The sequence below is a fragment of the Podarcis pityusensis genome (assembly GCF_964106645.2).
Source record: "Podarcis pityusensis genome assembly, chromosome: 13".
Classification (NCBI taxonomy): domain Eukaryota; kingdom Metazoa; phylum Chordata; class Lepidosauria; order Squamata; family Lacertidae; genus Podarcis; species Podarcis pityusensis.
Window position 1 is genome coordinate 6,606,635 of NC_138038.1, and position 144,179 is coordinate 6,750,813.

The following is a 144,179-nucleotide window of genomic DNA, read 5'->3' on the forward strand; positions in this document are numbered from 1 at the left end:
AATACTGACATTAGGGACTCTTCAGAGTCGTTATAGAAGGGACGGGCAAGTCGCTGGGCTAAATGAATAAGGTCTAGCACCTCTCTCATCGTGAAGCTGTTTTGCTTCAACACTTGATCTTAGACAAAAGGTGGAGAGACAGTTGTACAGTATGTTAATAATATCATTGGTTATTAATAATCATATATGCATTAGGACAATAATATTATTTATATAGCCATATAATAATGTATGCAAATGCAACGGGTTATATATTTACTATACTGTTTCTTTCTTAATGTAAATTTTGTGCATTAATATATTCTTCCATCGCTTCATTTTCTATAACTGAAATTCTTTTAATAAAATATTAATTTAAAAAAGAAGAAGCTGTTTTGCTTCAGGTACAACTCTGGAGGTAAGGCAGATTATTTGAGAGGAAGAGAATCAGAGCATCTACCGCCCCAACAAAGGTCCTGTCCTGAGGTGTGTTTAAATTTTGGGAAATTCAGAATGACTTACAGATTGGCTGCCTCCTTTACTGCTCACTGGGGGGTTGCCAGGCAGGAGTGGAGTATATATTAGAGAAACACACTGGGTGGGTCATTTCTTCTCATTTGACTTGAAACCTGCAGTGTTGAATGCCCCTCCAAAGAAAAGACAGCAATTGATGTAGAGTTGTTAAATACTGTATATAAAGTCACAGTGTACCTTTCAAAGTATTTTTAAACCAGAAGCACTAAAACACTTTTCTTTAAAAAGAAAAATAAATAAACAATGATGTCTTATAGCAGACCCAAAGAATCTCATTTTCTACCAACTGAGTATCCCAACTGCAACTTACTCCTAAGTAAATGTGCTGACGAATCAGCAACGTGATTTGGTGAAGCAAAGTTGGCGACTGTTTCCCCTTGAATTACTAGGTCGTTCTCATGATTGCTTTTTTTATTATTGAATCACCGTTTCTCGACAGTCCTTGACTACAACCCTCTGTCATTAAATTGTTGCTCTTGAAATCTTTCAACTGCATTCATTGTAAAAAGAAAATAAAACAGAAAACAAAATGTTTTAGAAAAGGGACATCTTTTTAAAATGTGCAAAATTTTCTAAAGAAATGCATTGAAGTTGGTTCTTTTTTTTTCTTTTTTCTTTTTTTTTTTTTGCCACAGAACTGGCCCACTTCCAAGCAGCAGTTATCACAGTAGGAAAGACGATAACTTGTACTTTAATAGCATCTCTACTGGCATGATAAATGGATCTGTGATTGGACCAATTGGGATTTCATGGTCTGAAGCTTTATGAATTTGTCAGTTCTGTTCAATTGTTTCCAGCAAAGTGACTCGATCATATTGTTCATGTTATCTGGTGGAGGGAGGGTGGGCTGGGGGGAGAGAATCTAAAATTAGATTGTGTACAGACTCTGGGCAATTGGTCCTTGTCCAGAATCATTTTCCTATCTGTTGATAGATTCATGCGGTAATAGTCGCAAACTCATTTGCGGCTAGTCACAGCCCATTAACCATCTGTTCCTCTATTAAGCAACCTTCTTTATATAATGTAAGTATTTAATTTTAATAAACTTTATCTACCACGCATTTATCTTAGACATAATAAGGAACTATTGAGAGCATGGTCAATGGGCCATGTAAAAACCATCATATTTTTGATAGAATAGCTTCTGTGTAAGGCAAGGGGGGGGGAAATCTACCCCAAGAGTGGTTCTCAAATAGCTTTAAGAAAAAATAGTATTTTCTTAACTTCAGCATGATCAAAAGGAGAGAGGCCATATTCTGAGATAATTAATGCTTAAATGCAGAATGGCACTGGAGAAGCCTTGCTTTTTGCTATGAAGATCAGCACAGTGATCAATTTAGATTGCATTTCAGAGACACCAAATCTCACATCTTCTTGGCAGTACTTAGTGATGGCTATTCCCCCACCCTCAAGAGCTTTGTCAGCCGGTCTTATGAATTGTACATCATCCAACCATAGCAGATACTGCAGCGCTATAGTTAAACATTCTAAAGTGACTTGAAATCAATTGGAAGCCTAGCTTTATACAGATATCATCCAAATTCACAGCAGAGCTCTTCAAGTGTGGGTATATTAGCCAAAGAAGGAAGAATAAAAGATTTTGACTTTTGTATATATACACAGCTTTGGATGTGATGAGGTTTTTGCCATTAGGCACCTAGGTTCAGCCATCGTGCTAGTGTATGTTATTATTAACAATGCTATTAATAATGGTGATGCATATAATTGCAGCATTTTTCCTCTCGTAGGAGGGCCAGCAGTAGGGAACTCCTGCACGGAGTATCATAAAGAGGAGTGGGAGAAAAGGATGGGTTGCTTTACTGTATTATATTACAGTTTCCAAATGTACATGAAGTTGTAATACAAGCAAAAGCAAAACTCCCAGAAAGGAGTTTCAAGGAGCTTACATCTAATTCAACTTAATTTTGGCAGATGGATAGAAATATTATTAGTAGCATAAGTATTGGTATTATTATAATATTTATATTTATACCCCTCTTTTTTCCCCTGACAAGGATTCAAGATGGCTTACAGGTAAAAATAAGAACAGCCAAAAACATTGAGAGAAAAAGCACAATAATTTAAAAACATATATATAATTAAAACACACACACACAATCTATTAAAAAGAGACAGATAATTACAAGTAACAAATAGTACAGAATCAGCCCTTTCATTAAAAACAGTCAGTTCCCAGAAGCCTGTTGGACAGAAGGCTTCATCTGCCAATGAAAGGAAAACAAGGAAGGAGCCAGTCTGGCTTCTCTAGGGAGGGGGTCCCAAAGTTGTCTGGGAGCAGCCACCACCAAGAAGGCCCTCTCCTGTTTCCCAGCCCAATGGACTTGTGAAGGTGTGGGGCTGAGGGAAGGCCCTCTTCTGAAGTTCCCAGGCAGGTTTGTATGAGGGAATATGGCATCTCAGATATACCATATTCCCACCTGTGAGGTGAGTCAGGCCAAGAAATGATGGGTAGCTGAACATCATAACTAAAAGAGGCTTGCACTGAGTCTCTACTTCAGCATGGCATGTATTGCACACGCACACCACACGGGCTCTTATTTGTCAGAATCAACTGCTGAGAACTCTCTCTTCCAGTGTGCCAATCACTTCCCTCTGGCATAATCCCAAGCGCGTGTATGGGGTGTTGGGACAGGAGTACAGTGGTACCTTGGTTTTCAAATACCTTGGTACTCAAACAACTTGGAACCCAAACACTGCAAACCCAGAAGTAAATGTTCTGGTTTGAGAACTTTTTTCAGAAGTCGAAAGTGCTCCATTTTGAGTATTACACTTCCGTTTTGAGTGTTACGCTGTGGTCTGTCTGTTTTTGCTATTTCTGTGAGTTTTTGTTTTTGCTGCTCTTTTTTGTTTTGTTTTTGTGACAGTGTGGTACCCAGTTCAGCTACTGATCGATTGATTGTGTAACTGCAGTACATTGTTTATTGCTTTCATTTTATGGATCAATGGCCTTGTTATATAGTAAAATTCATGTTAAACTGCTGTCTTTTTTTTAAAAAAGAATTTTTATTAAGTTTCCATTTACCAAATTAAACATATCAAACCAATTAATCCAAATTATAACAATACACATCATATAATCCAATTATTTCCCAATTGTAAATTTTTTGTGGGGGGTACCCATGCTTCTTGATCGGCAGGAGTCCAATCCTCGAATATTTCTGCTGCTTTCATATTTACAATGATATTTTCAGTCCCTCTTCTCAGTCCTTGTCGTTACTCATTTTCCTTTTCATTCACCTCCGAATTATCTCCGCAAGTGGGTTAAAAAAACAGATATTTATATTTCTGTGTGGATTCTGTATTGCTCTCTCGTGAATCACTCTCATCCAATAGTCCAGGCGTTTCCACTCGAGCGGGCAATCGCCATCTTGCCATTCCGATGAAATACAGTCTAAAAGCCCGCTCGTTAACTTTCCAGACCTGTTGCATCGTAAATTAGTCTTTTCCAGGAGGGCTGCCTCTTCCGGTTCACAATTCCATCAGATAACAAATCTTCGGCTCGCCCTCCCTAAGACCAAACTCCCTGCAACAGGTGTCTGTCCTTCTGTATCAAATCTCAATTCTTGCTGCCTCACAAAGAGAGCCTTTGTTTTTCCAAGTCCTTCACAGAATAAAACCTTTAAATTCATATTATTTTTCCCCACACAGCTCATTTTTAACCCCATTTGCCAATTAGTTATTGTGACGGATCTTCTGAGGGGGAGCGTTATTAGGTAATCACATGAAACAAGAAATAAAAAGTCATTGCCCCCTCCTTTCCGTTCCGTTGCCTTCCACATACCAGCATGTCTGTAGTACTTTGATGTAATCTTCCATCTCAATTTTCTTCCTTTCAGTGGCCAAATTATTAGCAGATAAAACCTCTTGCCTTTCTCGAAGCATGTGCGTTAGCTTTCTCCAAATTTTTCCTTTTAAGTAACGCAACTAGTTTCGCTCCTGGAAGCAGCTTCGGAGGAGTACCGAAACCCGCCAAGGGTTGTGCACCCAGTGCCTCGCACCCCCTCCTTCTTCCGAACTTGGGGGTGATTTATGGCAACCACAGGTGAAAACTGCATCTTTCCATTCCCTGGAGAGACAAAGGAGACTGATTTACTCCCCATAATCAGCCTCAAATTACCTCGTGCGGGCTGGATAGATGGTATTATCCGCCATCTTCCAAGGCGCCCCTAGCGGCCCCCCCATGTTAAACTGCTGTCTTAGGTGTTTTTTTAAAAGTCTGGAACAGATCAATCCATTTTCCATTACTTTCTATGGGAAAGTGCGCCTTGGTTTTGGAACGCTTTGGTTTTGGAACGGACTTCTGGAACTGATTAAGTTTGAGAACCAACGTACCGCTGTAGTACCTCTGGTGGCTAAACATGCTTCTTCTCAGGTGGCTTGCCTACCTTTGGTCTGCATCCTGCATCCAGCACCCAGACATGTGTGCCAACTCTAGGGGGCCTGGTGGCACATGATGCGCGAACATGATGCCATACGTGGTGCACAGTCCAGTTTCAGTGGCCGGCTCCTCCAGAGTGCTCGGCCTTCTCCATAAGAAGTGGCATCATGACACATGTCAAGCGCATGATGTCACACATTCAAGACACGTGAGCTAGGGACTTCCCATGCATGCGAAGACATGCTCTGGTGGGTCGAGCAAACAAGACCAGTTGTGGGTCCAATAAGAAAGAAGCAAGATTCTGCACTTGCTGTAGAGGGAAGTGAGGGGCAGGTGAGGCTCATCTACCTGGGAAGGGAGCCCATCTAGGAGAAGGAAAACTCTGATCCTAAACCTCCACTGCCTTGCAGGACATCTTTGGGAGAAGAAAAGGCTCAACAGTAAACCCTACACAAATCCAGAATGGAGTCCCTAAAGTGGTTGGATGGCACCTTGTACTCCTCCTTTTGGCAACTCCTGCAGCCAAGCTGGTGCCAAATGTATTGCTCTGCTTACCTTTGGATCACATCAGAGAAGCCAAGAAGGAGGTCTTGTCATTTGGGCAGCCCAGAACCTCCATACACACTGCACAGGCCGGCGCCCCAGGGAGGTCACTTTGGTGACGCTAACACAGTGGTTTGATTTTGTCCCTAGAGGTGCACTCCATTGTCTCTTGAGATAGACAGATAATAACAACAACAATTTATTATTTATACCCCACCCATCTGGCTGGGTTTCCCAGCCACTCTGGGTGGCTTCCAGCCAAATATTAAAAACTATACAGCCTCAGACACTAAAAACTTCCCTAAAGAGGGCTGCCTTCAGTTGTCTTTTAAAAGTAAAATAGTTGTTTATTGCCTTGACATCTGCCGGGAGGGCGTTCCACAGAGCAGGCACCACTACCGAGAAGGCCCTCTGCCTGGTTCCCTGTAACCTCACTTCTTGCAGCGAGGGAACCACCAGAAGGCCCTTGGCGCTGGACCTGATGGGGGTGGAGATGCTCTTTCAGGTATACTGGGCCAAGGCTGTTTAGGGATTTAAAGGCCAGCACCAACACTTTGAATTGTGCTCAAAAACATACCGGGAGCCAATGTAGGTCTTTCAAGACCGGTGTTATATGGTCTTGGCGGCCACTCCCAGTCACCAGTGTAGCTGCCGCATTCTGGATTAATTGTAGTTTCCGGGTCACCTTCAAAGGTAGCCCCACGTAGAGCGCATTGCAGTAGTCTAAGCGGGAGATAACTAGACCATGCACCACTCTGGCGAGACAGTCCGTGGGCAACAACAACAGTCCCATGTGTCTGCAACAAAGTCGATGGCTATTCAGTCACCATCAGGTTCAAAATATCCACATGACAGGCCCCACCAGTGGTCCTTTGCTCCTACCTACCCAGTGGCATGGGTGCTGCTTCCCTGTAGAGGGATACTTGCCACTGCTGCACTGGGTGCTGTCAGAAAGAAGGAGACTCTTAGGTGCAATGCTTGGGATTCACTGAGGCAGCATTGACTGCGGCAAAAAATATTACTTTCCAGTGCTCCAGGTCTTCTTCAAATCAGACACATAATGGCAAAACAGATGATTTTCATAGACGATGGGGTTATTTTATCAGTTAAAACATGTTGTCTTTCTCCTGAAGGTTAGCAAGAAGTATTTCGTGGGAGTTGCCATAGGAACCTTGCACACACAAAACTGAATGTAAAAAGAAATTTTATGGTGAGCTGAAAGGAACGGCAGATGAAGGAAGGGAGGTTACAAACCCTCTCTGTAAATCATTTACAGAACATTTAAAATGGGGCAATAAAACTGACAGACTTTTTTTTCTTTTGATCTTGGGCCTTCTGTTGAGCAAAATGTTCAAGATAGATTTCACCTTGTGTTAACAACGAGTTACTTCTCACAAAACTTTTGCAAAATCTGTGTGCCTCTTGGCAATTATGAAAGGCATATATATAAACTGCCACTTTTCTTAGCAAAGCTACAGTATTTTTTTTGCATATCTTATTGAGTCTGGTTATTTCTCTAGAAGGGAAACCATTGCATTGCATAAAAATAACAGACTCTGATGGTTTCTAAACATGTGCCCCCCCAAAAAAAACACACACAAAGGTCCATGGAGCAAAACATGGTGGTTCCATCCATTTCTAATGGACATTGTGATGGAAAAAACCAGACTCAGCAGAGGCACATAACTCCTCTGCTTTTGACAGAAGAAACTCTAGCCCTCGATGAATAGCTGTTCTCTCTCTTGCATCATGGCTATACCTCCATGGGTTGGTAGGGAGTCCTTTTTATGTGAGATTCTATTTAAAAAGGGACGCGGGCGGCACTGTGGTCTAAACCACAGAGCCTAGGGCTTGCCGATCAGAAGGTTGGTGGTTCGAATCCCCGTGACAGCGTGAGCTCTCATTGCTCAGTCCCTGCTCCTGCCAACCTAGCAGCTCAAAAGCATGTCAAAGTAGATAAATAGATACCGCTCCAGCGGGAAGGTAAATGGTGTTTCCGTGTGCTGCTCTGGTTCACCAGAAGTGGCTTAGTTGTGCTTGCCACATGACCCGGAAGCTGTACACTGGCTCCCTCGGCCAGTAAAGCGAGATGAGCGCCACAACCCCAGAGTTGTCCGCAACTGGACCCAACAGTCAGGGGTCCCTTCAACTTTTACCTCTTTAAAAACATGTACTGGTTTAACTCTTGGGTTTTGACTGCTCCAAGTAATAACGGAGCAGCCTTTGCTTTCTCATAAGGTCTGCCATGCTTTTATCCTTTATACACACCAGATTAATTTATTCTAGCCCTCCATATGCTAATCAGCTCCTGATGTGGCATTGAGGAGAAGCAAAACATGAATCTTTTAGCATGCAGATGGGTTTCAATCAGACATGTTTTGGAGTAAGCGTGGGCTGGGAGCATGGCTACGACTCCTGCCAACAGCAAAGCAAGGTTCAGAATGATCTGGTTACAGGTTGCTTATCCACAAACATCCCCACGGAACCTATAAACATTCTCCCCCCCCCCCGCCCCTTAGTTTGCTTGTCATAAAATACCCAGGGAGTGTAACTCTGCCAGTGTTGCTTGCACTGCCTGGAAATACTATCAATCTGCAGCAAAGCAGCTTCAGGCAGAGAGAGAGAGAGAGAGAGAGAGAGAGAGAGAGAGAATATACTTGCAGACTGGATCATTTCAACATGTTGCCACATAATATTTTGTGGAGTACTTAGTGAGAACCATTTTCTCAATGAGAACATTAATATTTCTGGGAACTTTTGCTATCTTCTCTAATGCTGTTATGTACTGAAGTTCTCACCCTGGGCCAGCAGGGGGATACTGTAGATAGTTATGCAAATGAAGGATCGAAAGTGGCGTTCAGTGATTGGATGGATACTGTAGATAGTTATGCAAATAAGGGATCGAAAGTGACGTTCAGTGATTGGTTAGTTTTAGAAAATTGTTACAGTTATGTTGTACTGGAGCTCTATATAAGCAGGCTGACTGAACCCTTCAGTTCAGTTCAGTTCTGTTCTGGCCTGTGAATAAACAAGAGCTGTTTGAAGAATCACTGTGTCGTCTGATATGTTCACCCACAACTTAACAAGTGCCGCCTCTCTCTTCTGCGGAGAGAAGTACAGTGGTACCTCTGGATGCGAACAGGATCCGTTCTGGAGCCCCGTTCGCATCCTGAGCAGAACGCAACCTGCGTCTGCGCGTGCGCGGCTCATGATTCACCGCTTCTGTGCATGCGCACAACGTCATTTTGAGTGTCTGCGCATGCGCAAGTGGTGAAACCTGGAAGTAACACGTTCTGTTACTTCCGGGTCACCGCGGAGCGTAACCTGAAAATGTTCAACCTGAAGTGACTTTAACCTGAGGTGTGATTGTATTATCTGTACAGAAATGGCTCTTTCGGAGATGATTCTCCTGTGACAGAGAATCATAGAATTGTAGAGTTGGAAGGGACCACGAGGCTCATCTAGTCCAACCCAATGCAATGCAGGAGTCTTTTTGCCCAACGTGGGGTTCAAACCCATGACTCTGAGATTAAGAGTCTCATGCCCTACCGACTGAGCTATCCCAAGAATGTTTGCTGTTTGTAATAGCAGATATAATGAAGACAGAGAAGCAGTCTTCTATGGAAGCAAAAGCCCAGGTTATACAAGAACAGAATCATTTTATAAAACTTCCTTTGGAGTGAATCATTTCAGGTCACAGGTATGGTTTTTCTCATGTTTGAATACTCCCACATGGGGTTGGGAATCCCTCCAAATAGATAAACATCTGGTGAGGAGGAAGGTTAGGCAGAACCTATCTCCCTAAGATACTAGTATCAGCACGGCATGGTTTGTTTGTTTGTTTGTTTGTTTTTAAAAGGAAAGTAAAGATTCTGCAGTCTCCATGTACAGCCTGAATGGTATAGGCCAGGCATAGGCAAACTCGGGCCTCCAGATGTTTTGGGACTACAGCTCCCATCATCCCTGACCACTGGTCCTGTTAGCTAGGGATCATGGGAGTTGTAGTCCCAAAACATCTGGAGGGCTGAGTTTGTCTATGCCTGGTATAGTCCAAAGTTAGCTTTACCACTTGATTGGATAAACTGGTCCACAGAGAGCTAGGAGAGGGAAATGAGAGTATTGATGAAGGCATGCTTTTGAGGTGAGAACAGGAGATCAAGGAGGTGAAAATTGAACTGCTGGTAAAACCCTGGATCTGAAATTAAACTAGGGCGCTGGAAACTCTGCACTTCTTTTGTGCATAGACTGACTTTGTACATTTCACGAGAGGCTATAGTTAGTGGAGAAACATAGTTGCTGAATTATAAATAGCGCAAAGGTTTAAAGCTCAGCCTTGGCAGGCTTATATGTTTATTGTTTTTTTTTTTTAATTCTTTACAGACATTATATTTTATTTAGTCAGTTTGCCTCATGCCCTTCCTCCCAAAGGAGTTAAGAGTGGTAAGCCTCAGAATGTAACACTGGGTAGTATTCAGCTAAGTTGAGCAGACCCACAGAAATTAATGGACATGGCTTCGTTGTGCTCATTAGCTTCAATCGGTCTACTCTAAAACTTAGCTGAATGCCATTTAAAATAAGATAAAGACATGCCTAAAAGCATTTAAATAATGAGCTTTTTATTGGAGCGAGTTCTTAACTCTTTGGTGCATCATTTAAAAATACCGTATTTTTTGCACCATAACACTCACTTTTTTCCTCCTAGAAAGTAAGGGGAAATGTCTGTGTGTGTTATGGAGGGAATGCCTACGGGTGCCGGGGGGGATCTGCTGCAGTCGTGAGCAGAGGATCCATGGTTCCCCTTCCTTCCCTCCTCCGTGGCTCGCTATGAAACAGCAAAGCGGGAGAAGAGCCGCTGAGTGGGGAGGAGAGAGGGACAGAGAGCCTGCTTCTTTAAAGGAGCAAAGTGTAAGCGGCTCCTGTCCGGTTGGTTCCTTTAAAGCAAGCAGGCTCTCTGTCCCTCTCTCCTCCCCACTCAGCTCGCTACATAGCAGCAAAGTTTTTCAGCTCGCTAAGCCGGGGATGAGCAAGGAGGAGGAAGAAAAGCAGAGCCTGCTTGCTTACAGGAGCAAAGTGGGAGAGGAGAGGAGCCTTCTCCCCTTATACCCCTCTTCTTCATTATTAGCAGCATCCTTCTCCACCCACCCCACACGTGCTTCTTCTCCCCTTAAACCCCTCTTCTTCGTTATTAGCAGCATCCTTCTCCACCCACCCCAGGCATGCTCCTTCTCCCCTTATACCCCTCTTCTTCATTATTAGCAGCATCCTTCTCCACCCACCCCATGCGTGCTCCTTGTCCCTTGAGTGCTTTTCCTTCCCTCCCCACTTAAAACGTGGTTACAAAGCACGGATCCACATGGATCCTCAGGATTTTTGCATTGGGCTACTCCAAACTCACTGTCAGATCACATGTCTGTGGCCACAGCATGAACCACAAAAATCATACATCCACTGTTTCGTTTAGAATATTTTTTTTTCTTGTTTTCCTCCTCTAAAAACTACGTGCGTGTTATGGTCGGGTGCGTGTTATAGAGCGAAAAATACAGTAATAATAATTAAAGTATCACATGTCCGAACTCCAGTTTTTTGGGGGGAAATTGACCATTTTCTCTTCATTAGACATTGTTGGAAAATACAGTGTGTGTGTGTGTGTGTGTGTGTGTGTGTGTGTACAAAGGGGGAAGTGGTATTTGCAATCTTGGTATGCGCTTACCCACAGCATCCTTGGGCAAATGTGAATACCTCACCTATTACCAGCACTGCCTGCACCTGTTTTTAAAAGGACACACTGTGGGGCAAGGCAGAATCAATCTGCAATGAGCTTCTATTTCAGAAATGAAACCCGCTTCTCAAGAAGTGCTTTACAGGGGCAAAAAGATATACTAGATCAGGCTTCCTCAACCTTGGCCCTCCAGATGTTTTGGCCTACAACTCCCATGATCCCTAGCTAGCAGGACCAGTGGTCAGGGATGATGGGTATTGTAGTCTCAAAACATCTGGAGGGCCGTGGTTGAGGAAGCCAGTACTAGATTACTAGATACTATTTTAGATTGTGTGTGGACTATGTAGAGAGGAAAAGTGCTGAGTTTGCATTGATTCTAGAAGTAAATGTCATTTGTCTGTGACCGCTGTCAACCACAGAAAGACAATCCAACTGCCCGCCACTAAACTAAACCAAAACAATCAGACTCAGTTTGAGGCTGATCTTCTAGCATGGCTTTTTTTTATCAAAATGAACATGCCTGCATTTCTGTTTAGCGATGGATAGTGCCCTCCAGCTGGTTAGAAGCTGGAGTGTAATTATATTGTTATGAGTTTGTGAGTGCCAAACCCCTTTAATCCCTGGACCCAGTAAGTGTCAAAACTTAATCAAGGCTTGGGGTGTTAAAATGGGGGCCAGACCATTCTAATCCCTGGTTCCAGCAACTGTTCAAAGCTAAATAAGCCAGGCTAGTTTCCGGTGTTGAGGTGATTGCTTGCGTGATGGACTATTATGGGGGGGGGGGGGAAGAGAAGGTGATGGGCCAATAAGAAAGCAAATAAAAGGGGGCTCTGTGTCAGATGGCAAATGGGTGGAGCCCCTCCTCCAGCTCTTAAATAGCGAGGACAAAAGTCAGCGTTTAGAGTTGAAAGGGTGTGTGAGGTGACTTCGAGGGAAAAGTGGCAGACTGGAAAAAGCAGAGAGTGAGCAAGCCATGACAGATCTTTGCTTGAATTCAAGGCTGCAGCTATGAGAGAAGGAGACCCTTTCAGTGTGTTGTTGCTGTGAACCCCTCCATCATAGGCCCAGCTTCTATATATGTGTAAATAAACCTTATATCCTAAAGACACCACAGTCTCTGCAGAGCATCATTTCAGAAAGGCAACATGGACCCTGAGTAAGTACCTAGAACTCCTAGAATCTCACAGCGCTTGGAGACTAGAGTGGCGTACAACAATATTTTAAGCAAAAGTGACTTTTGGCAGGACCTGAAGCTTAGTCTGAGTTGCTTCCACAGTTTCTCAAACCACTTGGCTCCAAACAGTAAATTCAAGGTTTCTCCTGAAGGTCCAAACTCTTGCTCTGGTAAGATTTATGGTGGCCCCACAAACAAACCACCCTCCTCTATCAGAAGCAAAGCCTCGCTCTACCCCTCCCTGTGTCTTATGTCTATCTCTTCTCCAGTGGAAATGGGGAAACAGAAAGGAGGTCCGCTTTCCACTCTACAAGCAAGCAAGCAAGCAAACAAACACAAACTCTGGATCCCTCTCCCCATCAAATGGCAATGATTTTTCTGGTGCCATCATAACTGAAGAAAATGCAAACAAAAGCCCACGTAGCAGTCAGTCGATTGGGTTTGGAGTCTGCTTTTCTTTTTCAGTTTTCCCGGGATTGGAAAAATCTGAATTCACTGTACGAAAAAAGGGCTGGTGGTTTCTGAATAAGGGCAATATTGTATGAATGATGCCCAGAAATATTGGACTCAAACAGCCTCAAAGTCCAGTATGGAAAAGCCCTTAGGAGCGGCTCTCTTCCCTGTCAGGTCTGGAGTTTTACAATTTAGAGCAGAGCTTGCATCTTTTTCTCAGAAATGCAAGAAGCTCCCTAAAGGCCTGTGCTAATATAAACTGATGCAACAGCCTTGCCAGCTTGCCTCTGCCAGCCAGTTTTTAGCAATAATAATTTATTATGTCACGATCTTGAAAGGCTAAAAGGGATTTGTGCACTGTAAATATCATGTTGTTATATCTCCTATGTTTTTAATCATTTATGTGCTTGTATTCAAAGCGCTGGCTGGTTTCTCTTGCTAGCTTGTACTTCTATAGGAATATAAATCTTTCACCACATACTATTTCTGTTCCGCCGCTTAGAAGAAAAATCCCTGTGTTAATTATGCACAACCTACATAGAGAGACAGCCAAGAGCTGTGTTTGTTAAAAGGTGAAGAGTTTAGGGACAGGACGAATTTTTCACCCTGACTCAAATTAAGGGAGAAGAAGCTGGGGCAGCCTCGCTCAGAAGTCCCAGGGCCACATTAGCATCCTGAAGCCTCTGGCGCAGGGAACAAGTTCTTGAGAAAAGGCTTAGCCCAGTGCAGTCCATAAACATTCCTCGGCTCGTGAAGCCCTTGTCTTGTGGCATCTGGCTTTATGAATCCCATTAATGCCAGCTTGCTCACTCAAAGCCTCGGAGGGAACCTAAGAAAGCTCTCTATGCCCATTCAGAGTGAAGTAAATCCATTCCAGATGCTACAATCCATTCCTTATGCTGGGAGTGGCAGAAAGCATTTTTTGTACTATCCACCAAAACATTTTGGTGAGGCGCCTCCCTCCAACATTCCTCAGGTGAAAAGAGGGACATTTTTCAGTTCCCCTGACCCTCCACAACACCCCATTTTTATGTCTCTTTCCTTCACAGAACAGAGTGGTGCATGCTCTAGTTATCTCTCACTTGGACACAGTGTTGCAACCCCCAGAGCAGAGAACAGGTGGGAGCATGGCTGGCGCGTGTCCCAGGGGTGTAGCGCACCACCCACGGAGGTGTGGCTAGTGGCGCTGGGGTGTGGTGCATCACCACGGGGTTTGGTGCATCGGTGTGGCACATCAGCGCGGGGGCATGGCGCTCGTCCAGGGTTGCGTGGCACGCAGCCCAGGTGGGCTCAGCATGCGCCATGCATCCTGAGGGGTGGCAGCGATGCCACCCTTTCCCCAAATGGTGCCCGGGGCGGTGCACTACCCCGTCCTCCCCTCGTACACCAGTGCTTGGACTACTGCAATGCACTCTGCGTGGGGCTACCTTTGAAGGTGACCCGGAAACTACAACTAATCGAGAATTCAGCAGCTAGACTGGTGACTGGGAGTGGCTGCCAAGACCATATAACACCAGTCCTGAAAGACCTACATTGGCTCCCAGTATGTTTCTGAGCACAATTCAAAGTGTTGGTGCTGACCTTGAAAGCCCTAAACAGCCTCGGCCCAGTATACCTGAAGGAGCGTCTCCACCCCCATTGTTCAGCCCAGACACTGAGGTTTGGCTTCTGGCAGTTCCCTCACTGCGAGATTTGAGGTTACAGGGAACCAGGCAGAGGGCCTTCTCGGTAGTGGCACCCGCCCTGTGGAATGCCCTCCAACCAGATGTCAAGGAGATAAACAACTATCTGACTTTCAGAAGACATCTGAAGGCAGCCCTATATAGGGAAGTTTTTAATGTTTGATGTTTTATAGTGTTTTTAATATTCTGTTGGTTAGCCTCCTAGAGTGGCTGGGGAAACTCAGCCAGATGGGCAAGGTATAAGTATTATTATTATTATTATTATTATTATTATTATTATTACTATTATTTTATTTCCTGTCAGAAGAAGGGCGAGTGCCACCACCATTATATCACCCTCCATCATCCTGAGAAAAACCCTTAATCCTGATTTTATTTTATACCTTGGTAGATTTACAGAAAGAAAAAGAAACATACCAATAAATAAATTTTAGAAAGGGGCAAGGTTACATGTGGACGCACAAAGCATCTTTTGTTTTAAAAAATCAAGACTCCTTGCGCTTTGCTCCCCCTTTCTTCCTGCCCAAGTCAGCCCTGTCCTCTGCCTGCTCCTCAGAGATGGAACATCACACAGCGCTGGTCCTTGTTGGTGGCAACATCTCTTCCTTCTTGCCTGCTCTCCAGTAGCTTGAGAGCCAGTGTGGTGTAGTGGTTAAGAGCGATAGTCTCGTAATCTGGGGAACCGGGTTCGCGTCTCCGCTCCTCCACATGCAGCTGCTGGGTGACCTTGGGCTAGTCACACTTCTTTGAAGTCTCTCAGCCCCACTCACCTCCCAGAGTGTTTGTTGTGGGGGAGGAAGGGAAAGGAGAATGTTAGCCGCTTTGAGACTCCTTAAAGGGAGTGAAAGGCGGGATATCAAATCCAAACTCTTCTTCTTCTTCAGCTTCTACAAGCTGCCTAAGGGAGCAGCTAAGGGAGGAGGCCAGCAGCAGAGGCAATGGAGAAGCAATAGGAAGCTTCCTCACAGCTGCCACTACCACCATCACTCGGGACAAGCGTCCGCTCACCCTCCTCCCTGAGCTCAGCAGTGGGGGCACTGGAAATAGATGCATTCTGGGATCAAATCAGAAGCTGGGATGGCTTTCAGAATTCTGGGACTGTCCCTGGAAAATCAAGACACTTGGAGGGTGTATTATAGGGTGGCAGGAGTATCGGATTGGATTTCTGGGTGCACCACACTCCCTGCCCCACTTCCAATTAACTAGCACCAATTGCTTTTTCTTTCCTTTCTGCAGCTGTCTCGCTAATTTATTTTGTTAGTGTGGCTTAAGGCTTGCCCTGGGCTTTTCCCTAGGAAAACCCTCAGTTTAGCACTGAATGGGAACATATAGAGCTTTTTGGGGATCACCATTTGTTCTGATTTAGTGCTAAGGGTGGGTTTTTCCAGGGGAAAGCAGCGGGGCAAAGGCAGACCTGTGCCTAGAAAGCATGGGACCTGCATTTTCTGGGTATGGGGCAAGCAGAAGTATGGGCAAGCCCTTGCTTGAGATGTCATTCCGCAGTGTTCTTCAGCCTTGTGCTTGCCCTTGAAATATGCTCAGAGTCCTGCAGTGATTTATTGCAGCTCTTTATTGCAGCTTGTAAAACAGGGATTGAATTGCCCCCCCAAACCTCAGGCTTTTATATACATTATTTACACAATGAGTCCCGTCTGATTGGCTGATTCTGCTTCCCTCCTGGAGCCTGATTGGTCTTTTCCTGCAGGCCAATCAGTTGTTGCATTCTAGGATCCTACTTGCCTATTGTTCTAGGATCCAAGCTTAGTACATAACAGCCCTGAAAATGAATTGGGCCCTTAGGCATTCCATTTGACTGATGCTTTCAATTTCCACTGGGGATTATGGGGGTTGCAATTTCACGCTTATGCTCCCCGTGGGAAAAGCCGATGCCAATGTCACAATGCTGGCACTGCCTTCACTTTGCAAACAGTTAAGGGAAATAAGTGATTTTCAAAAGAGGAGGGAAATCCCCTCCCTGATCCCGGCCGACTTTCTTTCTTTCTTTCTTTCTTTCTTTCTTTCTTTCTTTCTTTCTTTCTTTCTTTGCTACACTTCTGCTGTTTGTAAATTCGCCACATCTGTTTTGCTGTTTTGACAGTCATTTTTATTTTTCTTGATGCACTCCAACTCAAACGGTATCAGCTATTTGGGAGATCACCAAACAGATGTGTTGACAATGTGTAGTCAATCAGACTATTTAAATAAAAAATGCTTTCAGAATGAAGGCAATGCGTCTTCTGCAGGTCACATGGACAATCTTAGCCAATCAGGGATTGCAAATTCCAAGTACACTTGCAGCTCTTTTGAGATGATGATGATTATATCACTAAAAGTAGGGTAAAGGTAAAGGTACCTCTGACCGTTAGGTCCAGTCACGGACGACTCTGGAGTTGTATGCTCATCTCACTCTATAGGCTAAGGGAGCCAGCGTTTGTCCGCAGACAGCTTCTGGGTCATGTGGCCAGCATGATTAAGTCACTTCTGGCAAACCAGAGCAGCACATGAAAACACTGTTTACCTTCCCGAAGGAGCAGTACCTATTTATCTACTTGCACTTGGACATGCTTTTGAATTGCTAGGTGGGCAGGAGCTGGGACCTCACCCCGTCATGGGGATTCGAACTGCCAACCTTCTGATCGGCAAGCCCTAGGCTCTGTGTGCACAGACCTCCTTTTGGTTCAGACTCATTGCTGAGGAAATGAATGCAGCACTCAGCAGAGCAAGCAGAGCCTATGCCAGGGGTCAGCAAACTTTTTTCAGCAGGGGGCCAGTCCACTGTCCCTCAGACCTTATGGGGACGGACGGACTATATTTTGAAAAAATAAATGAATGAATTCCTATGCTCCACAAATAACCCAGATATGCATTTTAAATAAGGACACATTCTACTCATGTAAAAACATGCTCATTCCTGAACTGTCCATGGGCCGGATTTAGAAGGTGATTGGGCCGGATCTGGCCCCCGGGCCTTAGTTTGCCTACCCATAGCCTAATAGCAGTGGCTGTGTAGAGAAGACTCTGGCTGCTTTCCTTAGTACAATGGCATTATAAGCATGCCTTATTCTCATCTGTGAAATATGGGAAGGTGTTCAGTTAAAGACTGGGCAAAATACAAAATGGAGGGTTGTAAATTTCCCCCCAAGTGGAGGGGATGTTTGGGTGGGTGGAGCCTGGAGATAGGCAAGGCTTGCCATTGGCTGCAGTCCTGATGCGATGGCAGCTCTTTATTTTACTTGGAAGAAAAACATTTGTGGGGCAGCTGCCAGTTCTGCTCCCAAAATGCTCCAGACATACAATTTTCAGGGAGAACTCTAGAAAGAGGCAGTGGTGGCTGCCAGTCAGAGGCTGCTCAGTGGAGCTTTGTTGCTGCATGTCCATATATTAAGAGAAATGTACAGGAAGATGCACACATGTTTCTGTGCAGTGTTTTTAAATAAAGAGAATCACAAATTGATGCAGAAATGGGGTGTACTGACCTAAGGTTGGGGAAAATGAGAAACTGAAAGAAGCCAAAACTGACTGATTTGCCCATTCCTACGTGATGAGGCTGATCTTCACGTAGAGACTGCCCAATTCACTGGTTTCAGGCTTCTAGTCAGAATGTATTGAATTATATTGACAGTTTCTTTTCTAGCATGTAAACAAATGCATTATAATAACTACTGGTATTTGTTTTCCACCAAAATCCACCTTTCTATATCAGAAAAGTAAGGACACAATGCATTTTTAAAAAAAAGTTTGTGGAATCTGCATTTCAGATTTTGACCCAGTATTGTTCACTGGCAATAAAATAAAAATAAAATAAAATAAACAGCAAACAGCAAATCATAAAACCTGCCTTTAACTAGAATAATTGATCTAAGTGTGTGGAACACAAAAACTCCCAGAGCTTGTTAGTCTTTATGATGTTGTTTTAATTAAAAAGCATTATACAGGAAAAAAATAAATATTTTATAAACCATCAAGTTTCATTTTGCTAAAAGGAAAAATTCAGTCACTGAAAGTATGTTGTTCTGGAATGCAGAATGGGGCATGACGCTTGATGCCTTCTTATTCCTTCGTCTTACATTCCAAAAGTTCTTCACAACTTAATCATATAGGTTCATGCATTGGTACCTTCACAGAAGCTCATTTCAGGCTCAGGGGTCCAGCTCACAGTGGCGGCCTCAGCAGCAGGTTCCCCAAGGCTTCTTGGATCATTCTTTTTCTAGCACCTTCCCTTTGACCTTACCACCTTGGGTGACCCTGCTGGGAGTTCAAGATTCCTGATGGCTTCTCTTACAAGGGTCATAGGAATGTGCAAGCCCATTCACCACAACAAGGTGGTGATCCAGCAAGTGAGAGAGGAGGAGGAGGAGGAGGAAGAGGAAGAGGAAGAGGAAGAGGAAGAAGAAGAAGAAGAAGAAGAAGAAGAAGAAGAAGAAGAAGAAGAAGAAGGAAAGAAAGAAAGAAGATGGGGTGCAGTATTCTATGATTATTTATTACTTATTCAGTTTCTACACTGCTCTTCACCTGAGGATCACAGAGTGGTTTGCAATATAAAAACACAAAAATACAGAACATGATAACAAACAAAACAAAACAATGCCTCCCCTCCAGTTGAAAAGGGCATAGATCAGCCAAAGGCCTGGGAGAAGAGGGACATTTTTTGCTCGGCACCAAAAGATGCATAATGAAGGCGCCAGGTGAGACTTGTTGTGGAGGAGGCAGAAAAAGAAGGGCTCAAGATGATGATGGCAGGAACCAGGTCAGTTCCTATGGGGAGAGGCGGTCCTTGAAGTATTGCGGTCCTGAGTTGTCTGAGAGCCAGTGTGGTGTAGTGGTTAAGAGCAGTGGACTTGTAATCTGGGGAACAGGGTTCGCGTCCCCGCTTCTCCACAAGCAGCTGCTGGGTGACCTTGGGCTAGTCACACTTCTCTGAGGTCTCTCAGCTCACTCACCTCACAGAGTGTTTGTTGTGGGGGAGGAGGAGAAAGGAGATTGTGAGCCGCTTTGAGACTCCTTAGGGTAGTGATAAAGCGGAATATCAAATCCAAACTCTTTGAGGCTTTTTAGGTCAAAACCAGCACTTTGAATTGGGCCTGGAAACTAACTGGAAGCCAGTGAAGTTGAGCCAGGATTGCTGTTATATGTTCAAACTGTCTTGCCCCAGGGAGCAACCTGTCTACTGAATTCTGCACCAGGTGAACTTTCTAAACCCTCTTCAGAGGCAAAAAGGTAAAAGACCCCTGAATGGTTAAGTCCAGTCAAAGGCGACTATAGGGTTGCAGCTCTCATCTCGCTTCAGGCTGAGGAAACCAGCATTTGTCCACAGACAGCTTTCCGAGTTGTGGCCAGCATGACTAAACTGCTTCTGGCGCAACGGGACACCGTGACGGAAACCAGAGTGCACAGAAATGCTGTTTACCTTCCCGCTGCAGCAATATCTATTTATCTACTTGCACTGGTGTCCTTTTGAACTGCTAGGTTGGCAGGAGCTGGGACAGAGCAATGGGAGCTCACCTCATCGCGGGGATTCGAACCGCCGACCTTCTGATTGGCAAGCCCAAGAGGCTCAGTGGTTTAGACCACAGCACCACCCGCGTCTTCAGAGGCAGCCCCATGTATAAGGTGTTGCAGTGATCTAGACAGGTGGGGTGAGCAAGCACACAACCCTTTCTCATGTGATTATAATTGATCGCTTTTGAATGTTCAAATAGGGCAAATGTGTTGCCCTTAATCCAACTAGGCACTGCACAGAACCAGGAGCATTTTGTAACTGGATGGGGAATTACACCTGCAGATGCCTGCTGTGTTCTTGAGTCCACTGCCCAATCCACCAGATTCAGTTTCACATGCCTGTACCCAGAAATAAGTTCTGATTATGCTTATTAGCTATTTGGGACAGGGTGTATTAACTAAGGATCCATGCAATGGGAAATGAGGCAAAATGTGTATCAACCGTTCTGAAGTTATAGCCTGGGGATATACTCAACCATTTTATTGTTCTAAAAATACACAGTGTAATCTTCCAGTCTCTCAAGAGTATCTGTGATCCTGATAGTTTGTGTATGAAAAATTCTGTTTCAAATATTGTGCTTGCTTATTTATGAAACTAGTTGCTAAAAATGCCAAAGAATGCTTCATGCAATGATAAAATGGAGACAGTCTTTATTAATTCTAAAGAGTTTTGAGGGGCCTATGGCAATGCATACTCACATACAACACACAGTGGTACCTTGGTTCTCAAACTTAATCCGTTCTGGAAGTCCATTCCAAAACCAAAGCATTCCAAAAATCAAGGCACGCTTTCCCATAGAAAGTAATGCAAAATGGATTACTCCGTTCCAGACTTTTAGAAACAACCCCTAAAACAGCAATTTAACATGAATTTTACTATCTAATGAGACCATTGATCCATAAAATTAAAGCAATAATCAATGTGCTGTATTCTAAAATAAATAAGGCAGTATTGTAGATGATAAAAATAAAATTTATTTATTTTTCTTATCTACACTGATGATTGTCATTGTTTGGATGGGGGGCTTTTATCCATTTCTGCAGTCACACAATCAATCAATCAATCAATCAATCAGTAGCTGAACTGGGTTCCACACAGTCACAAAAACAAATTAACTGAAAAAGCCTCAAAAGCAAAAACGCAAAATAAATAGCAAAAACAAAAGCGCCAAACTTAATCCATTCTGGAAATCCATTTGACTTCTGAAATGCTCAAAAACCAAGGTGCAGTTTCTGATTGGTGCAGGCGCCCCAGAAACAATAGCCAACAGCCGCATTGGACGTTCGGCTTCCAAAAAATGTTCGAAAACCGGAACACTTACTTCCAGGTTTTCAGCATTTGAGAACCAAGGCATTTGAGAACCAAGCTACTAGTGTATACATATACAGGGACCAAAATATATTGGGTGATTTTAATTGCACTCCTTTGTATATGAAGGGGGGAATGACATGAGAATCTACTGTTAGGCTTCAATAATTACACACACTCATGACACACACTACTTTACACTGCTAAAATGAAGGAAAATAACCAAGACTGGACTTCTGTGTGGAAGGTCTATGAGTTTAGCTAATTTCTGGTACTAAAAACAAATTATTTGGCTTAGAATGTGCTCTGAGACACCATGTTCTTTCATTCTAACTGTATATCCTTTGCAACTGGTTGTGGATGGTATATCTTAAGGTACTAGTTTTGTTTGTTTGTTTGTTTGTTTGTTTGTTTGTTTGTTTTTAAAAAGTAGATCTGAGAAGCCTGAACTCTTTCCACCCTTTGGAAGTATCACTTGACATAATCTGAAGATTGGCACATTTAGAATGGTAGGTAGCACAATGGTGGGCAAGCCTTCTTTCCATTTGTCTGCAGGTGAGCTTCAATTCAAGTGCTGAAAAATCCCACTCACGTTTCCTAAGGGTGTTCTTTGGTGACCCCAGTTGTGTGATAGTAGCAGCTCTGTATTGAGAGGTAGGCATTGGTTGTGTGAAACACTGATTCCTTTCCATTGCAATCCATCTTCCACCAAAGCCTACATTGTTCATCCTGTTGTCCATTGTGATGAAAGTATGTCCCCTACGCAAATCACCCCATTCATTTCAATGCCAAGGAAACTCAATGCAAACAGGAAACGTAGCAAATGCTGTATTGTTTGTGAACTCAAAGCAACAGCAACAACAAATATCAATTGTATTTGCTGGATTTATTTCTGTTCTGGACATAGAACATTTAAGCAAACATTGCCAATATCTTGCTCCCATTTCTGTTGTCATTTGAATTCTCCAACAGCCCTAGACAAAGGTCACCGTCAAACCAAGGACCTATAAGGCTGTGGCTCACCATCAAGACATAATCTCGATGATTTAGGACTGGTTTTCTGGCTCCAGTTGTTCCTGGTCCTACTGTTTTACCTCTCAACCCTTTGGTTTGTGCACAAGGCTGTGTTCCTTGTGGCAAATCTACATTCTTCTTTTCCAGGGGAATGGGCATCATAACTAGTTTTAAAACTAGATCCAAAGGCATTACGCCTCCTAGCTGAAGGAGCAGATTAAAAGGGGATGAGTCAGATGCATCAATATTTCAGCTCACTTTGTCTCATGCGGTTGCTGAGAGAGAGAGAGGGAAGAGTGATGATGCATTGTATTAAAGTCAAGACTGGATGGAGTGGAGTAGAGAGGGATAGGGGGTTTGCATCATGTACCCAGACTGAAGGTTTGGCCCAAGCAATTAATTAGACTATTGATGGATATTGGGGGACTTTTAACTATACATTTCATCATTAGCATGCTGGTATAGATTGCATCTTGACCTATGTGGCCAACTCAGACACAAAAAGAGATTAAGGAGCTCTGAGAAATGAGCGAGTAGGAATAAACAATGGCTGTTATGGATGGCATTTGTCCTTATCGTCAATGTGCAAGGACAAGCCTTGTGATCAGCAAGAGAGGATTCTCAGAAACATATTAATAGCAAAGGACAGATCCGGCAGATCTTGCCAGGGAATGACACTGCAAACTATATGCATTCTTGGCTGCTCACAGAGCCTCCCCCTCCCCATCCAAAACAGAGTCAAGGATTGGAAAGGGGCATCACAATCGCCACATCTCAACATTCTCTTGACCTTGAGGCCTTGTCAAAAGGTAACACTGGGATGTGTTCAGAGGTGTTCACTGGTTCACTGGCTGCCAGGCCAGGTTCAGAGTGTTGCTATTAGTATATAAAGCCCCTTACAACTTGGGAGCAGTTTTCCTATGAAATCAACTTACTCCACATTTTCCCACTCAACCACTTTGATTGGTAGAATTGGCATGAGTACAGGTGCCACAAAATACCCGTTCTGCAGTTCGAAGAATTTGATTATTTACACTTATTGTTTGTTCTCTCCCCCCCCCCCCCGTGAAATTTTATTAAGGTTTTTTCCCCCCATAATGCAATACAATTAAAAGCAAACTAATCTAAAGAAAAACAGGAAAAGGAAAAGGAAATGCAGTGTCCTCAACTAATACTCTTTGAAACTCCCTGCCTATTGAGATTGAGCTGGTGCCTTCATTGTACTCTGTTTGGCACCTGCTAAAAGCAATCCAGTTTGGACAAGCCTGCCCAGATGCTTAGAAAGTTGAGGCAATTTTAATCTGTTTTAGTACTGTATTTTTCGCTCTATAGGACGTCCCCGACCATAGGACGCACCTGGTTTTAGAGGGGGAGAACAAGAAAAAATTCTCCCTGTCTCTGCTCAGTGCCCCTTCAGCGAAGCGGCAGGAGAAATGGAGCCCCTTCCATTTCTCCTCCCGCTTGGCTGAAGGGGCGCTGCGCAGCTCTCCCTCTCTGCTGAAGCCAAAAGAGTCTTGCTCTCCCAGCTTCAGCAAAGGGAACCTGAAGCCTCCGGAGTGCAGCGGGACCTCCCACTGTGTTCTGGAGGCTTCAGACGGCTATCCCTGAAGCCTCTCGCTCTCCAGGCTTCAGCAAAAGCAACGCGTAGCCTCCGGAGTGCAGAGGGAGCGCTTCCTCTGTGCTTTGGAGGCTTCGCGTTGCTATCACTGAAGCCAAGGAGCCTGCATTCGCTCCATAGGACGCACACACATTTCCCCTTAATTTTTGGAGGGGGAAAAGTGTGTCCTATAGAGCGAAAAATACAGAAATTCAACTTTTGTATGTTTTAAAGTAGCGCTGTAAATATTTCTTGATTTTACTGTTTTATCTTTTGTAATCTGCTTTGAAGTATTTTACAGCCGAGCGCTCTCTCTCTCTCCACACACACACACAAACACTGTGTTACTGATGTGCTACCTTAATTTATTCTAACAGGGAGTCTTAAGGTGGGCCTAATTTCTGGCTTCCCAGGTGATATGGAAGCACACTATTGTGGGGATCATTTCATCTCACATTTTCCTTAGCTTAGGGATGAGGAGGCTTCATTCCCTCAAGAGGAATCTTCTGGAAGCAGCTTGCCAAGGGCGTGGTCAGAGGAAAGAGTAGGCAGATCAGTTGATGACTTGTACCTTTATATTGTAGGCTACATTCCAGCCACATAAAGACCCATTCTCAGACTTTTCTAGTAAATGAGGCATCTTGGACTTTCAGCTTCCTAATGCATGTAAAATTTCCCAAGCAATTTTGACAATGAAAACAGATGAAGTCTTGATTCTGGCTGCTAGTGGAAGCCCAAAGTGCCCTTGATCAGCATCCAGAATTAAGACTTGATGCACTGTGGCATGGGTTAAATTTCCAAAGAGACCTTAAACTTTGAGACCTTAAAATTTGGAGATATAGATCCTGTTATAGAAACTGGGGTGTGGAAGTAGACTGTGTGCCGAGACCCTTGTAACCCCTGGATCTAGCAAGTGTTAAAATATAAGCCATGCTTTCTTCCTTATGGGGCGATCACCTGGGTGATGGTCCATTAAGGGGAACAAAGGAAAGGGGTTCTGTGGGAGATGGCATATGGGTGGGGAGGTGGGACCCCTCCTTTGTTAGAACAACAGAGCCATCACTGAGAGCAGAGAGTGAAGTCGTGTGACCTGGAAGGCAAAAGCAGCAATCTGGGAACTGAGAGAGACACAGCAATGCTTGATTTCTGTTTGAATCCAAGGCTACACCTATGGGTGAAGAAAGGCCCTCTTGGGGTATTGATGCTGTGAACCCCTCCATTGTAGACTCAGGTTAGGAGCACAGGTGGTGCTGTGGTCTAAACCACTGAGCCTCCTGGGCTTGTTGATCAAAAGGTCAGTGGTTCGAATCCCTGCGATGGGGTGAGCTCCCGTTGCTCAGTCCCAGCTCCTGCAAACCTAGCAGTTCGAAAGCATGCCAGTGCAAGTAGATAAATAGGTACCACTGTGGCGGGAAGGTAAGCAGCGTTTCTGTGCACCCTGGCTTCCATCAAAGTGTCCTATTGCGCCAGAAGCAGTTTAATCATGCTGGCCACATGACCCGGAAAGCTGTCTGCGGACAAACACCAGCTGAAGCGAGATGAGCACTGCACCCCATAGTCGCCTTTGACTGGACTTAACTGTCCAGGGGTCCTTTACCTTTTTCAACTTTTTAATCTCAGGTTGTATACATGTGTAAGCAAACCATATATCATAAAGACACCAGCAGGCTCCATTGTGCCTCATTTCAAGAGGAAACATGAATGCTGGGTAAGCGTCAGGAACCCCTGAAATCTCACACCACTCAGAGATTGGAGTGGTGTGCAACCATGCAATCAGTTCTAACTTGCCCCAAGGAGCATATATTAGGGTCATTTTTTATGCCTCACAAAAGATGAATGTGCTTCTGAGTTATAATCGTATGTAGTCTAAAAACAGGAGGACATCCTGCCCAGCCTCTCTGAATGGAACCTCTTGAGAAGGGGGGCAATGACATCTGCAGAATATCTTGCCAAGCAACTGGCTCCCTGACTAATTTCCATGGGTAGAAATGTGAATAAACCCTCCCCAGCGAAAAGTTATAAGCATTACGTGAATTATTTCTTCCTGTTCCCAACATTCCCTGAATATTTCATGTGATTAGGAGCCCAGAAATCCAACTCAAAAGTTTCATGCAGCGCAAAAAATTTGAGGCATTCCATTAATAAAGGGGCCTTTTATCAATACATGTTGCACATGAATGTTGCCTCATTAAGGAAAGGATGGGAAGCAAGTCACCACCCCCTCTGCATTTTTGCTGCAATTCTCTCCTGAATAATCCCAGTCACCCATATATATTTCTGCTTTCTGTCAGGCCAGGCAGTAAGAGAGTGTATTCCAAATGAGGTTTTTGCAGTAAATGGGAGATTAATTTGATGATCCAGATGATACAATGTGAGCCAAAGGTGAAAAGAAGTGCTCCATTAGCAGGCCTTGAGTCTCCAGCGGGGGTTGAGAAATTGCTGCTGATGAATTAATGAATGCAAATCACTGGATCTTACACCTTTTACATAATGATCCATACAAGGTGGTGTCCTCGCTCATAAAACAATGCATTGCAAAAGGAAAGAGTGTTTGGCACTCATGCGAGAAATGTAAGAAATAAGTAACAAAAACAGGATCAAAAGAGCACGCAAGAAAAACTCTAACAGAGTGCATAACAAAGACTAGATGACCTTCATCTAGATACGTTGGGCAAGACATACACTCTACACACACACACAAACAAACAAACACAAACACACATTTTCAAAACTAAGGTTTATCAATGTTTGCCTTCTTCATCATGAGGTCTGTGATAAGGATAAGTTACAGATTAAAAAGGCATACCATTTAATTAAAAAATATAAAGAATCTAATCCACTATATACTCCAACATTATTTATTTGTGTATGTTTATTATGTTTTGTAAATTCAACCACGTTTTATCAATTCAGGGAGTTGTGGCATTGATTTTTCATAGTATCCAGGTTAGAGAGAGTTTAGGAGGAGACTGAGATCACCTGAAGTTAAACACATTTTGGTTTCCAGTTTAATAGTTGCTGCAAAGAAAATGGGGGTCTAGGAAATCTGTTTGACTATATCTGCTTGGACCTTAAAACTAGAAATTGTTATTGCAAGGATAAGACTTAGAAATTGACTTCAAGTTCTTTGTTAATGAATTAACGTTGATGAATTAACGCTTGCATCACGCAGCAGGGCTAAACATAAATAAATCACAAAATCAACTAGTAATCTAAGAACAATAAGCCCAGATAGAAGCAACAAAAATAAGGCTTCTCCACGTAAAACTCCTCAGCTCAACAGGTCAGATCGTAGAATCTTAGAAATGTAGAGTTGGAAGGGCCCTTAAGGGTCATCTAGTCCAACCCCCTGCAATGCAGGAATCTCAACTAAAGCATCCGTGACAGATGGTATCCAACTTCTGCTGGAAGGAGAGTCCACAGATGCCTGATATATACAGTGGTACCTCAGGTTACAGACACTTCAGGTTACATACGCTTCAGGTTACAGACTCTGCTAACCCAGAAATAGTACCTCGGGTTAAGAACTTTGCTTCAGGAGCAGAACAGAAATCGTGCTCTGGCGGCATGGTAGCAGCAGGAGGCCCCCATTAGCTAAAGTGGTGCTTCAGGTGAAGGACGGTTTCAGGTTAAGAACGGACCTCCAGAATGAATTAAGTTCTTAACCCAGGTACCACTGTACACTGTGAGGTGAAAAAAGGATCAAGAAAGGGTGCCAAAAAGCCTTCCAAGGCAAAATACCCCATAAATTAGGCTGCAACCACAGCAAAGGCCACAGACAGAACATAGAGAAGGCCTTTCCCAGCTGTTCTCAGGGAGCAGACAGGCTAGTATGAGTGAAATCATAGATAGCTTGGACCCAACTCAATTAGGAGTTAAAAGTAACTACCAACCAGTGCCACTACTGCTAGTTTGGATCAATGTGCTCCCATAGGTGGCATTATGCAACTTTCTGGACCAATGGATGCTTCCCCACACAGAGGAAGAGATAGCTCACTCAGTAGAGCATGAGACTCTTAATCTCAGCGTCTTGAATTCAAGCCACTTGTTGGGTCTTCGATTTCTGCACTAGATGATCCTTGTGGTCATTTACAACTCTACAATTATGTTCTGTTGTCAAGTATTACAACCTGGATGCACCTGAAACATGTATCACCACCAGGGCCGTCATAAGCATATCTGGCGCCATGGTGCAAAGCTCCCTCTGGCGCCCCACCCCCATTTCCCAGAGGTTCTTTTAGGGAGGGCAGCACTGCCAGCGGGGCTGGAGGAGGCTGAACACAATGCCTCCCAGCTCAGCTGGCCACTTTGTGCCGCGGTGGCCATGGCAGACAGAGGTGGTGCCGTGGTGGCCACGCCATGGCGGAAGAGGGCGAGGGCAGCGAGCTGGTGCCAGGAGGCACCACGTCCAGCCTCCACCTCTTCCCTGGCACCCTCCAGAACTTGGTACCCCAGCGCCCCATGCCACTAGTCTCTATGGGTAAGATGCCCTTGATCACCACGGTCTGTTCAGACCTTATCAAGAATGAGTGCAGCACACTTCCGGTTTTACTGCTCCCCGTGACGGACGCTCTCCGTGGGTGCTCCGTGCAGGAGGGATTGTTGGAGGGATGGGGGGGGCAACGCGGAGGCTATGCGAAATATCCAGTGGCATCGGAAAGGGACCCTCGGCATTCTATGTCTTAACAGGCAAAAGGGCAGAGAGACCCAGACGCGAGGAAACGAACTTCCCTCCACAAGAAGCCTCGAATTCCGAGACAGTGAGCAGCAGTAAAGTCTCCAGCTAGCTTTACCCCTTAATTTCTACTAATCAGATTTAAAATCAAGGGGGAAATGTGAGACTAAAACCCCACCTACTAGACTCTGGAGAGTAAAACTCAGGGGGCACAAGGAAAGAGCAGACCCTAAGACTTTAAAGAAAGTACTGCTGCTGCAATCTTTGTCCCCCCCCCCTTTCTCAAACTGCAAAGGTTTGAAACAGCATAGTAGTTGATTATTGGACTGTATTATATATCATACCTATAAAAGGGGGCAGAGAAAGAAGAAAGGTGTAGTGGGTTTAGGGGTTGCTCGTGCGTAAGTTGCCGCCACTCCTGGCTAGGTTACCTGGTTGAACCCTTTCTGACTGGACAGCCTCTAGCTTCGTGATTGTCTCAGTCGGTGGAAGAATCCGTCAGTGGGCGTTTCTTGAACTTCTTCCAGCACAAAAGTTCTTTGACGCCTAGTCTCCGCCTAGACTCCCTGCGCAGAAGCCTTCTGTGCAGGGAGGGTGTGGGCAGCGGAGGACCCGTACTCTCTCCACTGGTCTCCGGCGAGGAGTCTTGGAGCCTCCTCTCCGATTCCCCCATTTGCCCCCCTTCTCCACTGGTGTTATGCTGATTTCCTTCCCCAGCGGACGGGCTGCCTCTCTCCCTACTGGGACCCTCTCCGGCATCCCTCTGGAGCCTTCCCTCTGCCTCTAGCTCCGATGGCAGTTCCCTGACAAAAGGAAAGGAACTGAATGGTGGAAATCCAATGCAGAGGACAAAGTTAATGATAAAGGAAAAAACAACATATACATGGAACTTTGAAAGAATACCAGAACTTTAGAACTGAGATTTTTAAAAGTGACTCGAATCTTTACCTGGGGCAGTCACAAAAAGGAAGTAACTAGCAGCAGTCACAAGTCAGTCCCATAAAACGAAGAGCAAGTCACAATATAAAAAATAAATAAAATGAAAAAGCCACACAAACAAAAATGCAAAAACTAGCAAAAACAAAAGCTCCAAATGTCACAAATGTCATGCGGGGTGCTCAGGACTCAACAGCCAACAGATTCAACAGGAAGCCTCTTTTTAGCAGTGGGGGGCTCAATTTACAAATAGAACACACTCAACAGGAAGCGGAACATGTTATGCTTCCAAGGCAAAGTTCACAAACCAAAACACCTACTTCTGGGTTTGCAGCGTTCTTATTCCAAGTTGTTCATAAACTAAGCTGTTCTTAAACCAAGGTACCACTGTATAGATCCTTTTAGTTTTCATTGTGTGGGGTACCTTTCAAACCAAATACATTTTAAAACTTTAATGCATGGCTTTGAGGACAGTACTAGAATATTTCTGACACTAAAGGAAAAGAGAGCTCAAAAATTATTATCACATTAGCAATGACACCAAGATGCCTTTAAATCATGATGTAGAATACAGTTATCCAACAGATCTGAAATTTATGCCTACGAGCATCAATAATGTATATTTATAACATGGATTAAATTAAATTACTATAATCCAATGTCATTGTTTCAGTGAATGGAAGCAGCTCAGAGGTATTTTATCTGAAAAGAGGAACAAGACAGCTTGCCCTTTAAGTTCATTACGGCTTGCATTATCTGTTGCACCCCTTGCAGAAGCCGTTGGATCTCAGACCCAGAGAACACATTTGATGTGGTAGTTGAGATAACTGAAGAATTTAGTAAAGTATCAGGTTAGAGGATTAACCATATAAAATCAGAATCATTAGCCTTTAGCAGAGATAAATTATCCATTGGAAAAATTGTAAATATATCTTGGAAAATCTCCCCAGTTAAATACTTGGGTATATGGATAATACTGGACTCACTAGCAAAAATTTCAAAATATGATCATGATAAATTATTAGCAGAAGCTAAAGAGCTAAAGCTAAAGAGAAACTAGGGACGTGGGTGGCGCTGTGGGTTAAACCACAGAGCCTAGGACTTGCCGATCAGAAGGTCGGCGGGAAGGTAAATGGCGTTTCCGTGCGCTGCTCTGGTTTGCCAGAAGTGGCTTAGTCATGCTGGCCACATGACCCGGAAGCTGTACGCCGGCTCCCTCGGCCAATAAAGCGAGATGAGCGCCGCAACCCCAGAGTCGGTCACGACTGGACCTAATGGTCAGGGGTCTCTTTACCTTTAAAGGGAAACTAAAGCAATGGTCACAGCTGCAGACATCATGGTTTAGAAAAACATCAGTCCTGAAAAGGGTGCTGCTGACTAAGATCATGTTCTTAAATTTACCTTTGAAGGTTCCTAGACCGTTGGCAATATATATATTTCTTTGTTTCTTTGGCAGTAGAAAAGGCTGAGAGCAGTTTTAAGAACCTTATTCAATAGTTTAAACCAAGGCAGACATATTTCCCTCAGTTAATAAATATTATGATGGTGCTATGCTAACCTATCTAAGAAATTGGTTTCATCCAGACAGATCCATAATTCTTGAGCAGGAGACTCTATCAACAAACTTAGAAAATAGTTTATGGGATTATACTAGATCTGATAGAGAGACTAAACTCTTGTCCTTCTGCTATATTTGATATCCGACATAAATATAAAGAAAAAAAATTGGCCCAGGACTATTACCACTCACAGCTCCATGTTATAATAAAGAGATGGAGAAAACTTTCAGGAAATTTATGGAAAATGTGTGGCTTTACTGAACTGAAAAACTATTTATGGATGGCACCTTTAAGACCTATTAAGTGATAAAAGTAGAGATACAACAGCACTGAACACAGCTTTCCAATATCTGCAGTTCTGAACTATTGTTAATAAACTGGCTAACAAATACAGACCTTTTCAAGTATCTACTAAATTTGGAAAGTTAATGTCAAATGAACATTCAGTAAAATTTCAATAAAATAATTGACTCAGGCTTATTTCACATATACAACCATCACATAATTCTAAGTTTAAATGGGGAAGTGATTTTGCCAAATAAACTCCTCTTTCGTAGGAATGTGCCAACCGCAAGATTGTTTGGTCACATAAATCAGAAATTGTCCCAAAGCAGAAACAAAGTCAGAGGGGTCTGCATCACCCCTGGCAGAATGGATTTTATGAATGTATTCTATGAGTCAGTTTTTCCCCAGAAATGGCAATGAACACGACTCGTAAGACCATAGATCCTTGCTTGAAAGATGACTAGAGAGTGGCAACCAACAGATAGAGAATTAATTGTTGAGAATTACGATGGTGCCATGGTAATAACATCACCCTCACCATCAAGATATACAACTGAATTACTTGGTTGGATAAAAACTCCTCCTTGACAGCAAAAGTATGAAAACAGGCCTTTAATATATCTACAAGTCCTACAATATCGGACCTCAAGTTCGTCCTTCATTTAGTACTGACAACAACTGTTTTGCACAAGGGTTGTGTTCCTCCTTCACCCCATTACATCCCACCTCCTTTTCCAGCAACTTCCAGGTTGTGGTAGTGCCCTTGTGCAGAAAAGCTGTCTTTGCCTGTGTATGGATGTGATGGGGGCTTTTTTTTGGAGTAGAATTAATCAGGACCACCTGCTTCCAATGAGCTGAGCGTTACTCCTGTATCATACATACTAATGACTGTGAAGTATGGCATCCCAGTCTAGGACCAGTATTCCCAAATCGCGTATGTGTTCATCTTCCACTGGAAAGCAGAACATAAACTCTGCACTAAATGCTGTTGTACTGGAAATAAATTCCGCAGAGGTTTTGCAGGTCAGAAGAATTAATTCCACATTCTATGTCAATTACTGAGGAAATTAGTTTTTAAGAGATTATAGGACTCTTCAGCAATCATCATACAGGATCCTCATGATTCCTCTCAGTTGCATTAATTTTAGCTGGCTTAATAATTTATTCAAGCACAACAGAGGAAGGCATCTCACTAAGCAATGAAAGCAATATTATTGATCGTGTCCTAATTCCTACACATCTGGCCCCGTAGCATTGCCTATATTGCTCTCCTTCAGCACTCATTTTAAGCTCCAAACAGTTCCAGTTTGCACAACACCTCTCCCCTTTTATAAGCAAGAAGAAGAAGAGGAATGGGAACCAGACAGCTCTGCTGTTGGGGTTTCGAATGGCAGTGTCCAGTTTACGTAATCTCCCATAAAAGGAATAGTGCCACCCCAAGTATACATGTTCGGTGAACCACCATGTTTTTCAGAGCTTGAAACAAAGCAGGGATCAAATCAACCACCGTTAAAAGTATATGAATTTAAGCCAAGGCTCATCGTACTTGTGATGGACAGAGGGTATGAGACAGAAAGAATAAGATGCTCCATTTTTGCCTTTCCCCTGGCCATGTTTTAATAAAACCTTTTCCACATGTGCTCCCAGACAAACCCATTTAAGCACCTAACTTTGGTCAGATGATTGACACCTGCTCCTCTGAAGAAGATAAAGGATAATAAGACACAGTGATATCCTGGAGCGGACCAAATGGGGGAGGAAACCACTTCAATGCCAGGGGGGTTCTGTGTGGATATAGGAAATCCAAGATCTGTATGTTGCAGGTGCTTTGTTTGGAGAGAGGCCTCAGATGCTAATTGCAGGGTCCTGGGGGACGCGGGTGGCAGTTCAAAAGCACGGCTGTGCAAGTAGATAAATAAGTACTGCTGTGGCGTTTCCGTGTGCTCTGGTTTCCATCATGGTGTTCTGTTGCACCAGAAGCGGTTTAGTCCTGTTGGCCACATGATCCGGAAAGATGTCTGTGGACAAACTCCAGCACCCTTGGCCTGAAAGTGAGATGAGCGCCGCAACCCCATAGTCACCCTTGACTGGACTTAAGTGTCCAGGGGTCCTTTACCTTTACTGGGTCAGTTTCATATGAGGAGAGGCGGACCTTGAGGCATTGTGGTCCTGAACTGTTTAAGGCTTTACAGAACTGTATTTAGAGGCAACCCCATGTATAAAGCATTGCAGTAATTTAACCTCGAGGTTGCCACAGCATAGACAACAGGAATTTTGCTATCCCTTTCCAGAGAGTGGCAAAGCTGGGCCACCAGCTGAAGCTGATGGAAGGCAGTCTGCACCACTGAGGCCACCTGAGCCTCAAGCAACAGCAAAGGATCCAGGAGTACCCTAAGCTACGTTCCTGCTCCTTCAGAGGGAGTGTAACCCATGAAGAGCAAGCAACCTCCTATCCATCCAGACTAGGGAGCCACCAGCTAACAGAACCTCAGTTTTATCTGGATTCAGCTTCACCTTGTTGTCATCGTGTTTTTTTAATTACTTTATGCAACTACTTTATTATGTCCCTATGCAGATTTGTATTTCAACAAAGGCCTATCTTTCCACATGGAGCCTCCATCCTTTTCTTTCGATTTACTAGGAGGAGTACCTCCAGTCTAGGAAACCCTTTTAAATTTATCCAACATCTCCACCATCTGCTCCAACATCTGCTCATCCAGATCTTCTGGGCCACTGCAAGAAGTAACCTGTACATTTTGGATTTCATATGTCGTTGTCCCAATCCTAGCCCCACCCCATGAAAAAAAGAGAGAAAAGGAGCTGGAGGGGGTCAGAAAACCTTTGACCAATGCAGTTTCTGAATCCTGGATTTTAAACAACTGCCTTTCTTTTAGCAGGAGTTCACTGATGCCTCTTAATAACTGCAACCTAGCCAGCATCAGATAGCAAGCATGTTGTTTCAGAAAAGATTATGTAAAATCCCTTGCAAAGCTCTGAAATAATTCAGTTTACACCTATGGCAGCAAATTAACATGCCGTCAGAGACGCTGTCATGGAGGTAGCTGTTGCTATCAAAACAAATTTGCATTAATTTATTTGAATGCTGACGATAAACCTTGACAATCCGGGTTGGTAGCTGTTTTGCTGCTAAATCAAATCAGTGGAACCGGAATACATCAACCACTTACTGCTGTACACAAAACTAAATCAAGGTGCCATTGATCAAGAAGCCTAAGGGTAGCCATGATCTTAAAAACCTTCAGCTACATTTCAACGTCAATAGATCTGTTCCCCTTAAGCTTACTGATAGTAGCTCATGAATGCCCACGAGAAAATATCATTAAGCTACAAAAAAAGGGAGGAATGTCAGGCATGATACATCCATTCCTGTAGGTGCAGTTCTGAGCCAATGAAGAGTCCTCAAACGACCCTTTCCCAATTGCCTTAGCTGTTCCTTGTCACTTTGGATTATTCAGCGGTGCCCAGTTATTTGTATGGAAAAACCAACCAGTGGTGGCAGTAACTCCCAACCATTCTAGGTTCTTATCAACCGGTCTTCCTAACACAAAGAAACAAATTAACAGAGAAGAAGAAAGGAAATTCACAACAGATCAGCCAGGATACAGTGGACTGGAAAAGAAAATCTCCAAGCCAGATGTGACGTGGAAGCAGCACTTGCACTCATTCCTAATTTTGTTCATGAGGGTTACCAACACAAACAAGTATTGATGAAACACAGTATGAAAAGAAGTCTTGAAGCCATATTGGGCACAATCATACCAAAATTTATTCTTCCACACACACAAGTGGCTGCATACACACTGGTTATCTAGAACTGTCATTGGAATTTTTGTGATAGTTGTCCCCACGATCTGCCAAGACTATAATAAAAACTAGGTTGTGGGACACTGAACGCCAGGAACTCACAGCAGCAGCAGAGAAAACATGTTCCCCTCTTAACTTTCAACTTTCTTGGGCACCTGAAATTAACCACAATTATCTTGAATTTTTGCTTAATCCTCAAGAAAGAAGGGCATTTTCGCCAGCCAGGTTTAATTCAAATCCTTCAAACCTCCTATGGGGAAGTTTCTTGGGAATGGTGGAAGGAGAAAGAATTTGCCCATGTGAAGACCATCAGTTGGAAACTCTTACACATATGGTTCTTAAATGCAAACTATATGTTGATCTCCGCTAGCAGTTCCTAGATCAACTCTGCATCCCCAAATGGAAACCAGAGTTAGAGGTCAGACATTTTCTATTACAGTGGTACCTTGGGTTACATACGCTTCAGGTTACATACGCTTCAGGTTACAGACTCTGCTAACCCAGAAATAGTACCTCGGGTGAAGAACTTTGCTTCAGGATGAGAACAGAAATCGTGCAGCAGCGGTGCAGTGGCAGCGGGAGGCCCCATTAGCTAAAGTGGTGCTTCAGGTTAAGAACAGTTTCAGATTAAGAACAGACCTCCAGAACGAATTAAGTTCTTAACCCGAGGTACCCCTGTATTGGGAAATAATCAGGAGCTCATCAAGTTAGTGGCTAAATATCTTTATCTGGTTTTTTGTCGTCAAAACACATTGCAGACGTCTGATCTCCCTGGAAACTTAGAGATGTAATGTTAGACTGCTTTGCCTCTTTCATTTGACAAATGTTTTGTGTCACTGGGAAGGCGGTAATTCTGTATTGATTTGCTATGTATGTTTGTATGTGATGCCAATAAAAGGTTTGATGATGATGGTTATCTAGAAGAGGGAAAGATGTTCATGAATAAAAGGAACACAAGGATGCAAGAAACGACATGCTCCAGTTCTGGAGTTAATTTTAGAAACTCTCCAAAGTTAAACCCAGAAGGCAATCTGGGCAAAGTGTTGAGCATAGCCAATTCATGGAACAATAGCAGATTGGAACTGGGGAAATCTGCTCATCGCTAATTTGATTCATGTGCCGCAGAGGTGGGTCCTGTATTGTTACTAAATCAACCGGCTTTTTGTAAGAAAGAAGTACCTTCAAATGAGCCATTTCCTGATTGCAAAACTACTGTAATCTGGCAACTGAGTCTTACTGCATGGAAATACAGCTGTCATATTTAGCTTTAAATGTAGGAATAATTAAAAATGATTGCTGCAGTTGGAAAACCAGCTGCATGGCTTGCCCCCTCCAAGATGAGTCATCTATTTTACTGAACACCAGAACAGACTACCAAATATCCTACAGCAATTTCTGAACTAGAAACAACTAGAAACAAGGAGGGAGAAACTTTTCTTTTTGCTCTAAAACTAACACTTCTAATCTTATTTATAACCCAGTGATGCTAGGTTTATATATCTATATAGATCTATTTATATCTATCTATCTATCTATCTATCATCTATCTATCTATCTATCTATCTATCTATCTATCACCAAAAATCCTATGCCAAACTGCCATTTTAAAAAAATTGCTGATGTATGCTATTTCTTCCAAGATTTTGCATTTATAATTTGTATTGTAATTGGTATTTTCCCCATGATATTAAAACACCTATGAGTTCTATTTCCAATTTGTAATTTTAGATTTTTTTCCAATTACTTCAATTCAATTACTTCTCCAAACAATGCAAATTTCACTCCGTTGTGCTGCTCAGAGCAGCAGGTAGATTTCAGACTTTTGTTTGCGTGTTTGCTTCTGAGGTGCATGAGAGCTGAAGTTTCCAGTGCATCCTTGTACAGTGAATTAGGCCTGGGAGCAAACAGAAAAAAACAAAACAAACCCAATTCATATGCATCCAAGTGGTAAGCTCAGCAAGCATGCTCAGGCCATGTGGATAAGGCTTATAACCAACTCCCTTCTCTTGCGGGGCCCAATTAGTGCCATTGCCTTCCGTTAAGAGTTTGGGTGTAATCCTTGGCGCCTCCCTTTCCATGGAGGCGCAAGTTACAGCAACAGCCAAGGCGACGTTTTTCCACCTTCACCATATCAAGCAGTTGGTCCCTTACCTTTCCCACCCCGACCTGGCCACAGTGATCCATGTGATGGTCACCTCCAGGCTTGACTACTGTAATTCGCTCTACGCGGAGCTGCCCTTGAAGCTGTCCCAGAAACTCCAGCGGGTACAGAATGCTGCAGCGAGGCTCCTCACGGGGTCTCTGCCATGGAAGCATATTCACCCAGTGCTTTTCCAGCTGCACTGGCTCCCGGTGGAGTACAGGGTCAGATTTAAGGTGCTGGTTTTGACCTTTAAAGCCCTTCACGGCAAAGGACCCTCGTACCTACGGGACCGCCTCTCTTGGTATGCCCCACGGCGGACCTTAAGGTCCATAAATAGCAACACCCTAGAGGTCCCGGGCCCTAAGAAAGTTAGATTAGCCTCAACCAGAGCCAGGGCCTTTTCAACACTGGCTCCGGTCTGGTGGAAAGCTCTGTCTCATGAGACCAGGGCCCTGCAGGATCTGATTTCTTTCTGCAGAGCCTGTAAGACAGAGTTGTTCCACTTGGCCTTTGGCTTGGAATCAATTTGATTCCCTCCCCCTCTTTCTTTTTTCCTTTCTCCTTCTGTGCTGGAACTCCTATTTGGGGAGTTCCCTGGCTTTTTTCTGGCCCACGTAGGACCAATCTGGATAGTTGGCCTTGGTGAAGACTTGATGTTTTTATCCCCCCCAAAAGTTTTTGATTGAGTTTCCACTGAAATGAGGCTGCATTTTAATGTTTTAATGATGTATTTTAATCTTGTTTTAAGCTGCATTTCAATCAATTGTTTTTATATTTGGTGTTAGCTGCCCTGAGCCCGGTCTTAGCTGGGGAGGGCAGGGTATAAATATTATTATTATTATTATTATTATTATTACATCTCAGCAATTGACAGCCAGTTATCTGGGCTGCCAAATCCAGTCAAAACAGATACTTCTGTTTGGGAAGTGGGGTGCTAAAATTATAAGTTTAATGTGCATAAAATGTTATATATTTGAAATGTGTTGTATTCGGAAACTTATGTAGAGGCATGCAATTTGCAAAATGAGTCAGCAGCATGGGCTTGCCCCTGCAACTACAGGTGCCCAGAGCCATGTGCCATCACCGGGGCGCATCCACATTATGTCATCGCACCCCCATCATGTTGATGTCACTTTCACACATAGCAGGGTGTGGTGATGTAGCATGCGCATGCCAGTGGCAGGAGTGCATGCATCCCCCCCCAGCGTGCATGCGTGGCTGTGCCGCACTTTGTGGGTGCCCCCTCCCTTAAAATGTTGTGGGAGCCAGGGCACCCAGGGCCCCAGGGACTCAGTGCCTATGAAGCGTGTTGTGTATTAAACAAGGAGGTTTAACTGTGGCAGGAGAGGGTGGAGATTTCCATTTCATTTTTTAAAAAGCCATTTGTTTTATAAAGCTTGAAAAACAAAACAAAAAAAGGCGTTATACAGAATCAATACAAATATCAAGAGTTTTTAACGTAGAAACGAAAAGAAATAAAAGGAAAAGTGTTCCAATTCTCTGTTGATCAGCTGTAAAAGCTTGGGCAAAACTCTTGCACATCCAGCTTTCACTTTCTATAAACCAACCTTTTATTCAGTTTTTAAACCCAGCTATCACAACCTCACTTTCCTTTTTGTGCAAAAAGTCCACAAGGGGTTCCCGATCATTAATAAATGTCAACAATGATTTTTCTCTAATTAAGTGCATCAACTTTGCCATCTCAGCCAAATTCATTAATTTCAATAACCATTCTTCCATAGGAGGTTAATAATAAGTCCTTCCATCATTGTGCATATGACAATCTCACCACTGTGATCATATATCCCTATAATCTTCCATATTATTTTTCTAGTTGTATAAGAAGGTTCCATTTCCATGTGTATGCTAAGTGATTATTAATCCTTGGGAAGTTGGAGAACCCAGCAGTCATTGGAGCCAGTGAGTCAGCCCAGTGTTGTTGAACAAGGAAGTTGCTTGTACAGGATCTTTCTCTGGGATCAGAGAGAGGGGGAAATTTTGGACTTAAAGACTTAAAGAAGACTGGATTGCATTGCTAGTTTGTTTAAGCCCAATATTTTATTTTGTATTTGCAATTTGTAACTAGTTTAAGACTGTTTGCAGTGAAACATTTTGCAACTCTTTCTTGTGGTGGAGAGGTCATTAGTATATGTTCTGCACAAAGTCCAAATCAGGGATTCCATTTGCATCAACTCTAATATGGGGGTGAGTGCAGTGCCAGAGTTACGTATAAGCTAAATAAGCTATAGCTTAGGCCCCCACTCCCTTGCCCCCCCATATACTTCTTCTTAATTGTATTTCACTATTAATATGCTTCTTCTTAATTGTATCTCAGTTCAACAATTACTTTGATAAAATACATATTTTGTTATGTGCAAATGATTTTAGATACCTATTAGGTCCATAAATTACCATATAGAATACATTCAAAACCAAAAACAGCGACCATTTGTTGTTGTCAAAGGTTAGTTGGACATATAAAGGGCCCCATTACCTCCAGTAGCTTAGGTAAAGGTAAAGGGACCCCTGACCATTAGGTCCAGTCGTGGCCGACTCTGGGGTTGCGGCACTCATCTCGCTTTACTAGCCGAGGGAGCCGGTGTACATCTTCCAGATCATGTGGCCAGCATGACTAAGCCGCTTCTGGCAAACCAGAGTAGCGCACGGAAACGCAGTTTACCTTCCCGCCGGAGCGGTACCTATTTATCTACTTGCACTGCTAGGTTGGCAGGAGCAGCAACGAGAGCTCACCCCGTCGCGGGGATTCGAACTGCTGACCTTCTGATCGGCAAGTCCTAGGCTCTGTGGTTTAACCCACAGCGCCACCCGCATCCCTCTCCAGTAGCTTAGGGCCTCGTCGAAACTAAATCCGGCCCTGGGTGAGTGGCAGGAAGCTCCCCCAACTGTGACAACATTCTGAGACTTTTTTCCTCATGAAAAAAAAAGGATTTAAAAGTGAGTTTTCTCTTCTTCTTCTTCTTCTTCTTCTTTTGTCTGGGAAAGCTCAGAAAACCATCGTAATTATGACTCAGGCCACAGGAACTTGTCTCCCAGTAGCAAACTAGCAGTATTCAGCATCTGGGATTGTGCCTGGAAAAGAATGTTCCTCTACTGCAGATGCTGGAATACAATTGCAGGGATCTATGTATATCAGAATATCTTTACTCAATGCCCTTGATGATAAATTGATAATTGTCTTGGGCATTAACAGAGTGTTTAATCAAATACAACTGCAAAGATTTTTGAAATGCCAGAAGGAGAAATGATACTTTCTTTTAGGGACTTCTGCCAATAAGGAGGACATTTGAAACAGCAACTTTCAAGGTCCCATGCTGCAATTGGTTATTTCCCCTTCCTCATCAGTCCCACTGAAATGTCATACTGATGATAAATTACACATAACAGTGTCATTACATTGGCAGAAATGACAACAGGGACTTGTTTGAACTTTAAAAAAACTTTAAATATCTAAAATAAATGACTGCATTAAAGATTTTGCTAGGAACAGAAGAAGAAGAAAACCCCTCACTCATTAGTCAGGATGCATCCGCCTGCCATATATTTTGGAAAATTAGAATTTTGTTCTTTCTGAAGAACAGTCTTTCTGATTTAAACTGTAAGCTTAACAGAGTGAAGGAAACAACATATAATATCCCAGGGACTCATTAGTTTATTTTACTTTTCTATTCCACTTCCACTCCTTACATTTGTTTATGTATTGGAACATTTCAATATGTGAAATGCAGAAGCCATTCAACTTTTCTAAAATAACCTTCACTGGAGCAGGAAAAACCCAACACTTTGGGGATTAGGTTGATCAAAATACTCCAGAAATCTGTACGGAGAATGGCATTATTGGTAAAAGATGCTGAAAGTTACCAAAACAACAACAACCCAACTGAGTTCACTTTCACTCCTCTTTGGATCAGGTAGCAAAACCTCGACATGCCCTTACATCATGATCTCATGGATTTCCCCACTTCTGACGTACAGCAGGTTTGGGGAAATTCATTATGTCCCAATCTCAGGAGGAGAGCTGTCAGAGACATGGCCCGCAGAGGAATAGGCAGAGGAGGAGGAAGAGGCAGAGGTAAGCAGAAGGCTGCCTATCAGGGCCATCTAAAGCATATCCGGTGCAAAGCTCCCTCCGGCGCCACCCCTCCCTCCATTTCCCAGAGTTTTTTAGGGAGGATGGCACTGCCAGCGAGGCTGGAGGAGGTGGGCAATGGCTGGAGGGTGGCTCCTCTGGTGGAGAAGAGGCTGAGGCTGGACACAGTGCCTCCCGGCTCAGCTGGCCGCTTCATGCCACTGTGGCCATGGCAGACGGAGGCTCTGGGCACGGCGCTGCTTTGGCACAGCAGGTAGTAGGAGGGGGTTGGATTCAACTCCAGAGGAGGAGGAATTGGCTGCACCTGAGTCTCCCAGAAGTAGGAGGCGGAGCAAGCGGTTACAGCAAAGGAAGACCAGCTGGAAGCGGGGGCAGGTTCGACACATATCTGGCCTTGGAAGGGGCCGGAGGCCAGTCGAGTCAACTGAGTGAAGAATGAGCTGTGGGAAGCTCTGTTTGCTGTAAGCCTGTAATTGCTAAATAAAGCAAAACGCACTGCCAGCTTGCCGTGTTGTGCCGTGTTGAGAGATGTGCTGAACCTAACAAGGGCCATTTTAAAGATTGGCGCAAAAGTTACATCTGGGGAAAGTTCAGTTTTGGTTTTGTGATGCTGGTGGGGGGACTGTTTTGAAGTGGTGGCAATGCTTCAGCTTCCAGCAAGCAGCAGCCACTCCCTGCCCCCAACCTGAAATTCTCCTCTTCATAACACTACAACATCTATCACATTGCATTAGACTCATAAAAGTGTAGATTTGGAAGGGACTCGGAAAGTTGTTTAGTGCACCTTACTCCAATGCATTATTCCAGGCATGTCCAACTCCCAAGAGGCTGTGATCTACTCACATTATAAAATACTGGCTGTGATCTGGGAGGATAGAGAGATATACCACAGTCTATTTACCACAGATGTCCAGTGATCTACCAGTAGATCACGATCTACCTGTTGGACATGCCTGTATTATTCCAAGGTGGAGTGCTGAGGCATTCAGCTGGTGTGAGGAGCAAGGCCCCAATTTCAGCCTTTCCCACCCACAAAAATCCTTAAAAATGCTACCCACAAATTTTGCACCTGTCTCCATTGTAGGGGCTTGAGGGATTGGGTGCAGACTTCATCCAGGGGCCTAGAAACAGATGAGAATGTGGGGAAGAGGGAATGAGCAATAAAGGGAATTTTAAAAGGCAGAGGCTTGCTTGACATTGTCATGGTAAGGGTGGTACCAGAACTCAACCCAGGACTCATCTCAGTCCATATTCTTGTTCCTAACTGCACTCTACGGGTCAATCACAAGGATGGCCTTAAGTGAGTGTATATTTATGGTGCTTGCAAAAGTGAAGTCTTTGCCACGAAATGGCTGAACTGGTTGTGGCCTTTGATGATACAGAGCATTTATGAACATTCCAACTTCTCGGGCAATAAATCAGTCTTCTTTTTCACAGTCTACCTTCTCTGACAAGAGACAATCTTAGTTTCACTGCGAATAAAAAAAAAAATCAGAAGGGGGATTCCGCCTGTTGTTACTACTACTTTTGCTATAGAGCATTGCATTGTACAAACTCTAAAGATGATAAAGAAGACTGCAGTGGGGCCAGGAAGAGGGAGAGAGAGAGAACTGAACATTGATCTGAACTAAGGGCTCACTAACACTTCCGTTTTGTACACACTGGCCTGTGATTTCCATGCAGGGGTCCAAGTGGGGTGCTTTGTTTGTTTGTTTTGTCCTACCACTTTCCTCTGGAAAACCCACTGTTTACCGATGAATTGGAACAAATGTCAATCAGGTTTTCTATGGATTGCCATTTGTTCTGATTCAGTGGTAAACAGTGGGTTTTCCTGGGAAAAGCAGTGGGACAAACAAACAAACAAACAAACAAGCAAACAAACCCCATTTACACCCATCATGTCTGGAAACTACTGACCTGTGCCTACAAATTGTGGTAGAAACAGAATAATTGATGAGCCCTATGTATAAAATTTCATGTTTGCAGGATTTTAGTTAGTTGGTGTTTCCTCCTCCTCCTCTTCCTCCTCCTCCTTTTTTTTTAAAAAAAACAAACAAACCCTGATTTAAGATAGAAGCAATCTGAGGAGAAAAGGAATGTCTGAATGAGCCCTTCCATGGACATTTCGTGAAAGCTGCTGTTCCACTGTAATCACCGGAATAACATTACCGCTCTAATACTACTTTTCCTCTCATAAAATCCACACCTGGTGTTGAAGCAATCCTGGAAATTACGGCCAAAGTGCCTCAAATAATAGCCAAACATCATCAAAGGGCTGTCATTTTGCTAACATATTAGAACACATGCCATCAGAGAAGCTGTATGAGCAATGTCTGGCATGGAAAGGCCTGTTTTGTTGCTTGTGGAAATAGTATTTCATATTTTTGTCCTTCCTATGGGCTGTGGAAATTCCGCTGTTTACCAGAGCGCTCTCCAAGAAAGACTATAGCTACCAAGAGGCTAAAGACATAATTACCAAATTTGCCTCATGTCTAATGCCAGATACACAGATTTGTTTATGTGGGAGTGAGACATTTAATTCATTAAAAAAGAAAACAGAGTGCAATCTGGTGGCTGATTCATGTACTGACTGTCTGGTTCACAAGTCACCTAAGCCGTAAACCCATTTGGTGGTGGTAAGCAGAGGTGTTTGTGTGTGTATATTAAGGTTGCCACCTTTGTTCTGGCACAATACAGGACAGGGTGGGTGGGGCGATGGGGGGGGGCAATTTTTCTTTTCATCTGGTGCTGAAGTGACTTCAAAGCAATCCATTACAATCTATTGCAGCCTAGCAGAGTGGTCCCTCTGGAATTTGTCACACACGCAAACACAGATATACAAGAATTTGTAAATCTGTCTGTGCTTGGCTAAAGGTAACGGTAAAGGACCCCTGACAGTTAAGTCCAGTCACGAAGGACTCTGGGGTTGCGGCACTCATCTCACTTTACTGACCGAGGGATACAATATTTGTTTGCAGACAGTTTTTCCGGGTCATGTGGCCAGCTCTGGCGAAACCAGAGCAGCACACGGAAACTCCGTTTACCTTCCCATCAGAGTGGAACCTATTTATCTACTTGTACTGGCATGCTTTCGAACTGCTAGGTTGGCAGGAGCTGGGACCGAGCAACAGGCGCTCACCCCATTGAAGGGATTCGAACCGCTGACCTTCTGATCAGCAAGCCCTAGGCTCAGTGGTTTAGACCACAGTGCCACCCGCATATGCTCATTTTTAAAGTGGCTTTATACTTCACTGAATGTTCCCACCAAACCCATGCATAAATCAATGCAAGCACTCTGTTAATAAGGTGAGATGGGACAATCTCAGTATGTCAGAAACCAGCCGTTCATGTCATTGCTGCTGTGAGTTCCCCAACAGCAATTTTTAGACGTTAAGGTAGCACTGATGAATAAATCACCAGTGTGTGTTTTACAGAGCAGAGGCAGAAACTATACAGATGAACTGGTTAAAAAATGCCTTGTTAATTGCCCATCAATTAATGAAACATATGCAGATGTCACACCAGCAATATCAGATGCCCCTACTGGAACAAAAAGAGGGTGAATATTGCAGAAAAGTTCCATCACTTGCATAGTTATACAAATATGGTTCAAATTAAGAAAGATGAGAATAACAATGAGAAAGCTAAAATGCAACTTGTTAGGTCAATTAGTGTTCCCTAAAAATATGTAGAGCCATGGCTCTCTGTGGTCTTACATTATAGGTAGGCAAACTAAGGCCCGGGGGCCGGATCCGGCCAAGTCACTTTCTAAATCTGGCCCGTGGCTGATCCGGGAATCAGCGTGTTTTTACAAGAGTAGAATGTGTGCTTTTATTTCAAATTTATCTCTGGGTTATTTGTGGGGCCTGCCTGGTGTTTTTACATTAGTAGAATGTGTGCTTTTATTTAAAATGCATCTCTGGGGTAGTTGTGGGGCATAGGAATTTGTTGAATTTTTTTATGAATGAATAAAAAAGTATGAGGGACAGCGGACTAGCCCCCTCTGAAAAAGTTTGCTGACCCCGTCTTACATGAAGGTCTTTCCAGTATCAATAAACTCATGTTCCTGACCTAAAGGAACAACACCATAACATTCCCATAACTACAAAAGGAGCCCTTCTGAAAGCAGGGTGTGAACAACACACCACAGAGTTTTATCTCAATAGAAGGGGAATTGGGAGGTTTCAAATGACATTCATATATGCACATTTCTCTGTTACTTTAAATAGTCCAAACACTTATAGATTGTCTTGTTTGCCACAATCAACCCTCGCAGTGTTTCGCACAGAAAATACAGAGGCTTCAAAACAATTCATATAAGCAGCAATCCATTTAAAACACGAAAGAGTTTAAAATAATTTTTGACAGAAAGTCAAGTTTATTAAAAAACAACAACAGCCAGAGCACTCCAACTTTTTTTTAAAAAAAACACACCACACATTTATAATTTAGATCTATAAAGATCAAGTTTAATTATACTTAAATGCAATGATACTCGGGACACTACATATTTTCCATGGGTACCTGTGACCTTCTGATACACAAACACACACCCTGTTTATTTTATTTAATGTTTAGAATATTTGCACCAGTAGTGTGTTAAGTATGTGTATTATGTAATTGTGTAAATGTGTTTTATATGTTAATATTTTTTTTTTAAAAAAAAGAATATTTGCACCAGATAAAAAAGGAAAGAAAGCTTAGAATACGTAAAATAGAATAAAATGATATAATGAAGACACATTGAATTATAATCTATTAAACAACCCAAAGCATTTGCAAATGTAGAGCACAGGAAAAGGGGAAAGCAGGTAACAAGTTGCGCCTCTTCTTTTGCTCTTCCCCTTAGTGAGATTGCTTTTTCATTTTAAACTTCAAACGAGCATTTCTAACAGGTATCCTTGGAGAAAACATGAAGCAGAGATGTTGATCATCTGATGCGTGCCACTCCTGTAATCACAGCCAGCGGTTTTAATAAATAGCTGTTCCACTTCACCTCTGATTCAGAGTCCTCACTATTGCCCAACATGTTCACAAGAGCTTTTCATAATCGTCAAAGGAGATGGGCTGGAGAGCTCTTGTAACGGCGCTATGCTAACAAAGCACCTGTTTCTCGTGCCAATTGGCCCAAGATCCTGGAACATTACCTAATTACAAGGAGGCAGAGTGCAAAGCACATCAAGAACGAGACGTTTGTCGAAGCTTTTTTTTTTAAAAAAAGAAAAGAAATACCAGTGCTGAGCTTGATTGTAATTATCCAGGTTTAGGCGGGGGGGGGGGGGGGGAGAAATCAATTTAACTCAGTGAGTTAAAATTATAATATGCAAATCTAAAGAGGATGCAACAATTTCCTTTTCTCTCTCTCTTATATACCTCTTATCTACAATCCTGCATGAAATCTGGTCTGGTCTCCACATTCTGCAAAATAGGAATGAGTCTTCATGGTTCTGGGGAAGTAAAAAAAGGTAAAGGTAAAGGACCCCTGACAGTTAAGTCCTGTCGCAAACAACTCTGGGGTTGCAGCACTCATCTCATTTTACTGGCCGAGGGAGCCAGCGTTTGTCCGCAGACAGTTTTTCTGGGTCATGTGGCTAGCATGACTAAGCCGCTTCTGGCGAAACCAGAGCAGCACACAGAAACACCCTTTAGCTTCCCGCTGCAGCAGTACTTATTTATCTACTTGTACTTTGATGTGCTTTCGAACTGTTGGGCTGGCAGGAGCAGGGACCGAACAACGGGACGGGCAGCGGATCACCTACCCTCCTCTCCCTTTAGTTAGGTTTGTTCTTCTGACCTTGCTATGCCTGTCATGGGGTCGTCTGTTTTGGAGCAGGGGCCCAGTAGGAATTTTGCCATTTGGCTGATTGGCAGGTGCCACTTGGTTTTTGCCTACCGTGCAGCAAATCGTCACAACTTTGTAAGGTTGGTGGTTAGGCATTTGGTTCAATGTTTTGTGGAGGGGACGTGGTTGGCTGTGCCTGCCCCTCCATTGCTGCTGCTAGGGAATTCCGTTAAAGGAATCCAGGGGCTCACCTTGCTTTTGTCCAAACCCTGTCAAGGGGCTAGGGCCACGCCAGAGCCCCTGGGAGCATGTGGGGTGAGCTGTGAGATCGCAGTAGTTCCCGCTTCACCAGGATGCTTTCCCTAACTGACATATGGTGGTGCCCAGTGTCAGTCCTGTTCCTGCCACTGTGCAGGTTCAGGTAGTCTGGAACCAATGCCTAAGCAACCACTCACACGCTGTAATCAATAAAGTTGTGGCCAAAATTCATGCCAAAAACCTTAAAATGAAATTCTGTGTCTATTGTGTCTTTATTTGGGGGGGGGGTGTCTTCCCACGCAAAGTTGATCTCTTAGCCCCCATTCAAAGATAGCACTGCCTTCCAACCGGTCCTTGAGATGGGAGCACTCAACTTACATGTTGTTTCCTTCATGAGGTAATTCTACACAGGGGGAAGTTTAAACTTGGACTGATTGGATCTGTAGCAGAGCATCCACCAGTTTTCAAGGGTGTGGGGAGAGGGCAAAACTCTGAAGCAAAGTGGGTGGGGGCAGCCCACTTTCAGGGTGTGGGAAATACTAGTTAGCTTTATAAGACTGTGAGATGATTCGAGGGCTTGTTCTTCATTATTCCTTTTCCTTTTTTTTCTTTTTTAATAACTTCTTTAAAGCTAAAAGCTGCATCGAGCGGCCAGAAAGTGCATCTGCTGCCTCGTGCTTTTTAAGTGGGGTTTGGAATAATGTCCCTGGAAATGTATATTTCAGGAGCCATATTTCCCGACCACTCGGTGAAGGTTTTACCTTTGTAGGCAATTCCCCCCCCCCCCCAAAAGAAGCAGCAGCAGAAGAAATAATGGAGAAAAAGCCTCCAGGCCCCCTCATAAATGTAAGGTTAATAAGTAATCTCCCACACCCCGAAGTCAAATGACTCCCTCTACTCTCCGCTCTGAATGTCTCCAAATGGTCCCTCTTGCTTTGAAAACAAAGATCTGGTGAAGATGGCTGGGGGTCGTCAGGTCCTCTATGCAGCTCCCCTTGAAAAGTATAAACTAGGCTTTGAAAATATTGTCTCTTGAACAAAATTGCATCTTCTTTAGGCCAAACTGAATATGATGCTTATTAATTTAGAAGCTTGCTCTGTTTGCACCTAAACTGGCGGTAGAGGCCTTTACTCAAAGAGTAAAATGATGGAAATTGGGGAAGGTAGAGAGATTCTTCTCTCCTCACCCATCTACCCTTTCTAAAGGTAAAGCTACACACTTATGATGTCTTTGTAAATAGGGTGGGCACATGATCATTTTTTTGTTAAGTGTACCCAGCAAGCCCCCCAAGTTTCCCTATTTTTCAGGGACATCCCTGATTTAGAGATGCCATCCCTGTTTCTGATTTTATCCTGGAATGTCCCACTTTTCCTTAGAATGTTCCTATTTTCATTGCAGAAATGTTGGACGGTATGGAGTTATCCGACCCCCAGAGGTGTCTGAAGACAATCCTGTACAGGGATGGTTTTTTTAAAAATGTTTTATTATGTTTATATATATGTTGGAAGCAACCCAGTTAGATGTGTGGGGTATAAATAGTAAAATTATCATTATGGAATGGGATGGCCCTATTTTCATAGGAGAAATGTTGGAGAGTATAGCTATTTTTCTAGAGAAAGAAGTGCCAGAGCTCACCATGAATGCAATGGTGCCCAGCTGAGAGGTACTGCAACTGAATTCCGGTGAATTCCCAGGTAACTGGGAAATACAGAAATGCATCCAGATGTAGAAGAGAAAAAAGGAAGCTGGAACAGGTAGCAGATTCAGCTGAAAAGGCAGCCCAGTCCCCCTCGCCCCAAATAAGTCAAATTTAAATCCTGTCTCTGCAGAAGACTAAATTCCTAATTCAGCAGCTCTGCATTCACTGACTTCAAACTTTTGGCATCGGAGAAGTTGACGCCGGCTGCTTCAGGAAGAGATTTTGCATGGTTAAGATGAAATTATTCAATGGGGTCACATGAGATTATGAAATCAGCTCTGGTTGTTGTTGGTTTTTTGCTGTGCCAACGTAATAATCATCTGAATGGAAATTCTTCCGCAAATCACTCTGGCCTATGATTCACAAACAGAGGTCAACCTGTCTCAGGGCTGTGCCATTTTAAAATCCAGGTGTGTTGGAAAGGAAGTTACACTACAACCCTCCTACCTAATATGTATTTTTCTGTGTACAGAATTTTTTTAAATATGAAGATGCTTTATAATGAACCAAGCTGTTGGTCCATGCAGCCATTATTATTTGCTCTGCCTTGTTGCGACTCTCCCCTGCACCTGCAGCCCGAGATCATTTGCAGCCTTTCCCAACCTGGTACCTTCCAGATCCTGTTGGAGTCCAACCCCTGTCAGCCCCAGCCAGCATGCTCAATGGTCGGGGATGATGGGAATTGTGCTACAAAACATGTAGAGGGCACATTTTCATTTTGCCAGAAGGTTAGTTTGTATAGAAAATGCTAAATATTTCTCCTGGGACCTTCTGCAAGCAGGCATGTGCTCTTCCTCTATCTCTGACTTATTGTTGTTGTTGTTTAGTCATTTAGTTGTGTCCAACTCTTCTTGACCCCATGGACCAGAGCATGCCAGGCACTCCTGTCTTCCACTGCCTCCCACAGTTTGGTTAAACTCATGTTAGTAGCTTCGAGAACACTGTCCAAACATCTCGTTCTCTGTCGTCCCCTTCTCCTTGTGCCCTCAATCTTTCCCAACATCAGGGTCTTTTCTTTTTTTCTTTTTTTTAAAATATTTTTTATTGCTTTTTTTCCAAATAGAAATACAAAATCGGTTATACAAAGAAAAAACAGAAAAGAAAAAGAAAAAGAAAAAAGTCATCCTTTCAAAGCATTTTTTCATAACCAACCGGACTTCCCCACGTCTCCCTCACCGTGCGTTCTTTACAATAAAATTTTTCAGCAAATTATAACCTTATTTCGTACATTCTTTTGTTCTTTCAAATACTTGTGGTTTACGTTTAAAATACTTATTTTCAATTTACACTAATAACATATATAATATTCTTTTAAACATTAGTCCTTCCTTTATATAACTTAGTTTCCCATACCTTAATCTTATTGCTGGAGCTGAATTTCCCTAATCATGCGAATTCTTAACATTCATATAACTTGTAAAATTTTTGTAAATAATCTTTACATTTTTTCCAATCCTCCTCTATTGCTTCTTCTCCCAAATCTCGGATCCTGGCAGTCATCTCGGCCAATTCCATGTAGTTCATCAATTGCGTCTGCCACTCTTCCAGTGTGGGTAAATCTTGGGTCTTCCAGTATTTTGCGATGAGAATCCTTGCTGCTGTAGTTGCATACATAAAAAAGGTTCTATCCTTCTTTAACACCTTCTGGCCGACAATGCCCAATAGAAAGGCCTCTGGTTTCTTGGGAAAGGTGTACTTAAACACCTTCTTTAACTCATTATATATCATTTCCCAGAAGGCCTTCACTTTTGGACAAGTCCACCAGAGGTGAAAGAATGTCCCTTCAGCCTCCTTACATTTCCAACATTTATTATCAGACAAGTGATATATCTTAGCAAGCTTGACTGGGGTCATGTACCACCTGTATATCATTTTCATAATATTCTCTTTCAAGGCATTACATGCCGTGAATTTCATACCAGTGGTCCATAACCTTTCCCAGTCCAACATCAGGGTCTTTTCCAGGGAGTCTTCTCTTCTCATGAGGTGGCCAAAGTATTGGCGCCTCAGCTTCAGGATCTGTCCTTCCAGTGAGCACTCAGGGCTGATTTCCTTCAGAATGGATAGGTTTGATCTTCTTGCAGTCCATGGGCTCTCAAGAGTCTCCTCCAGCACCATAATTCAAAATCATCAATTCTTCAGCGATCAGCCTTCTTTATGGTCCAGCTCTCACTTCCATACATCACTTCTGGGAAAACCATAGCTTTAACTATACAGACCTTTGTCGGCAAGGTGATGTCTCTGCTTTTTAAGATGCTGTCTAGGTTTGTCATCGCTTTTCTCCCAAGAAGCAGGCGTCTTTTAATTTCGTGACTGCTGTCACCATCTGCAGTGACCAGGGAACCCAAGAAATTAAAATCTCTTACTGCCTCCATTTCTTCCCCTTCTATTTGCCAGGAAGTGATAGGACCAGTGACCATGATCTTCGTTTTTTTGATGTTGAGCTTCAGACTGTATTTTTCGCTCTCCTCTTTCACCCTCATTAAAAGGTTATTTAATTCCTCTTCACTTTCTGCCATCAAGGTTGTGTCATCTGCATATCTGAGGTTGTTGATGTTTCTTCTAGCAATCTTGATTCCAGCTTGGGATTCATCCAGCCCAGCCTTTCGCATGATGAATTCTGACTTATAGGTCCCACTAAAAGGTAGATAGTTCAGACCTGTCTATTACCAGTAAGAGCTATTGCTAGTTTCAGGTAAATATGCAAACAAATGTACTATACCTACAATTGATGAGACTTTCCCTCAAAACTTGGCCTGTTTAGCCCAGTATTATCTGCTCTGTCTGACACCATATCTTCACCTCTGTAAGCAGGGCCAGCCCTATGATGAGGTAGAGTGAGGCAGCTGCCTCAGGTGGCAGATGCTTAGGTGCGGGGAGTGAACAGAATTATGAGTGCCATGTGGCCTGCCCTGTACCCACTGCACTAGCCTGCTGCCCTCAAGTGGAAGAACCTTTCCTCAGTACTGGAGCAAGGTTCAGCACCAATCCAATTGGCTTCTGCATGTGCCTTGGGGGGAGTAAGCCATCTTGCCCTTCGCCTCAGGCAGCAGAATGTCTGGAGACAGCGCTGCCTGTAAGAAAAATTCTTTCCCAGTTTTGCAATATATGTGACCAATCCTGCCTCATATAGTTGTAGTAGGCCTTTAAATGTTACAGTTAAATGAACCCTTGGAAAATTATCTACTAGTGGCAAGGTAGTAACGCTTAAAAGGTCTCATGAAAATGTATTTTTAAAGCTGGTATTAGTTGATAGAAATTGCTTCTGTACTTTCCCCACTTACGGCCCTTTGTGCAAAATTTCTACTTCAGGGTCAGTGCTGGGTTTGAGTTGACCGTGAACAAATGCCCTTTGATACTCCAATGGAAACTGAAATGGCAGCTAGACTCAACTGCCTAGGACTGTTACAAGCACCAGATTTTCTATAAAAGGGGCAGCAATGGCAGACATGTGTGGTGGATGGGTTGTTGAGTGCCCTCTCTGAGCTACAGTGGTGCCCTGCAAGACGAATGCCTCGCAAGACGAAAAACTCACTAGACGAAAGGGTTTTGCGTTTTTTGCGTCGTTCCGCAAGACAAATTTCCCTATGGGCTTGCTTCGCAAGATGAAACGTCTTGCGAGTTCTTGCGAGTTTGTTTCCTTTTTCTTAAAGCCGCTAAGCCGTTAATAGCCGCTAAGCCGCTAAGCCGCTAATAGCCGTGCTTCGCAAGACGAAAAAACCGCAAGACGAAGAGACTCGCGCAACGGATTAATTTCGTCTTGCGAGGCACCACTGTAACTTTATTTTGCAGAATGATTGAGGACTTCCGGGTTGGCGCCATCGCCGAATGGCGGACTCCCTCCGAGCTCCGGAGGGAGCCTGCTCGGCAGGGGCTGGGTCCTACCGCACCGGCGATGCGGGGACCCTTAAAAACCACGGCCACGAGGGCCGTGGACATGGAGACTCGGCTGGCACCGTCAGCGCCCTCCCGACTCGTGAAGGAGCCTTTTTAAAGGCTACGGATCGGGTGCCGGGGAGAAGCGTGGTGCTTTGAGTCCTCTGCTATCCCTGCCGAGCGCAGCCGCATGCCATCCGGCGGAGAGCGCTGACTTCTTCCATTGAAAATTCGGACTTTTTAACAACAACCCGTGAGTAATTTGGAAACTGGGTTTAAAAGGAGGAAAAAAAAAGAATTTCCTTTCGATTTGGACACGAGCGGGGGGGGATCCAAAAAGGAAGTCAGTCCCCCCCCTATTGTAAACCTTCTAAGACAAGGACGGGGAAACCAAGGTCCAAAAAGATTTGTATTGCTGATAAAACCTAAGAATTCCACGATGGGAAATTATAAGAACTGTGCTGGAGGACGAATTGAGGGAGAAGAAACGTAACCCCCCCCCTGGGAACCGGGGTGATTGAAGAGAGAGCCTGGTGAAAAGAGTCGGAGATTTTGACAGCTGTCAAAGTAGCTGTCAAAGTCGGAAAGCAGAGAGGATTTTATTATGAGAACTTTGCTGGCTAAATTTGTTACAATTTGCTACAACTTTTTAAAACTTGGATACAAAATGGCGAAAACATGGATAACAATCGGACTTTTGGACTAGAGAAAACAAAGTTACAATAATCCCCCTAGAGGAGTTTCGGGACATTACAAAGATGGTTGTAAGTGGAAAAATACCATTGGAATTTTATAGAACTGGTTATCTTCTGGGAAAGCTGCAAAACGGAAATAATATTTTGTCTACAGGGTGTACAGCTAAAGGAGACAATAGAATTTTCTATTGAAGAAAGGAAGGGACTGAACGCAAGTTTTTGTTCCTGAATAACAATAATCCCTGCAGACTTACTAAGCTTCTGAATTAGAACGTTTCAGCAGCGGAACAAGAGGAAACTGGACTACAATTTGGAAAGAACAATGGGGGGAGCTTTATTAAAGATCTGAAGCTAAGTGCTTTAAAAAATAAATTATGTAAGGGAAAAAACAAAAAACAAAAAAAAAAAAAACCAGCAAGGAGTTGGGGGAAAATAGGTGATTCATGGATTGTAAGAATTCCAGGCGGATAACATGGTTTGGTGGTCAGGGGGAAATTAAACCGGGGACAGAGGGGGAGAACTAAAATCCAAAGGCTTGTCAATTTCTTTCTTTGAACTGGTTTTGTTTCATCTATTCTATCTTTTATTTCTTATTTCTGATATTTTTATTATGTGGGGAGTCTTTATTATTAAAAAAAAAGGGAAATTGTGGAATAAAAATGGGGTGGGCCCTGGGAAAAAAACTTTTGGCTTTTTATTAAGGGTATTGATGAGGAGTGTAGAAATTTTAAATTCGAACAATGGTCTAAACAAATTAAGTTTTTAATCAGAATTGAGAGCTTGTGGAGCCAACAATATGAAACAGGAATATGATAGGGGTGGGGGAAGGGGGGAGTCCCAGAAAGTGGATATATGAAAATAAGGTTCTGAATGTATTTTAACTTTTTACTTTCTGTATTTTTGAAAATTTTAATAAACATTATTTAAAAAAAAAAAAAATATTTTGCAGAATGATTATTTTTGTTTGTTAGTGTTGCATACTATCAAGACCCTCAGAATATCCAGCACAGCATAGATTTGTGCTCATTATAGACTAACCACCAAAATTAGTTTTGATTTTCACTTTAGCAGCACAACAAAAGTCCTGTGGTCAAATCCCAGACAGGAAGCTGGAACATCTAAGCCCGTCTAGCAATGTAAGAAAACCCGCCATGTCCCACAAACAAAGAACAAGGGTTATCTGAAGAAGGAAGGCAAGTAGCTCTGGAGATTGACTGCTGATGCTGATTAGTTTTGATAAATAGATGCAGTTCTGTGTCCTTTTCTGGGAAAAGTCAGTAAACTGAAGTGCTGATGTTGGATAATTCTCTCGGTGCAATTAACTATCTGTTGCGGGGCTGACATAGGGCTGGATTATCCATCAATCACCCACAAAAACAAGTGTACTGCTGAAGAAAATCCTTGCCTTTTTTCTTTCAGACGAGCTGAAATGACTCCAAATCTACCAGAGGCTGATTTATTTTGTCTATATTAATCAAGTTTTCAAATTATTCAATCCAGTCCCAATTAACTGAGAAAAATTCTTACCAAGGCTGCACACTAAACAGCTTACTCTTTCGCATGCTTACTCATAAGTAAGTCCCGCTGTTCTCAACGGAGCTCGCTCATTAGTATGTATGCTTTGAACTGCAGCCTCACATGGCAATCCTATATTCTAGTTAATGCAAGGAGTAAAATATGCCACAGCCGTATTGTCAAAGATAACACATTCTTTCAAGAAAGAATGCTTGAAATTCATTTTCTCTTTATTTCCCTTGCCACTTAAACAAAAACAACAACAACAACCGCACCTTATGATCTACTTTGCAAGTCTATAGTCCTTTGGAAGAAGGGGAAATACTTTGTTTTAAAGAGTTACAGTGGTAGCTCGGGTTAAGAACTTAATTCATTCTGGAGGTCCGTTCTTAACCTGAAACTGTTCTTAACCTGAGACACCACGTTAGCTAATGGGGCCTCCTGCTGCTGCCACACAATTTCTGTTCTCATCCTGAAGCAAAATTCTTAACCCGAGGTACTATTTCTGGGTTAGCGGAGTCTGTAACCTGAAGCGTCTGTAACCTGAAGCGTTTGTAACCCGAGGTACCACCATAGTGGGGTTGCTTATTTACCGTATTTTTCACTCTATAAGATGCACCAGACCATAAGACGCACTTAGTTTTTGGAGGAGGAAAACAAGAAAAAATAATATTCTGAATCTCAGAAGCCAGAACAGCAAGAGGGATCGCTGCGCAGCGAAAGCAGCGATCCCTCTTGCTGTTCTGTCTTCTGGGATAGCTGCGCAGCCTGTATTCACTCCATAAGATGCACACACATTTCCCCTTACTTTTTGGGAGGGGAAAAGTGAGTCTTATAGAGCAAAAAATACGGTATTTATTATTTATTTTGTCTAGTGTTGCGACTGAAATTTCTCCTGTGTTTTTATAAGCATTCTCCATCGATTAACAAGAAAAGATATTGCATTAAAAAATTATCAAAATGGCGAGAAAATGTCTCATGGGTGGGGTGCAAGGCTTTGGGTGCACTTGTCTTGCTTTTGAGGTGATGAAGGGATGCTTGTGAATGGTTTCCATTCTACAAATCTCACCAGTCAGTGGTCTTCACTCTGCAGGCTTCTCAGCTCCTGGCACATCAATTGAAACCCGGGGGGAAATATCAGGAGGAGACTCCTCCAATGGGTCTCTTTCAAGATCAGGAAGTGCAAGCAGCCAATGAGCTTGCGGGGTGTTGTAGGGCAGGGAGAGGCACTCCACCTTCAAGCCACATTGCAATTATAAGGTAGGCTCAAAATCCCACCCTACAGAAATTCTGTAGTAGCAAGACAATGCGGAAGAAAAACAGAAACCTTTCACTGGGGAAGAAAATTTTGGAAAAAAATAAGGACAGATGCTGGCAATTGCCCATTTTTGATACAATCCTATTGGACAGACCACAATATTATATATTGTGGCAAGGGTGGAGAAAGGCTTTGCAGAGGGTGAAATCACTTTCAGAAGTTGACTGGTGCTTCCTTCCACTGCAAGAATAAGAGAACAGATCACACATAAATGATTTACAAATGAGCTGTTACAAAGCAGAGAGTGAAATAAAATAGCTACGGGTGACTAACATCAAGAGATTTCTTTCTAAACAAGTGCAGACCTTGCAAATGGAGACTTTAGCATCCTACCTCCATATTTTTTAAAAAAGAAGACATAATTATTTCACAGCAGATTTCTTCTTACCAATTGGAGAGTGCCCAATTCAGCATTCTCCATATGCACACTTCTGTGAAGAAGAGAACTTCAGATTTTCAAGAGAATGGACATTTTACTTTATCTCAAAGTGCCACATCATTGCGTTGGTGTGGTGTTGTGAATCGTTCATTTGCTGAAGTTTGCACTTCTCTGTAGGGAGGAAAGATGACTGCATCGAGAAACTTATTTTTAATCAGCAAACAAGGTGTGTGTGTGGAAGAGAACATTTCCCCTTCTCCTGGTGCCTCCAAACATACTGAGTAGGTTGGATTTAGTTATATGTTGTCTTCTGCCTACTCTTTGTCCTAACAGCCAACATTACAAGCATAATTTACCTGAATGGGGGCGATGCCGCCGCCACCAACCACGTTTCTGTGCTGGTAGCCATTCTGACAAAGAAGCCAGCCTCCAGCCAGAGCAGTGGTTCTCAAAGGGTGTGGTGCACTGTGTTGGTGTGGCAGGAGAAGGTGGCAAGTGTGTCAGGAAGATTCAAGGACAATAAAAGAAACATTAAAACATTTCTGTGTAGTACAGTGGTACCTCTGGTTGCAAACGGGATCTGTTCCAGAGGTCTGTTCGCAACTTGAAAAGAGCGCAACCTGCAGCGCCGCGTCTGCACATGTGTGGGTTGCGATTCGCTGCTTCTGCGCATGCGTGTGACGTCATTTTGCGCTTCTGCGCATGCGCGAGCAGTGAAACCCAGAAGTAGCCCTTTTCGGGATGTAACCTGAAAGAACGTAACATGAAGCGGACGTAACATGAGGTATGACTGTATAGTATAACATCAAAATACTTTTTGTTTTGATATTCAACCAGAAACAGTATCCACACCTCTCTTCAAGAGCATTGGCTCTCATTTTACAGTTCTGCAGAACATATTGCTGTGAAGAGGGATTTTCAACTGTGACAAATACAAAGGATCTGGAAAGAGAAAGGCTTTGTTGTGTTGATGAGGAGGTGAGACTTTGCTTTTCTCAAATTAGACCTAATATACTGTAAATGAGGTTACCTGGCAAAAGCAAACTCACACCTCTCATTGAGTTTGTGTACATATTTATAAGATACGTATGCAAGAGGCTTGTTTATCATCGCATTTTGGGAATGATTCATGTTCTTATGTAGCTGGATTGTTTCATACTTTCTGGATGTCCCATGATCATATAATAATAATGATAATGATTATTATTTATTTATTTGTTTGTTTATTTGTTTGTTTATTTATATCCCGCCCTCCCCAGCCGAAGCCGGGCTCAGAGTGGCTAACAACAGTAAAAGTAACACAGTTTACATAAAATCACAATCTATTAATTGAAATACTTTCTAAAATCAATTCATTCTAAAATCAATTCCGAATCAAATTAATGGCAACCATTGGGCTAGAGTTCTATGAGGATTACCAAAGGAGGGGGTCAGACTGAGCCTTGGCCAAAGGCCTGTAATAATAAAATTTTATTTATTTATTATAAAGTAATTGTGTTCTATGTTATATATCAAGCACTGTTGGTTGTGGTTTCTTTTTGTTTTCCAACATATTTCTTATCAATGAAAAAAATAAATGGTGTGGCGCCAGCAAATTTTCATTCTGAAACATGTGGCCCAGAGAAAAAAAGCTTGACAGCCACTGAGCTAAAGCCCTGCCATGTGTTCTGAAATGAATGAATGAAGGCAAATTCCTATTGCTGCTGCTCAGTTCCCTTAACATTTAGCTCCTGCCTGAGGATTGACAGGCTGTCAGAAGTCCAGTTAGGCTACTACGGATCCCCGCCCCCAACACCTTGCAGTGGAGAACAGGCAAGCAACTAAACTCACGGAAGGGGCTGAGAGAAGGCTGTGATGCTCTCATCAACTTTTGTTCCCTCTTCTAACTGGCACATATGCCCTCCATGCAGTGGCTAGGAAGGGAACAGTGAAGGCAGTGCCGATCCTGAAAACTGCTGCCAGAAGTGGAAGGAGGAGAGCGGGGAAGAACTGTAACATTCAGATTAGTAGCTGAGATTGAGCTACCAATCTCTCCTTCACTGCCCCTCATCAGCCACCAGAAGCAACTGGCACCAGGCGGACTTTGGTAATCTTTGGTAGTATGGTGCCCTCAGCAAAGCCAAAATCTGGCACCCCCAAATGAATCTTCCCAGTGATGGGTCTTCTCAATTTTGTGCTCCCTTGGCTCACTTTGCTTAGAGGGTGGACCCGGCCTGCTTCCATAGGGAGTGGGGATCACAAGTCCCACCACGAAACAAAAAACACCAACTTACTTTCTGCCTACAGTCCCATGATCCACCTTGGGGAAGGACCCAGTTCAGTGTCTGCAGTTGTTACACTCTTGTTCAGGGACTTCCAAACAGATCAGACTTCTGTTGACCCAGAGGCACTCCACCAGTTCAACAGAGGTGTAAATGCAGTTATGCAGTCTTTCAGAACTGCCACACAACTGCCCTGATGTCCATAGGAAGTGACCCAGCCCCTCTGATCATCATCTGAGGCCCTTTCTTCATATGCTTCTTTCATGAGAGGTCTGGAGGGTTGAAAAGCAAGAGTAGGCCTTTTCTATGGTGGCTCCTGCTTGTGGAATTTTCCCTCAGGGAGGCCTTTTAAACTGGGGGGAGGGGCATTGTTTTTGTTGGTTATTATGGTATGTATGTGTCAGGGAACTGCCATCGGAAGGAAGGGAAGTGAAAGGGCTCACACAGGTTGGGAGAGACTCAGCAGCTGAAGAGGGAACCAGTAGGGGGAGAGGAGCTGAGCTGAGGGAAAGTGAGCTGGAGGGATGGCTCAGAGACACTTCCAGCGAAAACAGTGGGGAGGTTTCAGGACCTCCTGTAGGGACACCCACTCCTCGCCGGAAACTGTCACGCAGAGAGTCCAGAAGACGTGTTTCCGTTAAGGAGCTTTTATGTTGGAAGCGATTCCGAAAGCAACCACTGTCGGAATCTGCCAGCGACTGACGGAGCCATGTTTAAGGGGCTCCGTTACAGACAGAGGTTTGCAAACTTGACCAAACTCTGAGGGACTTGGATTTTACACACAAGCAGCTCATCGTCCCATCACAGCATTCCGACAGTCTCCGTGAGCAGCTTGTGCAGGAGAAGGCATCATGAGCAACCCAGCCGGAACCGGAGAAGCAGGAGCTGGAGCGGGTCCAAGCCTGGAAGAAAGGTACCGGGTGTTGGAGGTCCAGCTAGCGCTGCAGACGGCGAGGCTTGAGGAGAGGAGGGCTCAGGATGCAGACAAAAAGGGGAAAGACACCCAGCTCGTCAGAAAGGTACCAGGATTGGTGCAGAGGTTTGGGGGGGAGCCCAAAGACTATCATGGCTTTCGGACAGAGATGCAATATGCCCTCAATCTGCAGTTTGATGAATTCCCTGACGAGGAATCACGAGTGGCTTTCGTGATTGGGCATCTTGAAAAGGGGGCGAGAGACTGGGTTAGACCCCTGATGGCAGCGAATAGTGACGTCCTAAAGGACCCGATGAAGTTCTTTCGCGCCATGGATCTGATGTTTTCCAGCGATATTGAACAGGGAGTGGTGCGCAGACAGTTAATGGCTTGCAAACAGGGGAGCCGATCTGTCCGTGAGTACTGGACTGAGTTCACCATGTTGATCCATAAATTGGGGTGGGATCTATCGGCGGAACCCATTCAAATGCTATTTGAAGAAGGGCTTTCTTCGGCTGTGAAAGACGAACTTTCCCGGGCGCCCAGGGCGGAGTCTATGGACCAGCTGACCAAATCAGCGCTGACCATAGGAGCGCGCCAGGAGGCGAGAGCATTGGAGAGGCGGGAAGGGAAGGGGGAACGTTGGAAGGAGTTCCGCATTCCAGACATTCCAGAGCCAACTTTCCCGCCGGCAGAGCCGATGGAAATCGGAACAGCGCGCGCGCGCGCAGTTTCAAAGCCCAGTGAGGGGGGAAAGAAGGAGGGAAAAGGCGCCCGGAAATGCTATCTCTGCCAACAGCCAGGTCACTTTGCCAGAGTCTGCCCCCAGAGGAAGGAATGGCAAGGGATGGTAGGAGCTGTGGAGGGAAGAGAGGAAGAAATACCGGAGCAAGTAAAAGCCAACGCCTGGCTGCCACCGTCGGGGCACAGCAGCCAGGCCAAAGAGCAGTGAAAGTGCCCACGCCAGAACCTCCTAAACCCGCCCTAGTGATAGAAGTGGTGCTAGAGCTGCCAAACGGACACCCTCTAAAGATAAAGGCGCTGTTGGACTCAGGCAGCTCCTGCAATTTCATGAGCAAAGAGTTTGCAGCTGAACACCAGATACAGACGATCCCTTTAAGCAACCCCCTGCAGGTGACCACGATCGATGGCAGGGAGCTGTTGGGAGGAGAAGTCAGCTTGCAGACCGTCCCAGTGATAATGAAGGTGGCAAGGCACACCGAACTGATAGCGTTTAATGTGGCCACCTTGGGAGGAGCTCCCATTATATTGGGGATGAGCTGGCTAGCGTTACATGATCCGCTGGTGGGCTGGCATCAGAGAGTGGTTTCTTTTGGTTCAGCACATTGCTTAGAACACTGCAAAGAGGGAAAGGGTTTGGCAGGGGCCCAAGCCACCCTAGCAGGGACTGAAGTAACGGAGAACGTGAAGGTACCACGACAATACGCAGATCTCCGCGACGTCTTCAGCGAAAGGGAAGCTGACCAACTACCTCCGCATAGACCCTTTGACTGTCAAATCAATTTACTCCCTGGGGCACAGCTCCCTGTAGGCAAGCTGTACGCCATGTCAGACAGAGAGATGCAGGAGCTAAGAGAGTTCATTGACAAGAACCTGAAGAGAGGGTTCATCAGAGAGTCCAGGGCGGTGGGGGGCAGCCCAGTGTTTTTTGTGGATAAAAAAAACACGAACAAGCCGAGGCTGGTGTGTGACTTCAGGGCCTTAAATGCAGTGTCAGAACCAGTGGCTTTCCCTATGCCCAGGATTGACGACATTTTGACAAGGGTGCGGAAGGGAAAGATTTTCACAAAGCTGGACCTAAGGGGGGCGTACAACCTGATACGAATAAGGAAGGGGGATGAATGGAAAACCACCATGTTCACCCCTTTAGGGGCATTTGAATATTTAGTTATGCCCTTCGGCCTACAAGCAGGCTCCGCATGCTTTCAATCGTTTATGAACCACGTCCTGGGGCCTTTGCTTTACAAGAATTGTGTGGCCTTCTTAGACGACGTGTTGGTGTATTCTGAGAATGAGGAGCAGCATGTGAGAGACGTCAGAGAAGTGTTGAGCAGGCTGCAAGCCAACCAGCTGTGGGTGAAACTGGAGAAGTGTCAGTTTCATACCAAGGAGGTGGAATTCCTGGGGTATCGCCTGTCAGACAAGGGATTGGCCATGGATCCCGGCAAGGTCCAGGCGGTGCTGGAATGGAAAACACCCAAAACAAGGAAGGATGTGCAGAGGTTCCTAGGATTTGGGAACTTCTATCGTAAGTTCATCCGAAACTTTGCCCACCTGACGGCGCCCATTACGGACTGTCTCAGCAGTAAGAAGAAGTTCGTTTGGACTGAGGAGGCGGAGCGAGCATTTGAGGAACTAAAAAGGGCCTTCGCCTCGGAACAACTCCTGCATGTGGATTTACAAAAACCGATGAGAGTGGAAACTGACGCATCAGACAGAGCGATTGGGGCGGTGCTTCTGCAGCCAGGGGAGGAGGAGTCAGAGTGGAGACCGTGTGCCTTTTTTTCGCGAAAGCTGAACAAATCCGAGAGGAACTACACGGTGTATGACCGAGAACTACTAGCCATTCATGAGGCGTTCCGGAGATGGAGGCACCTGCTAATTGGCGCACAACATAAGGTGCAAGTGTGCACTGACCACAAGAACCTAGAGTATTGGAGGACGGCACGAGTGCTCAACCAACGGCAAGTGAGATGGGCCCAGGAGTTCTCCAAATTTAACTTTGAGATTTGTTACGTGCCAGGCCCAGAGAACATTAGGGCGGACGCTCTCTCACGCAAACCTGAATATTTGGAGGGGGAGGGAGCACCCGAAGAGAGACATGTCATTCCAGAGAACCGCTGGGTGTGTGGGGCGGCATTGGTGGGACAAAGAGAACTGGTAGAGGAAACAGAGAATGATGAATACGCCCAGAATAAGCTCAGAGGTCTTAGGGGTGAGGGAGAGGAACCAGGGGGTTTCGAGGAAAGAAATGGAGCTTTGTATTACAAAGGGGCACTGTATATCCCTGAAGGAGACTTAAGGGGGAGGGTACTCAAGCAGTTGCACGACAGCCCCACGGCGGGGCATTTTGGACAACACAAAACCATGTGGTTGGTCACCAGGGAATTTTGGTGGCCTAAGGTGAGGGAAGATGTACGGGAGTATGTAAGAGGGTGTGAGCAATGCCAGCGAGCCAAAGGGGAGAGGCGGGCACCGGCGGGGCTATTAGAACCCTTACCAACCCCAGAACGACCTTGGGAGGCAGTGTCGATAGATTTTATGACTGATCTGCCGAAGTCCAAGGGGAAAACAGCCATCATGGTGGTGGTAGACCTACTAACAAAGATGTGCCACTTTGTAGCCTGCTCGCATGCAGTCACGGCGGAAGAAACAGCGAAGTTATTTGTAGAACACATTTTTAGGTTGCACGGGGTGCCATTGAGGGTGGTCTCAGACCGAGGAAAACAATTTACTTCCAGGTTCTGGAGGAAGCTCATGAGCTTACTGCAGGTGGAGGTCAACTTCTCGACTGCCCGGCACCCTGAAACCAACGGGCAGGCGGAAAGAGCAAACGGTGTCCTCCAGCAATACCTGAGGTGTTATGTCAATGACAGAGAGAATGACTGGGTAGAAAAGTTGGCGCTGGCGGAATTTGCCTACAACAATGCCGAGAATGTGTCCACAGGGATGAGCCCCTTCTTGGCTAATTATGGGTGTCATCCCAGGGGTTTCCCAGGGGGAGAAGGGGAGAGATGGAGCGTCCCGGCAGCCGAGCATTTTGTAGAAGAAATGGAAGCAATCCATCGTCAGCTCCAACTCAACTTAGAAAGGGCGAAGGAAGAATACAAGAGGCAGGCAGACAAGAACCGAAGGGAAGGTGAAACCATAAGGGTGGGAGATAGGGTGTGGCTGTCAACCCAAGGGTTGCCGTTCAAAGGAGGTTGTAAGAAATTAAGACCCAGGAGATTGGGTCCCTTTGAGGTCATTCAACAGGTCAACCCAGTGGCTTTCAGGCTCCGGTTACCCAACCACATGAAACTGCACCCAGTATTTCACAGGTCGTTACTGTCACCGTATGAGGGGGGACGAGAAGGGATGGCCACTCGGGGACCGGTCATAGAAGAAAGGGAATGCAGCAGCCATGTGGCAGAAATCCTCGACGCCAGGTGGAAGGGGGATCAGGTGGAGTATTTGGTAGCGTGGGAAGGAGAACCGGAGTCAGAAAACACTTGGGTAATGGCAGAAGATATCAATGACGAGGTATTGATAGAAACGTTCCATCAAAGGTTCCCAAGGAAACCTCAGCCTGTGGAGAGGTTCCGGAGGGAATACTTTGGGACCACCGATGAGGAGGAGGAGTTGGAAGGATTCTTGGACTCGGAAGGGGAAGGGGAGATGGACTCTGAGGAGGAGGAGTACTTCGAGACCAGGAACCGCAACAGGTGGAGAGAAGTGTTCGAGACATCGGAAGATGAAGGAAGTTCATTCCGGGGTTTTGCCTCCTCACCGCCCGTAGAGGAGGGGGCGAGAGGGGATGAAGGGGGCCCTGGAGGGGAGGTGGATGTCAGGGAACTGCCATCGGAAGGAAGGGAAGTGAAAGGGCTCACACAGGTTGGGAGAGACTCAGCAGCTGAAGAGGGAACCAGTAGGGGGAGAGGAGCTGAGCTGAGGGAAAGTGAGCTGGAGGGATGGCTCAGAGACACTTCCAGCGAAAACAGTGGGGAGGTTTCAGGACCTCCTGTAGGGACACCCACTCCTCGCCGGAAACTGTCACGCAGAGAGTCCAGAAGACGTGTTTCCGTTAAGGAGCTTTTATGTTGGAAGCGATTCCGAAAGCAACCACTGTCGGAATCTGCCAGCGACTGACGGAGCCATGTTTAAGGGGCTCCGTTACAGACAGAGGTTTGCAAACTTGACCAAACTCTGAGGGACTTGGATTTTACACACAAGCAGCTCATCGTCCCATCACAGTATGTTTGTGCTTTGATACTGTAAACTGCCCTGTGATCCTCAGATGAATTAGATTTTGTAGGGACATTCTGGGCTGGTCATTCAGAGCATACAGAAAGATTTGGAGATTATACAAAATGCCGAGTAAGAAACCAGCTTCTTTGACTATAACCCAAAGCCATGTAGTTTTGTCATCAATCCTCTCCTCACTTATTTGCACTTCCTTCTGTTTCCCTCATTCAACAGAAGGAAATGCACTTGCAAATAGGTGATGTGTGCTCGTTACTCCTGGCAGAAAATTTTAGTCTCAGAGCTGGAGCTGCTAGTGAGGCAGCTTTTAATGCCTCTGATCATCTGTTCATAGGGAGGATGGCAGGAAGGGCTGAATTCAGCCATCTGTTCCCTCTTCCTCCCCACAGGCAGGTGGCTGGTATTACTGAAGACAGTTTGATTAGGATTGTGAGTGCACAATCAGTCCTGCATCAGACTTTTCAGGTCAGAGGAAGTTGACTCCAAGCTTTCTTTCGGTTGGATCAGGGCCATTCTCTTACCCTCCCACTGATGATTTATTATACTCTTTGACCACTTATGGATCTCGCAAGAAGCACCATTTGTGGCATAACTGATACCATAAAGGTAAAGGGACCCCTGACCATTAGGTCCAGTCGTGGCTGACTCTGGGGTTGCGGTGCTCATCTCGCTTTATTGGCCGAGGGAGCTGCGTACAGCTTCCGGGTCATGTGGCCAGCATGACTAAGCTGCTTCTGGCAAACCAGAGCAGCACACAGAAATGCTGTTTACCTTCCCACCAGAGTGGTACCTATTTATCTACTTGCACTTTGATGTGCTTTCAAACTGCTAGGTTGGCAGGAGCTGGGTCCGAGCAACGGGAGCTCACCCCGTCACGGGGATTCGAACCGCCGACCTTCTGATCGGCAAGTCCTAGGCTCTGTGGTTTAACCCACAGTGCCACCCGTGTCCCTTAACTGATACCATAGAATCATGGAATTGTAGAGTTGGAAGGGACCCTCTGGGACATCTAGTTCAACCCCCGTGCAGTGCAGGAATATGTAGCTGTCCCATATGGGGATTGAAACTGCAACCTTGGTGTTATCAGAACCATGCTCTAAACAACCTGCAACTATAGATCATGTTCACAGTTATGTGATTACGTTGTTAATACCATTAGCATGGAATAAAGTCATACCTTGGATCCTGAATGCCCTGGAACTCTGACATTTTGGTTCCCGAACACCACAAACCCGGAAATGAGTGTTTCTGTTTGTGAATGTTCTTTGGAACCCAAACTTCCAAAGGAGCTTCCTGCAGCCAATTGGAAGCTGCGCCTTGGTTTCTGAACATTTTGGAAGTTGAACAGACTTCCAGAATGGATTCTGTTCAACTTCTGAGGTACTACTGTATAGGCATTGTATTTTTTAAAAAAAAAATAAGGGTTTTGGGGGTTTTTTAGATGATGTACAGGGCTGTTTTAAATCATCCATGGTTTATAGTACTAAAATGAGATGCCACAACACACAGTTTTGTATGTGCTTTATGGTTTTAGGAGTAATGGCAGTCACTTAAGCTCCTCAAAGTATGTAGGGTCAGCTCAGAAGTTTTTTTTAAATCAATCAGGGCATTTATACAGAGCTAGTGCTATGCTCCATAGTGCTATTCCATTGTCTACCACACTATCTTCTTTCTCTTGTTGCAGAAATGTTTTTGAGCATTTTGCTTGTCTCTCCAAGGATCCACCTGAACTTTGGGGTTCCCTTTTCTCCTGTCCTGGTGACCTTTTCAATAAGGGGATTAGATCCCACCAGTGATGGGAGGGAAATATGTGTCTGATTAAAAAGAGGTGAATTCTGCATACTCAATGGAAATAACACTCATCATGGTGCATATCTTGGCTTCCTGGCCAATCCTTGTGCCAGCTGCACATTTGGTAGCTTAGCCTGCAAAAGAGGAGACTGAGAAGAGCTGGGATAGCCACAGCGGTGTAGCGTGGGTTGTCAGCACCTGGGGCAAGGCAAGTAATTTGCACCCCCTAACCCCTAACCTGCCGCCGCTGCCAGCTTCTTCTTGCTGCTGCCTGGTCTGGTCTGGTGTGGTTCTCTCCCGTGCTCAGCGCTGCGCTGGGCGGCCACTGCACTGTCCCTCCCCCAGATAGTCCCTCGCTCTCTCTCCGCACCGCACGCCTGGCACCCACCCCCTCCACAGTGGGCGGCGACCCAGCGGCTCGGATCGGATTCGCACAGCCAGCACTGCAGTGAGAGAGAGTGAGTGAGCCAGGTAGAGGCAGAGAGCTGCGAGTGCGAGCGCGCCCCCCCAGATGTTGCGCCCGGTGCGGCCGCCCCCCCCTGCACCCCCCACGCTACGCCACTGGATAACCATTTTCAAATGTCTAAGGGGTTGTCACATGGAAGATGGAGCAAGATGGACCTGAACTATTGGATTCAAGTTTCATGAAACTAAGCAGGAACAAGTTTCCAACAGAGCTGTTGGACTGTGGTAGACTCTCCTTCCTTGGAGGTTTTCAAGCCGAGGTTGGATGGTCATGTGTAATGGATGCTTTAGCTGAGATTCCTGCATTGCAGGGAGTTGGACTAGATTACCCTATATAATTCTATCAATCTTCAGATATAGAAAAAAAAATAAGCCAAACTGGCCATTAAAGAAATATTGGACCAGATGGCTTAAGCAATTTATAGTGATTCGTGTTAAACAATTTATTCTGTGCTTAGCATTGTTTGCCTAAACTAATCATAGCAGATTAGCCTTTGAAATATGTAAGTCGATCTGATTCCTCGATCATAATGTTTTTAGCTCTGTCAACACCAGCTGACATTTGCTGATAACATGGCCAAGTGCAAATAGTCATCTCTAATATGGGCTTTCCACTTGGGAAGGGGGTTAGGAAGGAATATTCTTAATGCCTAAACCAAATTCACACAATCTAATATCTGTGTAATTCATCTCTATCTTATAGCTATATTTAGACAGATAGCCATGCTAGTTTGCTGCAGCAAAAATAGAAGCTTTCGTAATATGGCACCCTGTGAGAGACCAAAATTTGGCACCCCCAAATTTCTCAATTATGGATCTTCTTGATTTTGAGCCCCCTCATCTCAGCACCCTGCCAAGACCCTAAATCTGGTGCTGCTTGTGCTACCATAAATATTAATAAATGTATTGTGTCATAAGTGGACCACAGTTCACTCTGTCATGTGCATGGAGTGTTCTGATGGTGGTTCTGCTAATATTGATGGTTTTGTGGGATAATCAGCCTCATATAACCAATATGCTTAAGGCTGACAGGCCAGGCTTAGCTAGGTCACCCGTCCCCCTCACCTTGGGAAGAAGGTAATCAAGTCTATCGTTGTACCCTAGTCTACCTGATGAACTCAGCATATGAAGAGGCTAAACTGACCCTTCAGATTTTACTGGACTCCAATACCTATCAGCCTAGCCAATGTGGAAAAAAATGATCATGGACGATGGGAGTTGTAGTGCAACAATTCTGATGTGAAGAAAGGGGAGGAGGATGCTCTGGCAGAAGAGAGAGGGGCAGGGCCCAGTTGACTACAAGAGTGAATTTCAGATAAAGAAAATTAAAAGGGATAACTACTAGCAACAGTAAAATGGGCAAAGTGACCAGCTTCTCCATCAGCTATATACTATGATTTGTGTAGATTTTTCAGAGTTTGGGGCTATTTCACATTTCAGACACCTGCTGAACTGAGTTCATGGAAATCATGTCTGTTTCCAGAGGCTTTGTTTACTTGCTTATTTGGTTGTGTTGTTGTTATCGTCTATTATGTTTTCTATCTGATCCATGTATGCAATGTATCTTTTGCAATAACTGCTTACCTCTCATTCTTCACTTTCTTCATTTGGTTCCTCAGGAACAGCCTCTACTTCCCCCCCCCCCTTCTTTTTTCACTGAAGAAGGAAATTCATCTTATTGTGCAGGAGTGAGAAAAGTGGCAGGTTCTGACATCATGGCCATTCATGGGATGTGAGGCAGTTGCCCCCTCCCACAAGAACCATAATCCCCCAAGTCCCAAGCTTTCATTTTATAACAAACATTAAATGTCTAGCATTTGTAGAACCTGAGATACGAGGCAAAGTGTGCTATTCCCATTTTTGTGAGGAATTCCCCTGTTCCCACCTTTGAGTGTTTTACTCCCCCCGAAAAATTCTTGTGGATGCCCATGGCTGACATTTTCCTGTCTACACAACTTTTAAAGGTACTGAAACTTGTTCTCACATGATATATTGTGAAGGCATTCTTCCTATACCATAAACTAATAATAATAATAATAATAATAATAATAATAATAATAATAATAACAACTTATACCCCGCCCATCTGGCTGGGTTTCTCCAGCCACTCTGGGCGGCTTGCAACAAAACACTAAAATACAATAACCTATTGAACATTAAAAGCTTCCCTAAACAGGGCTGCCTTCAGATGTCTTCTAAAAGTTTTATATAATACTCACTCTACCCCTCCCTACCCCTCTGGGAACAAGTTGTTTTAAAGCCTCCCTTTCCTCCAGTAAACTAACGGCTGCATGGATGGTTCTGTGAGGAGAGGTAGGGATCTTCACCAGAGAATTTACAGCACTCTCACCAAACCAGAATTCCCAAGATTCTTTGGGGATATGAAAGCGGAATAAAACTGATACTTCAGCATAGATTCACATACTTGGTACTTGGTACAGACCTGCACTGTGGATTTTAGCAAGTGCAGACATGCTCATTTTTAATCATTTGCTATTGCCTTGTGTCTTGCTTGTTAAGATTGTAAGCCAGCGCCAAAGAGTTGTGATACTTTATTGTACTGTTACTTCTCCCTCCTCCTCCTCAACTCAAATAATTTGAAGACCTGGACATATTTGCCTACCTGATACCGCAGTCAAATGCAATTCTCATTACAAATCATGAACAGGCAATCACAAACTTCCCATTTTCACATAAGGGGTGCAATAAAAATCAAAACATTCCATTAGAATCCTCATAAAGAAAGGAAAAAGTAAGCAGCCTTGGGACTTCTGAGTGAACTCAGGTAGGTAAAAGATAAAGGGGACCCCTGACCATTAGGTCCAGTCGTGACCGACTCTGGGGTTGCGGCGCTCAACTTGCTTGATTGGCCGAGGGAGCCGGCATACAGCTTCAGGGTCATGTGGCCAGCATGACTAAGCCGCATCTGGTGAACCAGAGCAGCGCATGCAAATGCCGTTTACCTTCCCGCCAGAGCGCTACCTATTTATCTACTTGCACTTTGACATGCTTTCGAACTGCTAGGTGGGCAGGAGCAGGGACTGAGCAACGGGAGCTCACCCCATTGCGGGGATTCAAACCGCCGACCTTCTGTGGTTTAACCCACAGCGCCACCCGTGTCCCTAAGGTAGGCAGGGTAGCAAATTCTCTTTCCTTAGCCTCATAATTAAAAGGAGATCCACCCAGATACAGAGGCACATTTTCCATTGTGCCTTTCCATTGCATGCCATGGGATACGGGTACACTGCTTGAGGGTACTTCTGGTGGCCTCAGTAGCACAGAGTGCCTTCCATCCAATTCAGTTGGTGGCCCAGCTGCACTGCTATCTGGAGAGGGATAGCCTAACGTCTGTTGTTTATGCCAGGCATCCTGAAACTCGGCCTTCCAGCTGTTCTGGGACTACAACTCCTATCATCCCTAGCTAACAGGACCAGTGGTCAGGGATGATGGGAACTGCAGTCCCAAAACAGCTGGAGGGCTGAGTTCGGGGGTGCCTGGTCTATGCTTTGGTAATGCATTACTGCAATGTGTTATGCGTGAAGACAGCTCAGAGACTTCATCTGGTGCTGAACTCAGCAGCTAGATTGTGCACTGGGGCAGCGTTTTGAGCATATAATGCCAATTCTGGCCTGACTGCACTGGCTGCCAATTAGTTTTCAGGCCCAATTTAAAGTGCTGGATTTGACCTTTAAAGCCTTGAATGGCTAAAGACCCCAATACCTCAAGGACTGCTTTTCCCCATATGAACTGACCTGGATCTTGCGTTCACCATCTGAGCCCTTGCTTTGTATGCCTCCTCCATGAAAGGTCCTGAGAGTGGCAACATGAGAGCGGGTCTTTTCTGTGGAATGCTCTCCCTGGGGAAGCTCATTTGGCACCTTCACGAGACACCTTTAGGTGCCAGGCAAAAGCATTCCTCTATAACCAAGCCTTTGACTCAGTAAAAAAAGCTATGGCCTTGCGTGTGAAAGAGTTACTCTTTTTGTTTGTTACTATGTTATGCATTTGTGCGGTTTTATATTGTAAACCGCCCTGTAATCCTTGGATAAAGGGTGGTATGGAAATATAGTAAATAATCAAAATATTTGTAGTTCTACATTTTTCTGGCCATATAATCAAGATCACTTCATCTCCAGTAACATACATAAATTAAAAGACGATTCAATACAATTCTGACATGACATATGTCCAGTGCAAATAATTCAATGCTCGGAGACCATAACAAATTTTAATGTGCATTTTTTACAGAGTAAACAGAGGGGCGCATTGCCATCTGCAAGGGCTCAGACCAGTGGAAAGTGATTGCATGGATTACAAAATCTCACATAGCACTGAATTACAAATTAAAATGAATGCGTTGTTGAAAAGGAAACAGAGATGTCATTTGGTGGCACCACACTGAGATAATACTCAAACTGGCTTGCAGGATGGACCACAGAATGTCTATTCTGAAGTTATATCACACATACTGTAAGCAATTTACAGAATTTAAGTTAGGTTTGCATATACAGGAGTTGCAAAATTAGAGAAAACACATCAAAATAGAGAACACACACAAATAAAAGATGTATTTATAGAAACCTTCAAGTGCTCCCCAGGGGTTGGCAAGGGCCAGCAGCTGCCACCATCAAACAGGAAAGAAAGGAAGAAACAGTAATGGGAGAGGGAAAATCAAATGAAAGAAGATAGGATGCGCAGGAGAAGTTCCAACACTTTCTTCCGCCTCGTCCAGAAACATATAGTCCTCTTGTACAGTGAGCAGCTTTGAATTCTTGTCAGATTTGCTGCCTAGAACAAAAAGCACTTTCAACACAAGGTTGTGTTGTTTTAGATCTTGCAGGCCGGGCAAGTTTTGGGCTGAGATTTGGGAAAGGGGACATTTGGATTCTGCTTCCTTTCTGCGTAGAGTGGTGCTTGTCCAAGTATAAGAACAAATGTTCAGTTGGATGATGCTAAAAATTTCTAGGCAACCCCTGAAGACTCAAGGGAATTCAATGCTTCTCTTCACTGAATCAAAAAGGAGGGGGGAAAGTGGAAGAAAATGTTGTCGTCAAGTTGAACAATGTTCTGTTACAGCACTCCAGATCCCCTCAAAGAAAAGACCAGTGGTACATTCCAAAGAAAGTAAGACTTGAAGAAACTATATGCCAGCCTCTTCTCTCCTTTTGCAAAAAAAAATCTTTTTAACATTTTGTTTTTTGTGTGTGTGTCCTGAAGAAGGTGCTCCTTTTGTGTAGAGAATTAGAGTACATTGGGTGCAGAGAGGTGGTTGGAAGTTAGGGTCAACTTTGCTGTCCGCTCCGTAGGTTTTACAGGCGATTTGCTCTTTGCTTTAAGAAGAGAAAGTGATATTGGAAAAAGTCAGCACTTTTTAGATTAAAGCAAAGCACCCTTCACAAAGCCACAAACAAGAAGCAGGACAGAAAGTCCATGGCTTGTAGCTATCCTCGCACCTGCGGAAGAAGTTATAAGATATTCGCTCATCTTGCAGATTTCCAATGCTCCTTTATAAGGCTGTTTAAACACATACATATTTTTTTTTATACTTAATTAGCTGGCCAGCTTGGCTCTTGTGCCCATGACTGTCTTGGCATGCACTGCAAATAACAACACATACAAAGTATTTCAGTCCCATGGAAGTTCTTTGCTTAGTTTTCTTGTATGCCTCTCTCAGTCTCAACAATGCAATCCGATTGCCGCATGGCAAAAGGAACAAACTGATATACTTTACGCCTCAAAGCATTTATTTTTCTTTCTTTAACGCAAAACATATACAAAGTCACTGACAAAGCAATCCCCTCTTGGCTAGAAAACACTTCCTGCAGAAATTAAGCAGGCAGCGCTGTGCAGATTGTGACCCATCAAACCGATCACAGTCCAGGAGTGATGTGTTGTGGCTGTGCTTATCATAGAAGCCTTATCCAGCCCCCTGTGAAACAACACCCACAGCTGGTGGGTTGTGTCTGGCTAGGTGAGAAACAAGCTGTGCAGTCCTGTGCTAAAGAGTCTGTAAAAAAAAAGCATTGCATCGGACCAAAAGGATATGTTCAAAAATATATGTAGCATATATTTCTTCCCAAATGCTAATTATTTCAGGTTAGGCACTTTCCCCTCTCATTAAAAACAATAATTATAAAACTGGGAGTGGGGCAGAGCTCACTAGTGGAAAATTAGCCTTCCATGCAGAAGGTCCAGATTCAATACTTGACACCTGAAAATGATCTTGGGTGGCCAGAACAGGGAAGACTTCCATCTGCCCAAGGCTGCAGAGAGCGGCCACCAGCCAGTCCTGGTGCAAATGGCTAGACTTGGCATTAGGTTGCTACAAACGTTCATAAAAACAAAATGGTGGTATGGCACAGATAGCTGACTTCTACATATCTTGCTGTCTTGGCTGTTAGACCACTGTCACACAGCTAGTAAACTGTGTTCAGTTAGAGCCAAACCAGATGTGTACTTAAATCCGGTAAAAACCAATGGGTTTAAGTGTGCCTAACTAAGTTTTGGACTGGATTAATGCCGGTGAGATCTGAGAGCCTGCTCTTTTATATATTATAAAATTAGCATGGGCTAGCTCAAAGAAACATTAACAGGTGTGACTTGGGGACTGCAATGTACAGAACATTTCTTTGATCACAAAAATATGCATGTTAGTATGATACTATCATTATAAAGCACAATGAAATAACAGAATAACAAATATTAAAATGTTCATACAAAGTGAAGTGAGGAATAATCTGCTAAATCTATTTCTTTTTTTCTTCTCTTTTTTTGTTATTTTGATGATATGGCTGTGACCCAAAAGATTGTGAACACATGGACTTTTGCAGAAATTAATTAATGTGTGTATACTAAGTATGGAAAAGGGGAAGTGGGACTGTATCATTGATTCCACCCTGATATCATGAACTTTGGTTATGAGGCCTTCTCCACCCACAATATCCCCACGTTGAACACAACATTTGCCAACTGGTGCCTACTCAAGCTCAGCTGGGCTAAATGCATGGAGACGCTCCTCTAATTGGCAGGTCCAAATGCATGGCACATCTATACAAGATAGCTCAGTTGGTAGAGCACGAGACTCTTACTCTCAGGGTTGTGGTTTCAAGACCCAGGTTGGGGGAAAAGATTCCTGGAAGATTCCTTCCAACTATACAATTATATGATACTGTGATTCTGTGTTCAGCTGCCATGCCTCAGAGCTGCTTTGCAGTTATCACAATGAACATATAGACACCGAGAGAGCTTGATGCCCCAGAAGTACAGTCCCATTCTCTCTTCTCCATGTGTACTTTTCAAGTGTGAGCAATGTCTAAAATGGACACTTTCTTGTAATTAGCTATGACAGTTTTCATGGTCTCCTGACTATGCCCTATGTTCTTAGACATATTTGTCCCGAGGCTTGGGATTCCATTGGCCTTGAGAGGTTTAAAACACTTCAAGTGTATTGTTTTATGAAAGCAAAGCAGCCTTTTCCCATGGACATTTATAGTTTCAGAACTAAAAACTGGCACATTAAGGTCAAGACTGTGCATGGCAAGAATCAGGTATGCACCCAGGTTACTGCCACCACAAACACAGTTTATTTCGGTTGTAGCAGGTTTATTTATTTCATTTTATTCAGTTTCATTTTAAATCATGTTTGACAAGACATGTGCAAGTTAAAGCAGACCTGAATATGTAAATAAATTTAAAAGAAAAGGAACTTCATCCCTTTCACATTTCTCATTGAAATGTCCAAGATGTAGCATAGCAAGTTTTCGTCTTCTGCAATTATATGTCTACACAGGCCTCCACAAATTTCTTATATATATATAAAAATCTACTGGTAGAATATGAACTTTTAAAGAAAAAACGTTTGCCCTATATTTTGGAAATATAGGTCTAATCTCCTAGCGTCAGCAAGAGTCCAGGATTCAGGAGGCAATACTGGCCTGCCTTGCATGGCTATATATTTCCATCTTCCTGTGACTTCAGCCATATTCTTACCTATCAGTTTTCCCACCTCACATATCAATATTTCTCTTCCTGCTCTAAAATTACTCATCACCAACAACCTGAATTTTTGAAAAGAGTTTGGACCAAACTACACATGATTTTCAATCAGTAGCTGTTACCGCTCCACACCTCCACGCCATGTCTCCTGATAGAATGTCCACTCACACATGCTCCACCCGACAAAGAAATACGTCACCAAAACAAGACCAAAGAGGATGCAGATTTGCACCTGGCGATTTATATGTCTAGCTGCAAATAAATAAACAATGGCTATAACCAAGGCTTTTTAATGCCGGATCTCGCTGGAACTCAGTTCTGGCACCTCTCAGATGGGCACCATTGCCATTATAAGAGAACAAGAAAGGTGTTCATGGTGAGTTCCAGCACCTCTTTTTCTGGAAAACTAGCACTGGCTATCATAATAAGATAGAGAGGTTGTGTGTCAGGCTTGAGGAATCCTCTCCCTCCCACCCCATGGCACCATGGGGCAGGGAGGAAACAAGAAAGTTCTTACGTATGATGTATTCAGTCATCACGGTCAAAGACAAAGAATTCCAGTTATTCCTCCATAATGGAGTTGCTCACACTGAGCTCCTCCCCCTTCCCCCTCTCACAACGACACCTGCTTCTATGGTGTCTGTGTGCGGACAATTGTCTCTGGGCTCTTTGTTCTTGCACCCTTTGGGGAGAAGGGGGGTTGGTTATGCTGTCCAGTGACATGAGCTAGATGTCCTGCCTCCCTTCCTCCTTCTCCTAACAAAGCATAACTGTGCTGGTCCAGGGGGGAGGTTACCGTGGGGCGAGGTCCAGAACCTGAGTTGAGGGTCGCCAGACAGTCCTCCTCGGGCAAAGCAGGGTCCACAGCGAGAAGCCGGGCAAGGACAGGAACTCTGGGGGAACAGGACTGGATGCTGGCCGAAACACTCATCAACGACGTTGCTCCCGCAACCTGGGACCGGGCTGACTGGCCTTTATCTTCTCTGAGGCCAGGGGCGGTCCCGGCCCCCAGGAGACCCGCCTCTCCTGGCCTTAAGGCGAGCACTCCTCCTGGGAGAAACCAGTTCCCTTCGCCTCTCTGCCCTGAGCCTCTGCAGTTCAGGAGAGGCTGAAGGGTTACTGGACCCAGAGGGAGACTCACCTGTAGGCACTGAGTCCTCAACCACCTCCGGAGCCAGAGTGGATTCACCTGGTGCCTGCTCCTGAGGATCCGGCACAGGTGCAGGCGCTTCAGAATCAAGGCCCTGCCCCAGTTCAGCCGGCCCTGGAGGCAGGGACTCCTGTGCAGGCTGGGATTCCTCCGGTTCAGCCTCTGAATCGGATTCCCAGGCCATCACAATAACTCTGCTGTTCGCCTGTCTCTGAGCTGTTATCTTCCTCAAAGCCCTGCTGTAATTCAATGCTGCCTTCCCCCTCTCCTGCAGTGTCAGCTCCTCCTCCTCCATCTCACCCTCTTGAGTCCTATCCCTGACATTGTGTGAACTGGAGCCCCATGTGCCTGCTAGCTAAGTCTGCTGCCCAAGTCCTAACTGTTGATAGGCAATTTCTTGGCTCTCCCTTCTTCCATTCTTCTATATTTAAACCGAACTTGGACCGAGCAGCCCTTTCAATAGCAGAAGGCTCCTCCAAGTTGAGGGCTGTTCTCTGGAAGCCCTTCAAATGTCCTCTGTTCACAGTCACCCTACATCACCCTCAATGCTGCCCCACACCCTACAAACAGGAGCCAATGAAGTCAAACCATGGAGGGGGGGATACACAGCATGATGACATCGCACCATGTGTCAGTTCTGAATAAACATTATTTGGGTGTGTGGGAATGTCGGCAACTTCCGTTCGTTAAAAGTAATGTGTACTTTGTCCCTCAAAACCATAGTTGAAAATCAAGCACGTAAACTCATGCAAAACAAACACAGTTGCCTGCAGTATATTAATTTGCATACATTATGCACTGGATTTTGGGTTCCCATTGTACAGAGTTTAGATTATGTCGTGAAATTATAGAGGGCTTAAGTCAGTGCCAAACATAGATTGCATTTTAAAGATTGATTATTTGGGCCTTTTTCAAACATTACTTTTGAAACTAGGCATGGGTATTTCTAGAAATATTGTCTGGCATTTAAACTCATTCAGCTAAATGCCCTTCGTAAGGTATGTTGGATGAGAAAGGGAACTTGGGCTTGGCTTTCTTCCCTTTGTTGACACTGTGGTTGTCTGCAGGAAATGGGACTTGTTCGGTCGGATCCTATGCATGCCTTTGTGAAACCGATTTGGAACATCCCCAGCACTAGGTCCTCTTTCAGTAAGTAGCTCAATGATTAATTATTCCTAAGGCAGCTGCAGTTGTTGAAATGGTTCATTTAACATATTGGAAACACTCTTCCTTTCCATCATTTCATAGGAGTGAGAGACAACTAGGCACTTAGTCCACAAATGTACATAAAAGGAGAAACAAATGAGATTTTATTTTTATAAGCTGTAACAAATAAGAAGCTGGTCTCCTTTTCTGGATAAGGCATTTGATTTAAGTGACTGCCGGGTGTGGGAAATGTTTTTGACACAGTGTGGGTGCAAGTTTTGCATTATAGATAGAAGGAGACTTTCTTTGGCAGTGCAATGCTTACAGTTGTCAATTTGATGGGAAGACTTGGGTTCAAATCTCTGCTCATTTACACAGCTCCTCAGCTCACCATGAGCCATTCATTCCCTCTCTGTCAGCCAGCCCCACCTCATACAGTGGTTGGTGAGCATAAAGTGTAAAAGACCATGTACACCATCCTGAACTCCTTCAGGGAAGAACGAGATTTCAAAAAATGAAACAGATGAGAAAGGCACTCTTTCTCAACCTTGCCCACCCCCCACCCCCCGGTATGTGATTTGAGGCATGAGGATGAAGAAGAAACTTGCGACATAAATATTTTTGAAGTAATGAATGTGAAACATTTGAATATCCTGAGAGAGAAAATAAGGAGGGTGGGTGCTGAACTGCCCCTACTATAATTCATTATGGGCTGGGAATGAGCAGCAACCCTTCTTGCCATCTGTCTCTGCCCAGACTACCTACTCCATGGGTTAACTGAGAAGTTGAAGTTGCCTTTGCTGCGAGAAGCCAAGTTACAGGGAACCAGGCAGAGGGCCTTCTCGGTAGTGGCACCCTCCCTGTGGAACGCCCTCCCACCAGATGTCAAAGAGAAAAACAACTACCAGACTTTTAGAAAACATCTGAAGGCAGCCCTGTTTAGGGAAGCTTTTAATGTTTGATGGACTACTGTATTTTAATATTTTGTTGGAAGCTGCCCAGAGTGGCTGGGGAATAAATAATAATTTATTTATTTATTTATTTGTTTGTTTGGAGAGGGGATGCAGGGATGCACATACCGTTTACCTGCTGCAGAATTGCAGCCTGTCAGGCTGCTTCCAGCAACTTCCACGGCCAGTTGGCCAGGAATGTACAATGACCAGGAATGTTCTTACTGCCCACTTTTTATTCAGTATTTACAGAGAGAGGCTTTAGAACCCAGCCTCTTGGATAATGGCATTGTCCCGAGTGAATCTGCTTCCCCCGTCTCTCCCACTTCCTCATTCATTAAGCACAACGTCTCTACTACAGATACTGAGAAGTACCTTCTGTCTTTGAGCTCTTTGCTCTCCTACTTTCAATGACCGCCTGGTTCTGGGAGTGGAAGGGTCTGGAATGCTTTCTAAAGACACTGAGTCCGTCAGCTGGCTCTCCCCTGGTGCTTCTTCCTCCTTCCCCTCCTCTCCCATTATTTCCCAACTTTCCCCCTCATCTGCCTCTGAGCTGTGATCTCCCTCAAACCCCTGTTGTAATTCTGAACTGCCTTCCTCTTCTCTGGAAGGGTCAGGCTGGGAAGGCGGTCTCTACCATTCCTCCTCTGCCCATCCCCTGATATAGCCAACCATATTGTCTCTACTGTCCTATGTTAGGTGGGCATATCTTTTAACCTCAGGGGAGTAGCTGTCAATCTTCCTTGGCCTCATCTGCTCTTAGTACATTTTAATCTAGCCAGCTGCAGAAACCCATATGATTTTGTATTGGCCTATGTGCCATGACATGGAACTGGGTAGTCCTCAACATCCATGTGTCTCTCCCAGTGTCCAATCATGTGCCCTTGTTTTCCCATACTGCCCCTGGATCTTTTTCAATGGCATCTCAATGTCATGTCTGACACGAATGGCCATGAAAAAACAAACAAGCCAACCCACATGCATTCCTACAGCAAGCAGGATTCAACAGCAGTCTCAGCAAATGAAGCTGAGGAGCATTGCAGCAAATAAAGAAACATTTCAGCCCTTAAAAATGTCTTCAGTGCCCGAAGAGAGTCGCTATTAACACACGTAGGAGTCAGTCATATTGGAGTGGCAGCACACATTGTGTCTGTGCTGGAAACTTCTCTGCATCTGGCCAGCGTTATTGTGGAGGGATTTTAAATCTTTTTCATTCCCTGCCTGAGAAAATAATATTCGCTGCATTATAATTAAAGTGGGGGGGGGGGAATACAATACCAACACAGAGCCTTGATGGTTATGAGACCTTTGCATTACTTGCAGAAATGTGAGTGAGGTTTCAAAACATAACTTAATTACACCCACTCCTCTCCTCCCACTTTCCTGATTGCTACCTTTTCTGATACAGAACAAAGCCCTTCCCAGCTTGAGACCTCAGAGAGCTGTATCAACTGTCAATAGTACTTTACATTATTATTTTCCCACCGCTGTTTGTTCCCCTTAGCTGCTGCTGCTGCTTCTCCTCTGAGCATTTCCCCCTCTTCTTTCTTTGCCTCGCGTTCCTCAGCTTAATTTAGTGACACAGCTGTTGACTTCAATTCACCGTAGCAACCCATGTGTGTTTGTGTGCTTTTTAATGAACATCTACAGTAAAAAGCAAGTCCTCCCTTCTAAGTGGGTATCTGCTCTGTACCCACAAACTCTCCATGCCATTAACAGGGAGTGAGCAAGTCACATGGAAGCCTTCATACTCAACTCCACAGGAGATTTCTCCATCGCATCTGACAAGAAAATTCAAGAGGTGATTCATCCCCTTCACAACCTCTAGTTCCACCTAGTTGGGAAATGGGAACAATCAGATTTTCCTCTGTATAAGTGATAAATATCTGGATTCCTCTTCCTAACTGGCCAGCCACTCCTGCAGAACATTTTCCAGCACGCTTTGTCCCTCTCTTGAAACTGGATTGCATGTTTCCTGGAAATATTTGTAGGTTACGCTGGTTGTCTTAGATAGGTGCTTTCTTTCTTCTTGGCCCTCCAGATGTTTTGGGACTACAATTCCCATCATCCCTGACCACGGGTACTGTTAGCTAGGGATGATGGGAGTTGTAGTCCCAAAACATCTGGAGGGCCGAGTTTGGGGATGCCTGTTCTAAAGCTTTCCTCCATTTTCTTGCACAGATTTAAAAAAAAAAAATAAAAAAAAAATTCTGTTGTTTATGTATAGCCACAAAATTTGGTCTACTTACATGGCCTCACCACCATTTCAGCCATGTTCTAAGCTTTCAGGGGCAGGTCCTGGGAACAAGGGTGGAGATAATATGTCACCACTGGCAGAGGAAGAGGAGTGCGGGGGGAGCGCACCGCCCCCGGCAGCGCGATCTCGGTGGGGTGCCATTGCGGCTGCCCCACCCCTGGGACACACGAGAGCCCCACCCCCGCCTGCTCTCCGCCCCCCGGTGCCGGAGCATGAAGCTCCGCCACTGTATGTCACCCTGTGCCAGGCTATCTGATGCCCTCCCTGCAGCCCTAGTGGCTTAAGATGGGCTTTGGGAAGGAGGCACAAGGCTCTGGCAGGATCCTCGAGCCCTCCTACCTCCTTGCCAAAACCTGGTAAGCACTTGCTTGGCTGTAGGACCCTATCAGAGCTCTCACACCTCCTTCTTGAAGCTAGGCAAGCCCTTGCTGCTCTTTGAGAAGGTGCCCTCCTTGGCTGCACCACTCGCACTGCCCTAAATCCTCCTCTGCAGGGAATTGCATATTAGACGGCTGTTGGCTGTAATGTAGTTTCAAAGCATATTTCTCCCCCTTTCAGCTCACTATAAATATTGCAAGTCTGAATCTCCTTCTAGACATGAATAGGTTTAGATGTGAATAGGTATAAAAAGAAAGCGGTGGTGGAAAGACCAGGAGCAAATAAACCCAAAATAACACCTTGCCGTCAATCATACTTGGCAAGATTGAGATCAGGGAGTTGCCCTTTACAGCATCCATGATGCCAGACATAGCATTGTGAGGACATTGAAAAGGATACAAGGGCAGTGTGGGAAAATGAGGCCAAGAATGGCGAGGGTGAAGAAGACGAAGAAAAAGGGCACCGAGAGGAACAACCTTGCAACAATAGATGTGAGAACTTTTCCTTTTCTGAAGCATTAAAGAAAATGAGGGGTATTTTCTTTTTCATAAGAAGGTCAGCTGTAACCTAGTTTCATGCACATATTATAGCCCTATGTAATATAAGTACCCAGGGGGTTCTTGCAGCTGCTCCCACAAAAATTCTCACTTATGCAGCACATTTTCTTTTTATACTGCAAATGGGGTTGAACAATTTGGATGTTCTTTTCATTGCAGCATTCACAAGTGTGCTATGATGTTTTTCAAACAAAAATGGGAAGCAGAATTATGTTCCTTCTTCTTCTTCTATTATTATTATTATTATTATTATTATTATTATTACTTAGATTTACATATCACCCTTCAACAAAAGATCTCAGGGCTGTCACAGGATAAAAATACTAGATACTAGAAAAACACACAGATAAATGGTTAAAACAAAAATGATGAAACAATAGCCCCCCTCCCACAAACACATTTAAAAGTGTGTAGAATCAGCCAAAGGCCAGGTTGAAGAGGAACATTTTTGCCTGGTGCCTAATTCTGAAACCTTACCAACAAAGGTCCGTATAGTTAAAGCCATGGTCTTCCTAGTAGTGATGTATGGAAGTGAGAGCTGGACCATAAAGAAGGCTGATTGCCGAAGAATTGATGCTTTTGAATTATGGTGCTGGAGGTGACTCTTGAGAGTCCTATGGACTGCAAGAAGATCAAACCTATCCATTCTGAAGGAAATCAGCCCTGAGTGCTCAGTGGAAGGACAGATCCTGAAGCTGAGGCTATAATACTTTGGCCAGCTCATGAGAAGAGAAGAGTCCCTGGAAAAGACCCTGATGTATGGAAAGATGGAGGGCACAAGGAGAAGAGGACGACAGAGGACGAGATGGTTGGACAGTGTTCTTGAAGCTACAAACATGAGTCTGACCAAACTGCGGGAGGCAGTGGAAGACAGGAGGCAGTGGAAGACAGGAGTGCCTGGAGGCAGTGGAAGACAGGAATGCCTGGCGTGCTCTGGTCCATGGGGTCACGAAGAGTCGGACACGACTAAACGACTAAACAACAACAACAGTTCTGAAACAGACACCTTACTTGGCTAGAAAATCTGACTATATAGATATATATAGTTTGGCTAGAAAATCTGACTATATAAATGTTTGTATTCTGTTAAAGAGTTGAGTTTTTAATTGAAACTAGTTCAAATCAAAGCCTTCTTGTCCTCTGCCTTTTGGTCTAAAGATTGATTGCCAAAATATGATTACTTAGCAATTGTGTAGGTGTCAGGGGCAGTATTCTGCAAAGGCACTGATGCCGCATTATTATTATTATTATTATTATTATTATTATTAGTTGTTGTTGTTGTTGTACCTAGGTTGTGCATTTGTTTTTGCTAACTTAGCCTTGTTATCTGAAATTTCACATGCTGGTTACCACCATTAGAAATCTCGAACAGTCTGGGCTTTGTGTCCTTTAGCATGTATTTACTTATATGAAAGTAAATTTCATTGAACTCATGCATGGAATTCCACTGTTAGAGACTACCTTCTCCTATGTCATCTTCTCTGTTTGCTAAGGTAATCACATAATGCCTCACACAAGGTTTGCCATTCATGGGAGTCGTCTCAGAGGGTACCTGAATCTCAGCCTTTTTTGTGGTGGCACCCAAATTATGGAACAGCAGCCTCCTAGGAGCATTCAGAAAAGGTCCAAAAGAGGTTCAGAGAAGGGCAACTCCAATAATCAAAAGGATGGAGCCACTTCCTTATCAGGAAAGGTTACAATATTTGGGTTTGGGTTTTGGTTTTAATTTAGAGAAAAGCTGAGTATGTCCAAAAGTCCAGAGGCAGCATTATTATAAATTTACGGTGGGGTGGAAGGTTTGCAGGCAAGGAAGGACTTGCTCTCAAATTTATTGACAGCTGCACGAATTATGATAGCTAGGAAGTGGAAGGGGCGAACAGAATATCAAATGGAAGAATGGTATAAAGAGGCGTGGGATATAGCTATTAATGATAAATTATCATGTGCCATTAAGGTAAGACGGGGAATATGCAGGAGAAATGGTTTTGAGGAGATATGGAGGATGTTTGTAGAATTTGTACAGTGGTACCTCAGGTTACAGACACTTCAGGTTACAGACTCCGCTAACCCAGAAATAGCACCTCAGGTTAAGAACTTTGCTTCAGGATGAGAACAGAAATCGTGCGGTGGCGGCACGACAGCAGCAGAAGGCCCAATTAGCTAAAGTGGTACCTCAGGTTAAGAACAGTTTCAGGTTAAGAACGGACCTACAGAACAAATTAAGTTCTTAACCTGAGGTACCAGTGTACAGTGGTACCTCAGATTAAGTACTTAATTCATTCCAGAGGTCCATACTTAACCTGAAACTGTTCTTAACCTGAAGCACCACTTTAGCTGTAACCGGAGTCTGTAAACTGAAGCGTCTGTAACCCAAGGTACCACTGTACTGTTAAAATGGAAAGGGGTAAAACCATCACAAGAGGTGTTGAAATTTTGAGAGGTTGGATGGTTACAATGGAATGGTCTTGGTGGTAGGGTGCATATTTTTATTCTTATTTATGTATGATTATTACTTTGTCAAAATAATAATAATAATAATAATAATAATAATAATAATAATTTAAAAAAAAAAAAAACTGAGTAAGAGGAGACATGATAGAGGTGTATACAATTATGCATAGCATTGTGAAACTGGATAGAGGACAGTTTTCCTTCCTCTCTTGTAACACTAGAACTCAAGGATATCCAGCAAAGCTTAATGTCACAAGTGTCAGGACAAACAAAATAAAGGACTTATTCACATAGCATATATGGATGACTTTAAAAGGAGATGCACCAATTAATGAAAGATAAGGCTATCTGTGGGTGCAGTGACCATCTTCTACCTCCACTCTCAGAGACAGTGTGCTTCAGAATACTAGGTGATGGAAAACACAAGATGAGAGAAGCCTTTTGTGCTCAGGTCCTGTGTTCTTGCTTCTCACACACATCTGCTTGGCCACTGTAAGAATAGGAAGGTGGACTATTTAAGCCACTAGCCTGATCCAGCAGATTCTTCTTATATTCTTATGGCAAACTATGGTCTTAATATAATTCCCAGGACCGCTAAGTGAGTTTCACAGCTGAGCAGAGATGCAAACCAGGGATGGACAGATCCATCTATTTCTGGTCCATGTTAGTTTTGCATGGGTTCATTCATAATCGGTTCTGTCCCATTCCCACATTAAAAGAACATGAAAATTCCTATTTATCCACTTAATGCATATTTTATAACAAAATAATATTTAAATGTATATTTTATGGGCAAGTATGTTCTTGTTGTTTATATTTTGCAGTTTTATTGGGGGGCTATTGGGTTGTTGTTTTTATTTTTATTATGTATTTTGTGGGTTTTATATTTTGATTTTATTCTGTGAACTGCCCTGAGAGGCCCAGGTATAGGGCGGTGTGTGTGTGTACGTATGTGTAGATGTGTGTGTAGATGTGTGTGTGTGTGTGTGTGTGTATAAAACACAGGTGCCAAACTACACTGTTATTTAAGCCAAATCGGATCCTCCTAATTGTGGGTTCACGTTGTGCGTGGGCCTAAGGCACCCCCTGCCCCACTATCCTGGGGTGGGAGGGAGATTGAGCCCAGCCCATGCAATGGCCCCACGATCACACCTTGGCCTATTGGCCAATCAGAGATCGGTGGTGCGATTGTGGGGGCATATAAATGGCGGCAACACATTTCTGGGGATTCACCTGGCTTCGCGACACCAAACCCCCACCTATCTGCCCAGTATTTTAGATGTCTGCTTTGGCCCTGCTCTGGACTTCGGTTGGTCGCCTGTTTTGGAACAGGGGCTGGGTAGGACCCTTTTTTCCATTTGGCAAATTGGCACTGGCCATTTGGTTTTCGCCTACCTCTTAGGAATCGTCACAACTTTTGTAAGGTTTGGCGGTTAGGCATTGGCTTATTGTGATGTGGGGGAGGTGAGGTGCGGCCATCACCTGCCCCTCCAGGTACAATGATATTCCAATAAAGGAATCCATGGGTCTGGATCTCGTCCGAAGTCCGCTTGAGGGGCTTGGGCCATACCAGGACCCAGCAGGAAACCCGGGGTGAGCTTCAGTTGGTTGCCATCGATGAAGCTCCCTCATTCAGTTGTTTACCTTTCCAGACTTTCTGCAAGGCAGGCAGGAGTCAGATATAGTTATTGCCAATGCCTAAGCCAATACCACTCACATTGCTGTAATCAATAAAGTTGTGGCCTAAATTTTTGCCCACTAACCTTAAACAAAAATTCGGTATCAGTGTGTATTTATTTATCCTTGGGGGTGCGCTGGAGTCTTGACGCGCAAATACATGTGTTACTCACTTATGGGGCGTAAATGTGCCACAGCCCATCACTGGCTCCTCCTCCATGTGGTTGTTTGTACAGAAAGCCCAGAAAGCGAGCTCATTCTCACTTGTGGGGACGCTGCATCATCCAAATACCCACACAACCCCATGTCCCAATTGTGTGCAGCTCCTACACATAATAAGCAAGAGCTCATGCATCAGGCTTTCTGTACTGACGTCTGTGGGCAGCACACAGTTTAAAGAAGAAGACCTGATGTCAGGGGCAAAGCTAAAAGCATAGACCCATCTCACTCTGCACACAGTTATACATAAAGCTTTAGTTGCCATGAGAACTGGGTCTACCACCTACACATGAGTGTTCTAAATGCAGCCACCACAATTGCCAGCATGGCAACCATCAAAAAATTTTTTCGTTGTGGCTGCATGTCACAAGCCCTCAACTGCTCAGGTGGACCTAAGGATGATAACCCTTTGTGGCAAGCACCCCTCTGATTGCATTTGACCTGGGCCAAGAATCTGTGTCTCGGCATTCCTGGCAATTGTCACCCCTGTGGTCTCTATCTTTATCTATCTATCTATCTATCTATCTATCTATCATCTATCTATCTATCTATCTATCTTTCAAAAAAAATTAAAACTGTGACTTGGAATAACATGAGGCCACTTAAAGCTGCTTCCCAGTCCTGTTGATTTGATGGTCTTACAAACGAGAGCAAAAGTGATAAGTGATGACGCCAAACCAAATGCTTTCTGATTTAACATGTAGGAGACTTGTGTTAAGCCTTCTTAAACTGTGTGATTCCTCTGGAGTGGGGATGGATATTTTCATGAGAAAGTGGGTGGAGACCATATGAGAAAGATGGTTCATGAGCAAGCTTACGCCTTGTCAAAAATTTGACCAAATATATAACTAGCATCATTGCCTGGACTGCTTAGAAGTATTATACCTATTCTTCCATTGAGTAACTAGGGCCATGGTTTTATTAACTTGAATATAGCAAGATTTCCAATTTTAACATGTTAAACTCAGGAGCTACCTAGTCACTCAACTTTTTGAGCAGCTCACTGTTCAAGTATTGAGAGAGGCTCCCCTGCAACACTTACGCTCACTCAGGACTCATAGTTGCAGGTAGCTGATAGGGCAGGTGGGTGAGTGTCTACAGCCTCTTTGTGGGTACCACATCCTGAAGTAACAAGTTTTGGGAATCCTGATTCTCCCAACCACCTTAAAAGTGTTTCCAGATGCACATCAGATTTTCCCTTGACCAAATAACTTCTAAATAGAAATGCCCCTCACCATTTTTTACCCAAAGATGGCATTCCCCCCCCCCGCAAGCACACACAATGTGGAGTAGACAGGAAAAACCCAAAACTGATTGTGCACTAAGCAAACCTGGTTGATTTTCTTGTTTGACAGGCAAAACAAAAACCCTAATTGGCCCCTGGGGGTGAGCACCTAGTCCAGAGGTAGGGAATCGTTTTCACCCTGAGAGCTGCATGTCCACACGGGCAAACTTCTGGGGCCCACCTGCCAGTGGTAGCAAAACGTTGGTGGCATTCGTGGCCAAAGTCAGTGGGACAAAGGATGTACCTCATTGTACACAAAAGTCTGGAGGTTTCTACAGCCCCCAGCCCTACCCAGGCTCGGCCCACTGATGAGGCAGACTGAGGTGCCCACTTTGGGTAGAGTGGGCAGCGGAAGCCCACCTCCACTGCCTGCTCCACCAACTCCACTGGCAGGAGAGAAGTGATGAAGAAGTCATTTGTGTTCCACACCACTAATCTAAGTCTCATACTGCAGCCAAAAGATGGGTGGGTGCTATAAAGCTGTATAGAAGCCTGGCTTGGAGGGCAGAGGCTTATTTAGACACAAAAGCTTTGCCCCCCTCCAGCACTGGCGCAATGTGCACATCCAGCCATGCATCTAACATTGAAACATGCCTCTCTTCCATCCAGGGCACCAGTAAGTCACCCACCACAATCTGCTTTGGGCAGCTGTGCAGGCTGATAAATGTTGCTTACCATCCAAACTGGAAATTCTAAAAGTTGCTTAAGATTGTTATTATATTTTGCTTTTCTTAATTGCTTTGATTTTGGCAGGCTTCATCTATTAAACATCCTAAGCTGCCAACTGTGAAACACTGTCAGATGCTAATTACCAATGAACTTTGTCAGATAAAAGATGCCATTATATGTCAACTATTATATATAGTCAAATATATTATACCAGTGGCCTGGGTTCTTGAAAACACATAAGAAGTTTTTCAGTGAGAAGTTCCATAACAATGGTGCAAAAACTTTCCCAAGAGAGGAGGTTTCCTCATCACTCATTTTCTTCTGCAATGCACAGCCACAGGTGACTCTTGGGCAACATTCTTGAAGTGGACACACTTGGTGTTCATTACCTAAGCAGACGCCTTAAGACATCCCCCAGAAATCTCTGCAACGTATTGGGGTTCTGTGATATATCCTTGTGTATGAGCTATCAGTATTGCAAAATATTATTTTAGAATCTTCAGAGGAAATGAGTGCAGGAAGGGGAAAGTAAATCCAACCAGCTCCTAAGTCCCATCCCCTTGCAGACCATCTCTTATAGGTAGGTGAGTGTGTTAAGGAATGCAGCTAACAGGTTACCAGTAATTCCATTAAAGAGGAGAGAGCTCATTCCTAAAATGTACCTGGCTGAATCTGGTGACTTCCTTATCAGTGCTACTGGGCAGAGCAGCAATGCAACTTTGTGTTAAATGGGATCAGATTGCAATGTTGGTGGTGGGTCATTGGTCACGATCAGGAAGGAGTGGATCATTGCAGAACTGTGAAGTTACCTGAACTCTTTGAGAAGAGCTCATTTGGGAGGAAGACTTGGACAATTGCTAGAGTTCAGGACTCAGGGAATTCTAAGCAGTAGCAGGACTCTGTGCAAATTGACTTAGAACTTGCACGCGGACTTTGTTCAGCAAGGATATTGAAGTATAGAAACCCCTCTGGCACCAGAGAGACAAAGGCTTTTGTGTAACCTTTTATAGAGTGGGAAAATACAGGGTGTGTGTTTTGTGTCAATTTAAACAACTCTGCTTAAGACAACAACTGTTTCACATTGGTGAGCTTAACAGCTTTACTGAAGCTTCCAAGCTGCACACAGAGAGAGCAAAATTCATAGGTGTCGAAGATAAACTCACACGGCAACAGAGGCTGCTCACCTATCAACCACCTGATGTCAGAGAGATGTCAGGTGATGGACACTTGCCAATATTTGAAGGAGTGTCACTGTAACTGTAATCAATTTTCTTTGAAGATGGAATTTCGGTGCTACTTGACACTGGGAGCGCACCTTTGAAGAAGCTTCAAAGCCTCTGCAAAGGGGGAAGTGCTCTGTTTAAAAACATGGAGTGAAGCGGGGGGCCGCTAGGGGCGCATTGGAAGATGGCCAACAATAACATCTCTCCGGCTCACACGAGGTAATTAAGAGGCTGATATGGGAGTATGCAGCCTCCCTTTGTTGCCCAAGGGAATGGGGAACACTGCCTTGCCTGCTGTGGCCATAAATCACCCCCGGATTTGAAAGAAGGGGGTGAGGGCACTAGGCACAAAGCCCTTGTGTGGGTCCGGCTCTCCCAGATGCTGTCTCTGATCGTGGACTGGCTGCACCAGCTCAAAATAAACAATAAGAAAAGAAGCAAATGCACATACTTCGAGTGAAGATCGGGAGTAAAGACTGCTAATTAAAGGGATCTCTGGGATGTGGAGTGACGGGCTGGATTCAACAATAAATCAAGAGAAAAAGAATCATCAAAGGATTGGTATGTCGGAGCGAGACTGAAAGGGGGGGACTTTTCTTTTTTTGTCTTATGTGAGTACCCAATAACCCTTCCCCCTAAGAAAGAATGGTCGCGATTACTGATCACAAGCAGGAGAAGTAAGAACTGTGTGGAAATTAATTACTAAATTAAAGATATGGCGTGTGATAACATCGAGAAAGGAAAGAAAATTCTCTGTGACGTAGTCATAAAAAGAGTTTGTTATGGCAGGCCTGCCCGCAGAAGGACTGAGGGGGAGGAGGACTTGGCTCGTTACTATATCAGAATGTGAGATCGGCCTGGCAGGGCCCCCTGAGAAAATTTATGAGAGCGGCAGGCCTGTGGAAACCAGGACAGACTATGGGAAACATTTTGTACGGAGGTGTTGAAATGCTGTCTGTCTATTTTGATATGGCTCTTGGATGAGTGTAAAATCCATACAGGATATACAACATTTGTTTTGAACCCGCTTGTGGAGACTATCAGAGATCATAAAGAAAACAAGAAGATGAGGAAAACAACAAAGAGAAGATGGAATAGAACTGTGAATACTATTTGGACAGAACTGTGAATATTAAAGCAGCAGTAAGAAAGATGTTTGGATCCCGTTCGGCGCTCGAAGTATGGGTACCCCCAACCCAACAAAAAAAAAATTTAAATTTGGCTGTGTAATTTGGAATTAATGTGATTTGATTGGCCTGTTAATAAAAATTATTTAAAAAACAAAACAAAACATGGAGTGAAGCAGCTGCCTTGGGTGGCATAATCCTGCAGGGTGGCGCTGGATCTTGCCAAAGGTCACTGCCGTGTGACCCCAGTAAGCATGGCTTATGGCAGGAGGCAGCATCTTCCTGTTTCGCCTCACATGGCCAGGGCCGGATATAGGTTTGATCAGGCCCTCAGCTTCTGAAGGTGATGGGGCCCTTCATACGTCCAGCTGTCCTTTGTCAAAAACAAATTGTCACTGGTTTTTTTGTGTTGAATATATGCTATAGGGTTACCAGACATCCCCATTTTCTGGGGACAGTCCCCAGATTTGCAAATTCGTCCCCGGACAAATTCCATCCCCGGAATGTCCCAGAATTTCATCTAATGTCCCCGGGAAACATGGCAGCAGCAGTCTCAGCAGCCCAGAGCCAGCCTGGTAGCGCAGTTGGCTCTGGCTGGCTTCAGGAGCTGCCCGCTGCCATGGTGCCCACCATTTTGCCTCACTGGAAGTCCCCATATGATGTGTTGCACAGAAGACACATCATATGGGGACTCGGTGTAGGGGCTGAAGATGCGGTGCTGGGCGAGAGCTGCGCAGGGTCGTTGAGCTCGGTGTGCTGCTGCAACTTGGCACTCTGCTTGCCACTGGCACCGCTACCCAAGGCTGCCAGCTCAGCCTCCTGATCGGCCTCCTGGTGGTGCTTTGGCGATTGCGGCTGCTGCTGCTTTGCCATTGTGCTCGACTTGCAAGCGGCAGCTCAGCTTGTTGGCCAGCTTGTAGTTGGCCATTGTGGATGAGAGGTGAGCAGGAGACGAGCTGATCCGGTCCATGTGTCTCTCCTTCCACTTGCTCGCTGCTGGCTCTGCCCCAGACCTGCTGACTGGGTGCAACACGGCATGGATGGGCGGCCACTGGATGATGCCTGTGCAAGAGACGCCCAGACAGGTGGGCATGGCAGCAGCAGGAGGAGGGGGTTTCTGCTAACGCTTACTCCCAAGTAAGCCTGTAGGGGAACGCAGTGCAAGGAGGGAGAGGGGGGGGGAGCACGGCTAGTGCTCCAAGAAAGACCTGGAGGAAGGCCCCGCAACAGAGGAGACCACAGAAGAGAAGATATTACTTTTTTAAAAAAATAGCTTTTCTCCTCTCTTTTAAAAAATTGATTGGTTGATTGATTGTATCCCCAGATTCATTGAAATAAATCTGGTAACCAGGTAATTTATGGACCTAATAGGTATCTAAAGCCATTTGCACATAACAAAATATGTATTTTATCAAAGTAATTGTTGAACTGAAATACAATTAAGAAGAAGTACATTAATAGTGAAATACTTTTAAATTTTTGGGTGGCTCCCAAGAGAGTGGGGCCCTAAGCTATAGCTTGTTTAGCTTATATGTAAATCTGGCACGGCACATGGCAAAACAGGAAAGGCCTCTCTTGGTTCCCAGTAATCCCCCTTGAAGACCCTGATAGTTCCTTTGTAGCTGTCCCTATAGTTACCAAACACATGTGTGACTTCTTTTAATTAGGCCCGTAGTCCAGATGTTCTTCACCCCTGTTTAATGCCTAACATCTATTGAGTTTGGTGGTGAAAGTTGTCAAGGAAATCTGGATAATAACTGATATCAAAATGTGAAGTGGAAAATTTTATGTCCTTCACTTGCTGAAAAGACAGCACAGTGATAGAAGTCTCAGCACTCTAGATACAGGCACAGTCATTTCCCTTTGTCACAGTAGCCTGGAGGTAAAAATGAAATAGGCTCACTATCTTTTGTCAGTTCTCTGACAAAAAGCACCTAGAGTAAGTTCAAACAAAGCAAAGAAAGCCAGGTTTTGTCTTAATCTCTCCAAGAGAACTGGAACGGGACAAGAGAATGAGATAGGAGCCTTTGAATGCACTGTAATTACATACAGAGGTGGGATTGTCTAGAGTTCTGTTGAAATCTGTGTGGCTGTTTCAGTTCAGTTATTAATCTTTTCCTCAGTGCTTTCTAGACATGAGGTGAAAATAAACAAATAAACAGTGTATCGCCTTTCCCCAGTTGTCTGAATGATAGGGTGGTGTGGGCACAACTCTCAGCTCGCTCTTGAGGGTGAGGCAGGACATGGAGTGATGTGCAGCATGCCATACAGCCCTGACGTCTGCTGAGACCACAGCAACAGAGGCTCTTACTCGAGAGCAAGGAAGAGACCTTTATTGAGGCGCAGTCTCAATACACAATACACAGCCTCAGTAGCAGCTAAGGAGTCAGAGCAGCCTTTATGCTCAGGCTGGATGAAAGGAGAGTGTGGCCTGGCTAGAAGCAGTGCTTCTGCCCTGTGAAAACCAAGCTCGGTGAAAGGAATGTGCAACTATGTAGAAACAACAGAGGTGTCCCAATAGGTTGGCATGCCCAACTGCCAAGCTTCTAAAGATGGGACAAGGTGGGCTTACATGTGAAAGTCTCATGCCTTGTAATAATAATAAGAATGATAATAATTTATTATTTGTGAGGTGTCCAAGAGCTTACAGGGTTAATACCTCAAGGGAAAAGATGTCCTGTCCCCGGGGTGTGCTTCACCTACGAATGTGGACTTACTTTCACTTTCTGTTTTGGCTGCAAAGGAGAGGCAACATGTCGTTGCTCTCTCCTGGCTGTTATTTTATTTTTGCTGCTGTACATTAACGCTTCATAGAATAGAAGAAGCTGTGTACGAGAGTTTTACTGCCGTGCTGACAAATCCTTACACACCAACACGCTGCTACTGGAAAATTCTGTTGTAGCCGGGAGAAGCAGAATGACGCAGCACCGTGCAGCGAAAGTGTGCTGGACGCCATTGCATTTCCAGAAGAAGATGGGCCTGACAGTCAAAACAGACAAGTCAGTTCCCAGTTTCACTCAACATTATTTATAACCCACCCATCTGGCTGGGTTTCCCCAGCCACTCTGGGCGGCTCCCAGTAGAATATTAAAAACACAATACAGGATTAAACCTTAAAAACTTCCCTAAATAGGGCTGCCTTCAGGTGTCTTTTAAAAGTAGGATAGTTACTTATTTCCTTGACATCTGATGGGAGGGCGTTCCACAGGGCAGGAGCCACTACCGAGAAAGCCCTCTGCCTGGTTCCCTGTAGCCTCACTTCTCTCGGTGAGGGAACCACCAGAAGGCCCTCGGCACTGGATCTCAGAACGATGGGGGTGGAGACGCTCCTTGTAAGACTGTGAAGCTTGCAGATACTCATTGCATTGGGGGAGGGGGCTCCCTTCCTAGTGACAGGAGTACTGCTGCGTCCTGGGCAACTAGGCTGTGCCCTCCCCTTCTGACTCTGGTCCCTCTACCCTGAATGGTTGATTGATGCTCTTCCTGGATTCTAGGGAGTCTTGTTTCCCACATCCATAACAGCTATATGCTGTGGGAGTACCAGTCTTCTCCAGTCTCTATCCCACCCCCCATGTTATCCTCCTGTTTCTCCTCCTCCTCCATCTCAGCCTGCCACTTGACGCCTGAGCCCAGTGGCACCTATAGAATCACAGAATTGGAAAGGACCCTGAAGGTCATTGAGTCGAACCCCCTGGAATGCCGGAATCTCAAGTAAAGCATCGCTGACAGATGGGCTTAGAATCCTCTGCTTAGAAACCTCCAAGGAAGGAGAGTGGCACATGGCTCCTTATAGCCAGCATCACTGCACCCATCCTCATGTCGTAGAAGTGGTAGTGTAAGTATCACTTCTCACTTCGGGACCAAGTAGGGATGTTTTGCTTGCCCTCTCGGTTGGCATATGATGTGTTCCCCTCTCCCCGCCCATTCCTCTTTACTGTACCTGAGAGAAATGACTGCAGTAAAGGACCCCTGGATGGTTAAGTCCAGTCAAAGGTGACTATGGGGTGTGGCGCTCATCTTGCTTCAGGCCGAGGGAACCCTTCATTTGCAAATTCCTGCAGCAGACAACTTATTCCTATTGCTACTTCAGGTCTTCTCTAAACCTAGACTACTGCAATCTTCTCTGCTGTGCCCTTTTGTTGTCTCTTGTTGGATCTCCTTACATCTATCCAGCATTCTGCTGTCACCTCTCCCATTGCTCTGATCATGTGACACCTTAAATCCCCACATTGGTATCCTCTCCACTCCCAGATCTGGCAAAACTGCCTGTCCTTACCTTCAAAGTCCACCATGGTCTTCTGTCTCCCCTCACTTCATCTCTCTACTCTTATACCCTAATATATCCCTTTGCTTTTCCCAACTCCACTGCTGACCATCATGGCAGTCTGCAGTTCCCCCAGAAGACCTCATCCTTCCACCTTTGCTACCTCATCTTTTCGGAACCACCTTTGAAAACACCTGCACGATGCAACTTCTCTCACTCATTCAAATCCTTCTTGGAAACTACCTTTTTCCATCGAGCCTTTGACACAAACTGTGCAACTATGCCAAAGCACATGCTGCTGAAACAGCCATGTACTTTCCCTACCCTCTCTTCCTCTCTTGCCTCTTGTTGAAATTTAGAGATTGCAAGCTCCCAAGGGCAAGGAATGGCTCTTCTACTCTATAAAGTCTCACACGCACTGATGCACACTACAGAAATAAATATGAACAACATAAAATCACTGTTTAATAGACATAAGAATTCAGGAACTGAGTTTTAGCAAGAATACAGTGGTGCCCCGCAAGACGAATGCCTCGCAAGACGAAAAACTCGCTAGACGAAAGGGTTTTGCGTTTTTTGAGTCGGTCCGCAAGACGAATTTCCCTATGGGGGAACGTCTTGCGAGTTCTTGCGAGTTTGTTTCCTTTTTCTTAAAGCCGCTAAGCCGTTAATAGCCGCTAAGCTGCTAAGCCGCTAAGCCGTTAATAGCCGTTAAGCCGCTAAGCCGCTAATAGCCGTGCTTCGCAAGACGAAAAAACCACAAGACGAAGAGACTCGCGGAACGGATTAATTTCGTCTTGCGAGGCACCACTGTATATATTCCTTCCTTTTCCTCTGTCAGGGCCGGTATCAAGGCTTGGCATGTTTATGCCCACTACCAGGAACCAACATAGGAACTGCTGCAGAGAGGATATAGATTCATTGAGGGGGCAGGACCATGGAGGGTGCTCAAAGACCTTCTAAAAGCTGAAATCAACATTATCCGGGGGAGGGGGTGTATAGCAGTAGGAAAAGCAGAGGCAAGAGCTATGAGTGGGTAGGAGTCCATAGCTGTCAACTTTTCCCTTTCCTTGCAAGGACTCCTGTTCAGAATAAGGGAATTTCCCTTTAAAAAAGGGAAAAGTTGACAGCTATGGTAGTAGTCATTGTAGTCGTATGGACCCTCCATTTAGGGTAGCATCATACCTGACTACCAGATACTGGGGACAAACTGTGCAGAATGACTGTTGTATGTTTAGTAAGGCCCTATGGTGTGTTGGCCAACTCCATTTGCTGTAATCTAGCTAAATAAAATAGAAGAGGTGGTAACTCTGAACAGCCTGCCCATTTGGATTAGGTTTTCCTTTAGAATGAAAAATACTTTGTGATGTTTTAACTTCATTCAAAAGCAGATGCTACATTTTATTGAAGCTGGGTGAAAACTACTCGGCTTTTCATAAATATTTTCCACCAAATCTTTTCTTTAAAAAACTTCGTAAGCTAAAAGATATTCAGTGCAGCCCTGTATTTTACCCCCCTCTGCCCAACACCCAAACAAAGCATTTTGTAGTTCACAGTAGGATAACTATTTGTAGAAATGAATTATTATGTATATTCTGCCTCTTTCTGCAACAGGGATACAAGGCCCACAACTCAAAATACTACACAACTGAATAGTTCTCCTTTACAATTCCCACAGAAATATAAGGTAGCTACACAAAATCTTAAATAAAAGCTAAGGGAGAGGGGGGATCTAAAAGTTAGTGTCAGGTAAAGAATAAAAATTCCTGATGAAACAAGCTTTAATCTGGAAAAGTGCAAAGAATTATGACTGAATATTTATGAAACGGGAGGGAGAAATCTCCCCTACTACTAATTGTTAATCTCTCCTTCAGGGATTGGAAACCTCCAGTCTGTAGGCAAATCTTGGTGCACCATCTCCCAAAACCACGCCCACCTGTCAATCATCTGATCTCACTAAGTGACATCAGCTGATGGGTGGGGTTTAATCCTGCTGGGTCCTGCTTTGCCAGTAGACCCCTGCAGAGAACAAGACTGAACCCTCTGTTCATCGACTGATGAACGGAAAGTTCAATCTTGCTGGGTGCCTCTTCAACAGCACATTTCCAGTAAAGAACAGGCTGGCAAAGCAAACCTCTCTGCCTGCCCTGTAGGTCAACTCTGGTAGGTGGGTGATACCACCCTGATACCAATCATCTGACATCATTGTCACATCAAATGACTGACAGGTGGGTGGTCCTGCCCATGTTTCAAAATTGGCCCTCAGAAGATCAAGATCTGGTCCACCCTACGCTGATCATAGTTCTCAGTTCCCTTCAAGTTCAGAGCAAGATCTTCCACAGTTGCCTCATTTTTTGTTCACTCAAAATTCAAGACAATTCTTTCCGATATTATGAATAAAACGAGGAAGTTCATTTACATGAATTTTGTGTTCCATTTCTGTATTTTTAGAGCTGCATTTGTTAGATGTGTTGGCAGGAAATGCCAGATGGAACTCTGAAATTTGCTCTAGAGTGATAATGCTTGAGACCTGCCTGGACGATGCTGAGTTTCACAAATACTCCCCTTCAGCAAGGAGCGTCACAACTTCATGTGCTTGAGGAGGAACCAAAAGATCAGTGAGTTAAATGATCTACTGCAATGCGTCACCATCCACATGTCAGATCCTCACCGACCAAACCCCTCTGTCTAGACCACAATGCTGCTGAGAAAACTTGCACGCAACAGTGAATCACTTTGAAACCCACCAGTTTAAGCTGAGCCAGTAAAAAAACAACACCAAGCCACATGCTTCAAGGGGAAATAACCCTTAATCATTTGTCGATACAACATGCAAAGCTTCTACATGACCCACTCTATGAATGGCAACAAAGACCTTGACTATGATCATAACCCACCTGCTTCTAAGGGGGTTCAAGATGCTGCCATTTACTATTTCCTTGTCTCTTCTCTTGCTTTCCACTTCCTTCTGCTTTATTATTATTGCTGCAACTGTTTACATTTAGAGGCCCAGAGTTTCTATCCATGTTGCTCTGTTTGGTGTCACAATAAAACTATTGCCCAGCTGTGAATATTGGAGGATGTTTGCTGAATAACCACCATCTAACACTCTTTCCTGAGCTGCACGAAAATGTTGGCAAATCAAAGTATTTAATTTCGCTTGTTCAAAAGAATTCTTATAGATGAGTCACCTTGCTATGTATCCACACCAATAGTTGCAAACAGTGAGATATAGATCTGTCTATATTTGATTACACCATAAGCCCTCGGTGCTCTCTTGTCAAATGGAAACCAAAGTCTCTAGCAGTGTCCTTGCAACCTGTCACCGCCAGTGGGAGCACAGAATATGAGTATATAAAAGTGGTGTTTCTGCCATGTAGCCTTGTATCAACGAGACATTTAAGGCATTTGTAGGCATTCATAGAATCATACATGTCCTTAAAGCAAGACATAGTCCTCAGCACCATATTGAATTTGATCTGCTTGGAGAAAATAACCAAAATAATATTTAACTTGCACATTTGTCTTATCAGAACATGTATTGCCGCTGGGGTGTTTTACAGTGTTGGAGAGAGAGGAAAAATGCTTGTTTTCATCAATCCACAGCAGAGTCTTTTTATATTTTCCCCTTCTGTTGCTAGGTTTCCTCTTAAATTCCATCTGACCGCAGGGCAGCACACCAGTAAATGTACTGCTGTGTACATTCACGTCTCGTCTGTTCATACAACACTATGGAAATCCACATTTCAGTTCCCATATGCCTACAAATGAGGCATTGCTGTGATCAGTGCTACTGTTGTCATTGTTAGTTATCTCTATCATCTTACTGTACTTATAACAATTGTGTAAGATGGGTCAATATTATTATTCCCAGTGAGATAGTGTAGCCTGCTTAAAAAGGCCTCCTAGCCTACTCATGCCAAAGGCATCATGATTCATCACTCAGTCTCTTAGTCGTAAAGCTACCCAAACTCTCCACACTTCCACACCCAGTCAGAAATCTGGGGGAACTTTGGAGTGGTCAAATTCTCCTCGCCATTTGGCAGAATGACACAAGACTGGCTTACCTAGTGGTTTCATGCAGGTAAGCAGACAGGATGTCCACATTAATCCAATTTCCAAAACTGAGGAATTACATCCAAAGGTGATGAGGGAATTGATATTTATATTTGGAAGAGTGCTACATTCCAAAATATAAATGCCTTTACGGTTTCCCTCTCTCTCTCTTTCTCCATTTGATGTTCATTTGATATCTAGACGCATTCTATCTCTAAATGCTTGTTTACTATCAATAAGCAAGTATTTAGAGAAAACCACCCCTACTTATAGACTAAACCTCCTTGGCTTTGTTGCCTGCACGAGACTTCAAAAACAAGGAGAGAGGCCAAGCAGTAGGCAGGATACAGCACATAGCTGGCAGATTGCAATTTAGTGAGTCACACAATGTGCAGCTTAGTCCTATAGAGACACCAAGGAAACTAAGACAAAGAAAAGAAAAGAAAGGTGGTGGGAGGAATAATAGTAACGTTTTATAGCACCTTTGAATAAAACTCCTCTTGCTTTGGGCCTTGATATTTATTTATATTCTCTATTAAAACCTTTGCTTAGGTCATTGAGATGTGCTATCTTGCAATTTCTTTGAATTAAACCTACATAATTTGTGAGTGATCAAGCCATGCATTGAGGCCTTCCAGGCACTTGACAAGCATCTGACCGCAGGGCAGCACACCAGCAAATGTACTGCTGTGTACATTCACGTCTCGTCTGTTCATACAACACTATGGAAATCCACATTTCAGTTCCCATATGCCTACAAATGAGGCATTGCTGTGATCAGTGCTACTGTTGTCATTGTTAGTTATCTCTATCATCTTACTGTACTTATAACAATTGTGTAAGATGGGTCAATATTATTATTCCCAGTGAGATAGTGTAGCCTGCTTAAAAAGGCCTCCTAGCCTACTCATGCCAAAGGCATCATGATTCATCACTCAGTCTCTTAGTCGTAAAGCTACCCAAACTCTCCACACTTCCACACCCAGTCAGAAATCTGGGGGAACTTTGGAGTGGTCAAATTCTCCTCGCCATTTGGCAGAATGACACAAGACTGGCTTACCTAGTGGTTTCATGCAGGTAAGCAGACAGGATGTCCACATTAATCCAATTTCCAAAACTGAGGAATTACATCCAAAGGTGATGAGGGAATTGATATTTATATTTGGAAGAGTGCTACATTCCAAAATATAAATGCCTTTACGGTTTCCCTCTCTCTCTCTCTCTCCATTTGATGTTCATTTGATATCTAGACGCATTCTATCTCTAAATGCTTGTTTACTATCAATAAGCAAGTATTTAGAGAAAACCACCCCTACTTATAGACCACTATGACAAATGCAGCCCCCCAGCCACGTGTGATGGTCCACCAGGACTAAACCTCCTTGGCTTTGTTGCCTGCACGAGACTTCAAAAACAAGGAGAGAGGCCAAAGAGTAGGCAGGATACAGCACATAGCTGGCAGATTGCAATTTAGTGAGTCACACAATGTGCAGCTTAGTCCTATAGAGACACCAAGGAAACTAAGACAAAGAAAAGAAAAGAAAGGTGGTGGGAGGAATAATAGTAACGTTTTATAGCACCTTTGAATAAAACTCCTCTTGCTTTGGGCCTTGATATTTATTTATATTCTCTATTAAAACCTTTGCTTAGGTCATTGAGATGTGCTATCTTGCAATTTCTTTGAATTAAACCTACATAATTTGTGAGTGATCAAGCCATGCATTGAGGCCTTCCAGGCACTTGACAAGCCCTCCCTTCTGTCCTATTTTTTGCAATCCCCCAAAGGCATCCATACATACATGGCTCATGGGCTACGTGCATCTAACTTGGTGGATAACAAGCTGTGTAGTCCTGGTGAAAACATAAGGGCACTTTTTGTCTTGTATAGTCAGGAGTACAAAAGTATGGATTTTTGTACAATGTGTTTTCCTAACTGTGCTTCAGGTGTAAGAAAGTGCATATCATGTTTTTGTCCAGTAAACAGCCTTTCCCTCCTCCTTTTTATTTTTTTAAAAATCACATGTTGCAAAGTCATTAGCAACAAAATCCTTCAAGTGCTCAAAATAGTTACGCATACCTGATTGTGGGCTTTGTTTGGGGATTTTGGCATCTGCTGGAGGGCTGGAGGTGGGGCGCATACGTTGGCTGGCAGAGTTATGGATGCTACTGGGGATGGCTGCTGAGATGTTTTTACGAGGTTTATCCTGTAGCCACATTGGGGAAGCTTCAAAGGCCTGCATTCGTCGGGTGTGGCTGTTTGCATTGACCTTGAGATAGGCCTGGACTTTGTATTCCTGGAGGTCTCCATAATTGGCGTCAATCACTCTGCACTCATACAATCCTTCATCCTTTTTCCTGACTTTGGAGATCTGCAGTTTGTGGGAGATGTCGTTCCCTTGTACTTTCACTGTCTGCAAAATTTCCAGAAACAACATATCACATCAGACGTTGCCACCAGCAGGTGTTCCAACCATCATCTAGAGAAGGAGCAGCTGCAGGAATGGTGATTCCCTTCTCTCTATCAGAAACAATTCTACTCTGGCTTCCAATTGCCCCAAGACTGTAGAACTGAAGAGAAAGCAAACTCTGCCCCCCACCCATTGCCCAGAGGACTAAGGGTTTTTGGGTTCTGCATGTGTTGGAGGTGAGTAACTATTCTGCAGGGGAGGAAATTCTATTTTCTGGGGATTTTTTTTTTTTTAAGTACCTCTAGATACCTCACGTACCTCTCCTCCCCAGGAGAATATTTGGAAAAATGGTCCCTCCCGTTTCACCATCCATGCATGCTGGGTGCAACTCTAGATCTATTAGTATTTAATGTTATTTTAACATCATTGAGGGAAGCCATAGGTGTGCCCCCTACACTTCCCAGTCCTCTCTTATCGCATTGCTTCCTTCATCCATTAAAATAGATTGTTTAATTCAACATTAAGTGAAACAGCATTTCTAAAAAAAAGATAGTTCTAAGAATTCACCCACAAAAATATTTGGCAGCCTCCCTCCCCCACTGTCTACAAATAGGTGTGAGTTTGTTGGTTGTCTTTATAGGGTAGTGTTGATATTTTCTGAATGTGTTGTAAACTGCCTTGAGGTGGGGGGTATATAAAATAAATGCAGAATAAATATATAAACCTTTCTGACAATATAAAAATATTTAGTATTGATACAACATTTTCTTCGGTGTACAAAGCCCTTCACATTTTTTGTCTTTCCAATTTTTTTTATCAGTTCTGTGTAAAGTAGGCTGGCATCCTTATTATTCCCCCATTGCAGATGGTGGGATGAGTTTTGTGATGTGAGATGATGGCTTTGGCCAAGACCACCTAGTGGGTTCATAATTAAAGCAAGATGCTAAGCAAGATTGTATCTAAAAAAAGAACACTAAGAGCATCTGCCCCAGACACAAACTGGACAGGGAGGGGGCCAAACAGGCACTAAAGTTCATGTAGTGATTAGGTAAGTTGTTAAAATAGTGGCTGACGTGTCAAAAATCAACTGCAGACTGAATGTGGGCAGCAGGCAGGACAGAGTGGTGCCACTGCAATTTCTCATTTGCTCTTTACTTGCTGGCTAGGACTCTACATCACATTCAGCCATTGATAATGGCCAGGTGCAGGGAGAGAAATTATACATATCATTCTGTTAACTATCACTGATTGGATAGTGACGTTTGAGAGGCATTTTGCACAATAGCTTTCCAGCAGGAGGAGCTATTATGAGCTATGACAACTCTGCATTTGAGCAAAAGGACCCTTAAATGTCCAAAACCAGTCTTAATCTCACTAAGATTATTTTGTTCAATATGTCATATATCCATTTCCAGGCATGTCTAGTTATAGCACTGATTTGAACTTCACAATCCAGAACTCTTAACTTCTGAGCCAGGGGTGAGGAAGACCTATTGGGGACTGCATGCGAATGGTGGACTGGGCCAGAACGCCTCACTCATCCACACAAATGCATCCCCATTCACACTCTTCCATCAATGTGCTCTCTCTCACTCTTTTTCTCCCTCCCTCCCACCTCATCTCCCTCTCCCTCTCTCTGCTTTTCTCTTTCTCCCTTCCATCTTAGCATTTTTTAAAGTCCAGAAAGGGGCCCCCATGCAACAATCAGGCTTTTCTCAAGCTTCCCTTCACACACACTGCAGCTTTTTTGAAGCCTAATTGCAGTGCAAAAGCAGTGCAGAAACTGTGTGCTCCAGGCCAGGTAGGATGGTGCCATGGGATGAAAGTTCCCCACCTACTCTGGGAGGAATGTCAGTGCTCAATGATATCTAGCTATGTGGAATTTGGGAAGACAAAGAACTTAACTCTCCATAAAGGCGTTGGACCAGCAAAATCCATATAGATAATAGGGCTTTATTTATAGTTTTATTTTGATAGCATAGCATTCATTCACCTCTTGCTCTTATCTTCTTTCCCTCTATCCTTCTTACCCTCTAAACTCTATGCTTCTAATTAATGGCTTTTAAAATAAATCAACGTTTTTCCAGAGAGCTCTTTTCAAACATGCATTCGTCTCCTCCTTCTACTAAGCCTGCTTTTAATTAGAGGGCTAAATTGGCTCACTTAGCCTTGAAACCAGATGTTCAAGGGCCACATTCTCTTCTGGGCAGGCAAATGTGTGCAAATTTTACCTTTGCACTGTAGGCTGGCTTCTAGAAATGCTCTCACAAACCTTTCTGCCCTCCGTCCAGGTAAAGAAAAAGGAGAGGCATTGCCAGAGCTTGCACTCTTGCAGGGTGAAGCGGGACCAGCGATGGCATGTTGCCTGGGGAAAATAGGTGGAGCGTGGGGAGAATTTTGAATGTCAGATAAAGAGGCCAAGATGAGGAAGATTGGCCCTCAAGCCTGGGGTCCAACACACCTGCTTTATTCCACCAATATCCTTTCTTTAAAGATAGCAACTGGTGCAGCAAGGGACAGGGATCTGATTGGAACTACGCTGCTGGGAGGGGGGTTAGTATTCCTTCTGACCATCTTCCTGACCAAAACTGTTCTCCTGAAGCTACCAAGTGTGCCACAGGCAAATGATAATTTGGGAGGTAATTTTCATTAAGAAAATGACACTGGGGGGTGGGGAGTGAGCATCACCTACCACCAGTGCCCAAGTCTTGATCTGATCCCCACAGGCTGATCTTAGGGGGTTTATTTGGGTGGGAGGGATGACTCCACCTCACAGCTCCCTCCTCTCACATCTGGTCCTAGTTCCCATTGATAGCAGTGATAGTTAAGTTATACACAACTGCCTTCTTCCATTGATCTCTGTGGGAGCAGTAGGCCTAACCCATGGGTAGGCAAACTAAGGCCCAGGGGCCGAATCCGGCCCAATCGCCTTCTAAATCCAGCCTGAGGACAGTCCAGGAATCAGTGTGTTTTTACATGAGTAGAATGAGTGCTTTTATTTAAAATGAATCTCTGGGTTATTTGTGGGGCCTGTCTGGTGTTTTTACATGAGTAGAATATGTGCTTTTATTTAAAATGCATCTCTGGGTTATTTGTGGGGCATAGGAATTCATTATTTTTTTCAAAATACAATCCAGCCCCCCACAAAGTCTGAGGGACAGTGGACTGGCCCCCTGCTGAAAAAGTTTGCTGACCCCTGGCCTAACCAATGTGTTCTTTCTTGGAGTTAAATCCCACAATATCCTATGGCATACCCTCCAACATTTCTTTGATGAAAATTGGGGTGTCCCATTCCATAATGATAATTTTACTATTTATACCCCACACATCTTACTGGGTTGCCACAGCCAGTCTGGGCTACTTCCAACATATATAAAACCATAATAAAACATTAAAAAGACATCCCTATACAGGATTGCCTTCAGACGGCTCAGGGGTCAGACAACTCCATACCCTCCAACATTTATCCAATGAAAATAGGGACATTCTAAGGATAAGTGGGACATTCCAGGATTAAATCAGAAACCTTTTCTAAATCAGGCATTTCTAAATCAGGGACGTCCCTGGAAAATAGGGACACTTGGAGGGTCTGGTATGGGACTTACACTCAGGCCAGCCTGCCTAGAACTGCAGTCTTAGTTACAACTAACTTTACCAGACTGGTCCAAAAGCTCAATCAATGTTTAATGCAGGATCCAATTTCCAGTGTGCCAGAGGAGTCGCCTGCCCCTCAACAGCACTACACAGTTGTCTGTTCATCATCTGTCATTGGACCAAGTTGGTGGAATATGGGATCAGAACGGCTACTGAATTTCCCTTTTGTCCTTGTCCTTTGTCCTTTTGGTCAGGAGAACTCAGGATGAGTATGCAAAGAATTTTAAGGATGTGAAAGGAGCTTTGAGTGCATTATTTTTCCTGGGGTGAGGGGTAGGGATATTGCACATCTCCAATATCCCCATCCTTAAACATTTTGTTTCTGGTTTTAATTGCTTTAATTGCTGCTGTGAGTCATACTGAAAGCAAACAAGTAGTATAGATGTTAAAAGCTAATGTGACTAAGCAAAAAACACCCCCCAAATAAAGGTGGGCCAAAAGTTCTTAGTGGAGAATGTGGGGCTGGAAGGAGGGTTGGAAGGTCAGTAGACAAGAGGAACCCCCCCCTCCTCTGGCTCATCTTTTTTGTAGTGCCAACAGTTCCATGTTTACACAATTCTCTTTCTAAGGACACTTGCAATCATATAACATCATCCTGTGGGGTTGGGGAGGGATGACGGTGACTGGCAGGCACTGAGAGGAATGTTGCCACTGGTGGAAAGGCCCAATTTTTGATCTCCTCATCTTAATCACTATTTTCCCGTTTTCCCACCCAAGAAGACTGCAGCAAATTTTTGGGGGAGAGGCATTTCAGCTCAGTGCTACAGAAACTTGCAGGCATGAGATTGTCCAAAGCGTGGGGGATAGGGATGTCAGGGTTAATAAAAAGCTTGGCAATCTGGAGTCTACTGGGTTTTAAATGTTTTGGTGGGTCTCAAGTTCTGTATGCTTCAATTAATACAAGAACATCTGGAATCTACTCTCTCCCTCCATTATTAAGGTTTTTTGTGTGTGTTTCCCGCACAGTTCCATGGCATTGTAGCACTTTGAAAATCACATTCCTATATTTATTTAATTGCATTTCAGCTAAGTAGTAAAATAATATTGAGGGAAAGAAAGAAAATCTAGGTCCTACATGTTCCTCAGTTCTTGGTAATAATGATTAAATAAATACAAAGTATTCTGAAGGGCTTTTTTTTTGTCATGCTGGGCAAAAATTCCATTAAGGTTATTGAAAGTATGATGTGTGGTTCCAAAAACAAAAAAGGCTGTTTTCTGTAGCAGTTTTCTTTTTAAGCACCCATATTCATTTTTTAAAAAAACACACACACACACACACAAAAGGATTTTTCTTCTTCGCTGTGTTGTGTGTCTATGCTTGGAGGGGGTTGGGGTTGGGGAGAATAGGATCTATCACATGACCAGATTTAAAGGCACACTACTTTTATCTTTTCTTACTAGTTCATATGCTGTAAGGGTTCTAGATCTGCACATTGTCAAACTGAACTTTTGACCCCATTTTGGAACCTGTGTGAAAGCAAAGAATTCCTTATGGGACAGAAGAGGTAAATAAAATAAAAATAGGCACCTATGTGCTCACTGCATTCTCCCTGATATGCCCTTGTAAACTTGGAGATGGTCTGAGAAATGGAGAAGTCTCAACCTGAAGCAGTAAGCATGGAAGCCCATGAAGAAGCCTCTATATCCCAACACACTCCAAGTGATGTCCCCAGGTATATGGCCAGGAGGCTCTACTGAATCCTGCGGGCATCCACAGCTGCCCTAGGTATTACTTGCAGGTCTCCAGTATGTAATAGGATCATGTGCATGTCTGGCAGGACCCTGAATGGAGAGTGTCTTCATTTGCCTGGACTCTCCACAAAACCTCCAGCTCTGGTAGAGGCAAGGGCCACCCACAATTTGACTAACAACACCCATTAATAGTTACAGATAGGTAGCCGTGTTGGTCTGCCATAGTCAAAATAAAAAAAATCCTTCCAGTAGCACCTTTAAGACCAACTAAGTTAGTTCTTGGTATGAGCTTTCGTGTGCAAGCACACTTCTTCAGATACACTGAAACAGAAGTTGCCAGATCCTTCTATATAGTGAGAAGGTGGGGAGGGGTATTACTCAGAAGGGTGGTGGGAATGGGAGATTGGCAGATAGCTGAGATGAGTCATTAAGAGTCGTCAGCAGGCTCATCTCAGCTATCTGCCAATCTCCCATTCCCACCACCCTTCTGAGTAATACCCCTCCCCACCTTCTCACTATATAGAAGGATCTGGCAACTTCTGTTTCAGTGTATCTGAAGAAGTGTGCTTGCACACGAAAGCTCATACCAAGAACTAACTTAGTTGGTCTTAAAGGTGCTACTGGAAGGATTTTTTTTATTTTAACACCCATTAATGTTTTCTGTATACAGGAGCATGCATTCTCTATCCTAGTCTCCGTTCCCAAAGGGAGCCTTGGATGGCTAACAACATAAAATATAATGAAAACCCAATGTCCAACAATTAAAATGGCAGTTTTTACAAAGCTACAGGGCCTCAAAGGAACCTAGCCCCTTCTAAAGACCTGAACAAATCAAAAGGTTCTTTAAATTCTGCCTCAGCAGGGCCAGGGAAGTGAACCAGCTCATCTGCGCAAAAGAGTGCCAAAGGCTTTGATAATGCCCATGCCCCAAAAGGCACAGGGAAAGCTGCAGAAAATAAATCCCATTCACCAGTCCAGGGCTCATGCATTTTTGGATGGTGGCTAATGAAAGACAGCACAGTAAATGGAAAGTAATTGAATATCTAGCAACAATCTATATTTTGTAATCCACTTACGCTTATCTTTGTTCCATCGTTGTCCAAATCTCTCTCCACCTGTGGGGGAATGGATAACTGTTTTTGCATACTACAGGTGAGGAACCTCCAGCATTAAAGGTTAAATCACTTCTTCCCTTCCTTTCCTTGCATGGGGTTTCCCACAGTCTCTGCCTGGACCCACTCTAATTTCTGTCCAGCTTGGTAATAAGCTATGACAACCAGAGCTCAAGCATAGTTTGGTTCGGGAGGGTTTACTGGTGGGAGACAAATGTTCACTCAAAGGCAGTTGAATTGGCTACACAGCTGTGAGATAGATCATATCAACAAAAAAAGGCAAGTACTTAGTAGTTTCCTAATGAACTCATTGAAGGAGGGTCCCTAACTGTATTGTGATTGAACATGGCTTAAAATGTGTCTATCGTACCTCCTTCAGTTTCTTTGGCCTATGTGCCACAAAAAGTGGTGGTAGCCATTGACTTAAGGGGAGTTAAGCCAAAGGAATGGACTAACAGGTGTTAATGCTAATAGTCAAATGGAACCTCCATGTTCAGAGGCCATGTACTGCTAAATTTCAGGTCGTGATGACAAAGGAAGGTTTTGCCTTTATGCTTTTGAACTTCCCTGATGCCTCTGGTTTGTCATTGTTGGAATCAGGATGCTAGCTAAATTAGATGGCCTGATTCCATGATGCCTGCTGCAGTTCATAATTAATTGATTCAGGATGTAAATTTGCTGAACTCGTACTACACTAATGCATTAGAAACTGGATGCCTTGTCCCTAAATTCTTCTGCAACCCAGAATGCCAAAGCAATTCTGCATCTGAATAGAAAATGCTTTGTTATAAACATCCAAGGCCTCATCACTAATGGCAGTTTAGTTAGAAGTAAGCAACTGTCTGTAAAAGGTGGTTCCATAAGGTTCCAGAATATGTAGACAAGCTTTCAGAAGGTCTGAAGGCTCAGGAGCAAGGGAGCTAAACCATCCCAGAGTTTTTCAGACCAAGCATATGGAAACTCCACATCCTGAAGGACCTATACTTTCTGTCAATCCCATACTGAGTACATTCAGTTAGCCTTCCTTCGCCAGCCTTTGATATATTTTTAGATCATAGCAAGGCCAAAAAGGTTACTTCCAAAAGCCTCAGTATTTAATGCAAATTAGATGCTTTGATTGCTAGAACTCTCACAAAAACAAAGAATGTGGCACAATATTTCATATGAAACGGACAATTTCCCTCTCCTCTGAACATTTCTGCCCAAAGGCTCTGTTTTCAATGCAAATAAGATGCCTGGTTGCATTTTCATCAGATTTTAAATTATTAATTCCATTATATAATTTAACCAGTTGAGAAACATGATGGGCAGATAGTAAAATGAATAAATAAAAAGAGAGGAGGGCTCTGCCACTGCTCAAGGCTTCCTTGGCTACCCACCAGACTGTCTAGCACAGGCTTCCTCGACCTCGACCCTCCAGATGTTTTTGGCCTACAACTCCCATGATCCCTAGCTCATAGGACCAGTGGTCAGAGATGGATGGGAATTGTAGTCTCCAAACATCTGGAGGGCCGAGGTTGAGGAAGCCTGATCTAGCCTCTGAAGAAGGCTCTCCCAATAGAATGTAGAGCCTTGAGAGATCAGAGCAGCAGCCATAGCAGAAATGAAAATCCTACTTCTGTTCCTTGCATAGGTAAAAGCTCCACACCGGAGGGTGTTGGGGTGAGAGAGAGAGAGAGGGAGGGGGGACATTGCATGAGGAAGCAGATGTCTGTGTTTGAGGGATGTAAATTTGGGCAGGAGGAACAGTGATCAGAACAGTGACTAAAATATCCCTGAATATATGAGTTCATGTCATAGATCAGCTGCCATAGAGAATTATCTGTCATCCTGTAAGGCAATTAAGATAATTATCTAATTCTCGGCACACTGGAAGGGGCTAAGTTAAGCTGATCACATGTTTGAAATCATCGAAATTGTGGGAACAGCTCACTGGGAAGGAGAAAATAGGCTCATGTTTATGGATTAACCAGGGAACTTGTGAGATGCAGAGTTCATTTGGGGTACACACCAATCACCAATCTAAAATGGGCATGATACCTGAACAGGCTATGTGTGGATTTTTGATGTTTGGGTTTCCCCATTTCTTGATCTGTTTCAGTCTGAGGACCATGGGGTAAGACTGAACTTGCCCATAGCTTGTGAGTTTTCTGATGACTAATTGCTGTTGAAATACTACTTAAATAAATGGATTCTTCCTTGGAGAACACTCACATGCTCAGCCTGCCACCTATAGGCAAAATGGTGTTCCTTCCTGTCACATTTAGCCACTGTGCTACATAGTTTGGATGGAGCCTGATCTCTTCACATTTGGCTGTATTTAATGCCTATCATTGCAGGCAGTCTCAGAAGAGTGAGGTGCCATATTAACAGGTTTATATGTTTGCTTGCCTTCCACGGAAAATTAGTATGAATTCTAAAGCAGTCTGGATACTTCAAATGAATTCTTCAAATAAAAACTTTCGGGGGAGGAGACAGGCTGGAAGGAAATGGAATGATAGAGATGAGGCAGATTTTTCCCACTGCCTCAGGAATGAAAACAAGCATCATCTGAAGCCAGTGAGATTGTTTCTTGCCAAATAGGAAATAAGGAAGAATTGCTACAACTGAGTCAAAGGAGGCCTGTTTGATTTCCAGAAATCCTGTCTACAATAGGTTCCCGCAGTGTGTTAGTAAGTATCTCCGCTCCATGTGTTTATCAGTCTGAAACAATGGAGGAGGCAATGAAAATCCCCGAAGAGATAGAATGATAGCAAGCAGAATTCTTATTGGGGGGAGAGGGGAGGAAGTCTTTGCAACAGCCTGGGTTGCAAATTCAATCCATTGCTATGATATCTATACTGTGCCTTGTTATTGATGAGAAAAAAAAGAGAAAAGGAAAAGAAAGAATGCATTATCCATGCATATGAATTTATCAACTACCAAAAACCAACTGGAAGGGTTCAAGGTTTTATCCCCTAGTGGTGGCTATTTCTCAATGGATTTCCACTGTAGTAAGATACGGTATATTAAGCCTTGGGGGCAAGACTTTCCTTGTCCCCCTGGTCCCCATTTTTTTCTCTGCTTTTGGGGAGTGGCTGACTTGCATAGGATTTCAGGGGCAGCAAATTGATACCTGAGTGCCCTCACCTCTGTTCCAGGGTCTTGGTCCTCAGCTGCCCGTAGAAACCACCACTGGATTTCCAGGTACACTGAGGCAGAGCCACTCTGGAATGCACAAGACATCTCCACATTCTGCCCCTCAGTGGTTGTGACATTTTGAGGGAATTCAGTAAATTTGGCTGCAAAAGAAAAGCATATCTTATTGGGATTCCTCTCCCTCAATTTTCCACCACCTCTCTTTCCTTTTTCCTCCCCCACCCCCTCTTAAATTTATCTGCCTTCACTTGCAATCTGATGCCTGCTTACGTGGGAGTAAATTCCATTTAATGCACCAGGGCTTATTTACAAGTAAATATGCATAGGCTTAGGCAGGTGCTTTCTAAACCAAGTCTGAGTTCAGTGGAGCTTACTCACAAGTAAGTATGCACAGGACTGCAGCCCTGTCTCCCTCTCCCTGCCCCTCCTTTTTTCTGAGTCTAATTCTCATTCCTCTTTGCATCCCCATGTTTTTTCTTTTTTCTCAGACCCTTTCCTCCCCCTCCACCCCTTTATCCCTTACAAACATGTATAAATTGTTTAGTAAGCCTATTTTGCTAATGGACAAATTGAACACCCTTACCAGCATCTCACTGGAGTTTGCAAAGTTACAAATAATTACATGCAAATATTCTTAGGAAGGCAGTATTTCAGCATTCTAGCTTAGGGATCCAGGGCAGAACCATTTGGAAAATCAGCTCAGATGATTTATTGTATTTTATGGATTATACCATATTATACCATATTAATTATTAAACATATTGTAGACTACTCGAATGGGGTCCTGTTTGTTTGTTGCATTATGTCTTAATATTTTAAAGAAGTAGCTTGTCATGTGATTATTTATTCTCAATTTCATTTTCTTGTTTTGCTTGCAGTGTCAAGCCAAGAAAAGACTTGATCATGTTTAAGTTTAGGAGATTCACAAACAAGAAATACTTTGCCTCTGGCACTTCAGTATGGCTACCCTTTCCAGTTCCATATAGTAGAAGACATGCGTGTTGACAGTCCATTTCAGGATGCCAGCATATATCTTAGTAGAAGTCATAATCATCACAACCTTCTTGATCCACTTTCTACTCATATACGGGGCTTTAAGAATGTGATCCATTCAATCAGCTGTGTGAAACCCTCACTGACAGGATAGACAAAATAATAATAATAGAAATAATAATAATAACTAACAAGAAACACTTTCAGTTTTCAGAAAGAGTCGAATTTATCAGTTTCCCCACTTCTTTCAATTCTATGACGTTACAGGTTGATAGGGGGTAGGCTGAAAAGACTGCAAAAATAATCCATGCATATGTGCTAGGTTATGCCCCGGGACTCATAGCAGTGCTATATGAGAAAAAAGCTGCCTTTACTTTTTAAGTACTTAAATTCCAAGTAGGCATATGTGAAAATAAGCCCACCAGTCTCCATGCGTGTTTTCTACAGCGTCTCCTTCCACTCCCCAGCCAGCACTGTATCGCTGCTAGTGATATCTATTCACCTCATCAACAGGGAAAGAGATCATATTTCTGCATTCTCAGTCTGTTTCCCACCCACCACCTCAGCCAGCCCTCTCTCCAGAGTTAAAGCAAACAAAGCGGCGGAGAACGGCACGGTTGTGGGTGCAGCATTCGGCATGGATACGATCTATCCATGGTGCTGAAATGATCACTGCAGCCCTCAAAGTCTCCAGCAACTGGAAGGCTTCTGCAGAGCAGGGGCTACTTGGAATGCAAGAGGCGCCTTTGACAGGGTGATGGGGAGGGGGGGGGTGCTTTGTAGAAACACATACTTGCAGACGAAAAGCAAGGTTTAAGAATACGGACCTCAGGGCTCCTGAAAAAATTTGGGAAGGGGGGACAACGCTATGAAAACACTGCACTATTCAAAGCAGACAAGCACATCCCTTTTTCGCAGGCGCTGTGTCTGTATGAATCTTGAAAACAAGAGTTGGAAGATACACAGTGGCATGCTATTTCCCCCCCACCCCACCCCCGCTCACGCACAAACATTGCATCTACTCAGCCGGGCTATGTTATGCTCATGTTGGTAGGAGATCGGTTTCATATTCACTTCGGGTGAACTTTTTTCCCCTCCAGTGGGGCGAGAATAAGGCTAAGGCAAAAAGATAGCACGACGTTTCCATTCCACATGGCTTGCCCCCTCCACAAAGATCGCCCTGTCCTGCCCACCACAGACCCTCCGGCTGCAATTTTGGCCACACACACAAGAAACACACAATGTAGTTCTTACCTTGGGAAGAAAGTCCTTGCTGAATGTATAATACCGACAAGGAAAGGAATCCAACATAAGCCCAAAAGATCCCCATTATTCCAGAGCGAGAGGGAGGGGGGGTCACATCGGGGTAATGCCAAGAAGACGCCCGTTCCCGCAAGGCAAGGCAGGGCAAAGGGTTTTTACAAGGCTATCGGGCGCTGGAGCCCCAGCTGCACCGCTGCCAGCATTCTCCTGGCAAGGCGGGAGGGGGGGGGGGCAAGATCGGCTTCCGACGGAGAAGGAGAGGCTGGGGGTTCTCGGGTGTCTGGAGTCCGGATCCAGCCCTCCGCGTGGTTGGAGAGTGGGTGCTTCCCGGGCGTCTTCCTTCCTTGCTACCTGGCAGCTCCGTCAGCCCCTGCTGCTCAGGACTGCGTGTTGAGCGCCCTCCCTAAACATTCAGCCTGCTTGAAAAGTAGGGAGGGAGAAAGGAGCTTAACTGCGCTTCCAGCACTTCAACTCGCCCCCCCCTCCCGTTCTCCTCTTCCTGGGAAAGGCTGCGTTTAACGGTGGCTCCTCGGTGGCGTCCCTCGCCCGCTCTCCATGGTGCTGAAAGACGCACGAGAGGGAAGCGACTAATGGAGATGATCACGGAGGGCAGCAGCTTTCATTGAGCTGATGGGGGGAATCTTCCGCCTCCCACCTCAGACTGAGAGGTCAATGCGGTGGTTTCGTAGACGATGGTCTCTCTCTCTCTCTCTCTCTCTCTCTCTCTCTCTCTCTCTCTCTCTCTTTCTCTTACCCCCACCCCGACATCTCTCTCAGGCACACATACACACAGAAGGGGAAATATTTAAGAATGAGCGAAGCTTATTCCCTCTCCCCGTTTGGTGTTGTGAATCTGTAAGCCTCAGATTTTCGAAAGGTTTGCTGTATATGCAGTCAATGTTGTTTGTTACATGGGTTCCTCATAGTCGCTTCCCACTGTAGACCAGACATCTGAATTCCAGAATACATGCTTTAGAGTAGACACACACACACACATACACACAGTTTTATGTGCACAACAGCTAAGGTTAGAATCCAGTAATCTCTACATAGATGCCAAAGTTTAATTGGTAGGTAGAACTCAGCAGATCTCATCCCTGGACACTGTTTCTAGACCAATGCTGTATCCTAAAATTTAAGGTAAGGATAAAGAGAACATCTGAGAATGTTCCCAGTGTCTCCCTTCACCTTTAAACAACTTCAAGCAACCTTTGAATCCAAGGTATTTCCAGGCAGACTTGAATACTAGCATCTCTTCTCAAATTTAAATCCCCACAAATGGATGCACTTTGAATTAGAGGGGAGGGAAAGGGGAGACACGTTTGGACTACCCTGTGACTATGCTAATTGTGACTCAAAAAGCTGGTTAAAGTGTGTGTTGAAGGGTAATTAGCTTCTTTCATCTGACGTTACATATTTGTATTTTTCCCAACATGTTTAAGAAAAAAATAATTTATAGTGTCTATGTGATTTACTGATTTGTAATTTGTAAGTGCAGAGGAAGCCTTAGGGACAAGTTTGTGGGTGAAATTCATTACGCTGTTAAATTAAGCTTCTTTTTAATTTATAAGTGTATTTTTTATCATTTAGCAATAGCAATACTATTAAACAATAATACCTACATAAGCTCTCCTTATTCCTGACCCCAGCTTAAGAAGGTTGCCATACCTAGGAACTAGCTGAGGCTCTCCCTTCAATTTAGAGGTGGTAAAATGGCCATCTGCATGTATTTGAAGAGCTGCACATAGATGAAGGTTAACAATTATTTCCTTTTGCTCCAGATGAGTCTTGGGTCCCCAGATGTTGTTGGACTATAATTCCCATCATCCCCAGCCAGCATGACCAGTCAGAGATGATGGGGATTGTTGTCCATCAACATTGGTTGACCCATGGTTGGCAAAGGGTAGGATACAAACAGACAAGTTCAAATGACAAGTGTAGCCAAAGTGGCCTACGAATTAGGAGCCCATGCCACCTGGACAGGAGGACAATGGTTTGGCTATGGAATCAATTCTGGCTCACTTCACCTTCACTGCGTCTTCTCCGGTGCTGTGCTGAAGCGTATTTCTCAGCTCAGTAGATGAGAGTCAAAACCACCCTATGACATGAAGCCAGTTTGGTGTAGTGGTTCAAGTACTGGCAGACAAGGGTTCAAATCCCTATTAAGCCACAAAGCTCTCTGGGTTACCTTGGGCCAGTCAACCACTTTCAGCTTAACATATCTTCACAGGGTTGTTGTGAGGATAAATGTTAGGATAAACCTTGAGCTGCTACTGCTACAGAGGGCAGGTCTAGAATATAATGGACTAAAGATATTGGAGGGTAGATTTTTGTTGAACTTGAAGAGAAATGTCTTGATGGGTAAAAGCAGTTCTGCAATAGGAGCTATAACTTAGGGAAGTGGTGGGTTCGCTCGCTCGCTGGAGGTGTTCAAGAAGAGGTTGCACAACCATGTGTACTGGAGATGCTTCTTTATGGATTTTCTGCACTGAGCAACCAGTTGAACAAATAACAATTCTAATAACTGTAGAATTATTATTTTCAGAGTAATTGCATTAAAGCTACTGCTCTCTGTTCTTCCCACAGAGGGTAAATCTTACCCATCACATAATCAGCATAATCACATAATCAGCATTGTGACCTGTTTCCTTAACCATTCAGCGGCATCAGTAATAACCCGTCACACGTAACAACAGTGTTTGAATTATGATTGGGTGGGTGGGTGGAGGGCTTAATGAAGCCACAATATCTAATATGCACACCCAATTTAGCCCTTCTCCTCATAAGCTACTCTCCTATACTGCATAACCTACTGGTTAAGAGTAAAAGGGTGGTGTGGAGGGAGGGGGTGGGTTGCAATTTGAGCACTATTATAATGAGGTCAATGAGATATTGAGAACAATTTGTATTTTTTCTACTAAGCATGCTGCGTCTTCTGATACAATGGCTTTTTTGCCTACACAGTGATAAAGCCAACTGCTGACTACAGTTTCCTATTCAGTTACCTGGTTGCAAAGCAAAGCACATTTCCAAAGCAGATGGTAGCTTGTACATGGCCTGCGGGAGCTGGGAGAGGACCCTGTGCTTTACTTGAGGACTACACAACTTGTGACCTACTAGCCTGAACTCAGCTCATCAGCTGTTTGGTCATCCAGGGACTTGACAAACCTGCTTATGCTATCTATAAGACTATAAAACAAAACAAGAGGGCTGTTCAGCACTTAACAGGCCACAATGCATGGCCTTTGTTCGACTTAGTAAGTCACTAGTCAAATAGACCTGGTGTTTTAGAATAGGAGCAAAGAACCTTTATGACCCACTGGGCCAGATTTTTATATCGTCCCACTCCACAGGCCAATTGGTCAGGTCAATTTGGCCACTTGCATGTTAAAAATCTGATGTCATAATGACATCAGGTGATTGGCAGGAAGGTGGTCCTACCCACTGGTCAAAGATAGCAACTTAACAGGACTGAACTCCCTGCAGATCAACCGTTACATGGGGAGTTCAGTCCTGCTTTATGCAGTTATTGGATTCATGCACTGATTCACCACCGGGAACTAGAACATGGAGCTCAATTGAACAGGATGGAACCTGCCCATGAGCTGTTCAATTCTGCAGGGATTAGCTGTGTGTGCTAGTTTTCTGTGGGGAATTAGTATGTGCAGCCAAACCATTCAGGATTGAACACACCTTTTCACGTCTTGCACCCACCCATTGAGTTGATAGCACCTGATTGACAAGTAGGCATGATTTTTTTTTTTAATGGCCTCAAGGGCCTAGCTGGAATTTCTGGTAAGCCAGGACTGGCCCACTGACTGGAGGTTCTCCACCCCTGTGTTAGAACAGTATGCAGTGGTACTGTGGTGAATTTTGACATCCTCTATATTCACTCCCTCAATTAAGCTGCCGTGTTGCTCCTCATGCTCCCAAACAGCAGCAGTCCATAGCACAATACCTCATTTATTGTGGCCAGCTGACAGTCATAGTATGCCATAATTTGGGTGGGGAGATCTGGGTTCACATCCCTGATCAGCCATGGGGCAAAATGGTAGTCCTTATGCTTAGTTACCAGGGGAGTTGTTGACACCTGTGTGTCCCGAGATACAATGGAAGACTGTGTTATCGGTGGTAGAGTCAAACTATTGGAGAGTAACAATACCTACCAATAAAGGAGAGACATCTTTTGTAGCAGCTGGGGCAGATGAAGGCGTCCAGTTGTGCTGCTGCAGATGCAACATGGTGTTTCTTCCCTCCGCACTCCTCCAGCAGTCATTCCTCCTCTGGTCACTGCTGTGGATGCACAGCCTGATTGTCTGTCTCCAGGCCTGAGATTCCTACAGGGCACGGTTAATATTGGCAGCCTTCACATCTTGTCTGCATTCTTTGTAATGCAGAGCTGGTGTCTGAAGCCAGCTCTTTGGGGATCCTGCCGTCTTCCATTCCGTGTACATGACCAAGCCAGTAAGCTCCACTGAACTCAGTTGTGCTTACTTCTGACTGCAGAGGTTCACACGCTCTTAAAATGTGTGGAATGTGATTAGTAGTTAAGCACTCGCCATGCAACCTGAAGGGCTGGATGTAGAAACTTACAACACTAGCATGAAAATGCTGACTCAGAGCAACAGAACTATACACCAGTATGAGTTTGTCTGTTTCCTTAAATGTTTTTTCCTAGAATCATAGAAGTGTAGAGTTGGAAAGGGCTACGACTATCACCTAGTCTAACCCCCTTCAATGCAGCAACCCTACCCACCACGGGTGCCAACTTCAATTAAAAAATATATGGGGGGGGCAGGTAAGCCCCACCTCACATAATTGATCACATGATGCAGTGCACACATTATTTGAATGGCAATGCCCATCAACTTTGGGGGACCTGAACCCCTCAAATATTTTAGGGGGCGGGTCAAAGACCCTTTGGCCCCTAGGAGTTGGTTTCTATGCTGCCCACAGCCTTACTTAGGTGGACTCAAACCACCTACTTTCTGGTTGACAGCCTGATGATGATTATAACAACAACAACAATTTATTATTTATACCCTGCCTATTTGGCTGGGTTTCCCCAGCCACTCTGGGTGGCTTCCAACAAAATATTAAAACACAATAGACCATGAAACATTAAAATCTTCCCTAAACAGGGCTGCCTTCAGATGTCTTCTAAAAGTCTGATAGTTGTTTTTCTCTTTGATATCTGGTGGGAGGGCATTCCATAGGATGGGTGCCACTACCAAGAAGGCCCTCTGCCTGGTTCCCTGTAACTTGGCTTCTCGCAGTGAGGGAACTGCCAGAAGGCCCTTGGTGCTGGACCTCAGTGTCCAGGCAGAATGATGGGGGTGGAGACGCTCCTTCAGGTATACTGGACCAAGGCCTTTTAGGGCTTTAAAGGTCAGCACCAACACTTTGAATTGTGCTCGGAAACGTAATGGGAGACTGGTGTTATGTGGTCTTGGCGGCTGCTCCCAGTCACCAGTCTAGCTGCCGCATTCTGGATTAGTTGTAGTTTCTTGGTCATCTTCAAAGGTAGCCCCACGTAGAGCGCATTGCAGTAGTCCAAGCAAGAGATAACTAGAGCATGCACCACTCTGGTGAGGCAGTCCTTGGGCAGATAGGATCTCAGGCTGCGTACCAGATGGAGCTGGTAAACAGCTGTCCTGGACACAGAATTGACCTGCGCCTCCATGGACATTAACAGAGCATACTGTATGTTGAAACCACAGCAAACGCCAATGCACAAAACGTAGGAGAGGCAGTTAATTTTCTTTTGCCAGAGTCTATACAAGACTTTTCTTAATCTTGTCACACTTCAGCTGCTTACTGAACTCCAGTGTCTGATACTGGAAAAAGTCACACTGCCCAGTTTTAGTACAATCTCCCTCATGTGGCACGTTTAGGGAATCTGAAGAATGCAGCTTCCTTGTGATGCCTCAGCATGCTGGCCTAATTATTCCACCGGCTTTGCTTCGTTATATTCCCTGCCATGTGTTGCTTTTCATCATCTTAAATGTTATCACCATACAGTTAGGAATATTAAACAATGAAAGATAAGTATCTTTTATTTGGTTACACAGCTTGAACTGACACACTCTAGTCTCATTTCACAGGTCTCAGATTCTAATCTATCTTTGAAAAGAGGGCTGGGGAAAGAATTCTGCAAGTGCTATTAAAGAAATAATTCCTTGGTCTGGATTGGTAAGGGTTGAAGGCCGCGTTTGAAATAACCAGAAGCTTGAAGTCAAATAACTGGCTGAATGGTCCAAACCAAATGTGAAATCAACTTCCACCTATACTGTTCATTGCCATTCTGTTTTTTCTTCTTGCCTCAGGGCTCATTATCCCTTAGTTTATCTAAGAACAACTTCCAATTCTTATTCCACAATGTTTCTCTGTGAAAGAATTTAGTCTATCCAGATTTACAACTTATTCCCCCCTCAAAGAGTGATTTCAATATTCACACATCTCTGCTCTCTAAGTAGTTGGAATGTCTATGAACATTCTCTGCCATCATAACAGCTCAGCCAATCAGAAGCTTCACATTCACAAGTGGAGAGAAAGTTGGATTCTTAAACTCACAAGTCCTACCTTCTAATGCCAATTATCAGTGTTCAGCTACAAGAACAATCATTGCTGAATGCCAGATGGACTAAGGGCCTAGCCAGCAGTGATAGGAGTCCCAGGGTAGAGAAGATGGCAGAGGAATGGCTACAACAGGGTATCACAAGAAGGTGGCAGGCAGCAACAGCAGCAACAAATCAGGTCAGTCATCCCAGGTTAACAGACAAGATTAGAGAGGGCATTGGGTGACAAGGCCGTTTGTGTGTACTACAAGTTAATACTGTCCCCTTGGAGCAGTAGTCAGAAACCCCAAAGGGTTTTGGAGCAAGGAATTGCAGTTTCCTCTAGCCCACACCTTTTCCCCAATGCCAAAAGCTGGGGAGTTCAAAGGATTTAGTAAGTAGTCTTCAATTGCCACTAGGGAACTGATGCAACAAAATCCATTCCCTGTTGTTGTTGTTGATGATGATGATGATGTGTGTGTGTGTTTCTCAGGAGTCATTATGACTTGAGAGAAGGCAGTGGTGGATGTTGAGAAAGGGCTGTAAATGGATAGGGAGAGGGGAAGAGACAGAGACCTTTTATATAGCAAAAAGTCAGCCTCTATAATGCGTCCAAGGAAGATCACTCACAAGAAAGGGAGGCAGGGCAAAGGCATACATCTAAGTGCCCACTCTGAGAACTGTCATTATCAGAAGAGGATGAAGAGAGATGACAGAAATTCTGGCCAGGGTCAAGGGCCTGAGAAGGGCCTCACACCTTCATCAGACCTAACCATATCCTACCACACTGCTCTGGTGAGGAACCAAAACATAGCAACCCCCTGCTGTAGTGCTGCCCAGGGGAACTGAAACTGAAAAGAGAAAGAAAGAGTCACAAATGGGTGATCAAAGGGCCCAGCTGATCCAGTATCCTTCTCCTTCTCTGAATCACAGAATCATAGAATTGTAGAGTTGGAAGGGACACTGAGTATCATGTAGTCCAACTCCCGCAATGCAGGTATCTCAGCTAAAGCATCCATGCCATGTGGCTGTCCAACCTTTGCTTAAAAGCCTCAAAGGAAGGAGAGTCCACAAGTTCCTGAGGGAGTCTGTTCCACTGTCGAACAGCTCTTGCTGTCCAAATGTTCTTCCTTATGTTTAGTTGGAAACTCTTTTCTTTTATTTTAAATATTTTTATTAGTTTTTTAAACAATAATAATTAAACATACTTTTTATATTTTATACAAATTCTTTATGACTTCCATCAATCACATCTGAAAATTTTCCAATCTTTTCACTTAATTTACATTTCTTATTTCACTATTACATTTAAGTCTCATAACTAATATCTCTCTTCTTTCTCTTCACTGCAATATTTCATACATTTCTCCTTACAAAACTTCTTGTAGTCCTACTAGCGTAATTTGTTGATTACAGTTGCTCTTCAAATAATTTGTATATTTCTTCCAATCTTCTGTAAATCTCTGGTCCCGCAGGTTTCGAATCCTTCCTGTCATTTTATCCAATTCTGGGTAGTCCATTAATTTTATCTGCCATTCTTATTTCGTCTGTATTTCTTCTTGTTTCCATTTCTGGGCTAACAATACTCTTGCTGTGGAAACTCATTTCTTACATGTTGAAGCCATTGGTTTGAGTCCTACGCTCCAGAGCAGGAGAGAGCAAGCTTGCTCCACCTGTCATGTGACGGCCCTTTAGACATTTGAAGATGGCTATCATATCTCCTCTCAGTCTCCTCTCTTCCAGGCTAAACATACCCAACTCCCTCAACTGTTCCTGATAAGGCATGGTTTCCAGACCCTTAATTATCTTGTTCGGCCTCTTCTGTGTAGTTTCCAGCTTGTCAATATTCTCCTAAAACTGTGGTGCTTGAATTAAAAGTGGGGCTTAGGGCAACATATGCTTAAGGGACCCCATAAAACTAACATTCACTGAACATCCCTATAAATTCTTTTTTATTCCTATCACCACCCCTTTCAACAGTTTTGTGTTCCTTTTTCTTCTTCTTTTAATACCTTGTAAATTCTGATATCTGTAAAGACAATTTTATTTTTAATTGCTTTTTGTTTTTTGTTTTTTTTTAAATGATATTTATTAAGATTTTCAAAAATACAGAAAGTAAGGATTAAAATACATTCAAAGCCTTATTTTCATACATCCACTTTCCGGGACTCCCCCCTTCCCCCACCCCTACCATATTCCCCTTTCATATTGTTGGCTCCACAAGCTCTCAGTTCTAATTGAAACTTAATTTGTTTAGACCATTATTCGAATTTAAAATTTATACACTCCTCATCAATACCCTTAATAAAAAACAAAAGTTCTCTCCCCAGGGCCCACCCCATTTTCATTCCACAATTTCCCTTTTTTTAATGATAAAGACACCCCACACAATAGAAATATAAGAAATAAAAAATAAAAAATATAGTAGATGAAAAAAAGCTCATTCAGAAAAAAAAGTTGACAAGCCTTTGGATTTTAGATCTCCCCCCCCTGTCCCCGGTTTAATTTCCCCCTGACCACCAAACCATGTTATCTGCCTGGAATTCTTAAAGTCCATAAATCACCTATTTCCCCCAATTCCTTGCTGGCTTTTTCTTTTTATAATTATTTTTTAAAACATTTAACTTCAAATCTTCAATAAAACTCCCCCCATTGTTCTTTCCAAGTTGTAGTCCAGTTTCCTCTTGTTCCGCTGCTGAAACGTTCTAATTCAGAAGCTTAGTAACTCTGCAGGGATTATTATTATTCAGGAACGAAAACTTGCGTTCAGTCCCTTCCTTTCTTCAATAGAAAATTCTATTGTCTCCTTTAGCTAAACACCCTGTAGACAAAATATTATTTCCGTTTTGCAGCTTTCCCAGAAGATAACCAGTCCTGTAAAATTCCAATGGTATTTTTCCACTTACGACCATCTTTGTAATGTCCCAAAACTCCTCTAGGGGGATTGTTGTAACTTTGTTTTCTCTAGTCCAAAAGCCCGATTGTTATCCATGTTTTCGCCATTTTGTATCCAAGTTTTAACGAGTTATAGCAAATTGTAACAAAGTTAACCAGCAAAGTTCTCATAATAAAATCCTCTCTGCTTTCCGACTTTGACAGCTACTTTGACAGCTGTCAAAATCTCCGACTCTTTTCACCAGGCTCTCTCTTCAATCACCCCGGTTCCCAGGGGGGGGGGGTTACGTTTCTTCTCCCTCAATTCTTCCTCCAGCACAGTTCTTATAGTTCCCCATCGTGGAATTCTTAGTTTTAATCAGCAATACACATCTTTTTGGACCTTGGTTTCCCCGTCCTTGTTTTGGAAGGTTTACAGTAGGGGGGGGGGACTGACTTCCTTTTTGGATCCCCCCCCCGCTCGTGTCCAATCCGAAAAAAAAATTCTTTTTTTTCTCCTTTTGAACCCGGTTTCCAAATTACTCACGGGTTGTTGTTAAGAAGTCCGAATTTTCAATGGAAGAAGTCAGCGCTCTCCGCCGGATGGCATGCGGCTGCGCTCGGCAGGGATAGCAGAGGACTCAAAGCACCACGCTTCTCCCCGGCACCCGATCCATAGCCTTTAAAAAGGCTCCTTCACGAGTCGGGAGGGCGCTAGTGGTGCCAGCCGAGTCTCCATGTCCACAGCCTCCGTGGCCGTGGTTTTTAAGGGTCCCCGCATCGCCGGTGCGGTAGGACCCAGCCCCTGCCGAGCAGACTCCCTCCGGAGCTCGGAGGGAGTCCGCCATTCGGCGATGGCGCCAACCCGGAAGTCCCTATTTTTAATTGCTTTTTGTGCCTAGGGTCTTTGTACGCGTGACCTACTCGTGACACTGCCTAACCGGGATGATATCAGCAAACATGCAGTCTTGCACTCAGAGTGAAAAATTGTGCCTTTTGCAGCATTAGTATAAATTCCACCTGGAAAATCAAGGTACAGGATGCCAATACAAAGACCTTTAGAGAAATTCAGTTCTGGAGTTGCTCAGCCTTCATATGGAATTCTTGCTATGAGATACAAAGAAGGAAAAGGCTGCTGCTTAAGAGGTCCATTTCAGAAGCTAATAACTACCTTCCTAAACTGGGGGCCTTTGCTGCATATGTCTGTGAACCTGAAACGATAAAGAACTCTAATGCCTTTTCTCCACCCTTAAGTGAACAGAGGATGTCAATTTGCTTTGTTCCAAACCCACTCTCTTAATTCACACATCATTTCCCCCAGCTACAGAAATACAACTGGGCAGCACAAAGTGAGCTTCTTCTTTTTTTGTTGACAGATATCCATCCCACTAATGTCAGGTCAGAGTGTCATACGAGAGCTGCAGGAGGTCAGGTGCTTTTCTGCAGCAGTACTGACATACATTTTTGCCTTGCAGAGATGGAGAAGGATTTGTTTTTGCTCTTATCCCATCTTTCTGCTTTTCTATCAAATTGCACACAGTTGGCCCATAGACATAAGGATAACTGCTGGCTTTCAGTGCTGTGCTGAAATGCTGTGTGCGTGTGTGTGTGTGTGTGAGAGAGAGAGAGAGAGAGAGCGCATTCTCCACCAATTAATGAGGAAAAATGCTTTCAAAAATTGTCAAAGGGGTTGGGGAAATTTCAGTAGAATTCATATACAGGTGGGTTGCAGTGTTGTTGTGCTTAGTTTTGAAATAGCAGAGATATGATTTGGGTGAGGTTTTTTTAGTATCTTTTATTTCATTCAGTAAATCATTTCTCCAATGGCCTGCATTCTGCAGCCTGCCCAGGTATTCAAACTTTCTGAAAATCTCCTGGTGAACTTTCCTATAAGCACAGAAAGCTGAGGACGCTGTCTACCATTCACCTAGAAGCTTTCATTGTCAGGGTTTTGTTTTTTGTTTTTATAAAAAGTGAAGGTTTTTTCCTTTTAGAGAAATCAATGCGGATTAAAAATAAAACATGATAAAAGGAAGGGCTTCCCTTGTCAACAAAATCTGTGAGTTTGTCAATCTCTGGTGCTTCGTAGACAGCCTCTCTGACTTTCCACACTTTGGTTCAAGTTCAAAGGAAGGCACCATGATGTAACTCATCCCATGGAACTTTCTTTCTTTTCTTTCTTTTTTGAAATATTTTTATTAGGTTTTACAGTGGTTTTATAATAATAAAAATATAACATATAACATTAAAAAATAAAGAGCAATTCCCAAAAATTCCCCCCACCCCAGACTTCCCTCAACTTCCTCTTCTGGTTATTGACATGTTGACTTTCCCTGCTTGTTATATTATATCTTCATATGACATTCTTAATATCCAATATTGTTATTCCTTTATCATTCTCATCTTTTCTTGATTATACCTTAATTTACTTTATATATTGTAAGTGTTTAATCAAACCCTGCTGGTGAGTCCATTTCTTTACATTGCTTCTGTAAATACCTCATAAATGGTTCCCAGTCCTATTGTCTTTGTCTCTTAGTCTTTCAGTTAGTTTTGTCATTTTGGCATATTCCATCAGTTTTTCTTGCCAATGTTCTTTTGTTGGTAATTCCTCGTTTTCCCATCTTTGTGCTAGCAATATTCTAGCCACAGTTGTCGCATACATGAACAGTATCTTCTCCCATGGAATTTTCTCAGACCTAGGGAGGCTTTAGAGCACTGGGGAAATCTTAAATGTAAAGGGGGGAAATATGCATAAAATTATTGACCACCTTGGAGGCGATGAGATAAACTCAGTCTCTCACTGATGAGAAATTGGTGGGCAGGCAATAAGACAGAGGGAGAGAGGGAGGGAATGGCTGCTCAGTGACTAGGATGCACTAACTTCCTCTGTGGGGTTCATTCTAGACCAACACAGAAAAGCCAACTGCTATTCCAGGCCCCAAGCCAACCCCTAAGCTCCGGTTTGTCTCCCAGATAGCTCCTCACTGTGTTCTTCCCAGATTATCTTCTGTGATGGCCTTAAAATGACTGTCACGAACTTTGCATGCCTCATGAGGAAATCCCATGAGTCATCTCTGGGGCTGCACTTGTTCTTCAGCACTGGGTGTCCCTCCATGACTGGGGGTCTACTGGAAGGCAATTCAGGATACTGCTGGCTGAGTATTCCCCATATGCCCTCCTCTCCGTAGGCCAGGAGCTGGGTTGAAACAGCATATGGGAGATGTTAAATGCTAGCACTTAAACTAGGTAACCTGTGACTACAGTGGTACCTCGGGTTACAGACGCTTCAGGTTACAGACGCTTCAGGTTACAGACTCTGCTAACTCAGAAATAATGCCTCGGGTTCAGAACTTTGCTTCAGGATGAGAACAGAAATCGCAAGGCGGCGGCGCAGGGGCAGCGGGAGGCCCCATTAGCTAAAGTGGTACCTCAGGTTAAGAACAGTTTCAGGTTAAGAACGGACCTCCAGAATGAATTAAATTCTTAACCCGAGGTACCACTGTACATATCAGGTAACAATGGCAAGAAGAGCAATGTGGCCTTTTTTCTTTTTTCTTTTGCAGTCTTGCTGATTCTGTCCAAAATCAATGTAATTTGTATTTTAAGGGCCACCATTGATAACAACTGGTTGTTAAAACAACAGATGATGGAGCGATTGCCTGAGGCTGCAGACCCCTGGAGCTGCGTAGTGTTGCCAGCCATCTGTCAGCTACTTTTGAAGACAGCATCACATTAATTTACTATCTACCTTTTCAAATTAGCAACTGTTCTCCTGGCACTTTCCTTAGCTCTCTCTTTTTATGTAATAGTTTCTGGATACTTGGCAAGAAGCATTTCTTTAAAGAGTCAGGAAAACACCTTGGAAAAGCAGCTTCAGGAATTATGCTCATAGGAGATGTAAAAATGGCAAAGGCATCAACTGAGCATTATCCATAAATGCACTTGGCAAAAACTTAGCATTCCTCCAGCCAGCCGGTCAAAAAAGCAGCTTTGGTGATGGGAATGCAATAAGCATTAGGGTGAGGGGCTGAATTCTTTCTATACTCTCTGTTGCTGTTTTCTTTCCCAAGGGATTCCAAGAGCAAGTTTCCCCTTGGATGGGATTACCTCTTTATCTGAACCAAGGCCAGGGCTCCGGAATGTTGGCTATTTTTCTGAGCCATGCAGAGTGATACAGCAGTTTCACCCTCAAAGCCCTAGTGCACACACACAAGACCTCAAAGCACACACACAAGACTTTATGATGACTATTTTCTTGAAACTACAGTGGTACCTCTCAATGTGAAGGGGATCCATTCCGGAGCCCCGTTCACATCCTGAAGCAAACACAACCCACATCTGCACGTGCGTGGGTCGCAATTCACTGCTTCTGCACATGCGTGTGACGTCATTTTGAGCACCTGCGCATGCGTGAGCGGCAAAACCCGGAAGTAATGCACTCCTGAAAACCTGAAAATGTTCAAACTGAAGCACATTTAACCCGAGGTATGACTGTATTGGGACGCGGGTGGCGCTGTGGGTTAAACCACAGAGCCTAGGACTTGCCGATCAAAAGGTTGGCCGTTCGAATCCCTGTGACAGGGTAAGCTCTCGTTGCTCAGTCCCAGCTCCTGCCAACCTAGCAGTTCAAAAGCATGTCAAAGTGCAAGTAGATAAATAGGTACCGCTCCAGCATGAAGGTAAATGACGTTTCCATGCACTGCTCTGGTTCGCCAGAAGCGGCTTAGTCATGCTGGCCGCATGACCCGGAGGCTGTACGCCGGCTCCCTTGGCCAATAAAGCGAGATGAGCGCCGCAACCCCAGAGTTGGTCACAACTGGACCTAATGGTCAGGGGTCCCTTTACCTTTTACCTATGACTGTATTACAAGCAGTATCATACGTATCTACCAAATCCAATGCAATGTGCTTCACTCTCCTGAGCCCAAGAGAGGGTCTTCTTGCTTCCTGCTTCTAAAACTCCTTCAGTGCAGTCCATAAATTATAGCTTCTCTATCCTCACCAATTCCTCAGCAAAACAAAAGCGAAGCAACCAGTCAACCTCCGACTCTCACCTTTCCTATAGCGACCTAAGACACGCACATGCTCACTGATGCAGGCCAAGGAGAAGATTATCTGTGGTTGAAGAACTATACCTGCCAACCTGAAGATGCTATTACATGTGCAGACCCAATATTCTCACTGTAAAGAATATAACACTACAGTTCACATAGCATCCATGCCCACGTTGTGCACAGTATGTCTGGAAATTCTGCCTGGTTCATATCTTTTAGATGCGTTTGATCTGACTGGACATCCAGAATTGCTCTTTTAATAGATGTATGATCTCGACCCCAGAACACATCTAAATTTGTAGTCTCACTTCTATCAGCAAAACTGCATGATATATTTATAATTAAATAGAATGCACTCTTTGATACTTAAAGGACAGTTGTTTGATATCTAGAGGACGGTAGTTCAACACTTGGTAAATTAATTTTCTGTTAAATACAACATCGGTCCAAAATGAAATTGCACACAACCTTTAACAACACTAGATTTCTATGAATTCATTTTGTTCAAGTCACAATTCTTCCTCCCTAGCTGTGTTTCCAGCTATGAAGTAATAGATATAGATATAGATATAGATGATGAAATAATAATAATAATAATAATAATATCTTATTCATATCCCGCCCTCCCCAGCCGAAGCCAGGCTCAGGGCGGCTAACAACAATAAAATAAGACAACATTTTAAAATCATTTCATTAAAAAATTACTTCAAATCAAATTGATGGCAACCATTCGGTAGAGTTCTTTGAAGATTGCCAAAGGAGGGAGTCAGGCTGTGCCCTGGCCAAAGGCTGGGCAGAACAGCTCTGTCTTGCAGGCCCTGCGGAAAGATGTCAAGTCCCGCAGGGCCCTAATCTCTTATGGCGGAGCGTTCCACCAGATCGGAGCCACAGGCAAAAAAGCCCTGGCTCTGGTTGAGGCCAGCCTAACCTCTCTGTGGCCTGGGACCTCCAAAATGTTTTTGTTCGCAGATCGTAAGTTCCTCTGTAGGACATACCAGGAGAGGCGATCCCGTAGGTACGAGGGTCCTAGGCCGTATAGGGCTTTAAAGGTTAAAGCCAGCACCTTAAACCTGATCCTGTACTCCACCGGGAGCCAGTGCAGCTGGTATAGCACCGGATGAATGTGATCTTGCACCGAGGACCCCGTAAGGAGTCTCGCTGCAGCATTCTGCACCCGCTGGAGTTTCTGGGTCAGTCTCAAGGGCAGCCCCATGTAGAGCGAGTTACAATAATCCAGTATACCGATATTGATATATGCCTTGTATTTAGCATGAAGTTGAATAAGTGTGGTATTCTGACCAGTATAGTAGTTATATAGATATTATCCTACTGACCTCTCATCCTGAACCACTCACTGACCCATCAAAACCATTGCCATTCACTGAACCATCCCTAGCTCTCTCCACTGACAAGGTATTTTATTAAAACCACACTTGGCAAGCATGTCTGCTTATCTCACCATAAGAAAAGAAACTGTTCAAGTTTTGTAGTCATTACTAACAGCCAATACTTCAACAGTATTATTCTTTCAGATGTAAAAATTCTAGAGTAAGGGAAAGTGCTTCTGCAAGTCACCTACATAAAAAATTAAGATGCAAGGTGCATTTGAATTAATTAAAATATTTCAGTTGGAGCACTTATTTGCTTCCTAGTTAAAAGCAATGCAGTAACACTGAACTGCCTTCTATGCCGTCATAAATAAAATTAATCTACATCACCAAATGGCAATACTGACATATTATTCAGAATTCTCTTTCTCTCGTTGTGCATTTGCTCAGCTTAGCCACTGGTTATTGCTAAGAATTATGATTCATACTGTAAATACTGTAAGCAATGGGTTGGATCCCTTCTTAAGTAATGAATAATTTCAGACCCAGGTCTACTCTAAGCAAGGCAGAGGCTTGGTGCAGAACAATACCTGCATTTTTCTTAGGACAGAGATCATTACAGCAATCACGACTACCCAGTAAAATAAAGTATCCAAGAAATATTAGCTTTATGATGGGGTGAGAACTGGATGTGACTTGTGGGCCAGATTCTCCACCAGTCACTCACCTGATTTCATAAAGATGCTCCTATCAGCTGAATTCAGTTAATGCAAATCACTGGTGGGAAGATTGTTGTTCTACTCAGATTCTGCTTGTGAACATCTTGATGGCTACTGTGAGAACAGGATGCTGGACCAGATGGGCACTTCACCTGATTCAGCAGAGCTCTCCTGGTCATCTTCTTCTTCTTCTTCTTCTTCTTCTTCTTCTTCTTCTTCTTCTTCTTCTAAAATTTTTTTATTGTGTTTTACATAACAAATTTAAATTCAAACATTAAACATCCACATCATCATTTAGAATTCCCTGAATCCTTCGACTCCCCTCCCCCCTTCCATGGTTACCATTATCAATCTTTTTTTCCAACTGCTTCCCTTATTTTCTCTAGTTTTTTTAAGAAAAATAATCCATTTTTACCATAGTTTTTCGTACATTACAAGCATTACTCAATCCTGCCAAAGTTTTTAGTTGTTTACAGTGTTCTCTTAAATGCATTATAATTTTTCCCATTCCTTCTTAAAATTCTTCTCTTCCTGGTTTCTGATTTTCCCAGTCAATTTTGCCATTTCGGCTTAGTCCATCATCTTCATCAGCCATTCGTCTCTGATCGGGACCTTGTCCTCTTTCCATCTCTGAGCCAGTTGTATCTGCGCTCCTGTCGTCACGTACATAAATAGTCGCTTCTGCTCCTTCAGAATCTCTGCACCTAAAATACCTAGTAAAAAAGCCCGTGATTTTTTCCACAAACGTTATTTTAAACATTTTTTTCAACTCATTGTAAATCATTTCCCAGAATGCTTTTGTTGTCTTGCACATCCACCACATGTGGTAGAATTTGATTTCTTTCTCCTTGCATTTCCATCAAACATTTGAAGCAGTTTTATACATCTTTGCTAATTTTACAGGTGTTAAATACCACCGATACATCATTTTCGTAAAATTCTCCTTCAGCACACAGCACGAGCTCTCCTTATCTTTCTATGGTATGAAGTATAAAAGTATGAGCAAACGTATATGCTCTCTTTTTGGGGAGGAACATACAAAAGTTGTAGGATGGAGAGATCTTAAGAGTTTACATAAGATGTGAGTGACAGAATTGAAATTACACATGATCAAGATCTATGTATTGATAACTAGACAATCCCTAGAACTTGTTTTACAATATTCTTTTGGATTCATTTAATTTCAATAGTCAGTTAAAAGGTGTCACACTTTCGAACAAGAGTTTATACTAACTTTCACCCCCTCCCTGGAAATTTTATGTTAATGTATTCATAAGCCTTGTGCGCCGAATGTTATTTCTGTACTCTTCAGTTGAGGAAGCTTTTGACAGTTTCCCTTGGTTTTTGTTGTTTTTGTCTCCAATTGTTGATTAGTGGCTATCAGAATCTAATTATTTTTTAGAGGGAGAGCAGAGAGGTACCAACACTAAGACACAAACAATTGGGCTACAAATAGAGTCTAATTAGGAAGGGAAGGCAGCAGTGGAACCAACAAAGACATATTTTTTATAACGAAGCCTGTTTGAAATTTTAGTTGAAAGGGAGTTTCACACAGCTCTCCACGTTGTTAGGGAGAGGCAGTGCCTGAAGAATATTCATCATCAAATGCAGAGCCTGGGGAGTTGGAGAGTAGAGAGGACAGAGACTGTGGCCTCTTTCCCTTTGAAAGACTTGGGCAAAGTTTTATTAAGTGGCTAATGGAAATGAATTGGGTGGCTTCACCTCAGGCTGCAAATGAGGCAAGAGGACATTGCACGCTTCCAGTTCATTTCTTCTGCTGTTTCTGCCAATGTTAAGCCAGAGGCTTTTGTTTCCATCCTGTGAATTTAGTGTGGCGTATACCCTTCCGTAAGGTAATGTTAAGGCATGCAACCTCCGTTTTTCCTTGCCGTTATCTGTTGTGCGGAAAATCATAGGGTCTGTGTCAATAGGCGAAGCAGAGTGGGAGAGGAGGATAATGCCAGCCCCACTTCAAACAAGCTTTTTGTGCCTCCAGATCACTCGGCTCAACAGGAACATGAGTATTGTGTTGCCAGATAAAATGAAGGATCCATCAGCCTCCTATTTTTGGTTCCAAAATCCACCAGTCAGATGACCCTGGGAGCTCACAAGCAGATCTCAAAGGGATTGGACTCTCCCCTCCTCTCTTCCCCATGATCACAACAATATACACTTCATGTTTTATATACAGTTTTGCAAGCAGTGTTCCCTGATATAATGCATTTGTATGTTATTTTCACTAGCATATATGTGCAGACTATACCCTAATACAGTCTTCCTCAACCTCGGCCCTCCAGATGTTTTGAGACTACAGTTCCCATCAATCCTGACCACTGGTCCTGCTAGCTAGGGATCATGGGAGTTGTAGGCCAAAAACATCTGGAGGGCCGAGGTTGAGGAAGTCTGCCCTAATTTTTTGTACATGGTACTTGTCTGGAGAACTGTATTGCAAAAGTTGAAGAAATGTGAATTTCTAAGGACGGCTGTTTCTGTTCACTTGTTTCAGAAAGTGTGAAATAGTGATGCACACCTTTAAATGCAAACTGAATCATATTTCTCCACCATCCCTACTCCTGTCCTTGTTGGGCTTTGGGAGAACCTTTGACAAGGGCTTTGTGACACCCAGAAGGGACAGAAACTACAGTGGAAGAAACATAGGATGCATTAAACTTGGCAACTCATGGGTTCTGTTGCACCATCGTAATTTGTCTGCAATAAGCAATATTGTACTTGCCCCTGTTTTATTTAGTCTTATTTTGTTGTGAAACAACACATGGCCCAATCTCTGATCCTCTTCGCCCCTAATTTAAACTTATTTCGACCACATTTTCTATATATGGTTGTGAAATCTGGGCAAAAACAGGGGCGACAACAAAGCTTTAGATGCTGTAACTAAGTATACTCAATATATTTAGTAGCATCAAAGTGGAAACATCTGTCAGGCTTTTAGTTGCTGAACAGGCTTTGCCAGCACTCCCACAAATTGGGATGGGTAAGTGGATGCCAAATGATAGAAGAGGGACATCTGGCCTTGTATACCCAGCCAGGTCTTGCCTTCTATTGGCTGGGCTGCACAACCGAACAGTGCCCTATCCCTTTTCTCCCTCCCAGTGCTCCAAAACCCACAATGTGGGTGAAGGGAAAAGATTGTGATTGTGCAAACAGTTGTGCCATTAAGTTGCTGATATTTTGTGGATTGGGCTATAATATTCACAAACATTTACAACAGTGAGCATGTGGTTTTAACTTTGGGGAGGGAAAGTCATGGCTGTTTACAGCTTCCTTAATAAAACATGCCTCTTTACATTCCTTCACTTAGTCTGGCAAATGGATAGTAAATGAAAGAGCTCATTCTCAGTTGAGTCTTCAGTGTTTTGATGGGACAACAAAGGGAGGTTGTAGCTTAAGGGTTTTCCATGTCAAAGCCAGAAAGAAGAAACAAATGATATTGGGTACAAATCAGCCTCTCCCATTAGAGGGAGAGGATATTTTCTATTTCTTAACTGGGATGAAAATACTTCAAGGATAGTATTTTATTTCGGGCTACACTGGCAAATAAATTAATGCATTCAGATTTTGGTTTTGTTTGGTAAATTCTTACAGGGAGAAGGCCGACCTGCTGGCATTAAGCAATGTAACCTTCTAAAGAAGACATAAACATGCTTTGCTATTGCTGCGAGTGATTACAGAATGGCTGGCAGTTAGTGGAATGTGCTTCTTATATTGTTTGCCAGTTCTTTGCTTTATTTTGTTTCACTCCTCGACTGCAGCTAAGGAATACTCCAGGGGCACATACAGGCAGTTTGCCTAGCAAAACAGAAAATATGCAAGGGGCTCACTCAGATAAAAATGCAGGATAATGAATACAACTCTGTACAAACCACCTCTCATCAGAGTGGGTCATGGCTCCGTGGTTGCTCCCTTGCTGTTTCACATGTGTGGAATAGCTGCCATCCATGGGGCTCGTCCTGCTCCTGTCTTTACATAAAATATAAGTGGCACACTGCTAATTCAGCTGGGTGTCATTTGCACATTGTGGAAGTTATGTATGGTGCATTCCAAACTTCCTGCTGCTGCTACCTGGGCTCTCATGAGCACTGGAACCACCTTTGCACATCACAGCCAGGCTAAACATACCCAGCTCTCTCAAGCATTCCTCATAAGGCTTCATTTGCAGACCCTTTATGATCTTGGTTGTATAATAATAATAATAATAATAATAATAATAATAATAATTTATTTATACCCAGCCCATCTGGCTGGGTTTCCCTAGCCATTCTGGGCGGCTTCCAACAAAACACTAAAATACAATAATCTATTAAACATTAAAAGCTTCCCTAAACAGGGCTGCCTTCAGATGTCTTCTAAAAGTTTGGTAGTTATTTTTCTCTTTGACATCTGGTGGGAGGGCGTTCCACAGGGCGGGCGCCACTATCAAGAAGGCCCTCTGCCTGGTTCCCTGTAACTTGGCTTCTCGCAGCGAGGGAACCGCCAGAAGGCCCTCAGTGCTGGACCTCAGTGCCTGGGCAGAACGATGGTGGTGGAGACGCTCCTTCAGGTATGTTCTCCTCTCCACACATTCCAGCTTGTCAATATCCTTCTTAAATTGTGCCGCCCATTGGCAGCAAGAATATTATTGGCACAAAAATGGAAGCAAGAAGAACTACCGACAAAAGAAGAATGGAGGATGAAATTGATGGACTATGCAGAATTAGATAAATTAACAGGAAGGATTTGAAACTTGCAGGACCAGAGATTCTTAGAAGACTAGAGTAAATATATGAATTATCGTATTTTTCGCTCTATAAGACGCACCAGACCACAAGACGCACCTAGTTTTTGGAGGAGGAAAACAAGAAAAAAAATATTCTGAATCTCAGAAGCCAGAACAGCAAGAGGGATCGCTGCACAGTGAAATCCCTCTTGCTGTTCTGGCTTCTGGGATAGCTGCACAGCCTGCATTTGCTCCATAAGACACACACACATTTCCCCTTACTTTTTAGGAGGGAAAAAGTGAGTCTTATAGAGCAAAAAATATGGTATTTGAAAAGTAATAGTAATGAACAGATTACGCTAGTAGGTATGCAAGAAGTTTTGTAAGGAGGACTATTTGAAATATACAAGTAAGATTATGAGGAGAATCATTAGTTAATGATAATTAAGAGTAATAGAGAAATTAAGAAATGCAGAATAAGTGATTAAGAATGGAAAATCATCAGAGCTGTTGACGGAAGTCAAAAATATTGTATAAGATAAGAAATGTTGTATGTACGTTGGAAATGATATGTTAAAAAACTAATAAAAAATATTAAAATAATTTGTGTCCATAACTGGGCACAGGACTTCAGGTGTGGTTTCACCAAGGCAGAGTACGGTGGTACTATTACCTCCCTTGATTCGAACACTGTATCTGTTGATACAGCTTCTTTTTAGCTGCTGCATCACACAGTTAACTCATGTTAAGCTTGTGGTCTACTAAGCCCCTATATCCTTTTCACATGTACTGCTGGCAAGCCTCACCTGTTCTCCAAGTATCCTCAAAGAATATAAACAGAGGTTCTGAGATTACATCCACAAGCTCCTTTAATACCCTTGGGTGGAGATCATCAGGCCCTGGATATTTGAATTCATTTAAAGTATCCAGGTGTTTCCTGTCTTGAACTGCAGCTCCCTCCTTGCAATGTATATTCTGTTATTACCAGATTGGGCACTGCTTTCCTTTTGGGTGAAGTAGGAGTTGAGCAGTTCTGCCTTCTCTCAATAGCATTTCTCTGTTGTTGATTTTTCTGCATAGAGGACCTGTTACTTGCTTGTTCTTCCTCTTGTTTCAAACATAGTCAGATAAAACATTTAAAATTTATTGTTAACCTCTCTCGTAAGTTCATTGTGAGCTTTGGCCTGCCTGACCTTCTCCCTGTAACTGTTGGCTACTTGTGTGATTTCCCCTTTCTTTCATTTCTGTTACATGTCCTTCTTAAACCTCAGCTCATCTGTAAGTTCCTTATGCCATCACACCAGTTTCTTTGGATGCCTCTGACTTTTTTTTCAGGTTGAAATTGTCTGCATTTGTGCCTTCAGTGTTTCCCCTTTAAGAAACTCACATCCATCTTAGATTCCCTTTTCTTTGAGTATTTGCGTGTTCAGACCCAGAAACCTCCCCCCTAAATAAATTGGTTTGGTTTTTGGCAGAATTTAGGCCACAACTTTATTGATTACAGAAAGTGAGTGGTTGCATAGGCTCTGGTTCAACTAGCTCCCTGCCATGCAGGTAGCGCTGACCCAGGGGACCAGCATAGGTCAGCCAAGGGTGAACACCTGGATAAGTGGAAAGCCGGGAACCCAAATGTCCCCCTGGACTCAGGCACGGGCTCAACTCCCTCTCAGGGGTTGACCAAACCATCGAGTCCCTGGATTCCTTTAATGGAATACCCTTCACATAGGGATGGTGAGAGCATTCTCCGATCCCTATCACCTGAACCAGTGCCTATCCGCAACCTTACAAGTTGTGATGATTTGCTATGCGGCAGGTGAAACCCAAATGGCAACAGCCAATCAGCCAAGTGTGGAAATTCCTGCTGTGTCCCTGTCCCAATGACACACGACAGCATAGCAAGGTCAAGCGAAAAGCCCTAAAAGTAGGGAGAGGTGGGCGGGTGTGCCAAATGCACGAGCCGAAAGAGAAAACTCTGGGTCACATGCATGGGTATAAATAGGTCCCTCAAACCGTTTGGACTGCGTCCCATTGGCCAGATTGTACCCAGCTTCGAGGGACCTACCAATCGGGTGTTGTGGCTTACCAATTGAACCCACCCACAACACAGGGTGTTGGTTTCCAGGTCTCACCGCAATACGTGCCCTCTTTAAGGGAGGCCCCGATTTCTGACATGAGATCCCACCGAGCAGCTCCTTAAGCTTTTTGAAATCAGCCTTCTTAAAGTCCAGAATGCATGTCTGACTACACTCAACTTTCCCTTGCCTCTGTATCATGAAACCCAAGAGGACATTATCTCTTTCTCCTCCCAAGGTTACCCCTTCTGTATTGTAGCATGTCTGGGGGGGGGGGAGAGACACACAAAAACAATGGCTTTGATAAGGGCAGAGATCAGTGGAAGAGTGAGTTAGTGAATGAAAATCCCATTTTGGTTTATGATACTGGAATGAATGACAAGAAGAAATATTTTGAAGCTCTGGGTGGCTAATAGAGAAACTAGCTCAAAGACACTGGGGATCAAAGGAAGGAAACTTAAATATTTCTGAGATTCAAAATGGCTAATATTATAAGCAAGAGAGAGACATGGCATTTCAAAGGGAATGGTATAAATATTATTCCTAAATCATGACCTGGACTTTTGCTAATGTAAAAAGTCTGTTTTTAAATGGTGCTGGCTAGGAATTCTTTCCCAGTTAGTGATTTCTTGCAAGCTCTGTTGAAAAATCATGTAAATATGAGGATCAATGCCCAGAAATGTTAGGATGGAAACGACATCTTCTGTAGGACAGCCTGAAACACCTGCTGAGTAAGAATTTTGGTATAAATCATGCTTCTTAAGAATCATTGGAAAGCTTTTTGAAGTATGACTTGCCTGTCACTGCTAAGCTTTTCAGAACTTTGTGTGTATGTTCTTTGCTTTTGTATTATACTACTTTTAAAATGGTTTTATTTGAAGAATCATATATTCCATAAGATACAGTCGTGCTCCTCTAGCTCCACCCCGCAAACCATCTCAGCCCCAGAAAGAACCCTTAATTCAGGGTGTGCATGGTGGGTCCCTGGTTCCCCTGGGAGTCAAGGACTCTTCTCATCATATAGGGTGCCATCAGGTGATTCTGCCATTTCCCCTCATTTGGCTCTAACTCACCACTGGGTCTTGGTACCACAAACTGTTCTCTATTGACTAGATGTCTATGGTCTTCTGTCTCAGTGGTGTTTGGAGACTTTCTTGCTCCATTTCACCTCCTTCCAACTTCCCCCACCTTCCTTCTTTCATACTCTCTCTTGCCTTCCTTGGCAGTACTCCAATCAGCTCTGATCCAGAAGTTCTCCCTCCAATGGCCTCCCATTGTAGTAATCTGCTCTCCTGATGGCTGCCTCTTATGTAGCCATGGTGTGTGAAGGGATGTATATCTCAACCCACTGAAGCTCACCTCTTAAGGTCTGGATATGTTGACATTCAGTGGGGCAAAAAGCAGGACATGGCAGAGGTCAGCAGTCACCTCCTCGATCTCCCCACATATGTAAACATTCTGTTTGACTATGGGTGGTTTTTAAAAACATCTTATTATTATTATTAAGACCTTCCATCTTTCTCTTTTTCAAAATCCTTTTCTGTCAGAGCAATCCTGTTGAATCCACAAGAAGACAGACACACTTCATAATTATTTGTCAGCTGAGCAGGTTAGGGGTATCTAAATGAGATATACACAGAAGCAAAACATGACAGCTGCCTTTGTGTCAGGAGTTCGGGTTCCTGTCTTGATAACACATCAAGCGTAGTTAATTAAAAAGGAAGATTTATTGCAAAAACAGAGTTCACCGGACAGCTCTAACAAGCCACCAGCCTCATCAGTCATGATGACCCTTCTGAAGACTGCTTCCTGTGAGGCCAGAAGCAACTGAACTTTCACTTCTGATGTCTCTTGTTTTGCTTCCTGTCTTGGAGCCCCCCCCCCCCATTCACCGAGACCTTAGACTGGGAGGATCAGCTCCCACCTCTTCCCATTCTCCGAGGTCTCTTAGCTCTTTCCCACCTGATAAACTGCTTCCTTCTCTGTTCGAGGCATTTTGCATTTTGCATTTCTCAAGAGCGTTGGCAGGGTTCTGGCTCATTCTCAGTCATTGCCTTATCAACTTGCATTCCAAGGGGCGGGGGAGTTGACACTAGCTGATGCTCATCCAGCTTGGCAGTTAACCCTCTCTGTTCCTGGCTGCTTCCTTCAGCTGGTTGCAAACTTTCCCTGGGATCTGGGTGCAAACCTTCCCTGGGGGCTGGCTCGTTCATCACACTTTGCATACTTTGGCCAGAACATGGGAAAGTGGAAACCTCTTACTAAAAGAAGCAAGTCCCAGTGTTTTCAATGGGCCTCATTCCCAGGTAAGCAGGCATAGGATTGCAGCCTAAGCAACTGGGTAAAATATTGCTGGCACATTTCCCCAAAGTGCTGGCTTTGATCTTTAAAACCCTATGCGGCCTAGGACCCTCGTACTTACGGGACCGCCTCTCCTGGTATGTCCTGCAGAGGACCCTAAGGTCCATGAATAATAATAGCTTAAAGGTCCCAGACCCTAAGGAAGCCAGGCTATCCTCCACCAGGGACAGGGCTTTTTCAGTAATGGCTCTGATCTTGTAAAATGCTCTGTCCCACAAGACTAGGGCCCTGCAGGACTTGATCTCCTTCCGCAGGGCCTGTAAGACAGAGCTATTCTGCCTGGCCTTCAAATTGAATTAGCCTGATCCTCTATTCACCTTTCCCTTTCCTCTTCTATGAAGAAACCCTTTCTGGGACCCCACATTAAAATTTTTCCCTGGTCTCCTTGCTGGCCCTAGTAGGACCAACTTGGCCAGTTAGTGCTGGTGATCATTCAATATCTACTGACTGGTGTCCCCCCCCCAAAAAATAACCTCTGAATTTTTGAATTTTATTGATATTGATGCTGCATTTTATGTTGTATTTTATGCTGTTTTAAAGTCACATTTTAATCAATGTTCTATATTTGCTGTTAGCCGCCCTGAGCCCGGTTTTTGGGCTGGAAAGGGCGGTGTATAAATAAAAATTTATTATAAAAATTATTTATTAGAAGTGCTAGGGAAACTTTCCCATTCCACTAATAAAGATGAAAACCTAAAAAGAGAGGAAATGGGTATGGAATATCTCTGAGGGCAGGGGGTTGAGAGAGACATTGCTCCCTCTCTGTGTTGCCACAGCTCTGATTATAAGTCCCTTCCACAAAATGTAGGCGTACAACTCATCACAAACTTAGAAAAAGCTGTGGGTGGCAATCTGGCAGAATTCACCATAAGCAATGAGAGATAGAGGGGCATCAACTCTCTAAATGTCCCAATGTCCTTCCCGGGAGCAGCACTCGTACCAAGCCAGGTAGAACAACACAAGTAGTACATCAAAAGAAAGAAATCCTTTTGATGGTGCGTGTTTAGAGCAAACAAAAAAAAGCCACAAATTCAAAGTTGTGATAAAGCTTGTCTCAATTATGTGTTATTGTCTCAATTATGTGTAAAATAAATAAATAAACAAACCCCAAAACCGTTTTAAAAAGTGTGTATTTGGTCTAATACTACCATGCTTTTAAAGAAAAATCACTTGAAGGGTTTTTGCTTTTTGCTTGCGACAGACGTACATGCTCAGACATAATGTGCTATTACCATTCAGGTAATGTAAAATTAATTGTGCACCAAAAGAGCACTTTATACCCAAAAGCAGACCTTGGAACTGCATTATATTTGGCTGCTAGCATCCACTTGCTGACTGGTAATGAAATAATAAAAAAGTACCTTAGTTTTCCATGTATATACAAGGATAGTAGAGGAGGGATAGGCGATTGGTGGTAGCAGCCAGCAAGAGATTGGCAGCGGAGATTGTGCGTGTGATTGGTTCCTGTGGCAAGGCCTGCTGACGACTGACTGCAACAATTGGGCGGTTGATTTATGGCAGCGGCGATTCGTGCCTGCAATTGGCTTTTGTTGCGTTGAGTGAGTGTTCAGGTGGGCTTTTGGCAGTGTGTGTGCAGATGATTGGCGGCTGCAGCGATGTGTGCTATCTGCAGGGGCAGGCAGGCGGTGCCCCCACAAAAAGCTCAACAACTCTGGGCAATCTCCCCCCCCCCATAAAAATAGGGGTCAGCACAATTCAAAGTGTTGGTGCTGACCTTGAAAGCCCTAATGGCCTTGGTCCAGTATACCTGAAGGAGTGTCTCCACCCCCATCATTCAGCCCGGATACTGAGGTCCAGCTCCAAGGGCCTTCTGGCAGTTCCCTCACTACAAGAATTGAAGCTACAGGGAACTAGGCAGAGGGCCTTCTCAGTAGTGGCTCCCGCCCTGTGGAATGCCCTCCCAGCAGATGTTAAAGAGATAAACAACTATCTGACGTTTAGAAGACATCTGAAGGCAGCCCTGCTTAGGGAAGTGTTTTAATGAATGATGTTTAAATGTATTTTTTATCTCCTGTTGGAAGCTGTCCAGAGTGGCTGGGCAAACCCAGCCAGATGGGCAGAATGTAAGTAATTTATTATTATTATTATTATTATTATTATTATTATTATTATTATTACATGGGGGTATGTAATACATGGAAAAATACGGTATATATTTTCAGGCAATATTGACTGCAAAAAATACTTAAATCCTCCCCCCCCCCCATCTTCTGTGCTGACAGCTGAACTTTCACAGGGAGTGTTTAAAGCGGGACTGGGAGAAAAAAATGGTATTTTCATGCAAACCCACATAATTCACACTTTCTGAAACACTGTGTGAACTGAAACTGTCCTTCAAAGGATGCAGTTCTCTAACAAAAAAAAATGTAAAACTTTTGTATTTCAGGAGAAAGTGTACATAACAATGCATATACTGTACTGGTGTAAAAAGCAGACAAAAATACTATATTAGCAGAAATTGTCATGGAGGAGGTCACTTTCCCATGTCCTCCCTCCTTCATGACAAACTTTACATGCAAAAATGTGTATGTTAGAAGTACAAGAGGAATAGTAATCACAAACTGAGGTGGAAATGTGGATAAATAAGAAAGAGAGACTTATTTGTCTATCCAACATTGAATCAAAATATGAGCATTAAAAACATTGAAATAGATTATTTTTAGCTATTATCAAGCAATCCTATAGTGACAGCAATTGGGAAGATCTCATTGTCAGCATCGCCCTTGAGCCAGTGCCACCAACTGGACTCATCCACTTCAGCCCCGACTGGGCTAGGCGAGCTGGGTAGCACTTCCAGAGACCACCTTCTGCACAGGAACAGGTCAAAGTGCTGTGGACTCACAGCTTAGCGTTGTGAGCACCGGATTCACTTCCACAAGAAGACAGTTGTCGCACAGCAGAGTACAGCAGACTCTAGCAGAGTATATAAACAACTCGGAGAGCAGCTCTGTAGAATATCTTCTTTATTCTATCTACAACTATTATACAACTATATACAGAGCTAAATAGGTCTAAGCATAAATGAATGCTGCACTGCACTGAGTGTCTGCAGCTGCTCTTAGCAGCAACCTTATCTCTACACACGATCTCTAACACTCAGTCTCTCTCTCCGACACTGACTGACTGACTGACTCTGGTGCTGGAGCAGAATAAGTAGAGAGCAGAACACGCCTCCTCCTCTCTGGAGAATCAGCAGACTCCTCAGGAGATTCTTGGATATGGGAGGGGTGAAATCTCCTCACTCATGAAAGAAGAAATGTCACTTGCTGAGTCCTGCCGCATTTGCCCCAGCCAGGGTGGAATGGGAAGGACAGGGTGGTTGTTTTTTCCCATTTTGCCCAGACATCACTGGAGAGGAAAATCACTGGGGTGCAAAATCCCCAGTCCTGGCATAGCTCAACAACAACAACAACAACAACAAATTATTTATATCCCGCCCTCCCTGCCGAAAGCCAGGCTCAGAGCGGCTAACAACAAGTAAAAACAGCACAGTGTACATAAAATCACACAGTCAATTAATTAAAATGCATTCTAAAATCAATTCAGAATCAAATTAATGACAACCATTGGGCTAGAGTTCTATGAGGATTACAGAAGGAGAGAGGGGGTCAGGCTGTGCCTTGGCCAAAGGCCTGGCAGAACAGCTCAGTCTTGCAGGCCCTGCAGAAAGATGTCAAGTCCCGCAGGGCCCTAGTCTCTTGTGGCAGAGCGTTCCACCAGATCGGGACCATGTCCGAAAAAGCCCTGGCTCTGGTTGAGGCCAGCCTAACCTCCCTGCAGCCCGGGATCTCCAAGATATTTTTGTTTGAAGACCGTAACGTCCTCTGTGGGACATATCAGGAGAGGCGGTCCTGTGGGTACGAGGGTCCTAGGCCGTATAGGGCTTTAAATGTTAAAACCAGCAGCTTAAACCTAATCCTGTACTCCACTGGAAGCCAGTGCAGCTGGTATAGCACCGGGTGAATGTGATCCCGTGGCGACGACCCCGTAAGGAGTCTCACCGCAGCATTCTGCACCCCCTGGAGTTTCTGGGTTAGTCTCAAGGGCAGCCCCACACCCTTCTGCAGTGCCAGGGAAATGAGGTGACTTCATATCCTACAGATTCAAAGCATCCCAAAATCTACAGGTCCCAACACACCTTGAGTGGCACATCAACACCCTCAGAGCTTTCTGCAGGTATATCAGGGGTTCCTCCAGGGCATCGGCGGAGCAAGCCGACTGGGGCCAGCCACCCACGGGGTGGGGAGAGCTGGGGCAGAATGCTCTGTGGGGCCTCCAAGGAGTCTGCCTGCCTCCTCCCACTCAGCCGCCCTATAGCTGAGGGGGAGGCAGCGGGCAGACCGTTTGGGGCAGCGTGGAGCCGACAGGCACCCAAGCCACCACATCACTCCCAGGAGAGATGCGTGGCTCAGGCACACTGCAAGACCCCGTGGTGAGTGCCACCTGCCATTTTGCCCCCCCCCCCCCAGTGGTGACACCCTGGGTGACCTGCCCCCACCACACACCCCTTCTTCCACCCCTGCTCCAGGGACCTAAATGCTATCCTACCAGTGCTCTCCACTGGTGGAGTGGAATGGAAAGTCATTAGGGAATAAAAGTGAAGGAAAGCTTGGGCTATGCGGAACTTGACAAACTAATGGGAAGGATCTGAAACTGGCGGGACCAGAAGTTTACGGAGGACTGGAGTAAATTTACGGACTATTTGAAAAGTATTTGTGACGACCAGACGACGTTTGTAGGTTTGCAAGAAGTTCTGTGAGGAATAATATTAGAAATATTGCAAAAATGGAGAAGGAGACGTGATATGTTAAGAATGTAAAGGCAATATTAAGCTAGGAAATGTGCAAGAAGTGATTAAGATGGAGGATTATCAGAGGTGCTGATGGAAGTCCAATAAGAATGTATTTGTGATAAATTGTGTGGTATGTTTTATAATTTTGTATATTAAAAACCAATAAAAATATTTTTTTAAAAAAGTGAAGGAAAGCTGTTAAAATGGATTTGCCTTGCATTTTAGACCAATATTCATTAACCACCCTTTTTGAATAAGAGTTTGTTTAGATAGGCAAATGAAGCAGAGTGGGAAACCCTATAGAGAGCAGCTGGTTGGCATCTGTCTGTCTTGGCCAGGGGTCAGCAACCTAAGGCCCATGGACCGGAAGCAGCCCACAGAGGTCATTTGACCGACCCACAAGCCGCTCCCGAACTGAGCTGCCTGCTCCTGCACTGCGCTAAACCGGCGCAGCACGGTGCAGGGACTTTCTTCCACGGTGCCAGAAATCACGTCTGCGCATGCGCAGATGATGAAAATCACGGGTGCGTGCATGATCCGGCCCACGGAGGGATCTCCACGGGATCGATCCGGCCCAGGAAAGATAAACCTCGCTGACCCCTGGTCTCGGCAGACAATGTTGTGGTGTGCCATAGTGGTGCAATTGTGATTC

The 144,179-nt window shown here is 43.9% G+C and overlaps 1 protein-coding gene and 2 long non-coding RNA genes across 5 annotated transcripts; 1 reads left to right on the forward strand and 2 right to left on the reverse strand.

The window, feature by feature from the left end:
- The first annotated feature begins 1,487 nt into the window (after window positions 1-1,487).
- LOC308460668 lies at window positions 1,488-35,148 on the forward strand. The gene is made up of 3 exons (XR_013978705.1): window positions 1,488-1,536; window positions 21,722-21,800; window positions 33,649-35,148. It is a non-coding gene; the product is annotated as an uncharacterized lncRNA (long non-coding RNA).
- Window positions 35,149-56,095: 20,947 nt separating this feature from the next.
- Window positions 56,096-57,480, reverse strand: LOC308460663. Its single transcript, XR_013978700.1, has 2 exons — window positions 56,966-57,480; window positions 56,096-56,757 (listed from the first exon to the last, which is right to left on the reverse strand). It is a non-coding gene; the product is annotated as an uncharacterized lncRNA (long non-coding RNA).
- Window positions 57,481-71,583: 14,103 nt separating this feature from the next.
- On the reverse strand, window positions 71,584-113,769 carry VSTM2A (V-set and transmembrane domain containing 2A). Of its 3 annotated transcripts, none has more exons than XM_080977101.1 (5): window positions 113,025-113,768; window positions 110,769-110,920; window positions 107,604-107,642; window positions 100,851-101,184; window positions 71,584-72,822 (listed from the first exon to the last, which is right to left on the reverse strand). In XM_080977101.1, the coding sequence occupies exons 1-5, from the start codon at window positions 113,098-113,100 to the stop codon at window positions 72,746-72,748; spliced, it is 678 nt and encodes a 225-aa protein (XP_080833227.1). In that variant the 5' UTR covers window positions 113,101-113,768; the 3' UTR covers window positions 71,584-72,745. The 3 variants fall into 3 exon arrangements, with proteins under 3 accessions (XP_080833227.1, XP_080833226.1, XP_080833228.1); XM_080977100.1 differs by having other exon boundaries at window positions 71,584-72,699; window positions 113,025-113,766; XM_080977102.1 differs by lacking the exon at window positions 71,584-72,822 and adding an exon at window positions 72,835-72,966 and having other exon boundaries at window positions 113,025-113,769.
- Between the last annotated feature and the right edge of the window lie 30,410 nt (window positions 113,770-144,179).

Coding starts and splice junctions, on each gene's coding strand:
- VSTM2A (XM_080977100.1), bottom strand. CDS start 113,100: ATGGGGATCTTTTGGGCTTATGTTGGATTCCTTTCCTTGTCGGTATTA. Junction 110,921..113,024: donor GCAAGGACTTTCTTCCCAAG/GTAAGAACTACA, acceptor TTTCTTTTGCAG/CCAAATTTACTGAATTCCCT. Junction 72,700..100,850: donor CAAACAAAGCCCACAATCAG/GTATGCGTAACT, acceptor CTCTTCTTAAAG/CAAAGAGCAAATCGCCTGTA.